The 133713-nt window shown below is 36.4% G+C and overlaps 9 protein-coding genes and 3 long non-coding RNA genes across 17 annotated transcripts; 6 read left to right on the forward strand and 6 right to left on the reverse strand.

The window, feature by feature from the left end:
* Positions 1 to 8702: 8702 nt before the first annotated feature.
* LOC116158696 (polyribonucleotide nucleotidyltransferase 1, mitochondrial) lies at positions 8703 to 14057 on the reverse strand. 2 transcript variants are annotated; one of them, XM_031471523.1, is made up of 7 exons: positions 13864 to 14057; positions 12716 to 13804; positions 11459 to 11652; positions 11250 to 11413; positions 9351 to 9538; positions 9177 to 9300; positions 8703 to 9124 (listed from the first exon to the last, which is right to left on the reverse strand). In XM_031471523.1, the coding sequence occupies exons 1-7, from the start codon at positions 13977 to 13979 to the stop codon at positions 8765 to 8767; spliced, it is 2235 nt and encodes a 744-aa protein (XP_031327383.1). In that variant the 5' UTR covers positions 13980 to 14057; the 3' UTR covers positions 8703 to 8764. The 2 variants fall into 2 exon arrangements, with proteins under 2 accessions (XP_031327383.1, XP_031327384.1); XM_031471524.1 differs by having other exon boundaries at positions 13860 to 14057.
* Positions 14058 to 16988: 2931 nt separating this feature from the next.
* On the forward strand, positions 16989 to 23881 carry LOC116172610 (3'(2'),5'-bisphosphate nucleotidase 1). Of its 4 annotated transcripts, none has more exons than XM_031489872.1 (6): positions 16989 to 17264; positions 18279 to 18433; positions 18483 to 18602; positions 21983 to 22120; positions 22173 to 22463; positions 22553 to 23881. In XM_031489872.1, the coding sequence occupies exons 2-6, from the start codon at positions 18308 to 18310 to the stop codon at positions 22808 to 22810; spliced, it is 933 nt and encodes a 310-aa protein (XP_031345732.1). In that variant the 5' UTR covers positions 16989 to 17264; positions 18279 to 18307; the 3' UTR covers positions 22811 to 23881. The 4 variants fall into 4 exon arrangements, with proteins under 4 accessions (XP_031345732.1, XP_031345724.1, XP_031345718.1 ...); XM_031489864.1 differs by lacking the exon at positions 16989 to 17264 and adding an exon at positions 17843 to 17933; XM_031489858.1 differs by lacking the exon at positions 16989 to 17264 and adding an exon at positions 17947 to 18104.
* Positions 23882 to 24032: 151 nt separating this feature from the next.
* LOC116172636 (translin-associated protein X) lies at positions 24033 to 26041 on the forward strand. The gene is made up of 5 exons (XM_031489883.1): positions 24033 to 24532; positions 24832 to 24942; positions 24992 to 25238; positions 25290 to 25732; positions 25784 to 26041. Exons 2-5 carry the CDS (start codon positions 24927 to 24929, stop codon positions 25975 to 25977), a joined length of 900 nt encoding a protein of 299 aa, XP_031345743.1. The 5' UTR covers positions 24033 to 24532; positions 24832 to 24926; the 3' UTR covers positions 25978 to 26041.
* Positions 26042 to 30701: 4660 nt separating this feature from the next.
* Positions 30702 to 38660, reverse strand: LOC116163715 (cystathionine beta-synthase-like). Its single transcript, XM_031477810.1, has 10 exons — positions 38517 to 38660; positions 38298 to 38464; positions 37727 to 38001; positions 32262 to 32429; positions 31944 to 32209; positions 31606 to 31891; positions 31325 to 31502; positions 31136 to 31273; positions 30896 to 31086; positions 30702 to 30847 (listed from the first exon to the last, which is right to left on the reverse strand). The coding sequence occupies exons 1-10, from the start codon at positions 38658 to 38660 to the stop codon at positions 30765 to 30767; spliced, it is 1896 nt and encodes a 631-aa protein (XP_031333670.1). The 3' UTR covers positions 30702 to 30764.
* Positions 38661 to 43776: 5116 nt separating this feature from the next.
* Positions 43777 to 44417, forward strand: LOC116160131. Its single transcript, XR_004143147.1, has 3 exons — positions 43777 to 43916; positions 43964 to 44019; positions 44075 to 44417. It is a non-coding gene; the product is annotated as an uncharacterized LOC116160131 (long non-coding RNA).
* Positions 44418 to 57671: 13254 nt separating this feature from the next.
* On the reverse strand, positions 57672 to 58238 carry LOC116159266. Its single transcript, XR_004142930.1, has 3 exons — positions 58021 to 58238; positions 57811 to 57958; positions 57672 to 57755 (listed from the first exon to the last, which is right to left on the reverse strand). It is a non-coding gene; the product is annotated as an uncharacterized LOC116159266 (long non-coding RNA).
* Positions 58239 to 62335: 4097 nt separating this feature from the next.
* LOC116159973 lies at positions 62336 to 64905 on the forward strand. Of its 2 annotated transcripts, XM_031473084.1 has the most exons (3): positions 62336 to 62659; positions 62711 to 63093; positions 64169 to 64905. In XM_031473084.1, the coding sequence occupies exons 2-3, from the start codon at positions 62740 to 62742 to the stop codon at positions 64847 to 64849; spliced, it is 1035 nt and encodes a 344-aa protein (XP_031328944.1). In that variant the 5' UTR covers positions 62336 to 62659; positions 62711 to 62739; the 3' UTR covers positions 64850 to 64905. The 2 variants fall into 2 exon arrangements, with proteins under 2 accessions (XP_031328944.1, XP_031328943.1); XM_031473083.1 differs by having other exon boundaries at positions 62336 to 63093.
* Positions 63133 to 65262, reverse strand: LOC116159974 (putative nuclease HARBI1). Its single transcript, XM_031473085.1, has 2 exons — positions 64977 to 65262; positions 63133 to 64044 (listed from the first exon to the last, which is right to left on the reverse strand). The coding sequence occupies exons 1-2, from the start codon at positions 65217 to 65219 to the stop codon at positions 63256 to 63258; spliced, it is 1032 nt and encodes a 343-aa protein (XP_031328945.1). The 5' UTR covers positions 65220 to 65262; the 3' UTR covers positions 63133 to 63255.
* Positions 65263 to 65313: 51 nt separating this feature from the next.
* Positions 65314 to 66097, reverse strand: LOC116159975. Its single transcript, XR_004143106.1, has 2 exons — positions 66011 to 66097; positions 65314 to 65958 (listed from the first exon to the last, which is right to left on the reverse strand). It is a non-coding gene; the product is annotated as an uncharacterized LOC116159975 (long non-coding RNA).
* A 10906-nt stretch (positions 66098 to 77003) lies between these two features.
* Positions 77004 to 82808, reverse strand: LOC116163736. Its single transcript, XM_031477832.1, has 3 exons — positions 82447 to 82808; positions 80045 to 81945; positions 77004 to 78038 (listed from the first exon to the last, which is right to left on the reverse strand). Exons 2-3 carry the CDS (start codon positions 81935 to 81937, stop codon positions 77004 to 77006), a joined length of 2928 nt encoding a protein of 975 aa, XP_031333692.1. The 5' UTR covers positions 81938 to 81945; positions 82447 to 82808.
* Positions 82809 to 91044: 8236 nt separating this feature from the next.
* LOC116163744 (protein ANTAGONIST OF LIKE HETEROCHROMATIN PROTEIN 1-like) lies at positions 91045 to 98307 on the forward strand. The gene is made up of 4 exons (XM_031477844.1): positions 91045 to 91098; positions 91185 to 91508; positions 92511 to 93316; positions 98186 to 98307. The coding sequence occupies exons 2-4, from the start codon at positions 91192 to 91194 to the stop codon at positions 98305 to 98307; spliced, it is 1245 nt and encodes a 414-aa protein (XP_031333704.1). The 5' UTR covers positions 91045 to 91098; positions 91185 to 91191.
* A 666-nt stretch (positions 98308 to 98973) lies between these two features.
* On the forward strand, positions 98974 to 100725 carry LOC116163753. The gene has a single exon (XM_031477857.1). The coding sequence runs from the start codon at positions 98974 to 98976 to the stop codon at positions 100723 to 100725; it is 1752 nt and encodes a 583-aa protein (XP_031333717.1).
* Positions 100726 to 133713: the final 32988 nt, after the last annotated feature.

The following is a 133713-nucleotide window of genomic DNA, read 5'->3' on the forward strand; positions in this document are numbered from 1 at the left end:
AGTTAGAAGCCGTGTAAAAACCTAAATTAACATAAAATAAAATTAAAGCAAGTAGCTATTGAAGTAAATTCTTAACCTAAACGAACTCAAGCTCAGCAACAAAAGAAAATAATTAATGCTCACGTTCATAAATTAGGACCTTGCTCTAATTGTAACGGAAATGCTCCAGACATGACGTCGCCTTTGGCGCTCTGGAATTTTCTACGCGCGCGATTATTCGAGAATGTACTAGACTTACATTGCTTGCGTGTATAAATGGTTGCGGACCGAACATCGCGGCAGTTTACTATCGAACGAGATCGAGCGAAGTGTGTGATAAATAATGGATATAAATTGTACGGTTTTTATAGTGTCTTAGTTTTGTTTAATAAATATTGATATAAATCGAACCCGAAATTTATAAATCACGTTACATTGGTGTCAGGAGTGGAATTAATTAAATTAATTAAAAGTAAGTTTAAATTAAGTGCTTGTGCTAGTGTATGCCTGTAACAAGATCTGCTGCCGCTAAAATGGAAGAAACGATGCTCAATTTGCTCCAGCAAATCCAAAATGGCCAACAGGTGTTGCAACAAGAAATAAAAAGCAACCAAGAGAAGTTGGAAGAAAATTCTAGAAATTTTGAAGAGAAGTTCGAGAAAATGGAAGAAAATTCTAGAAAGATTAATGAAGAAAATTCTAGAAATATTCAAGAGAAGTTCGAGAAGTTGGAAGAAAATTCTAGAAATTTTGAAGAAAAGTTCGAGAAAATGGAAGAAAATTCTAGAAAGTTTAATGAAGAAAATTCTAGAAATATTCAAGAGAAGTTCGAGAAGATGGAGGAAAATTCTAGAAGATTATTGAAGAAGTCTCTAAATCAATTGAAGAAAAAGTTGAAGATAGAATTACGGAAGTTTCCAAAACATTTAAAGCAACATTCGTTGAGATTGAGCACAAGTATGAAGAGCTGCGCGAGCAATTCTTGCGACTGACTACGAAAGAGCGTACTAGTAGTGCTCCAGAAACAAATACTAGAGTAGAAGGCGACGTTCAGCAAGCCCGAGTAAAGCCACCTACTTTTGATGGTAAGATTCCTTGGACCACGTACGTTCGACAGTTTGAAGCAGCGGCTGCGGCAAATAAATGGACTCTTCAAGACAAAACTACAGCCCTGATTCTTGCTCTGAGAGGAGATGCTCTGGATGTGTTGCGGACCATCCCCGAGGATCAACAGAACTTCCAACAAATAGTAGCGCGACTCGAAATGCGATATGGCGATAAACACCTTCAGCAAGTTTACTATGCCCAAGTCAAGAACCGAATGCAGAAACCTGGAGAAAGTTTGCAGGAACTTGAAGCGGACATCGCTAGACTGATTCGATTGGCATACCCTACGGCACCGGAGAGCTTTCTTGATCAACTGGCTGTACAAACATTTATCGATGCCGTTCGTGATGGAGATGCCCAGCAGGCTTTGAGACTAGCTAGGCACGACAAAATTGAGAACCATCGAAGAGGAAGGTGGCTCTGAAAGTTTTGAAGAAAAGGTCAGTAAAGTAGTGGAAGAAAAGGTCAGTAAAGTAGTGGAAGAAAAGATCAATAAAGCAATACAGTCACTGGCAAAGAAACGTGAACCACGGCGAGATTGGACACGTTCGCCGCAACTGCCAAAAACCATTGCAGCAGCCGGAAAACTAAGAAAGGTCGACAGGAAGGGGCTATCGTCGACCTGCAGAAACAAAGCCCCGGTCTTCACTGTAAACATTACGTCGTCTGGAAAAGTTCACAATAATGCAGACGCTTTGTCAAGAAGACCGTGCAAGGACAACTGCACACATTGTTCTAAAATAGAAGACAAGATTGGTCATCTGCGACGAACAACTGTAGAGAGTGAGGAATGGAAGCCAAGCGAAATCAAAACGGCCCAAGAAAACGACCCAAGTATAAAAACTGTTCTGAATTGGATGCGCCACGGACAAAGACCAGACTGGCAAGACATTAGTGCCACAAGTCCTGAAGTAAAGAGTTATTGGGGCCAATGGAATAGCCTGACTCTGAAAGACAACCTGTTGTATAGGACCCTTGAAAGTGAAGATGGCACCGAATCGACGCTGCAATTAGTAGTACCTAGAAGCAAAGTGTCGGAAGTATTGCGAAAATTGCATGACGGCGCTTCCGGAGGACACTTTGGTATTACGAAAACGTTGCTAAAGGGTACGTGAGCGATTCTATTGGGTCAACCGTAAAGAAGATGTCCGGCGATGGTGTCAAAAATGTGAGTTATGTGCTACTGGAAACGGACCAGTTTCCAAGAAGAAGGCACCCATGAGGCAGTATAACGTTGGTAGTCCGATGGAACGAGTTGCTATCGATATCGCAGGACCGTTTCCCGAGACAGATGGCGGAAATAAATATATCCTAGTCGCTATGGATTATTTCACAAAGTGGACTGAAGCTTACGCTATTCCAAACCAAGAGGCAGCAACAGTTGCAGAAGTGTTGGTAAAGGAGTTCTTTACACGTTTTGGTGTTCCTATAGAAATCCATTCAGACCAAGGAAGGAACTTTGAATCGGCTTTGTTCCAAGATGTTTGTCGATTGGTAGGAGCCAATAAAACAAGAACAACACCTTTGCATCCTCAGTCAGATGGAATGGTGGAGAGAATGAATCGAACGATGGGTAAATATCTTTCAAAAGTCGTAGCAGAACATCAGAAAAATTGGGACCAGTACCTCCACCTGTTCCTTATGGCATATCGATCAGCCGTCAACGAGACCACGGGTCAGACTCCTGCCTGCCTTATGTTGGGGCGTGAACTACGCCTTCCATGTGACCTCGAGTTTGGGCGCAAACCCCATGAAGAATATGTCGCAGCTGAAAATTATGTTGACCAACTAAAGGCGAAGATGAACGACATTCACGACTTGGCTAGAAGTCATATTCAGATTGCCAGCGATCGCATGAAAAATCAATACAACCTCCGCTCGGCCAATGAAACTTTTGAAGCTGGAGATCTGGTATGGCTGCACAATCCACAGAGACGAAGAGGTCTTTCTCCCAAGCTACAAAGACAATGGGAAGGTCCGTATGAGGTGATCAAGAAAATAAATGACGTGATATATCGTATCAGAATGAACCACCGGAAACCGAAAGTTGTCCACATTAATCGACTCGCACGATATGCCGGATCCAACAACAACGAAGAAGTTAGAGGTATTCGAGAAGAGGAACGCAGCTTTGGGATCGAGCCAAACTTTAACGATTTTATGTCAAATTACGCCCAGCGGAAGAAAGTTCGATTTGGCGTTACTCAGGAAATTTGTCAAAATATTTTTGAGCTTCCGGTTAACGTTTCCATCGCCCATTGTGTCGCCGAAGACCTTCGCATGAGTAGAGGTATAGCTTCCGTATTCCGGAAAAGATTTGGAAGAATAGACGAGTTGTTAAAGCAAAGACCACGAGTGGGTAAAGTACTGCGCTTGGAAGATAGTCAACGCTCTTTGTTCTACTTGGTTTCAAAGAAAACGTCAGAAGGCAAACCCACCTAGGAAAACCTCTGGTCTGCTTTAAAAAGCTTAAAGAAACTCATGGCATACTATGACATAAATAGCTTGGCGATCCCGTAGATTGGATGTGGTTTAGATGGGTTGGACTGGAAAACAGTGCGAACCATGATCGAAGTGATTTTTAGAAACACTAGGGTTCGAATTACAGTATGCTGCTTCAACCCACAGGGGACGACCCTCCGCAAAACTGTGGACTGTTACTTTTTCAAGAAAGGTGTTTGTCGAGCAGGCTCTGACTGCAGATTCCGACACGAGGCATTAAAAAGTAATACTAACGCAGTTTCTGAACGAGACGTCCAGAATTAAGAAGGGGGCAGTGTAACGGAAATGCTCCAGACATGACGTCGCCTTTGGCGCTCTGGAATTTTCTACGCGCGCGATTATTCGAGAATGTACTAGACTTACATTGCTTGCGTGTATAAATGGTTGCGGACCGAACATCGCGGCAGTTTACTATCGAACGAGATCGAGCGCGGAAATATAAATTGCGAAGTGTGTGATAAATAGGTAATGGATATAAATTGTACGGTTTTTATAGTGTCTTAGTTTTGTTTAATAAATATTGATATAAATCGAACCCGAAATTTATAAATCACATTACAATATGTTACACTATTAAATGATGCAAAAAAAAACAAAAACAAAATGCAATATGTAGGTAACTATATTTTTTTAATGAAAAAAACTCGACTGTGGCTAACCTTGCAGTTGCTCTCAACGTCTGTCGTTTCAATTAATTTTTGAGGCTGAAGTGAAGTTCTGACGAATTATCAAGATGCTGACTTCTAATGGCTTTAGGGTGAAGACGGAGCGGATACGTATTTAATTTCGTATTCCTTTCAGGGTTTCAAAATCCACTAAAAAACTAAAATGTTTTGACTTAGATAATTATGTATTTTTGCTTACGGTACTAAAGACCTTTTTTTCCAAATCAATCAAACTTTCAATCGGTATGAATTCAATTTTTGTAACGTAACCAAGGCGTACGATTACAAATGCATGTCCGATTTTGATAATAAATTTTGGTAGAAATAATATTTTAAACATTTGAATTCAGCCAGCCTGATATCTAACAGTGAGCATCATAACGTTACAACAACACTGTGTGATAATCCACCCTTATGGTTAGGCAACACACCTTTACCTCTGAAACAAAAAAATATGATATGCTGGCTCTGTATAACTATATAATATGTGTATAACCAATCGATTGTTTTGCGCAGATGCTTAATACTAGGGGATTTTCGCAACGAAGGTAGAGGAAAAATTAAGGTATCGGAAGAAAGAGGACGGCGACGAGGTCGACGGAAAGCATCACGCGTTCCCGGTTTTTTTTCTTGATTATTTTGGTTGTGATGTTTTGAAGATGTAATTACAGGCAGTAACCATTTTATTATTTCTTGTACTAACTATTAAATTATCATTGAATTTCTTGCGACAATTTGATATTATTTACATTTTGCTGATTTTGCATAAACTGCGATATCTAAATATAGCGTACTCCATGCTTTTGTTTTTAAGTACCGTTATCTGAATCGTGTTTGTTATACTGTACAGGTGATTATGCAATATTTATATATTAAGTATTTGTTTCTGCATTCACGAGGAGTTGATTATCAGTGCGATGTTACTCTATTCGATTGAATATTCTGTGAGGAAGGTACCTAATACAGTTTGATTGGTGGCTGTATCTGTTACTTTCTTATTCGTGGCGCGCCACAGTTCTTGTGCATTAGCTATACGAATGGGGGCTCTCTTATTTTATGTTTCGATGTTTGTGTGTGTGAGTGGTTCATTCTGTCTCCGTGGAGTGGGTACCTAATACAGTTCGATCTTTCGAATCTGTTGCCTTCTCGTCTCGTGCGGATTGCAGTTCTTGGCATCTTAGCACTGCAAGATATTTAGGGGCTCTCTCATTAACATTTCCTCTATTTAAACTATGTTCTGCTTGAACGATAATCCATTTTCACATGAATACTTGCTATGGGCATTCACACATGTACTTTTCGTGTTAAATTAATTTATGTTAACTGAAGTCTGGAGTAGAGCCACACCATTTACATGTTTCCTATGTACATTCAATTTATTATTTTTTTTTAAATTTGATTAAAGGCATCGACAGCTAAGGTCATTAGCCTATTATATATCTAACCTACGCAAAACTTATAGTTTTCCGAATACATCCGTTTCCTTTAAAAAAGCTATTAATTTTCTGATATTTCCAGCTGTTCGGGTCATTTCTAGTGGGTTCGCAGGTAACTCAAAACGTGTCCTACTGATCGCCAACTGGGGACACACATGTAAAATGTGTTCGACAGTGATCTGTTCCCCACAGTAAAGACATAGGAGGCTCACCACGTAGTAGGAATGTGTGAGTGAGATCACTGTGGCCTATCCGCACACGATGTATTTTTACCCGTTCCCATCGAGTTAACTCTAGAGACTGTTTCCATCTTTTCAGGTCACCCTACTGCCGCTCTTAGAACCATTTTTAAATCTACATGTCTTAACTCGCTGACATCTATGCGATCTCCTCCTGCAGCTTGTTTAGCTGCTGCATCGGCCGATTCGCAAATACGATTCTCTTATCCATCTCACTAAGGTCCTTATATAGGGCCTTTACGGGTTGAGTTATATCTCAATTGATCGTACATGTATTTTGATGGGGTTTTGTACTGAATTGATTTATCAGGTTTTACACTGCATTTATAATGTCTTGTGTATTTTGTGTGTATGTATTGCATTTAATTTGATTATCTGATTTTTATCATACAATTTGAGATGTTTTATTTACGTGTATTTTCTCTTGCGTTTTATTGCTGTAGGTGATTTATTTCATGTACTTGTGTGGCCTATGCTGCGGTTTTTGTCCCGTAGAAGGTTTCTCTGGTATACCCTTGTGGTGTGCGTAATATATTTATTTAGTCCTGTCATTTCTTACACACAAAAGTTCTGCCTTTTATTTAATTCCCTTCCCGATTATGTCTCACGTCCCAACACATACAAGAACCGATTACGCAAAGTAGGAGTTCATTCGTGCCACCCATAGTGCCCCTAAGTGCCGCGAAACGTCCATTTGTTTCAACTTGACTGGTCAACATTTTCAGTGTCGGCTTGATAGACCCCTAGGACCATTACAACTGTAATGGCAATCTTGGACATAGAAAAGGCTTTCGATCCTGTATGGATAGACGGGTTATCATACAAGCCCTCAAAAATATAACTTCGACAACATGATGCAAACAAGGATATCAAATGGCGCATGTGCAATGTATCGTCCGTTTTACGGCCATACGGAACTATGAATGCTCCTTCTCTTAATCTTTTACGGCACGGCACTACGTTGCCGCATATGAAACCTCATTACGCGAACTCTAAATCTGCCTTGGTAACACTATTTGCGGACGATACAGGAATTTATGCTCATCATGCGTACTACGCAGACGTAGCGTGCGCAAACAAATACAAATCTATGAATATGCATACCAAATCCTACGATGCGTGGATGACCAAAATAAATACGGAAAAAACCTAAAACAGACTTTTTACGAAGAAATTTACGCATAAAATTCATACGAAGCTGAAGATGAACAACCACGCTATAGAACCAAACAAACCCGTCATATACCTTGGTATAGCAATGGATCATCGGCCATCTCACCTGAAGCCATTGAACTCTGTAACTGGAACGGCATCGCCCGTAATCAGCCATTGCCAGGGGCCGTGGCGAATTTTTGTGAGAGAGAGAGATGGGTAGAGGTAGGTATCCCTTACCTTGTTTAACTCATGTGGGCTTATGGGATGGTTTATACTACGTCTTACATTTTGCTTATTTTTGTCTAAATTAAGTTATTAAGAGATTTGCAAGAATGGTCATGAATTGTGTTGCATATACGTGCAATCATTTTTATAATAAAAATTCAAATATTCAATTTCGTGGGTACATTTTGATAACATTTTTCAACCTCGACGCGCGCATTTAATATTTTTGCGCATGACGGCATTTGCACCGCTCAGATTTCTTTACTAAAGTACCTCATACTCATTTATACTGTCCTTATGAAAGGTAATTCTTATTTCGCACTCTTTAATACTAATTCAATAGGGCATTCCACTCTCTAGGGAGCATCATATGAAGAAAAGCGTTAGCGCCGCCAAAACCTATAAAGCCGTTTTGACTTACTAATTTGAATATGAAGTTCCTTATTATTTAATTTTTCACTCAACGTTAGTATTGATAATGCGCACTAATGGGGCGAAAAATACCTTTAACGATTGATTTTTTTATTTACTACCGATTCCTTGGGCCTTCGTTCCATAAGACATTCGTGTCAATTCGTTTCCATCTAATGGCAATGCGGTGACCACTGCGACTAAATTGAATTTTTGCTCTTAGAGTAACCATAATTCTTACTCATTTTATTCTTAAAAAAATGCTTTTTTAAATTTACGTTTACTTCGACGCCAATTGTAATATATTAGGTACCTACCTCCTTGCTAATATATTATGTAAAGGGTACGTTACAAACGAACACAACGAATGTTTCTAACTTTATTTTACGTTAATAAGCAAATGGAATGCGTTGAGCCACCATGAATGACATTATTGACATTATACTTTTGTAACTTCAAGATTCAAGAATCAAGTATGTGAGTGTGTGAGTGAGAAATGGCGCAGTTTACCACATTATTAAGTATATATTTTAAGATATTCCATTAACAAATAGATATTGGCACTTGTAAAAGCATCGACAAGCGTTTATCTTTATCTTTCTAAGGCCCCAACCTCCCAGTTTATTTACTTATCTGTATTTTTACCCAAATACGTGTTATCGATCCTGCATATGTAATACAAAACAACGTGCCAGACAAGGATGAGAATACCTACGTTATGCTGGTTGCCTAAAATCATTGCGGCACGCGATTTTGGCGCTCGATGCCGTTCCAGTTACAGAGTATACCTATAGTTCAATGCCTGAAGCATATCAAGGAAAGAGTTCGTAAAACTTATGGAGTCAACACCCTTACCCCATATTGATGAAAAATTCAGTAATGACTGTGCAGCTAATGTGCTACATTTTTAAATTAACTTTTGAGTAACGAATGCTTTAAAATGGTAAATAAAAAACTAGAATTAGGTAACTGTTATACAGCCATAAACAAAAACTTTATATTTAGGAATAATTACAAAAAACTTAGGCTACTAATTTAATTAATGTTATCTCGCAGACGCCTGCAGAACTTTTCTGGATAACCGCATTAATCCCGACACCGGATCTCTTCCAAAGTACTTCACCTGCATCTGTTGACCGACTTCAACACCTAAAGCTGACGGATGCATTATTTTCTTCTGGTCTAGTTGTGAATTATGAAGCAGTGCAGGTGGCATGTCAGGATATAATGTAACCATGACTCCAATATCCCTTACTTCCACTACAGTGGCAGTATAAATTCCGCCGAATTCTAGTTCGGGAATACGTTCAGTGTTGAGCAGCTGCGTGATGGTTTCTTGGGCTTCGTCCATCGCCTGTTGATTGGGTGCGAATATTGAAAATGACGAGTCGTCTATTGGAGATATCTAATGAACAAATTTAATGTACACTGTGCTGAGATCAAAGGTTAACCCTTACATGGGCGCCAGTCTTGTAAAGTATTTTTTTCAAATTAATTCCCCCAATGCCGAATAACCTTGATCTTTTATGGGGTTCTACTTCTAATTTGTCGACGACTGGCCAATTTTCCTTTTTCACAATGCTACGGTTTTTTTAAATGATAGGGTCTCGCGTGAATAGTAATGTTCTTACCGTGGTTTAGACATACAGTGCTGCATAATATCTAGTATTTTTGATTTGGCTTCCGTAGCTTTAACAACAGCTTCCATTATTATTTTAAGAGGTAAACCTGGCAATTTTATGTCGGCTTGTAAAGCAGTGATACCTTTTTTTGTTCCGGCTAGTTTAAAATCCATATCTCCCATATAATCTTCTATTCCCTGCAATATTTTTGTTTATTATTTACACAAAAATGTCCAAAAAGCCGCTGCGGCGGGGCTTTTATTTGGGCAGCCTTAGAGTCGGAAAACCAATTAGAAGTAACGAGGTATCGCCGCCATTGCTTTCACTCATGAAATAGGCGTTTTAAGCGGGCTTAGTATAGAGAGAGGGGATGCGAAGTGCACGAAATCAAGAGAGTCCCATTTGGGCATCCGAAGAGTCGAGAGCTTTGCGTTGGTCAGTACGGCGTTTTTCATATAGCGGCTTTTAGAACCTAAGATAAAAATTTGGCGTTCGGAATGACCGAACTTAGAAGACAAAGTTACTAGTTCAAAGAGACGTTTAGTGTCAATAATATCCAGTAATTATCATTTTTCCCAGTGGAAAAGTGGCGTGAAAGTTCCCATTTTGGAATATAAGAAAAAGTACATGTTATGTTACATGTGCTACCCTTAGGAGAATTACGCGGTTACCGCATTACGTCAAGCAATATTTTCAAATTACTGCGTTGAAGGTTAAAAGCTCGCAGTGGTAATTCAGTTAGATAAAGACACTATCAGTAAACGACGTGCTATTCAGCAAATTCCACAAACATTTTGCGGCGCTCTACGCAGTGCCACACATTAGAAAGAAAGATACTCCCGTGTAAAGTGAAATTGCGATATAGAAAACTGTTAGCAGTCAGAAAATATTTGCGTTCATTTTTGTGCCGCTAAAGTTAAAATTAATCAAGGTGAAAAGTTTACTAAAGGGATTTAACGAGGGATTTACCACATATTAAACCTAAAATTCAAGAACGAACCCTTAAAAACGAGTTTGTGCAAGTGCTCGTTTCTTTTGCCAACTCAAAATTTGTACTGATCAACAACCAAAATCTGCAATTCAATCGATCATCATCAGAAACATTGCAGTCCAAGAGCTGTTGTTGGAGGTTGGAGGCATTCATTTCATCAGATTTAATAATGCATCCTGTTAACCACCCCAATGTGTTGAGTGAACCCGGTTAGCTGTAAGAACTCCAGGTGTTCCACATACAGGAGAGAAATTCGTCCAGAAGATTCGTTATAAAATTGTAGGATTTTTGTAATTTGAAATCGATAGCTTTACTATCCATTGGATAAAGAAAATTCGGACCTGTTACTATTATCATTTAAAATGTAAGTGAGAGATCAGAAAGTTGTTGAAAATTCTGTAAATTATTGTTGTATCCATTTGTATTAGGTATTATTAAGAAAATCCCTGAATTTGTGACCAGGCTTTTCAGACTTTAACTTTATGGAACCCAAGTAAGACAGGTTAAGTAAAAATAGAACCGATTGAGCTAGTCGCCTGCATAATTAACGTTATTTCTATATTGTTTATGATACAATTTTCTGGTTGCCATTTTCACCTTGAGAAAAAGAAAGGTAATTTGTCATCAATAAATTGCAGCAGAGCCTTAATATAAAGCTCCAGATGTAAGACGGCCGGATAGACGAACACAATAGCGAACTCTTTTTATTTTTGTGAAAATGCGCTAAAAAAAGGAGAACTATCAGTTAACTAACTGAAGTATATAAACTGGCAATTGTACAACCAGTCCTATGTCCTTGAAATTTCAAGCTAAACCTTGAACCAAACCAAAAACTGTTTACATTTTAGTTTACGCTATAAAGCGATGTGTGGGACACTGCCATGAAGATTATCTCTGAAATAATTGCAAATATTTACCAAAATGTCAGTTAACAACTTATAATCATCAATATGTTTCGTGTCATTTTCATTACACCTAGTGACCAGACCAATCGCCACTCCAGCAGCAGGTGCAGTTACCGGAACACCCGCATCCATCAATGCCAAACTACCTCCGCACACTGAGGCCATGGAACTTGACCCTATAAATCGCAGTATAAAAATGGACAGGTTTGATGAGATTATACCGTTAGACTCTAGCACTTCCGAAGTCAGTCTAATAGTGAATGGAAAATCGTGTGGCACAGTAGGATAAAGGCCCTTTTCGGCGAGAGCGCCGTGACCCATCTCTCTTCGGCCCAAGGGTCCAATTTTTCCCGTTTCCTTCGTAGCAAATGGTGGAAATTCATAATGAAGGAAAAAATTCTTCTCTTTCAACCCGCTGAAATTACAAGTGTCACTATTGAACAAGCAAATGACTTTGAAGTTGGCACACCAATGTTGAAAATTGAGAAATCTATTTGTACTAAAAATAGTTCTACAGTTGAGGAGGTGACACCCAAAAGCCGATAAATCCATTTTAAAGTTAAAACGAGTTTGATACGGTTTCTTACTAATTTTATACTGCTCTATCGATGTATCAAGTTTATTTCGAGCAAAAAGTGACATTTACCATACCAAATCCTATACAAAGTTGGCTGTTTCAAGCAAAAGCCGATAAATCCCAACAGAGCCTTTTTTTGTACAAAACCCGATAAATCCTTAGTAAAGGTTTCATGTGCATACCACGTGCTAGACACAATAATGGTGCCAGCATTGATAATCATAATAATTAATAATAATAATTGATAAAATAATAATAATTAATAAACAAAATTGATAATAATAATAATTGATAATTGATAATAATAAAATTAATAATATAAATAAATTAATAAATTTGTAATCGGCTGTTTTTTAATTTTTTTTACGAATAAAGTCGTTTATTCTTACAAACACTGTAGTATTGCTTAAACAATACCACATTTCGTGCAAAAACCGATAAATCCGATAGTTTTCTTTAATTTAACACTGAAAGGCATTACATACATCCATGAAATTTTTGAATCACTATCTAGGTCCAGAAGAACAAAGATCTATGAAAAGAAACCAAGTATGTCTTTACGCGATTCTGTATGGGAAGTTTTTGCCGTTTTTCTTCGAATCGTATAAATTGGATTTATCGGCTTTTGCAAGTCACCTCCTCAGTTATAGACAATTTGTTGTAAAAACTTCGCATATTTGCTGCAACACCCACTGATTTTTTTAATACTCTAATTTTTGTTGCTACTTCCATTTGGTTTCGGTCATTAAACTAGAAAAAACTAAATTTCCATTCTGCATGGACAACAAATAGGCAAGTATGTAAGGCCAGATCAACAAGAACTATTACAAAATTTCACAATTTTAAATAATGATGAACCTCAAAACCTCACAAATCTTTACAACCAACGGGGATCACCAACCTTGTCAATATCGATAACGGGTCCAACTTCAATGCACTTTCATGCGAGTCCAACGTAACAGTACAAAACACTTGCGTTTGCCCTCTTTGGAACACGGCACTCCCATGGAGCGGTTTGTATAAATCAACCTCACAGGAAATATTACGTAAGTCATCAAAATCACGACCATCACAACGCCTTTCATCTTCAAAAATTGAATCACGAAAAACCCGTCGTGTGATCTTACCAAAACAGTCTACTACTAAATTATAATCGAGAGTGGGAAAATCGAGACGTATTTTATCAGCGACATCATTGCGCAGGTAATTAATCTCGTTGTCTCTACTTAATTTGTCTAGAGAATGATTTTTAAAAATATCCTTCAGCCTCATTTGACTCAAAGATTCGATCGCAACCTTAACTTCTTCCGAGAGCTCCTGCTGTTTTTCAAATGTTCGTTTAGTTTTTCCACTACTCTTCTGCAATTTTTCAATACCGTTTACGACAAATTGTGCCTCCTTAACTCCGGTTTTAATAGCCTTTAAAAACTCTGGTTGCAACATATTGTCGGCATTGGCTTCTATCATGACTACTAAATTCTGTTTGGTAGCGGAAACAACCAAATTTAACAACGAACATTCTAACTCACGCCTTGTAGGATTTATAATGTACTCATTGTCAATACAACCAACACGCACCGCCCCGACGGGCCCATTCCAAGGTATGTCGCTTAAACTCAAAGCAGCAGATGCGGCATTAATCGAGACAATATCCGGATTGTTAATGCTATCAACGGCGAGCATGTTACAGACTATTTGCGTTTCGTAACAGAAATTTTCAGGAAATAGCGGCCGCAAACTGCGATCTATTAAGCGAGATGTTAAAATTTCACGCTCAGAGGGACCTAACTCTCGTCTTAAAAAATTCGTAGGAATGCGACCTGCAGCCGCTGATTTCTGTCGGTAATCGACAATTAGAGGAGTAAAACCACCAGAAGTCGGTTTGGATTTAGAAACAGCGGTTACCATCACAGACGTGTCTCCTATTGTTCCCACAGCACATCCATCGGCCAATTTCGCTAACTTTCCCGTCGATAATGCTAATTTCCGGCTGTAATTTTAATGTGTTACAAATATACAATCATCTTTAGCATAAATACACCTACCTACCCATTTGAAAATGCTACTTCCATTTCATTTGCTAATGCACTATCACTATATGATTTACAAAATTTATGTCTAATTTTAAAATTTGTACACTTTCTTACAAAACGTGCAGAATGCATAATTTAACTTCTTTAAATACAATAACTAAATCCAAATATTACATTTAAATTTTAAGGTTATTTAGGTTATGTTTAGCATTTAATTCAGGCTGCATTCAAGTACCGATATCAAACTGTGCATCCGGTCCCGACGTTTGCAAATAATGTACAATATGCGTTTGTATCTTTTTGCTTTTTGGCGTTTAACCGAATAGTAAGTAAATCCTTGTGCATCTTGGCCAGCTACGCTTTTCGAGGACCGACATTTTGAGCTTTACCGTAACATTAGAGAGTTTGCGACAACTAAAGTTTGCTTAGGTACCGTATTTGATGACGTCAATGTAGCGTTAGCGGAAGAGTGCGACAACTCTCTATTTACTTTTGCAACAGTTACGTTTCCGGATGTTCTCCCGAAATGTTTTTCGTAGAATAAACCGCTACTTTAATTTGTGCTTAATTGTCTTTTTCCGCTAGGAAATTGCCGGTTGGACTCTAATTCTGTTTTAGCCTCCTACGAGACGAGACGAGGTCAGTCGCCACCATCTTATCGTGGCTGGACCGTGAACGCATGGAACTGCCGTGTCTCCAACTGATACTGAAGCTGAACAGCTGAGGCATCCGACGCAATGGCGCTTGATTGTGCTAAAACGCATTGTCCTCGAACGCACCACTGACCTCTGTTTAAAATGGACACTCATATATGGGATGCGCAGTGAATTTTTAGACGAATTGAAACGTCCTCAACGTTTTCGTGAGTCTGCGCTGTAGCGATTCCAATTATGTCATGGAAAACCAATTTACATTTTATGAAATTTCAATGCACGTATAGGGTATGACAGCTAACAAAACAACAATCACTTTAGTACTCGTTTATGTTTACTGCGCATGACGCCTAATACGTTGCGCGAGGTCGTAACATTTTCGGTATTGGTCATCCATTTTTTATTTAGATCAGTGGAGCGCACCCATGGTCAAAACGCCCCACTCTTTGATTTCAAATTTGAGCGGAATTCGATTAGTTTTTGTCAGATCTGGGTAAAATACTTTTCAAAGTAGGTATATTTAAAATAAAAAATTCAAATAAGAAATGCTAATTTATTTTAAATATAAGATATTTAATACTATTTATATTTAAAATACCTAATAGAAAATAGATATTTCAACTAAGTATTTCAAATATGTACTACCATGTACCTGTTACATTGAGGGCTATTATTATAATATTCATAAAGCAAGAACATATTAAAAAATCGTTTCTCATGATTTATCCATTTGCTTTAAGTAAAAGCAGTTTTTCAAGATGTACGTCTGTTAAACGTCTTCTCTTTGGTCGCGTAATCATTCATGCATAGGAAAACAGGCGTTCCATAGGAGCCGACGAAGAAATTGTAGTGTTGTACTTAAAAAACAGTTCTCTTATTATTGGATATTGATCCAACATAAGCAAGTCCATAGGCATCACTAAAACTATAGAACGATACAAAGCTGATAATACAAAATTTAGCTTTTTTACATAGGTTCAGAAATGCTTCAAATATAAAATAGAAAATACCTTGAAAAATCTATTTCAAATACAAAACATAAAATCATTTTTATAAGTTTATTTAAAATACAAATGCCTATTTTGGATTTTAAAAACCTATTTAAAATAGATTCATTTGAAATAATTACCCAGCTCTGACTTTTGTAGGGAATTTCGGTGGCCATGTTTAAACGTTGCCGTGTTGATTAAATTTCCCTACTGTTAGCGTACGTAGAACCCAATATGGTAGAACCTACCTTGGAGTTAAGTGAAAAAAATTATCAAAGTCCTCGTGTGAGATCGAAGGGACTTCAGCGCATTTTTGTGTGGCAGATCAGTATTCTATTAGCCACTTTCGACTCAACCATCAATAACAGATCTTGTCGAAGGCTACTACATTCATTAACCGTTTCCCACTTTCCGCGTGCACCCGCAATTCGCTTTTAAAGTTAAAATCGTGTCGGGGGCTACCACATTCCCTTTGACGGTAGCCACTTCCGACGTCCCGCCGTTCACCCGCAATTCGCTTCTAGTGGCGACACGAGAAAGAGAGACAGCGATTCGAGATTTACGAAACGTTAAACCGCGTGAGTTCGCAACGGAAGGTAAAAGGCGCCCGAAGTTGACTACTTCTCGAAGACGCGCGCGCGCGCCCCGCAAAAGGTGGTTAATTTCGCCCCTAGGACAAAAAACAAAATTCCGCCACGCAGGAGTTGTGCGTGTTTACAACATCTTTCAGACGACACCAATTTGAAAAGAATCGGACCAAAACTGTAGTAGAAGATAGGAAAAAACTGAAAAACCTTCACGTTAGTATACTACGCTCGAGGATGACGCCCAGATGTTGCCAACCCCACATCATGTAGCCATGTCCCTAAGGTTGACAAATTTCACGGCCAGCCAGCCAAAGTGAGATTAAAAGCTACTTTTTACAAATAAATTTGCAAAAATGCGCTAAAAACTAGTTACCTACGTTGGTTAGTCGAATTTATTGCGAGCATAAACGTATGAGATAGCCAGATTAAACAATGGTTAGCAGTGGCGGCTGGTCCTAAAGGGCACAGGGGCACGTGCCCACTCAATCGCCACGGTAAACAGCGGAAATAAATTAGCAGATCAATCAGTGAATTATTTCTATTTGACATACATTTACATTTTAATTAATAATTTTTATAACGGATGGTATCAAACTTTCCTTCCGTCCTTCCGCAGCAGATTGGATATAATATGTATCGCAAAACGCTTAAAACTTAAATCTGCCGGGCACAGTCTGTGATGTCCGGACTCGCGAACATCATTTGCGTGACCTTGGGTAACTTCGCGTACGCGAGATTTAAATGCAAAGTTGCGGGCACGGAGCTTCGAGTTCCCAGTACGCCTGTAATACTTTCTTATGTGGTGTGCTCTTTTTTATTGCGCGCGCGTATGTTCGTTCGTAATTAGAAGTGACGTTCTACTGTTCTGTTATTGTTATAGTAGTGTCATTAATTTATTATGATTATTAATCAATGATGGTGGATGTGGGGTAGATGGGTTAAAAAACATCGCGGAGAGGGCAAAGAAACACGAAAATTCCGTTTCGCATATGAATGCCTGTATGGATTTCAGTCTTTTAGGCAAAACAGTGCTTATTTGCGACATTTAGTTTAGTACAACAACGAAGAAGTGGAAAAAAACCGTCATATTTTGCGCCGGTTAATTATGTGTATTAAATTTTGCGGGGCCTTTGAATTGGCATTACGACTTACGAAGCCATGATGAAACATCGACGTCGGATAACCCAGGTATTTATGTAGGCTTAATTAACTTCCCATCGGAATTAGACGGCGCTCTTGCGATGCATATGAAAGGGTCGCAAGCGTTTAAAGGCGTTTCAAAAACTATACAAAACCTCTAATCACCAACAGATGGTTGTAATTCTTCGGTATGTGCTCAATGGACAAATTTTTGAACGCTTTTGGTCATTTATTAAACCGGGTGGACATAAAGCTGATCTGTTAGCAAACGCATTGCTAAAGGAATTCGATACTATTTTAAATTTAAATTCTGCTACGTCTACGTCTGATGTCACTTCGAGTCTTAAATATAAATTAATCGCTCAAACTTACGACGGTGCATCCGTTATGAGTGGGAAGGCAAAAGGTGTGCAAGCGATTATTAAAAAAAGGAAAGACTTTGATAACAAGGTCATTGAAGTATTTTCCCGTTTAAAAAATAGAAAAATGGATTTTATGTACAAGACATAGGAGGCAAGTTTTTACTTGTGCCCACCCTCTTTCAGCCCTTACGAGCCGCCACTGATGGTTAGATAATAGAGGTCGAGTATTAAATTAAAAATTTACTGTCGTTCACATTGTGCTTGTGATTTCAGTATTTTAGAGCAACGCATATCGTACACGTAGACACAACAAAAGTGTGCCGTGTCCGTGACATTGCAGATCCACAGCCTGCTGGTAAAATCATATATATAAGAGATATATATGGGTAAAATTGACTTTTTAATTTAGACAATCCATACTTATTTTCTGTGCATATTTTATTTATTGTTTTCTTAATATAAGTGTGGTTTTATTACTAAAAATTGTGTTGGACCGGTATTACTCAAGTTTTATAGATTCTAAAAGGTAGATATAAATCTTGTTAAAAAAACATTTTTATTGAATGTTAATGTGCAACATTATCTTTATTCATAATTTAATGATCTTTTTAATATTTACTGTATGGTGATGTAAGTAATGACCCAATATTTTTTCACAGTTAACCCCCAAACATTTTACTAACAATGTACCTTGTTGTAGCTGACAAGCGTTACCAAAAAAACATAGCAATGGCAATGGCACAAAGTGTGCCACTAGTTCTTAGGCTTATTGCTTCATCGGTGACTGCTGCTACTCGTGCTGGTAAAATCATTCGTGATATTATGAGTAGGGGCGAACTGGGAATTGTTGAAAAGGTAAAGTGTAATAGTCCATTTGGATTGAACGAACTAATAATTTTAATAGGGTAAAAACGATTTGCAAACTGAAGCAGATCGATCCGCAGAGCGCTGTCTTATGGCTTCATTGTCACAGCAGTACCCAAATCTGACAATTATTGGGGAGGAAGGCGGGAGTAGTTGTGAGGTAAGTGCCAAGTCATTTGGTTTTGATGAAATTTGTCATCACTGATTATCTAGGTACACTTAAAAAGATAAATTAAAAGCAAAAACTGCAGTGTTTTTAATTGTTTTTACTGTAGGATAAGTGAATTATTCATTATTTTAGGCTATCATCACAAAAACGTTGATTTTGTGGACGCTTTTGCAGCCATAAAGTTTAACTTTATTGTACGCTTCTGTCAAACTTTACTTTATTGTACACATCTGTCAAACTGTACCTACTTATTTGAAACTGATGTGTGAGAAACAGTAATCTGTTTAATACAAAGCGTCTATCTGGTCTAGCCCCATCAAGGATTGGGCCATCCACGTGCGTTTTTTTCATTTTCGGACTTGTAGGAATGTTTCACACTATTTTGCATAATCACAACGTTCACATTTAAAATTATAGTTTGACGTTTCAATCTTTGCTGCTTGCAGACCTTTTTGAAGTGTAGAACCAAAACATGAGGAAGATGTTATTGCTTACATTATTATGCGAAGAATCACCAGCAATTAAACGAGAACACAAGTAGCTACCTATACCTGCCATCAAAGTAGGTAATCAGGTTTCTAGTAATTGTACAGCATGTTAACTATAAGGTCTTGGAAGCCACAGTTACGAAGGACCTATTGCATTTGACATTATTAAAATCTTGTGCAATGGAGGAAGTTGCGATTGTACTTTTACTCTCAAACGCCAGCTCTTATATCATATATGGCTTAGGTTCGCAAGCTTGCAGCTTCCAAAATTTCATCCTGAACTGTCGCTATCACCCATTTTGATACGCACAAAACACACGCAAAGATGCTAATTATAATTTATTACATATGACAGGAATTGCTTTGTTTTTAATTGTCTAAGATAACTATGATTTTCAGAAAAAATATGTTTATGAGCAAATGTTTGAATTCTTTTTTGATGATCGCCTAAAAAATGTTGTGTGCACCTTGGCCAAAAGTGATTTGTTAGGCCTCATCTGAATTGCGGCCTCGGCTACCGCCTCGGCCACAAACAGCAGCTTCGGCCAAAAAAGATCACTTTTACGGCCTTGGTACACAAATAACTATTTCGGGAGTGTACTATTAATATGCTATGGATTTTTTTTGGAAATTAATTGATTTTTATAGTGGGGGTTAATAATGACAATTATTGCTTGGCATTGACAAATAGAATGGTAAACTTTTTTTACTTACCACACTGAAAGAAATTTAGATACTTCATGTCAAGGTTTATGATTGAACGTTGTAAACATAAAAAGTACTATGACATTCAAAGTATTAAAAATAATGGAAAATGCACCACCACCAAGGAAATATGTGCCCTCAGTTAATTAGTTTTGGATCTAACAAGTATTTAATTTCAATCTATGTAACAGGTATTTCATAAGGTTTACTAAAATAAAACAACAACCTTTTTCTCTGTTGTGGATATTAAAAAAGAAAAACATTAAAATTTCATGTTCTTCATTTTTGCCTATTTACCTAATTTATTTTTCATCTCATTGTCTTTTTTTCTGCATATACCCAAGGGTATACCTTTCTCCTTCCACGATTCCACATATGTTAAGAATATGGTTACACAATCTACTCTCGAGCGTCCTTTACGAGGAAAAAAAATTTAAATTCAGTTTTCGTTTTCTAATTTTTTCATTCTCCTAGAAAGGGTGTAGGATTCCCCCATTTGCATTATAATCCAGAAAATGTTTTTAAGGGTGAAAATCAGTTTTGATTAGCACATTTTTTAAGAATTACAAAAATTTGTGGACATCCTTCAAATTTTTTGTTTACAAGACCACACGCCTACCCACCTCCCTGTACTTACACTTCAAGCAGCGTGAATAAACTACTTCCTTATTACATTTTGCAATTGAAATTGAATTGTGCTAATCAATTTCCAAAATTTAAAATGACTGCCATGTTGTTGTAAATTTTTTGTAAAAACGTTTTGTAATTAAACTGTTGATTTCAAAAAACCTTGGTAAAACCCTGTATTTATGTCCTCACAGGAAACTGATCCATGGTTCTGGGCCAACTGTACATTCTGACTAGTGATGTGATATTACAGGTTTTTTTTAAGTGTGTAATATTTCGTGTAAAATTACCAATTGTATTGGTATTTTATGTAATTTACCATTTGTTTTAAAAAACTGTAATTTTACAGTAAAATTATCAGTAATTTATGCCTTTTACGTAATTTACAAATATTTTTGTATAATTACCTGTCATTTATGTTTTTTTTTTAATATACCATAAACCTTTTTGGATTTTGTGGATGTTTGAAAACAAAAACACTTGTTAAATTATATATTTTGGTGTATTAAATAAAATACCCTAGCATGTGGGTATTTCTCCATCATGCGTATATTTATATTTTTTATTTTACTCAATGAACATTTTTGTTGTTTTGTTGAAGAGTTTAGAAGAAAGTCGTTTGGAAGAGGGAGAAGTTTCAGATCGGGAATTAGCATCTTCATTAAACCCTCGATTAAACCAAACTAGATTCAACTTGTTCATTCCCACTTGCTTCAAATTAATATCGTCATTAATACTAACCTAAAAACCAAAACAACGCTACAGCGCAAACTGACGAATACCTTGAGGATCTTTGAATTTGTCTAAAAATTTACTGCGCATCCCATACGTGTTAAGGTATCCATTTTAAATAGAGGTCAGTGGCGTTCTTTTGTAAAACGTAATCCTAAGAATCACAATCTTAAATTCATGATCGCGAAGTAGCCGAACGAAAGTCTCTTTTGACATGACTGTTCGATATTATCAAATATTATTTTTCGTACTTCCGAGACTAAAATGACAACTTCACTCCATTATGACAAGGACTGAAGTGTCACTTTTTGTCCCGCCGGGATTAAATTTGGACGAAAATCCCGGAAGGATGAAATTACTAACAAGGCAATTTCAGTAGGTTGTTCCACATTTTGTATGCGGCACTACTTCTTAAACGCATCGTACTGCTGCTCATATAGTTTTTTGAATTTCGGTGGTATCAATTCTTTACCTACATTGGCTGCTTTTGATCAATATCAAATACACCTTTGTCACCCACCACCAAAATTATGACACTAGCAATGACAGTTTCCAAATTATTTTTGTTACCATAGCATAGGGATTGTCGTACCAACGCAACGTTCCTATGGTAACTGGTTAATCAGCGATTTTTTGAAAGAACGCGTTCTCTAACTCCATACATATTAAGTGTTTCAGTTTCTGAAGTACGAAAAATATCGTATACACCTTGCGACTGAAGTAGTGGTCTTAATCCCTCAGGTAAATTATGGCCCGACCTTCGGGATTAAAAGTACTACTTCAGTCCCGCGGTATATAATATACTATTTTTTCATTTAGGTCCCAAGTGATTGGATCGTTACAGACTGCGATCAACACGTACTGTTACAGCAGTGTCCATCAGAATATATTGACGTGCCTAGCAGTGATGTGACAGTATGGATTGATCCACTGGACGGTACCACCGAATATACGCAAGTAAGTTTGGTACAGCTGCAACTCCACAGTGTTCATGTTATTATTCTAACAGGGCTTATTGGACCATGTTACAGTATTAGTCGGTATTTCGGTTAGAGGCAAAGCTGTCGGAGGCGTTATACATCAGCCTTATTACAATTACAAATCGGAAAGTGCAGATTTGATGGGTCGTACCTTATGGGGCTTGGTCGGACTCGGTACTGGGGGTTTTCAACCAGTGGCACCGCCCACTGGGAAACTTATATTGACCACCACTAGATCGCATTCGAATGATTTGGTGAATATGGCACTTGAGGCGTTTAAGCCAGATGACATTTTAAGAGTGGGAGGAGCTGGGCATAAAGTAAGTTATGTAAAAGAACTAAGAAACCGCCACATGACAAATTGCCCCTTTTATGCTAGCAGACTTAATTCGAGAAAATTTCTCTCTAGGTCCTATTATTAATGGAAGGGAAAGCCCATGCGTACGTCTTTCCGAGCAAGGGATGTAAGAAGTGGGACACTTGCGCACCAGAGGCCGTATTAACTGCAATGGGTGGTAAGCTAACTGATATACACGGCGGGGCGTACGAATATCATAAGGAAGTGGAACATCCTAACCTACGTGGAGTTTTAGCGACTGCACAAGGAGTAGATCATAGTGCGTTTGTAAAGAAAATACCACAAGAAGTACGTGATGCTCTGTCATAAGTTGATGCATTTCAATTTACCTACCATTCCGCATTTAAATCAATTTTGCGCATACCTACCATTTTAACTGTAGTAATATGTCGAACTTTAGTGAATTTATATGAACCTTATTACTTCACCAGGGTAACTAATGCAATATACCATATTTAATTATATTTTGCCCAATAATTAATAATACAAATAAAAGCGGATTACAAATGTACTAAATTAACAGTTGATCCCCACATTTTGGATTATCACTTGTTCCTGGTTGGAGTAAAATTGATTGTAGGTAATATTTTATATTTAATTCCAGGTCCCCACGTTTGCTAATGTGTATGGTTAGACATATAAATATTATTTCGAGTTGCACTTTGGCAGCTATCCTAAATGTGGGGTCGATTATGTTTATTAACAATAAGCGATCAAAGTGGTTGAAGCAAACAATATTTGAAAACTTAAATATTTAACTCGTGTAAGTTCATTTTAATTAGCAAGAAAATACAACACAACAATGGTTCAAATATGGCATCTTACCTACTTTATCGTTTGTATGTAAGTGGCTAGTACAAGGTCATAATTCTTCCAATGTGCCAGTATGTTTCATAACTGTGCACAAGATTATCTATAAATAAAGTACAATTATTCCTTCATGTGGTCGTCACCGCATTTCAAAATTAATTAAATAAATATAAAAACACGCACAAGAAACGTTAGTGTAGCTTTAAATGGCGAAAGATTTTACTGTTTAGATATAAGTCTAATTGTTTATATGTGATACAAATTGTAACTTGTATAACTATTAACTTCGTTAGTAATGCAGAGTTTCCGAAATAATATTAGGGTTTAACAAATGTCGTTATTACTGCGGGTCAGTAAATTTATTTTTTCAATGGTTACATATATTTACTTAAGTATTTATATTTTTAAAGTCTAAATGTAAGTTGTATTTTCCTGTACAAGAATTCCATAAAGAATTTATTAGAATGAAACTACCTAAATTGTAAAAACACGCACAAAATCTGTGTTACATGTGTAAGATGTCTGTGTAACTCGATGGATAAATTATTAATAGAAGTAAGTAAATAATTACTTGTGTAGTATATTTGAATTTGTCTCTCTTGTGCAACTTCATGTTGGTAGGAAAGGTGACAACATGGCCTAAAATCGCCTGCACTGCACCAAAGAATGACTGTTGTTCCAAAAACACGGATTGTCTTTTTTAACTTTTGTAGAATTACTGCTTTCTCACTGTGATAGAATTGCCTTATACTAATCCACAAACTCACTAATAACATATAACACACCTTGCAACAAATTTGAAAAAGGAATGCTAACACTAGTAAGGGATGCCAACATTTTGTAATAATAAGCAGAATACTGATTCGGTTGGAGTGCGAAATGTTCCTATATCTATCTAGGGACTTTGTAATGTGGGTGCAGCAGCTGTAATAGGTGTTCGACTTGGGCATCAAAAATTTTTATTTTATAAATTTTCCAGTATAAGAAATTGTATGCATGTACCGCTTCATAAGGAAAGAAAACAGAACTTATATTCGAGAAAATAATGTTGCCAGTTCTAAAAACCGTCGCTGTGGAGCACGAGAGGGTTAGTCTCAGCAATATCTACCTATGTTGAAAAAACTGGTGCTCTGGGGGCCGTGTCGGTTTTTCCGTTCAGCGAATAGACTGAAAAATTTGGTGGGAGAGTGGCATTCGTAGCCAGAGGCAAAACTACGTTAGGTAAATGCGACAATTGAGTAACAATTGTTTTTCAATGGAAAGCTCCTGTTACTAATGGCCGTTTGCACCGACAAATTTAAGCAGAGCTTAGCTTAAGTGTAGCTTAAAATCCATGGAAACGATTATTGAGACAATGGTTGCCATGGATATTAGGCTGCGCTTAAGCTAAGTCCAGCTTAAATTTGTCGGCGCAAACGGCCATAAGTCGCAAGTCCATGTTACAACACAATCAATGAATACCACCATACACCCTGTACATTATGTTATAAACGCCCTGTACATTAATGTTACATTTGCAGATTGACGTTAATTGTTTTGTATAACCTCAATTCCGCTTTGTCCATGATAGTTTGCAGATCAATCGTTTTGAAAAAGGATTAAAAGAAAAGAAACCATGTCAGGAAGTAAAGGTACACGTTAACCTTATACTATAACCATGTTATAAAATAATATTCACAGGACCTCATCGCAGAGGAGGTTACAATAAGTACAGGAGTGATCATTCGAAGCTAAGTGCGAAAGACAAAACCAAAGATCTGGAAGAACACTTAAATGAGAATAATCCTGTATACCAGATGTTTAAAAATTATGCTGTGGAGCTAGATTCTAAACATGATCGCTACGAACGTATTGTTAAATTATCGAGAGACATTACAATAGAGAGCAAACGAATAATATTTTTACTACATAGTGCTGCTACTGATTTGTATGCGCTCTCATTTTTAATTGCTACCTTAAGTAATTTGTTTTGATTTAGGGATGACAAAAAGGAACAAATTTATAAAGAAACTGATTTACGGCTGAATCAATTGACTGAGAAGAATTTCAAGCAGGTTGCCCAAGAGCTCCATGGTCAAGATCACTACTTGTATATACGCGCGTACACTGCCGGTTTGCAGGAGTTTATAGAAGCATTGTTGTATTATCAGTTTTTACGCTACGGCAATATTGAGCATTGGAGAAATTTGGATACAAAATTATCCTATCTTGTACCTAACGATATGACAGAAAACACGACTGAGACTGAAGTACCGAAGACTGAATTAAACGTCACCATTCCCCCGATCGATTTCTTCCTTGGTTTAGGTGATTTTACTGGCGAGTTAATGAGACGATGCATTAACAGCTTGGGATCTGGAAATATTGAAGATTGTTTTCGTATATGTAACTACGTTAAAGACATTTATACAGGGTTTTTGGGTATGTAAAATCTTCACTTTGGCTGTAGATACTTAGAGTGCGAATTTGCAGGCATTAACACCTCGGGATATAAAGAAATTGGTCGAAAGGTGTATGTCTTAAAACAAAGCTTACAGAAAATGGAGTATGCCTGTTATACTATTCAAGTACGAGGCAGTGAAATACCGAGGCATATGCTGGCAACTGTAATTAACACAGTTGCTAATTCAGAGATTAACAATGAGGAGGATGAAGGATTTTATTAACTGTTTGTTTTTGTAATTTATGTGTTTTTTTTTGTTTTTTGCACATTAAACTTAGTAAAACTGAGGTAAAGTTATTTCTATTAGGAGTACAAAGTCCAAAGCGTAAATTGGATTTTACTCAATTTCAAGAATTTAGTGAATTGTTCAGACTGAAAAATCAGTAAAATGCAGGGAAGCTTTAAAATCCATTATTGAAAGAGCTACTGTCTTCTTTAAATTTGTCTGAGATCGAGACATTTAACTGCATCCCATTATCTATTCGCTTAAGAATTCAATAAGTTCTTAAAACAAATACATATAAGCTTTAAGTCCTTCTAAACATGTTTGCCAATTCCTTAAGTAAAAATCATTACAAACTTAAAGCGCCCAATTTAAACTGTCTGCAGTTCTTTTCGATCACCCGATATAATCAATGTACGTACTGAACGCGTCCAGTAGTTCAATTATCCTCTGTCACCTCTGAAAAAGTGACGTAATAAGAAAAATAACCTAAAATCTAAGGGGGCGTATAGATACAAGATACATCCGATTTGTTTAGAGAATTTTTTAATTCTACCACAAATTGAAATGGTAAATAGAACACCACTGAACAACATACTTGGGGTGTTTACCTTAATCTTGTTACATTTGTATTAATTCTAGATTCGTTTCATTTTAATTCAAAACCGAGCAGGCAAAACTCGCCTCGCAAAGTGGTACATGAATTTCGATGATGATGAAAAGCAAAAGCTCATTGAAGAGGTACACGCTGTAGTCACGGTTCGTGATGCTAAACACACTAATTTCGTTGAGGTACGTTGCTTATTACTTTGAATGTACTATTTAACGAATTCTTTATAGTTTCGTAATTTCAAAATAGTCTATCGGAGGTATGCCGGTTTGTACTTTTGCATCTGTGTCGATGTCAATGACAATAATTTATCATATCTAGAAGCTATTCACAATTTCGTCGAGGTGTTAAATGAATATTTTCACAATGTCTGCGAATTAGATCTGGTTTTTAACTTTTATAAGGTTTACACAGTTGTAGATGAAATGTTCTTAGCGGGTGAAATTAGGGAAACTTCACAAACAAAAGTTTTAAAGCAGTTGCTAATGCTTAACTCGCTAGAATAAACGTTAGTGTAAATAAATATCTTATAAAGGGATAAGCTAAATAAAGATTAAGACTTGTTTAAATATTGTAAGATTGTATAAATTGAATTACTAAACACATTACCATTATTTCTCTTACTGTGTAGCAGCATCAATGTAAGGTATTGTAATGTTGCTGATGTGCAATATGAGTGTGCAGCTTGATGTTGGATTTTTATCCATTAAATAAGTCATATCTTGTATAAATGTAAATGACTGATACAGTTTTAGTGGTTGGACTATTTCTCCCCTAATTTAGATCATGTTTAACACATTCATCATTACATTCCAATAAAGTGGGCGACATCTTTTTATTTTTTAATTGGCTAACCGTTTCCTACAATATGTACCTACTTACTATACAGTATTTCGATGCTCAATCTTGGTCTCTCAGTTAAATACCTAATCTAATCGAATTTGGATTTTGGTGAACACAGTGAAACTTGTACATTATTGAAATACTTTTTTGTGACAATAAACAATCGTTATTGTCATTAATTGATTTTAAGTTTTAGCATTAGCTTTTGTTTGTCATAGGCGGTTTTATTTTTCAGAATTGTGCAATATTCTCTAAGAACTTTCTAGTAGGCCAGTAAATGAACGTGGAATACGGCGATACTGTGTAATTTTCCGTGTCTCATCCGAATCGCATGAAAATTTGGATTTAGGTTCTACTGACCCTCCACTTCAAATTTGAACTTGAGCCCAGGGTTGCTTTTTATTTTTTAGGGGAAAAAACTACCCCTATTAAAAAAAAATCGTATAATTGTAAATTAAAGTGGGTAATTGATTCAAAACATCTTTTAAAGGAGTTTAACCCCCAGCCTCGGCTGAAACCCCGCCCACTTAAAAAATAAAGGCAAAATAAAAATAAAAATAAAAATCTTACCTCTAAAATAGTTATGATTAAAACAATGTCATAGAATACTTTGGCTCCACTGATTTGCATGTAAATTTGGATTTAGGTTATTCATACCCTCCACTTCAAAATTGGATTTGTGTCGTTGGTTGCTGTTTATTTTTTAGGGGTGGAAACTACTCCTATTAATCATATAATTGTAAATTCAAGCAATTTGGGATTGTTTAATTATAAGTACAGTAACAATAAATTTAGATTTCTTTGCTACTTTTATTTTTTACCACATAATTTCTACCCTTATAAAAACCAACTCTTGCGAAGAAATTCGAATAGTAATTTTTTTCTTCATTGATACTATATACCTATATATGTACAGTAATTTTTGTAATTAACATTTTACGAATTTATTTTATTTCAATTAAAAAACAACCCTTATTGTTTGAAATATAGGTCCTAGATCTCTAGATTTTCAATAACAAATAGAAAAAAATAAAATAAATAAAATGTCTGTGCCTTAATAGCACATTATGTGTATCTTACAATGCTCCAGTAACTACAACGCGTTTTGAGGTATTAAATATGTGATTGGTTTTTTACTCATAAATCGGTTAATTTTTAAGCTACGAAGTGCTTTAGAAAACCATTTTGTACGTTTTTTTAAAAACTATAAGATTATTCAAATTTTAAACCCTTATTTTTGAAAGGGTTGTAGTTGAAAGGGCTCGAATGAGTCGCTAATGACGAGTGTATGCAAACTTTGAACAGCCATATCTTAACCAATTTTTGTTTTACAGAAAAACAAAAAAAGCAAAATGTTCAGAAAAGCAAAAGCTACATTTTTTTATTCTTGTAAATTTTTCGTATCACTAATACTTTTGAAGTTATTTTGAAAAAAAGGCAATTTTTTTACTTCAAAACTACATTTTTTCAAAAATAAGCTCTGTGCACCGTCAAACTTACATATCATATAAACAATACATAAATAAAGTAAACTGTAAAGCGGTAACGCTTAATTACACTTGGGGTGCTAATTAGGGGGCGATTTCCTCGATTTTTTTTACCAAAAAAAAGGACCAACCTTATTTTGAGCGTAACTCACTTAGTTTTGATGCTAGGAACTTTTCTTAAAAACAAAAAGAAAGGTTTTTCAAACACTTTAAAAAAGTATTCATAAGTTTTCCCCGAAGCGCTTCATTTTTTGGTTACTTCACGTTGAAGTACTCGATTTGGAATTTGACGAATGAGAACCTACTTTTCATGGGCTACAACTTTGCTTCTACTGGGTCTACAGACTTCATATATAGACCATTTTGTTTGTTTTTGTTTTTTTATAAGCTATATTTTTGCTAAGAATACTTTTTTCGATACAATACTTATTTTTAGAGTTATTTGCGAAAAACCGTCTAAAAACGTCGGTTTTTTGTTGACAATTCAACTCATGTATAAAAAATCACATAAGCCGCAGTGTAATTGTCACTTTGACAGCGGCAAAAGTTACCTGCAACCTTTCCAGCGACAAATGCACTAGTGGTTTTTTCACTTATTCATTTTCGAACCAATAATCGCATTATCCTTACCCATATGACTAGTTTGACGTCTGTCAATAATTGATTAGTTTGGTGAATTTCTTGTTCGTTAAATTGTCCTGCCGAATTACACTCGAGGTTTGTATTTAAACCGAATAAATTTGGGTTGTGGCAATTCAAATCTGTTTCCTTTTAGCAATTGGACTCGAAAAACTGTCAACCTAAAAATGCTCCACCTGCGGTGTCGCATTTTTATTAGTTGACAGTTTTTCTCGTCTAATTGCTAGGCAACAGATTTTCATTACCTATACAACCCAAATTTACTCGGTAAAATACAAACCTCTTGTGCAATTATAAGTGAAAAATGAACAATTTTACTCGCAAATAACTCGAATACTATTGACTTAGTGAAAAATTTCTCTAGAACAAAAGTAAAAGTCAACAAACTGCGTGTGTAAGTAGGTAACATCAGGTAATAACTGGCGATCAAAAATGAGTTGCGACAGAATCGCCTTTGGAAGTTCAAGTTAAGTACGATTTAGCATGTAAATAAAAACTCCAAAGGTGACTGGACAGCACTAATTTTTGATCGCATAGTAGTTGGTAGAATTGAAGAAGAACGTCGTGCAAATCGGACCAACAAGTCGGAAGTCTGTAGGGCCCACAATTTTCAGAATCAGTTTGTACACTACGTCAAGCTGACGGCCACAGTCAACTAATTTTCTACTACAACTACTTACCCACATACAACATATAGTATATTATTATATTATAGTAGACATTTATGGTACCTACACCATAACTATAGACACTAACTAACTTTGTTAGAAGTGTTTTTTTTAAAAACGAATTTAAAATTTAAAAATAAGCGCGCGCGGCTTTAGACTTGCTGAAACCTCGGCTGAAACAGACTAAGTAAGAGAGAGAGAGAGGACACGCGCAACGCGACTGGGACAGGCGGTGTTTTGCTGTTTTCGCGATGTGACGGGATGAACTGCATAAAGGACAATAAGTAGTGTTTTGATTAGTTTAACGATATTGTATTTTGGTAGTTTAATAGTTTTAGGATGGCCATCCCTCAGTAGGTAAGCATTTATTATTATATTCATAGAAAACCGTTTGTTTATCATTTCCACCATTGTAATCCAACGCGCGTTTCGCACGCAATAAACAACACCAATTAAGATATAAGTAAGGTAAATAAGTATTTGTAAAAATATATATATTCAAAAGATAAACAAAGGAATAGTACTCCAATAACAGAAATCTTATAGATGATCACGCTTGCTATCAGTAATAAATTCCAACAGATCACCAGAATGTAAAAGTAACTTAAATTTCGGCGGAGTTACTGAAAACCAAGAAGTAAATTAAAATCCACAGATCTATTTCATCTTACCTTCAATTTCTTCAACAACGACAGCAACTAATTCCCTTTCAAGTATATGAGACAACTCTCCCAAGTTTGATTCCAATGTTACCTTTCTGTATTTCTGAGAAAGCACTTTTTCGACAGTATCATTTGGATGGATAATATTTCTCAGCATTTGATTGACTAGGTTCGTTGCATGTAGCAACCCGTGGAATACACTACAAGTAACGATATTTTTACCGACATAATTTGCGTAGTTTTACTTACTTTTTATCATCGACGCACGGAAGTACATCAAGTTTATCCTTCTTCAACAGCCTCGAAACTTCCATGCACTTCAATGTAGGAGAAATAGTCATTGGTTCCAGACTGAGCTTAAGATCTGACACTTTGTAGTTCCACCACCTAGGAAATATGTGAGCACATTCTAAATGGTTTTGGCACGAATATAGTCACCAGTGATTTAATGTATTAACCGGGTGCATGAAACCCATCGATTCCATCCAGTAATCCGATACAAATTTGGTAAGGTAATTTCCCACACCGTCCGGAAGAATAACTACGCACCTCTGTCCTTCTTTTAGTTGTTTAGCTGCTTGAAGTGCGCCGCTCATTAAACATCCAGCACTGCCCCCTGCAAAATCATTCGTAACTAAACAATTTAATTTTACATTTGGGCTACAAATGAGTGAAGTATTTTTAATGCGATGATTATTGAGACCACATTGAGCACTTACCACACAAAATCCCCTCCTCCCTATGTAATCGCCTGGCCATTTCAAATGCGGACTTGTCATCGACCTTTACCCAAAAATCAATCACCTTCCGATCTAATATTGTTGGGTTAAAATCGTGACCCATTCCCTCAACTTGAATGCCCGTCACACCAGTTTCGTTTAAAGAAGGCGGTTCCGCAATTGTAGATCCTGAAGGGTCTACACCGACCATTAAACAATTTGGAAGCAACTCCTTTAACCTACGTCCAATGCCAGCAGCCGATCCACCGCTGCCTACTCCAACCGTCTTCGAAATACTGATGTGAAAATTAAATAATTGGATATGTTTTGGTTATTACCACCATATCGACTTGTCCCCCACACTGGTCTAAAATTTCAATTGCAGTGCCATTGTAATGAGCCATGGGATTGTGGGGATTGTTAAACTGACGGAGTATGATTGAATTGGGAATAGTTTGTGATAACCTCTCGGCAACCAGAAATGGACCATCTGGGTGCTCTACCGGTAAACATGGGGTTACCACCACTTTGGCACCTAAAGATTTAAGTCTATCTTGCTTCTCTGGTGACGTATAGTCCGGCACAACACAAATACAATTGTACCCTAAAACACAGGTACAAATTGTCTTTTACCAAAATTGATAACTGCACCCTACCTTTAACTGCGCACCCCATAGCCAACGCAATACCGGTGTTCCCAGAGGTTGGTTCAATAACTGTACATCCCGGTTTCAACAATCCCCTTTTCTCGGCATCTTCGATCATAGAAAGTGCAATTCGATCTTTGACGGATCCACCGGGGTTTTGAAACTCGCACTTAGCCACTAAAATGATCAACACTCAGTATTATTGTATACCTACTATACAGGGTGTTACACGACCGTTCGAAAAAAAAATCGGGTTGTAGAGGGCATCAAAACAAGCACTTTTTCCAAATAAACCGAGGGTCCAACGTGTTTCGTTTGGGAGCCACCCCCCAAAGAGTGTTGAAATCTGCATTTCTTCTTTAATTTTTTTCTCAGCAACCATAAGAGTTACAAAGTCGGGTGGCATGTCTTTGAATAGGTTTTTGGGTATGCTCTTTCCGATTTTGCAATTTTTTTTTCAAAATTCCTACCCCTAAAGGGCGCACCCCTAAACTAGGGTGCAAAAAAAATTCTGATTTCGACGAAATTTGGTATCTGGGGTTTTTTTTAACATGAAAATCACGAATCTGAAATTAGTTTTTGAAAATTCGAAAAAAAAAGTTCCACTGCAATTCTTGGCGGGACAACGAAAATAGAGATAATTCCACGAAATTTGTTGTGTACATACTAAACGAGTTAAGGAACGAAACTGTCGAACAGTTTTTTAAAATAACTTTTCAAACAAAAGCTATACTCATTTGAATGAATGTTGGTCCTTCGGGTCGCGAAGTGTCCCAAGCCTACTAGTAAGCCATAATTTCGCATGTGTTGGTTGACAATGTCGCAAAAACAAAAGATTAACGGTTCGAGTCGATATTTTGTTATTTGGAATTAATTCGGTCATTAAATGATTAAAAAATTCGATGTAGGTATCGATTAAAACACCTACCAAGGTATCTTAAAGCGCTGATCGATTATTTATTATCTAAATAAGGTAGGGGAAAAAGTCAAATCACTTTCCGTATGATACTTTTTCACTATGATCAAAAATTTTCATAATCTTAGGTTGAAAAATAACTTCCAAAAGAACACGCTCCTTTTAAGGACAAATTTCCCCTACCTTATTTAGATAATAAACAATCGATCAGCCCTTTAAGATACCTTGGTAGGTGTTTTAATCGATACATCGAATTTTTTAATCATTTAATGACCGAATTAATTCCAAATAACAAAATATCGACTCAAACCGTTAATCTTTTGTTTTTGCGACATTGTCAACCAACACATGCGAAATTATGGCTTACTAGTAGGCTTGGGACACTTCGCGACCCGAAGGACCAACATTCAAATGAGTATAACTTTTGTTTGAAAAGTTATTTTAAAAAACTGTTCGACAGTTTTGTTCCTTAACTCGTTTAGTATGCACACAACAAATTTCGTGGAATTATCTCTATTTTCGTTGTCCCGCCAAGAATTGCAGTGGAACTTTTTTTTTCGAATTTTCAAAAACTAATTTCAGATTCGTGATTTTCATGTTAAAAACCCCCCAGATACCAAATTTCGTCGAAATCAGAATTTTTTTTTGCCCCCTAGTTTAGGGGTGCGCCCTTTAGGGGTAGGAATTTTGAAAAAAAAATTGCAAAATCGGAAAGAGCATACCCAAAAACCTATTCAAAGACATGGCACCCGACTTTGTAACTCTTATGGTTGCTGAGAAAAAAATTAAAGAAGAAATGCAGATTTCAACACTCTTTGGGGGGTGGCTCCCAAACGAAACACGTTGGACCCTCGGTTTATTTGGAAAAAGTGCTTGTTTTGATGCCCTCTACAACCCGATTTTTTTTTTCGAACGGTCGTGTAACACCCTATATATATATATATATATATATATATATATATATATATATCTACCTCTAATGCATCTGCAGTTCTCAAACATTTATACCAATTTATTGTGGGTCATTGAACATTTAGTCTGCTGCTGGAATCCCACAAAATAATTGTAAAGTGAAGAAAAGTTATCGACAAAATATGAAATTAATACTTTTCTTCACTTTACAATTGTTTCATTACTTCAGCTGACATGCTTTTGTAATCTCATTGATGAGCTTCAGAGCTTGTACCGTTTTGTTTTTGAATTGAATGATTCTCTTATATTTTGAGCTAACTATGGGATTCCAGCAGCAGATTAAATGTTCAATGATCCCGTAGGGTCAAACCGAGGAGCTCAGCCGCTTTTTTAGATCCGCTGTAGAGGTTTATGGTTATTTACTCTTTGGTACAGAACTAAAATGCTTGGATCAGAGTGACCGTAGAAATTTATAACTAACTGAAATGTGGGCTTCTAGCAGCAGACTAAATGTCGGTCTGTCAAGGATTTCCGGCTATTTGCCTGCCGACAGACCGAGTTATTTGTGCAGCTGACGTCAAGAGTTTTAATTTGGTACCACATATGGCCTGCTTTTCTTAAAAGTAATGATTTCTTATGAAATATACAAATAAACAATTGAATTTGTTTACCTTCCGACTAAATGCGGTTCGACAGACCGAGCGTATCGTGTATGGTCACCTCCAATGCTTGTTCATGTATACGTTTTATGCTGCTATTTGAATGGTAATGGTTTGCGTCGCGGGCTCTTAGACTATAAGTTATTTTAAATTTTTTAATTTGGTCGGTTATTTTTAGGAATTTGCATAAGGAATTTAGTTCGAAGTAACTCTAATGTTCCTAAAAGAATCGACCTATGAGAGCTGTTTGCATGAAAGATTTGAATATTTATGAATAAAAATCGAATGCATTGATTGGAAATTGCATTACCTTAGAGTGATACCATTCCTTTGGTTGGATTAAAATTTTGTTTAGCATTTAGAGTTGTGTAACTTGGACACGTGATCACGGGATTATTTTTGTATTTCTTTTTATAAACCACCCCAATAGGAACGTGTAAAGAAACTTGATCGCCTTTGTTTTACTTACTATATGCAATTAACTAAGTTCACTAAGTATTTATTAAAGTAACTAACCCGTTAGTATTCAATTATGAGTAGCATACTGGAACACAGTTGTTGTTGGCACAAGTAAACTAATGGGTACCAACGTTCTTAAGATATAAAAACATTCGTTTTGTTTGGGTTGATTGCCATAGAGGAAGGGTATACACACCTCGTTGTATACCGACTAAGTAGGCAACGTTATAGACTGAAATAAAACGTGGATCCTTTTCCACAGTAATGACTGGATTTTTAGTTTAGATGTAACAGTGTTTGTATGGGAATATTATTTACTTTCTCAATCAAAGGAAAACATAAGAAAATTATTTCCGGGTAGATTTGCTTCGGCCTGGATTTTCTAAATGTTAAATTTGAACTGAAATCAAGAGCAGTGAAGTAACAGTTGATCTGTTTAGCGAGAAAAGTTATTTTGCTAGGAAATTAGAAATAAGTAATATGTATAACCAATATTGGTATTGCAAAACGAAATTTCATTTTGCATACATAACGTTCATCTCATATTCCATTGAAGTCATGCATCTTTAAATATGCAACGGATTCGATACCTGTAATCTAATACCTTGATATTTAAGCATAGATTACAGGTAAACGATTTTTCCAGTACGTTATTATAATTCTATGCTTGACGGATATTAAAATTTTTCTCATGTTACGTTACGAAACGCGAAATTTTGTTCAATATGCATGCTTGCGTCAAGCGTTCATGAATTTATCTTTAAAATCTAAAAGAAATAATACCTTAGTTAAGTTCATTAAAAATTTCTCCCAATGTTAGCGTAAATGTGGCCGTTTATAATTCATGTTATGACGGCGATTGCGCCTAAAATAAATTAGTACGTATATTTCACTTCGTACTCTTGTTAGAGATCCATGCTTAAAATTCTCCTCTGTTTACTTTGTTTTAACAATGTTTTGGTAATGCGGTCCTTTTATGTTTAATTGAATGAATCATTCGAGTAACCGGATTAAACCGTATTTACGTAATTAAGCTATATTTTATTCAAACTATGTTTGTTCAAATGCCATTTTTACCGAGGGGATCATCATTGTGGAAATAATTGCGCTGTACGAAGTTACTTAACGATGTGTGTTTAAACCGCCACTTTTTAAACAGGTGTGTTCCAAATTCACATTTGAAATTTTTTATCTCATTTTTTTAAATTTCCAAATAAAAAACCCTATTTATCCAACAAATAAAGTTATACATCACCGGATGGCAGCACTTGTACAATTACTTACGTAGCCAGTATTACGCAGCACAATTTGTAATCTCTCGTCCGCTGTTTTAACTCTTTGCTGCACGGAAATTTGAGTAACGAAACACCTTAGTTGCACGAGAAAAATTTTGTTTAAATTTAAACTTAAAAAATATGTTTCTGGGATCAAAACGTTAGTAAAATTAGAAAAAAAATTAAAATTGTTAAAGTTTTAATTTATAAACAATTAAAAGGAGGTGGTACTGGGGTTGATACCACCATGTAGCATCGTGAAAGAAAAGTGGTTTCGCATATTATTATTATTATTAGGCTTAGCTGCCAAATAGGAATATCTCAAGTACGGGCGGTAGGTAAAAAAAGCTAATAAGAATTTTTTTATTTATTTCTTATGAAATGGAATAAAACAATTTTTGTCGTCTTTCAAACATAGTGGGACTTTGCACATTGTGCACATCCATTTGGTCCGAACTTGTTTACTTTTTGTGCTGCAGTGCCCGCATCGTCTTCTGCTCGACCTAATGGGCAAATGTGCTGCTTCCCTTTGGCGAATGTTGTCAGGAACATATAGCTTGTGTTCCCTTATAGCAGCGACAACAGGATTACTTCTTCTTTTCTTAGTATTGGTATGGGTCAATGTTTCACAAACAAGATGTTCCACCACTTTGCGCCTGAAATTCTTCAGAGTCATTTTCGGTAAACCCAGCTTTTCATAAATAATGTAACTGTTCACAATACAAGCGTCAACAAAGTAAAAGAAAATTCGATGCCACCATTTTCGGCTTTTCCTATCAATTTCGTAGGAGGATTTTTTCTGGTCAAATTTGTCAACAGCGTTCATGTGTGCGTTGTAGTCGGTCAACATAATTGGACAGGGCACGTCTTCAATAGACCCATTTCTGGCTTTACGCTTGACAGTGGTAGTATCTTGAGGATTGTGGAAATTTGAAATAAAAAAAACTGCCCTTTTGTCTTTCCATTTTGTGGTAGCAATTCCTTTGTTGTTAACAAAATAATCATAGTCACCTCTTTTCAGCTGTTTATCGGAACTAAAAGTTGGCAAATGTTTCCGGTTTTTGTTTATAGTACCGCAAGCATTAATTTTTTTATCTTTTAGATCATGCAACAAATTGACAGAACTAAAATAATTATCAAAGTAGATTCTATGTCCCTTATTCTCTAAACCAGAGCATAAATCTTTCACGACGCGTGGTCCTAAAGCCTTCTCTACATTGTTGTCTTGTTTTCCAGTGTAGATCTGAAACTTACTCAAATATCCTGAACCATCCGCCAAACACCAAACCTTGAAACCTCTCTTTATAGGTTTTTTGGGGAGGTACTGTTTAAGGGAACTTCGTCCTTTAAACTTAATCATGGATTCGTCGATTGCACCACATTCGGTTAGTGAAAAGCATGCTTCAAACTTTTGCTGCATAACATCTAAAAAAGGCCGCAATTTGAATAATTTATCAAAACCTGGTTGACCTTTCTTTGGCATAACTTCATTGTCATTGAGATGCACGTTGCCAAGTATCCAACTAAATCTGTTTACATTCATTAGTTGACTTATATATGGGTCATGAAGATCAGGGGATGAAGACCAATGATCTCGGTAACTCGGGAGAACTTTAATTCCCATTAATATGTTTATGCCCAGAAATGCCATAAATTCACACTTTGTAGTTGGGGTGATAGAAGTTGACTTTGACTTTTGGAGGATTGTTTGGTTGGCATAAAGGTTTGTCTGAAAGACGATATGTTCCAAAAGGCCATCGTCAAAGAAGACTTGGAAAAGTTTCCCAGGAGGATAAAATCGGCAACTCCACTATCTTGAACAAACGGAAAACATTGATTTGAGGCTTGTGTCTTGTTCCAGATAACTGTCTCTGGTGCAGGTTTGGTCGTCGAGGTAGATGGGGTGTCATTAGTCCGAGCATTAGCCCTTCTAGACTGTAATTGAGCAAGCGGTATATCAAACTCAGACTCGTCAGATTCACTTTCTACGACCTGTAAATTAATTTTAGTATGCAATAAAAATTTAATTTTTATTATTAGGTACTTGAATGTCAATTATTTCATCCACTTCATCTTCACGATCGCTGCTTTCAACGCAAAAATCAGGTGCAAAAGATTCTGCATCACTGGGAATATCTGCATAAATATCCTCTCCGTATATCTCTTCGCATAATTCTTCCTCCGCCATGTCAACAAGCTTAAAAGGCAGTGGGTCCGCTTTGCGTTTACTGATAATGGTCTATATGATTGAGAGAAGTAGTCATAATAGCAGTGATAATAGAAATAAATGGTGAGCCACTAAACTATGAAAAAAGTTTATAATTTTTTGCTAGTTGCATGGTGGTACAAAGCAAGGACACCAAAAAACTAACAATTTTTGTAAAGTGAATCTACTGAAAATCATAAACTAGTACATGCAACAATACTTCCGATTGACAAGCTGTAATATAATTCGGTAATCACCACGAAAATACTATTTTTACACAAAATTAAAACCAAAACAGTGCCACTAATCTGAAAGTTTTACGCGCGAAACAAAAGCGCGGCTAACTTGATTTTTTTCTGCGAGGGCGCGGCGACACCTATAATATGATATGCACACTCACAACAGGGATCTATAACCGCTGTGGTACGATAGTAGCACCATTATACAACGCAGTAAAAAATAATAACCAAGTGGTACGATGCGTGTATCACCATACCCAAAAGACCCACAATTAGGTGGTACATCGGGCAACCATCAAGCTGGAAAGAGTTAACGTATTAGGTAAACTAACCTTTCTCAATATTCTTTCGAGCCGAACTCAACTTATTACATTCGAGCCGAGCATCGAGCCCGCCTGTGTCTTTTTCGAGTCGAGTCGAGTTGCTTGTTTGAAGCTCGACTGAATGTATTTATAATGGATGTATTAATTTTGCTGTGTGTCAATTTGATATGTTTACCGTCTAAAATGTGATATCATCTACACTTATGTTTTTTAAATGGTGCGATGCAGACTCGGCGGCTGATAGTATTCTAGCAGCTTCATTCATTGCTCAATGCTTCATTGTATAGGTAATGTTACCTATATAAATATACATTCGTTAATGCTTACAGATGAAATTGTAGCGGGTTTTTATTAAGATTTTATTTCTTGGGACATCCTTGAGGCTGGTAAACAAATACAACCGTTGTATTGCATGTCGCTCCTTTATTGCAACTGTAGGTAACTTGTAGACGTGTTTCTTTAGTCTGTTTGTCACATTTTCGACGCATAGTGTTTCCTTTTCAGTTCGAATTTGTCTGCGTTAGATTAGAGGGTTATTCTGTTTATCGTCTTAATTTTTCGATTCTTGCAAAAATCATTAAAAATGAGCGACTTTGATAGTGATCTGATGATAGTGTGAGAGATGCGGACTATGTACCTACAGAATCTTTAAGTGAACCAATGAGCGATTGTGAAATTAGTATCAGCGTAACCGAAGAAGTTCCTGGTCCGTCTAATCTAACACTTCTAGTGCACAATCGAGTCATAGTCGAAGTATTAAGTTTTCAATTTACTTTGACTTTCAAGTTATTTGACATAACATGAAATTATCAATATGCAAGTTATGTAAAGAAATTTTAAAAAAAAGCGGTAGTTAAAGTAAAAACCTCTAGTACAACTAGCTTAAAGCGGCATTTACAAAAACAACATAGACATGAATTTCAAAGAATATTCCCTAATAGTGCACCCACTCCTAAACAAATACCTCTAGTTTCATCGGCAAGTCTTTGCAGTTTCTGCGCCCGCTCAAGGGCGTCATTCTTTTGCTCTAGTTCTCCCCTAGAAAGAGTACCACCACCATCCACTTTTTCCAATCTCAAAGTTTTTTAACAAAAGAAGGTGTAGATCAAGGCACCATTGTTGATTGGGTTGCGAAAAAATACCTTCCATTGAATCTTTGACGATGACGCCACAAGATTGTTTTTTTCTCAAATTTCGCTTGGCTGGACACCACCACGACGCAAAGTCCTTAAAAAAATGATTTTGGATCGTTTCTTTGATCTGAAGCGAAAGGTATTAACGATTTTAAAACAAAAAAGTCGAACATTTCTTTCACCATAGATGGATGGACGGCGATAAATGGTCAATCGTATTATGGCACCACAGGACATTATATCGACCAAAATTGGGAACTTCAGTCCATAGTCATCGATTTCGTTCCGTCTCGTGGAAAACATGCCGGGAAAGATATAGCAAAATTGTTTTTCGATACAGTAAAAGAATATGGAATTAATTCAAAAATTCGAGGAGTAACTGTTGATAACGCGGCAGCGAATACTACTTTTATGAGTGAGCTAAAAAATCTACTTCCCAGCTTTGACAGCATAAATCAGCACTTTCGATGCATGGCCCACGTTCTTAACCTTGCTGTCCAGGATATTCTTCGCTCACTTAGTTTTAATGTTGCTGAAGGAGAAGAACAAATTGAAAGTGACGCCGACGTAGTTTTTAACCTTCAAATGTAAATCCTAATGTTTGGAATTCGAGCTTAGCTCGGCTCTGCTCGAAACTCGGCTCGAAAACCAGCCGGGTTTCGAGTGGAGCTGAAGTAATTTTTTCGAGCCGAGTTTCGGGCCGAGCTGGACACCCATGATTTCGAGCCGAGTCGAGTTTTCAAAAAGCTCGGCTCGAATCCATCCCTAATCTAAATGTAGCATCGTCTGTAATTTCAATGCTAATTCTCATATTAAGCAGCCGAGATCTGTTAATTGCCCAATGGGGTTAAAAATTAAATAATGATAATCTTTGTTCATCAATGAGTTATTACAATGTTCTTAATATTTGTATAGGTGGTTTTCCGCTTGGCCCTTCGTTGGCCGTGTGTTTTTGTATCAACTATGTTATTGTCCGTTTAAATCGATCCTCTTCACCATGGTCCGTTAACACAATTTAATTTAAATAATTTAATTTTACTTATAATATTTCAATGTAACCTCAAAACTTCAATATGTAACGTCAAGACTTCAACAACTTTTCAATAATATAATTTTCTCACGCACCGTACTTAGAATTTGTTACCTGAAGATGATTAACAATCGAAACATGTAACATTTCGCAATTATATCTGTTCGTCAATAATTAAAATATCCATGGGGAAGGTTTTGAGGAATTGAGTCGTTTATTTCCTGTATCTTATTTATAACCGGAAATCCAAAATGAATTTATCCACCTGCTTGCATCGACTGTAAGGAATCAGCTCTTGAGTGAAATCAGCAAAAACAAATACTACGGTATTTTACTTGACTCAACACCTGATCTAGGGCACCGCGAAGAGCTTTCTCAAGTAATCAGATTTGTGGATGTGGACTTTCAAACTAAAACAGTAACCATCAAAGAATCATTTCTAGGTTTTGTTCAGATACATTCCAAAGACGCAGCAAACCTTGAAAGAGTTATCGTAGAGAAACTGGAATCTGATAACATACCTCTAGCCGACTGTCGGTCACAGTGTTATGACAATGCTGCTGTAATGACTGGACATATATCCGGCCTTCAACAACGAATATCTGCAAGAAATCACAGAGCATTGTTCGTCAACTGTAACAACCACAGCTTAAACTTAGCAAGAGTACACTCAGCTAAACAGGATCCAGTTGTTATCACGTTTTTTGGAACGGGTGAAAATATATATTTGTTTTTCTCTCGTTCAGTAACTCGTTGGGAAGAATTAAAAAGAGTTCTGCCAATCACAGTGAAGAGGGAGTGCACGATCAGAAGCTGTTAAAGCTATTTATGAAGGACTAGATGACCTAGTAGGGCTGTTGGAAAAATTATCAGAAGATGCAATGACGACTGACACCAGAAGTGATGCCGAAACTTTGCTGGCAGGTATATTAAACTTTAATTTCCTAGTTTTGTTATATTTCTGGAACATGAATTTCAAGGAAGCATCATCTGATCTTGAATCGCTGGAGCAAGAACTTGTCAACGTTCGTGATAATTTGAGCAAGGTTGCGGTGGACAATGGAAAAACAAGATGCACAACTTGGGGAATCGAGGTTGACAGAAGGATTAGAGGAGTTCGGAGGATGCCTGGAGAATTAGCAAGAGATGCAGGACTTTCTGCAGAAGAAGAAATTCAACGTGTTATTATTAGTCTGTATTCTATTTCATTACAATATCAGATGCTTCGGAAATGAACCATATAAACCGTAAAATTTCAAAATTTTCTTAGGGGCTCATCTGAGAAGGGGCGCAGATGACTCTAGCTACGCACTGTGCATATTGATCTCATTATGGTTCATTCCAGATCACGTGTTACTTAAAACAAAATATGGCTGCCGATTGGCACACATTAGAATATTTCCTATGCATTTTAAACGTTAATTGAGAAGTATACATTTATTTGTGAAGTTTAAATGTATTTTGATGGTGTAAATCAAAGAATACATTATTAGTTATTTGCTTTAATATGTAAAAAAGGAACCACAATTGTTTATTGTTTCTAAAGCGATCGATTTCGGGTTTAACCACCCATCATCAGGCTATGCTAAAAGTATATCATATGAATTTGATGAACACAGAATTAAAATTATTACCGTCAATTAAATTATATAATGCAGGGACATTGAGTTGAATAATAGTTATTTATGTATTAAGGGCATAATAGTGATGTTTATATTCTCGAGGGCGACGAGTTAAAAAGCTCGAGGGCCTATAGCCCGAGAGCTTTTTAGTCGCCCGAGAGTATAAACATCAGTTTATGCCCGTGGTACATACACAATTTTATGTTTTACAAATAGTTTTCTTCGTCAAAATTCGTTTACAAAATAATTCATTATGTTTGATCGAGTATGCGTGGTTCAAATTTGTTAATGTGATTGAAACCATCCAAACGTCAAACGTAATTTTAAATAATTCAATTCATTGTGAATGAGGAGGAAGTTCCAGAAACTGTTATAAGGCCAATCTTGTGACTTAGTAGGTATTGACAATTAATAATTGACGTTTCTAATTTTCAATGACCTGTAAATATTTGTTTGTTTTGTCATTAAGTATAAATGAGTTACTATGGTGATACTGAATGCCCTAGGGCATAAAGTGGTACTTTATGCCCGCGTATCACAGATATAAAATGTGCTATGATAGGTTAGTAAGACATAAAAAGTATTAAAATTACATAAACGAAGACAATACTTTAATACTTTTTATTCAACTCAATGTCGCTGCATTATATAATTTAATTGACGGTAATAATTTTAATTCTGTGTTCATCAAATTCATGTGATATACTTTTAGCATAGCCTGATGATGGGTGGTTAAACCCGAAATCGATCGCTTTAGAAACAAAAAACAATTGTGGTTCCTTTTTTACATATTAAAGCAAATCTCAACGAACCCCAAAAATGGAGAATTACATTACAAACATTATTAGTTACTCTTTGATGTAAACATTAATTACATCTGAATTAAACAAGGTAAGTTTCGGAAAGTTGTAATGTGAAGGAATAACATTTTGCCTTAGGTACCTACACCACAGTATTCAGTTGATGCTTTCTAATCATAATCAAAGAAGATTAGGTAGTTTGGTTGTTATAATGTAATGGCACAATAATTATCATATATCGCTTTTTAGGTTAACCTCCTTCCTCGAGTACGCGCCTACTATAATAATGTCGAACCGAAGTGAATATTTCAAAAAACTGGAAATTGAAAGTTCGGATGTAGCTGTGCGGTATGAGGAAAAAATAAAATTAATTGACGGAGTAAATCTATTTGCAATAAATAATTGTGACCTGGATTACGGTATCGAAAAACTGCCACCAATCAGCAGTATAGATATTGTGGCATATTTGGTGCTAACTCACAGCTTTTATACGAAGGACCAAATGAAAGCTTATAAAAGCTTGCTAGCGTTTAGGTACTTTGGATCTGGGTTTGTGGAGAAAGTTGGCTGCATGTACGTGAAGTGTTTTGTAGTCATGGTTGGGAAAGTAAGTGGTGTTGATGTTTTCATAAAAAATAACACTTTTGTTTGTCAGGTTAGGCATTCTCAAAAAATGAATGAAAAGTCGTTGAGCACATGGGTGATTGCCCAAGAAGATGGTAGCATCTGTACAGCTCACTGCACATGTATGGCCGGAAACAGCGAAGTGTGCAGTCATGTAGGGGCATTGCTTTTTGCAGCAGGATATGCATCCAAAATTAAAGCAAGTACTTTGTGCACAGATGTTAAAGCAGCTTGGCCGGTACCCTTAGCAACAAAGTACCAATAGTACCAGTTGTGAAAATGTCCTGGAGAAAGATAAATCAACTTCCGGAACCTCCAGTAATACCATCTGTAACACCACATGAAATTTTACAGGATCTACATGATAGTAATTGTGAAGCATCATTAATGAGAATTGTGGAACCATTTGCTAGTTTTATAGCTGAAAGCACAAACTGTGATGTTATTACCTCGATATTTGAGATTTACGATGCAAAGTATGAAAAGTTGCCATATTCAGCACTAGTGTATATAGGGGACAACTTAAATTTTACGATAACTGCAGATGTATGTGAGAAAATACAGAATGCTACAAAAACCCAAAGTGATTGTATGCAATGGTATATTCAAAGGGCTGGCAGAATCACAGCATCCAATTTTAAACGCTGCTGTCGAACAAAGCCGTCCTTGTCCTTAATTAAAAGTGTTTGTTACCCCACCAAAGTTTTGTTTTTTGCAAAAGGGATTAAATGGGGTATTGAGCATGAGGGTGTTTCGAGAGAAGCATATATTAAAGCTCAGAGCCCACAACATTTAAATGTAAAAGTGGAAGCTGTGGGATTTGTAGTTAATCATCAACACCCGCAGATAGGGGCTTCTCCTGACGGTCTTGTTTATTGCGACTGTTGTACTGGAGGATGTGTAGAAATCAAATGTCCATATACATTATTCACACAAAATCTGACAATTAAAGAATTTTCTGCACAAAAAAACACATGCTTAGTATGGAACAATGGATGCATTAACCTTGACCAAAATCATGCATATTTTTATCAAGTACAAATGCAGTTGTTTGTTACAGAATGTGTGTATTGTGACTTCGTAGTTTGGTCACCGAAAGAAATGTTTGTAGAACGGATTTATCCTGATATGGATTTTATTTTTTTTTTTAATTTGACATCGGGCTTTAACAGCTAGGTCATATCGTCCATTACATATATATGTTAGATTTTAAATACGATTAATTAATTTTGTTATGTACAGAAAATTGATAAGATTGTTGACTGTTGCATGGTCATTGTTGAGGATTTCATGGATGGAGTTGTTTAATCTACATGTTATTCTTTCCTGTTGAAATGTTTGGCACTCAAGTAAAAGATGTTCTACAGTTAATAAGTCGTTGCACTGTTCACACTGTGGCGGGGGTTCTTTTTTTATTAGGTAGGAGTGTGTTAACTGGGTATGACCACTACACCACTACGAAGCCTCATTACTGCAATTTCGTGCCTTCGATTTCTTGGAGCGGACTTTGAACATTGCATTGGAATTTCATAGAAGAATAGTTGTACCTGAGCTACTGGCTAAATATTTTACCGCGAAAGAAATTTCTAAAAACATGTTATATTGTCACATATGTACTTCAACCGCAGGCCAAGATGTTGTACACTGTAGCAGTGAAAATTGCGAAGTCATTTTTCATTTAAAGTGTTTATTACTTGAAGAAGTTCCAGATATGGTATATTGTAACGATTGTACAAAATTATTAGGCTAAACTGTAATATTTGTATTATTTTATTGTACAGAATTATTAAGCTAAACTGTAAATATTTGTTTATTTATATGTACGTGGAATTTTGAACTTTTAACACTACAAAAAAACAAAAAAAAATACAACTTTATTTTTAATGGCAATTTTATTTTACATACGTACAATTGGTGGACACAAATTTATAAGGACACAGCAAATTGTTACGATTTTATCAATAATAAGTATATCTGCCACATTGCTGATCATGGATATTGGTATTGGACCTTGCAGAATTGAGTATTTATATTTTATCACTCCTATAATCCTCTCTACATGTATGCGTACATGTGCAATTTGTCGACTATCCTCAATATCAAGAGGATGTAGTACCTTTAGTAAAAGCAGGTATAATTAATTTTGCTTGCAACATTTTTAAGTCATCGTGAATTAAAAAACCCCTGTCAGCTAAAACAATATCGTGTGGTAGAATATAGTCTAAAAAACCACTTAATTGTGTAATCTGTTTATCAGAAATGCGCCCACCACAAGCATTACTAATGTAACTTATTGTGCCTTGCGGCGTGACACCTATTAAAAATTTTATTGTCGAATGGTGTTTATAATTTGACCAGCATTGAGCGGCAGTTAGTATATTAAGTATGGAGAACGGTAGGGATTTTACCGTTCGAAGACAATTGTTTGGAGGAGGAGCGAAGCGAACGACTCCAATTATTGTCTGAGAACGGTAACCCTTAACGTTCGACGTGCTTATAACATTTTTTGCGCGATCGAAATTAAATTATGCAACCAATATAAATATGCACTAAGAAATTAACGAGCAGATAAATCGAAATGATCGAAGTGGTATGGTATATATCACTAGGTAACCAGTTTATTTGTCAAAATTGAAGTTAATAATTTCATAAAAAATGTGCATGTGTCTGATGTAGTTTACTACTTTGAACTTCCTTTATGACTTTATGAGCGTCTTGCTATAGAAACAACAGCAACAAATGTCGTTTAATGTACCTGAAAAATAATTAAAAGATTAAAATGTATGTAAGACTGTGATTTTTAAAAGGCGGTCGGTTAAGTATTTTTTGCTGTTCTGTTTTTAGATCAGGTAAAGTAATTTGACGTCGTCGTAATCAATAGGCAACTGGTAAATTCTACCTACTGTCATTGGAACACCCATGGTAAATAGTCAGAAATGACCGATCGCGCAAAATATTAAAGGGGCGTTGAATGAAAATTTCAAAAGCAGTCAATTATAAAGGTAGTTTTCTCTTTAAATACCTCTTTAAAACAAAAGGTATATTTTTTGTGCAACTTCACGATCTGGCCAATAATAATAATAATATCCGTTTATTGAAAAAAAACAGTGAACAAAAAAGCAGGTGCAGTAAAAAAAAAGAAAAAAGACATAGAGGAAATGCTCACCGTTAAGTTCAAAAGGGCGAAGTTCAGATTGGTAGTTAAAAACTCTACCATCTGTTCTTCCACTTAACCCTTGCTTATTTAAACGAAGTTCCTAGTCAGCCAATGATCGATATCACTTATGTGTATGAGATTAAAACTAAAAAAAGAAAAGGGCTTAGAGAGACCTATGTTGTTTTTCTAGCAGTGACATCCGCATATATTTTTTAAAATTTTTCATTGTAGAGGATTTTATATGAGATGAGAGTGAGTTATATATCTTCGGGACGTAATAGCTAAAAGATCTTTTAAATAAAGTTGTTTTATAAATTGGGATTTAGATGAACATTCTACTTCTTGTATTTAAATTATGAATATTAGTTCTAAATTTGATTCTATCATGGAGATACCCAGGAGTTTTGTTACAAATGATTCTATGGATAAAACAAGCTGTATGATAATTTCTCAAATTAGACATATTTAACCATTTAATGTCATTTAGTTTGTGTGATATTCGGTGAAATTTTCTTATTCCAAATATAAGTTGTAGGCAAGAATTCTGCATACGCTGGATTCTTCCACTGTCTACCGCATCCAAACATGGGCCGTATATATTATCACAATAACTAAATTGTGATAGTACTAATGACTCACAAAGCATGATTTTCAAACTGCGATTTAATATTAGTCTATTGTTATACAGAGTTTTTAAATTTAAGTAGGCTTTGCGAAGAAGTTCCGAGACATGCTTCTTAAATCTTAAATCAGTGTCCAATATTAATCCCAGGTTTTTAGCGTTATCGACAAGCGGTAGGGGCGTATCTTTAATCTTTATTTTTATTTCAGGAATTATAAGTTTGCGAATTTTTGCTCTACCAAATAACATCACGTAACATTTTTGTGCATTAATTTTCAGCCCATGTCTTTCTGATATTTCCACCAAGTCCTGCACATCTTCATTAATATTAGATACAGCATTTTGAGTTTCATGTGGTAAGAATTCATGTAATAATTGGGTGTCATCTGCATATAAATGATATGTACAATATTTGATGGAGTTTATAATAGCGTGAGAAATTTCACGTTCAAGGGTAACGCATTGGAAGCGTGACGATATATAATTCCTAATTAAATTTGTAGCCATCGTACCAAAACCTATATGCTCAAGAATCGCCAGGAGTACATTGTGAGAAATTGTATCAAAGGCCTTTGAGTAGTCCGTAAGCACTAGAACGGCAAGTTTATTTTTATCTATGGCCGACATGATGGTATCCGTCACATGTGCAAGCGCCGTATTGCAACTGTAACCCGCTCTAAATCCCGATTGCATTTGTGGAAGTACACATTCGTGATCTACATAGTGTCTAATTTGAACAACCATGGTTTTCTCTAAAACTTTCGAGAGACAGGGCAAAATACTTATAGGCCTTAGGTCTTTCAATTCTTTCGGACTACTTACCTTAGCTAGTGGGGTAATTTTAGCAATTTTCCACACGCTTGGAAAGGTGCCTTCGCTAAGGCAATAATTTATTATGTGAGTAATAGGTAGTGCCAAGTACGGTAAACATAACTTCCACATATCTAGACTGATACCATCGTGCCCAAGTGAATTTGATTTTAAAGTCAGAAATGTTTTCAAAACGTCCGTTTCAGTGATTAAAGTAAACTTAAATTGAGTTGTAGGCGTTCTAGAACCACTACAGTGCGCAAAAAGTTTGCGTTCATCAAGCTTTACATTGTCATTGTCGTCGGTGTTTGTGAAAAACTCATTAATTTTATTTACTTGACGAAGGTCTACAGGCACTTCGTTAGTTTTTAAAATACTGGTAATGCCTAATTTTTTCAATTTATTCCACGTACTCTTAGGATTTCCATTGCAGTATTTCAGTTTCGATTCTAAGTACGCTTTTTTTTTCTAATCTAATGGAGTTAGTTGTGAAATTTCTCAATTGCTTGTAATAATCCCAGTGAGAAGACTTTTTTGTTTTCTTGAATTTGATTAACGCTTTATTCCGCAATGATATCAAAAGCTTTATGTTATCTGTGATCCACGGAGAAGGGGGTTTGGTGATTTTTATAGTTCGCAGAGCTGCGTGTTTGTCAAAAAGGGTTAGCACATTCGTATTCAAAAACTCTACTTTGTTGTCAATATCAGGCAATGCATACAGAATTTCCCAATTTATAGCTCTAAGATCTCTATCGAAATCGTCAAGATTGAAATTACGGTAGTCTCTATACGTGTAATAGGTGGGGTTGTGCTTTTTGGGACAATCGACAAGTACACTACAATATACTAAATGGTGGTCCGAGAAATCGTGCAAAGAAATCGTTCCTGTATTTTGTACTTTAATGTTTTCCGAGACCACAATGTAGTCGATTAGCGTATTACTCGTCTTGGTTATTCGTGTAGGTTGATTTATTACTTGTTGGTGACCAAAGATATGAAATAATGAAACCATTTGGTTTGTTAAATAGTCGTCAACTTTTAGGTAATCAATGTTAAAATCGCCCGTATATATCACGTGCTCACTGTAAGTCATTAGTGTAGAGAGAGATTCCTCCAATGCATCAAAAAATCCGGCGCATGGGAATTCTTGCCTTCTATACAGGGTGTCCCTAAAAGGTCTGTACAACGCGCTACCAGGGGTTCTTGGTATCAAAATAGGACGATTTAACCCAACTTACCTCTATCCAAAAGTGCTTCGGTAAGGCGCTATCTACCGCCAAAGATTTAAAAAAAAATCGTTATTTTTATTTTATCGGAAAATGGTTTTGCCGATTAAAATGAAATTCGGGATGTGAATGTCTAATGTAAAAAGGGTCTTTGTGATATCATCGTTTTGATTGTAGTTGCTATGTAGGTGGTAAAATACTGACCATCCACATCTGAAGAGGTCTAAAACTTTTTAACTACTATTTTGACGGTTCTGAATTTTTAGACACTGATAGACAGTTTACTTGCAAGCATTTTTTGTCTCTTGATGAATATCGCTATCTGTGATGGTTTACGAAAAAAAAATAAATTTAGGCATGATGAATGGCATGCACCATACATGCGATTGTTCCTCAAAAACCATAAGTGCAAGCAAGAAGTAGGCTATGAAACCGTAGTGCATGTAACGTAGAATAAACGAACACAACAGAGTAAGTCAATGTAATGTATTAATTTAAACGTACTAAATGTTCAAAGTGACCTCCATTTTCACGCATACAAAGCATTATACGGCGTAATAAATTAAACTGTACCCTTTGCAACATTGGTACGTTATTTTTTAAAGTTTCTACAGAATTTTGAATCCGCCGCCACAATTCCTCTTCCGTATTAACGGGTGTGGAATACACCTGGGCTTTAACTGCTCCCCATAAAAAAAATCCATCGGCGCTAGGTCGGGAGAGCGCGGTGGCCATTGCATGGGAGCATCATGTCCTCTACCTATCCACTTATTGGGGTATTCCTGATGTAAAAAGTTTCGGACGGCTACAGTAAAATGAGGAGGGGCACCATCATGCATGAACCACATGTTTCCGCGTAGCTCCAAAGGTACGTCGTCCAATAAATCTGGCACAGTATTTTGAATATGTTGCAAGTAACTATCGCCATTTAATCGTTGAGGTAAAATTACAGGACCAACAATAAAAGTATCAACGATTCCTGCCCAAACATTAATCTTGAATTCGTGTTGATAATGGCTAACTTTACATGCATGCGGATTCTCATCTGCATACACATGTTCATTATGTAGGTTTGTTATGCCCCTTCTTGTAAAGCAAGCTTCATCGGTAAATAAAATGTTTCGGCAAAAATTCTGATTTCGAACTCTTCGTTCATTAATATTAGTACAGAAAATTAGACGTTGATCCGGGTCAGGCAACAAAAGATCTTGCACTTTTTGAATGTGGTACGGGTGTAGCAATTGTTCGCGAGTGACTCCATTGACAACGTTTTTCGAGACCATTAATTCCGACCCTAAGCGTCTGCTACTTATCTCCGGTTCGTCTGCTACACGATCCAAAATCGCTTCTTCGACATCGGGATTCATTACATAACGTCCACGTCCGTAATCAGCCATCACAGGAGCAAAGCGACCGGTCTCACGAAGACGTCTTTCAACAGCCGCAAACGTTTGATGGTTTGGTACACGACGATTTGGAAACCTGTGAGTATACTCTCTAACGCATTGGCGACCATTTCCACGACAGTATCCAAACACTAATAGCATATCAGTTAACTCTGCGTTACTGTATTGAAAGGCCATATTACAATTTTAACAATGAAATTTTAAGTCTTCAAGCAAAACGTAAATTGTTAAAGTTTAAGAAACAACAAACAAACGTTACGCCACTCAAAGGTTTCACAGCCATCTTCTGATTTTTTGAGGAACAATCGCATGTATGGTGCATGCCATTCATCATGCCTAAATTTATTTTTTTTTCGTAAACCATCACAGATAGAGATATTCATCAAGAGACAAAAAATGCTTGGAAGTAAACTGTCTATCAGTGTCTAAAAATTCAGAACCGTCAAAATAGTAGTTAAAAAGTTTTAGACCTCTTCAGATGTGGATGGTCAGTATTTTACCACCTACATAGCAACTACAATCAAAACGATGATATCACAAAGACCCTTTTTACATTAGACATTCACATCCGGAATTTCATTTTAATCGGCAAAACCATTTTCCGATAAAATAAAAATAACGATTTTTTTTTAAATCTTTGGCGGTAGATAGCGCCTTACCGAGGCACTTTTGGATAGAGGTAAGTTGGGTTAAATCGTCCTATTTTGATACCAAGAACCCCTGGTAGCGCGTTGTACAGACCTTTTTAGGGACACCCTGTATATAACTCCTATTATTAATTTGGTGTTATATAACATTAAGTTAATCCACAGTTGTTCTATGCCAGTATGGGTATTAGTTTTTAATGATTGTATAACTGAAAACGTGAAAATATTTTTTATGTATATACCTACACTGCAATTAATGATTTAAATCGAGCATATAGTTTAAAACCGCAGGAATAGAAAAGAACGACACATTGTCCCTGTTTGCCCGACTACCACATGTACAATGCATGTAAGAGGCATGATTTTTAATGTCAATTCTATTCTAACCTACACTAAACTGGTATAAATAAACTGTACACTTTTATTAACACTAACCGCTGTTCTTGTGGCCCTTATATAGTCTCAGATTGTTCTTCTCCACTTCACACACTACTACTTGCACTATTGTCATCAAGTAACATAAACAATAATACTAGTTTCTTCTACTTCATATGCAAGTGTGTACTTAACATGCCAATCACCGGCTCTTGAATATATTTGACATTTCGCTAGTATGCTCTATAGCGTTGGCATGATAAGATGGTCGATGAATTCAAGGCTGCCGGTGCAGAGGAAGCAGAAATTGTAAGACGTAGTGGAAATGTGGACTCTGATGGTGTACCCTTTATTACAGTGTATGTTGACGGTGGGTGGAGTAAGAGATCGTATGGACATAATTACAATGCTGCATCCGGAGCAGTAAGTGATATTATGTGTTATACAAAATTTTTACTTATTGTTATTTTTAAGGCAATTATAATTGGAAAAGCGACGAAGAAAGCTTTATTTTTAGGTGTAAGAAATAAATTTTGTTTTGTATGTGCCAGAACATCCAACCAGAAAACACATCCAGCTCAACATGTTTGCTTTCGTAATGGTAATGGCTTTTCATCCTCTATGGATGCTGATATTCTGGTGGAAGGCTTTAATCGTACTTTAGAGATGCACGAAGTAAGGTACAAGTCATTTATCGGGGATGGAGATTCTAGCACTTATGCACATATAAATAGCAAAGGAACGTATGCGCTAAAGAATTACATCTAGCAAAAAAAATCTAACTGTTGCTAATATCACGAAATTAACAAACCAAGCTAAACATATGCCCACAACAGTCATTGTGGTTCCATTGAAAGGTTAAAAATCGATTTAGTAAATGGCCTATTTCATGTTTTTGGACATCATACAGAGTGCATGGAATATTACTGTTCGCAACCTGACGAGACTCCCAACATAGCATATTGAAGGTATATCTGAAATAGTCAACATAGAAAGTAAGTTTGAAAGTTTTAATGCATTGTAGGTGCGACAGACACATTAATTAAGAAAGCTCATCTCCTGATTGCAAATGAAACCAACAACAGAGCTGAGCTTTTTATGAGCCTTTTGGCCAAAAATAACGCTGGTCAGAGATTAAATCTGACCATGAAAGGATCGTTCCAAAACAGAAGCCAACTAGCAATTTGCAGTAAAATAAAGGTGCAAGTTGGCATGAAACAACTTGGACCAACATTGTGGCCAAAAGTCCAGGAATGTATTTTAAGATATATAAAAAAGAAAATGACACTGAAACAGAAACGCAGCTCTATGGGTTACCGTTCAAGTAAATGCCGTAGGACATTATTTTCAAAGGCCCAGAGACCTAACAATCACTATGGTGTTAAATCTCTGGAGCCAGATGTAGACCCTAAACAACTGGAAGCAGAAGGTGGAAGAATACTAAATAAATTACAGGTTAACCACAGGGTGTAATATATAATATTTATACAAGAGATATTAGGTTAGAAAACATGAAAGAGATTGTCAGCGAGATCGATGCAGGGCCCGTAAACAACATCACAGTAGTCAAAGTCAAATAGGCCTAAAGAAGAACGAGAGTTTTCAGGTCCACCGCATCAGTAGCCAGAAGTATTTGGAGTTGGTTGAGGTGTAGCTTGCATTGTGGAACCACCTGGAAAAGTCTTCTGCCACTGGTTCTTTAAATGAAAGAGATTCACTAATAAAAACTGTGGGTAGTATAGAGGTTCCATTTTCCTCAGAGAAGTGAACTGCAGCAAGGTAGTCCAAATCTGTAAATATCTTTTTCTTCAATGGATGAATCCCACTGCAAGCAAACCCAGACTTTGCCAGTTCTATCCTGCAAATTGCCATGAAAGCAGTCCTTACTAAACCTGGAATGTCCCGTTGAGATATTTTAAGAGAACGATATAGATTCATCCATTTAGCACAGGCTTCATTATCCAAATACAGTGCCATCTATGTATAAATTATTTGGTCGAGTCTTAGGTGACGTGACTTGGATGGCAGTCTCAGATGCATAACTTAGGCAGGTCGATGGTCGCCCCTTCTGATCGGCAATCTCTTCTAATGTGTTCGTTTCTACCACGTTGCTGCACCAATCTATTCACTATTTCTCCCATATTTGCGTTCTTTTCTTCTGTAGCAATGGCGAGCATTAGTCGCTATCTATGAGTTTCTCGAACACAACACAAACCTTTTGAAAACGATTTTGTGGACTATTCATGATGGCGATGATCCTGTATTGGGACATTACCTCGAAGGTCACATTTACTAGAGTTTTTAAGTACAAGAATTATGTTTTGTGTATAAATAATTATCATAAAGTTTTATAGTGCTTGCACTATGCAACAATCTTATATTGCATTTTAAGTAATTAATTGGAGAGCACTCTTACGGAAAATTCTAACCTCGTTCTGTATAGAAGGTTATTTGCCATTTTATAATTACAACTCGAACGGAAAATTTGCATTTGTACTCAAGATTCTTTCGCTATACAAACAGAGGATGTGCACACCAATACAGGGCAGGTTAATATGTAGATGCATGTACTTATTCTAATAACTGCAAGCGTTTAGAAAATTTTAATTAAACGGTATTGTACAAATAATTAAAACTTGTGATGTTTTAATTAAATTTCAAAATGTAATTACGTTTTCAGGTGACGGTATTTTGCGTGTAATTGGCAGAGAAAGCATCGTTTTTTGGAAGGACAGTTTTCGACATTTTTTCATTTCCACCATATTCAGCAAGTGTGAGCTTTGGCTAAATTGACCATTCCAAACAAACTTCGATTGTTTCAACAAAGAAGCGTGTAAAGATATCATGGGTTCAGATAAATTACTTAACCTATTTTCCAGTTTTCTGAACCTCTTTTCTCTTATCAGATGACAGAACTAAAATGTTTTTAGTTAAAGTCACCTTTAATTAGAAAATCTAAAAATAAGTAAATATTGTCATATGAATTACCTTTGATATCTGTTATTTGCGTTTTTAATGATTTTCGATAGTGAACTAATGATAATATGATATGATGTAAAAACTCACCATAAGTCTGGGGAGTATGGTGAATGGGCGGGGCAAGTTGACGTAATAATGCTAATAATACTCTTTATTTCCATCGACATGTAATAGGATACGTCAAAAAGTATGAAACTCGATATCAAAAAATTCATATATATATATATGTATATATTATATATATATATGAATTTTTGATATCGAGTTTCATACTTTTTGACGTATCCTATTAACATGTCGATGGAAATAAAGAGTATTATTAGCATTATTACGTCAACTTGCCCCGCCCATTCACCATACTCCCCAGACTTATGGTATATATATATATATATATATATATATATATATATATATATATATATATATATATATACATATTGAGAGTACCAAGTTACCTCCAAAATAGATACGTACCGTACTTTCTTCCCTCATATATAACGTTGTTACCTCCGATTTCGGAGGTAACAACGTTTCTCTATGTTTTCAACGGAAACCATGATAAGAAGACAGTACTAACTCAAATACGAAATTTATGTTGGAGGTAATATCGAAGCCTATAAGCATGCAATTTTTTGAAATAGTTCACATATATAACACCGGCGCTGGTGTATCACTGCGTATATACGGAAACGATGCGCGAAGGGTGAGGTTACCTCCGCCTATATTTAACAATATCTCTTTTACATGGTTCGTACGTTATCGCCTCCCACGTTTGGCAGCATCGCATCGCAATACGTGCTTATTTAATTTTGAATTTTATGAATGTTAACGCTGTCCGAGCACCATGCATCGAAGGAGCAAGTTAATACTTAAATTGGCGCGAAAAAACGGAAAGTATTTCTAATTAACTATGTTCTTATAGATAATTAGGCAAACTTTATTCATCTTATAAAACATAATTTGCTGAACAATTAAGTTATTGAAGCAGCTTATTATTGCACGTGCAATAAGTTATCGCAATGAAATGCTTAACTGGGAATTTTTAAATACAACGCATATTCGACGGCAATAAGGGTGGTTATGAAATGTTGATTATACGAAATATGTGGATATTTTGTTTAAGTTCTCGTTTTGAATTTAAAATGTGCGAAAACAGTTTTTCGAAAATTTAAACTTTCGATATACTTTCCGTATTATATCTAATTAAAAATTAAATCTAATATACAATGTCAATATTTTTAATACGTGTTTTGCGCTTTTCGACTGTATTAGTGTACTTTAATTTATCTCGAACAATCTTAGTAGTTAGAGTAGGGCTCTTCATGGTAGACATAATCAGATGTGTCCCAAAACATACACGCTTTACACCTACCAAACGTTCCGATTCCGATTTCCGAAACCATAGATGATACGACTATGGCCAAATTAGAAAAAAGTTGCACAATTAAAGAGTTATCGTGCTGTAAAGAAACCAGAATATTCAGATTACTTCCGACGATATGCCAGAAAAACCAAAATTTGCCGATTTCGTTTTGTATTTTTTGCTGACATTATTTGAACAGATATAAAAAAAACAAAAACACGTTCTCATTGCTTCTGTTTAACTCTCTCAACGGTTTCTTGTACTCTAATAGTGGCAATGAAAAAGCGTTTTTTAATCTGTTCAAATAACATCAATAAAAAATCGGCTGATTGCGGTTTTCTGGCATATCTTCGGAAGTAAGGAGAATTTTCTGGCGGTCTTTACAGCATGTAAATTTTTTAATTGAGTAACTTTTCCTTAATTTGACCATTTTTGTGTCTTCTATGGTGTCCGAGAACCCCATGGTAGACATCCTTATCTTGGACACAGTTACAACACTGCAATAAACATAAAATCCAGTCAGTAAAGCTATTTATTTTTTCTAGCATAAGCAAGGAGATGTGTGTCTTATTATGTAAAATCTAAAATAAGTACACAATGCAAGCAAATGTAATCACTAAATTAACTACATAATCATTGACACTTTTACATAAACCATACCATATGCACAATACAACACAATACACACAATATTACCAATGGATTCCTTCTTGACTGTTATCTGAAAAAAAAGAAAATTAATTTAATAATTTACAAAGAAAGCGATAGAACTTTACCTTATCTAAATGCATCTTCCTTGAAGTAGAAAATAATTTTCACGATATTGGTCAAAATTAGCAATGACTGCTGCAGCAAACTGGAGAGTATTTTTAGAATAACCATTGCAAGTAAGGTCTAAACCAACATATTCGTCAATTGTGTTATCTGAAAAAGAGAAATAAGTTAAAATTATTTATATCTTTAACTAAAAAGCGATAGTTACTTACCGTATGGAAATGCTTCCTGCTGCTGAAGTCGTGTATATTTATGACATTGGCTTTGATTTCATTTACGATGACTACTGTAGCAAAAGTTTTATAAGTACATAATAAAGCATCACTTACAAAACCTAATGATAGACTTCCAAACTGTTCAAATCTGTTTGATAAATCACATGTATAAATAAAAATCGGGTAAACCGCAACCCAAATTTTGTACACTGATTTCCTATAAATATTAGATTTCCTCTGAGTTCCTTCGAGTTCTTCAGAGTTCATTTGATTTCTTCGGAGTTTCCCTGATTTCCTCCGAGTTCCTCCAACTTCCACGAAATACCTCTGATTTCCTTGGAGTTCCCTCGATTTTCTTTTGGAGTTCCTGTGAGTTCCTCTGATTTTTTAAAGTTTTTTAATTATTTCATTGTTATTCCGTTGATTTAACAATTTCCTGGTAAGTAAAACCCGAGGTAAAACCATAAAAAAAATATAAAAGTGTCAAGTGTCAAGTTAAAAAGTAATCGTAAACGATTTACATAAAGCGCATTTCCACTTGCATTCATTTCCCATTTGTAAGATGCAACTTCTGTTAAAATCGTAAAAATCCGGCCACAAATATGAAAGATAGCGTTGCACATGGGCAATCCATTGTTGACGTGCTACTTCAATTTCAGTTTATGAGAAGAATTTCATTTCAATGTTTTCTAAATAAGAAAGTTGGAACTGCGCATGCGCAAACCTAAATTTTAAAACTAATGTTAGATTTTCCTTTGTTCCAAGCGCCTAAGTATCAAATTTCACTTAAATAGTTCCATAGATAAAAAAGTTGGCACTGCGCATGCGCAAAATAAAATTTTGAAACTGGCGCTAGATTTTCCTTTATTCCAAGTGCCTATGTATCACATTTCATTTAAATTCTTCCATAAATAAAAAAAGTTGGCACTGCGCATGCGCAAAACCAAATTTTGAAATTGGCGTTTGATTTTCCTTTATCCCAAGTGCCTATGTATCAAATTTCGTTTAAATTCTTCCATAAATAAAAAAGTTGGCACTGCGCATGCGCAAAACCAAATTTTGAAATTGGCGTTTGATTTTCCTTTATAAGTGCCTATGTATCAAATTTCATTCAAATACTTTTATAAGTAAAAAAGTTTGCAATTCGGTTTATGGTCGAGATGCGAAAAGGGCACTGTGAATTTTGAATCGATTCGATTTAACTTTTGGCATTGCGTATTATATGGCTAAATCTATGCCCATATTGAATTTCATGCAATTCAGTTCATAACTCACGGAGATGTAAAAGCGATCGAACATTTCTAAACAAAGTTATCGTTCACACGGACAGATAGATGGACAGACAGACAAAGGAACAGACGGAGAGACCAATCGGCAGGCGACAGATAGCAATGCAAAATTATAAACGATCTCTAGGATCGTTAATAAACGGCAAAAGGGTAAAATTATGGAACATGTAAAAAACGGTTTTTTTGTTTTTTTTACAATAACTTTTTTTGTAAGCGGTACAGAAAAAATTCCTTCCTTGGTACAAGACTCGACACCATAACGAACCAAATAGCGAAAAAAGTAGAACAATAGCTCCTAAGATAAAGAACTAGTAGCGTCGCAAAGTTAGCGGACGGACGGACGGACGGATAAAGACACGACCTTAGACGAAACACTATTTTATATTTTAATAGACCTATTTGCAATGAGAAAAACTCATTATTAAATGAGAAAAATACCATAAACAAATAAAAAAATTAGTTAAGACCAAATTAAATAATAAAATGCAGCACGAGTTCCTTTGATTTCTTTAGAGTTCCCTTGATTTCCTCGGAGTTCCTGTGATTTCCTTGGAATTCCTCCTGAATACACATGGAATTCCTTGGAATTCTTAGCTTCCTAGGAGTTCCTCCGGAATTCCTATGATTTCCCATAGATTTCCTCAAACGTGTACACTGATTTCCCATCGCGGTTTACCCCTCGATAAAAATATATCCTTTGATATATAGTGCCGGTTGCTCCCTCCATAAACGTGGCAACATTGCCGGAGGTGGAAACGTACATAGACTGCATGAATATACGGAAGGAAGTTGGTATAACTTGATACAGAAAAATATATAATGTTCTAATCAAAGAAATTGATACCCCTCTTTAGGATTGTTATTAAGGGGGGTCTATAAAGAGTAATTTGATAAAAGATGGGTCATAACACAATCTGGAGTTGTGGAGGTTAGGTCGCCTGCTGAACGTACCGGAGGTAACAACTTAACAGCTATCAATATATATATATATGTATAATGTGATTTTTGATATCGAGTAGTTCAGGAGGTATAGTTACTAAGCGACGCGACACGACGACTGCCAAGAAATCATGTTTAACAACAATTTCGTTTCTACCGAATTTTTATTTCGAGGTGTAACTTCTCTGGAAGGTAAGGTAAATTTTTCTTGTAGAGGATAGCTTCATACGATTATATTAGAGGTATGTCAACCTTATCAGAGTGGTGTCGTGCAAAAGGTGTGTTAAATGTAATGGAAAATGTCCTTCTTGCTTGTTTTCAAGAAATGAGTAAAACGAAGTCTTCAACGCCTTGGACATCATATAGTATAATGAAAGCATGCTTGAATGTATATCAGAATTGTGACAGTGCGACATTTCCACTGTTGTGTGCCTTTCTATAGCTGCAGTCTCAAGGGTATCTGCCTAAAAAATCGAAGATTTTGGATGTTACTGAAATAAATCAGTTTCTAGTACGTGCTTGATGATCTGCAATATTTGGCAATGAAAGTAAGGCCGGAATTGCCTGGGAAAATATAAAAAAAGGCTAAACATAACGAAACAAAACCAAAACCGGCTTGCCACAGGTAAGCCCATTTATTTCCAACACCTTACGGTTTTTGTAATGTTATTAAAACAACTACATTTATTTGCAGTACTGGCAGCAATATACACAGCCGGAATGCAAGCAATATAAGAGACGCGTTTTCTAATTACTTTATAGGTAATGGTGCTGTTCCATGGCAGTGGACTCTTCAAAAGAATCATTCTTCGATAATCCTGCGCGTTCTGAAATCTCTCGGGAATCACTGGATTGCAGTATAACGGTGGTAGTTCATTAGATTACACTTGGGTGAATATTTCCTTAAAGTACCCATTCACGATTGACGACTGCGGATAATCCCAAAATCGACCACACATGCACAGTCGTGAACTCTAATTTAGTTAAAAATGTCAGCCGTGCCAGAAAACCAAAGTTATTAGCAGCACTTCTTGTAATTCGTTTATTACAAGAATCAATAATGAAAACCAGAAAACGTTTTTGGGTTAAAGAGTGGTTGTTGCAACGTGACACATTATTTCATAGGACATTGGTGCGAAAATTAAGAACAAAAACCATCCAAACGTCAAACGTAATTTTAAATAATTCAATTCATCGTGAATGAGCAAGAAGTTCCAGAAACTATACGAAATAAGGCCAATCTTGTGATTTAGTAGGTATTGACAATTAATAATTGACGTTTCTAATTTTCAATTACTTGCAAATATTTGTTTGTTTTGTCATTAAGTATAAATGAGTTACTATGGTGATACTTAATGCCCTAGGGCATAAAGTGGTACTTTATGCCCGCGTATCACAGATATAAAATGTGCTATTATAGGTTAGTAAGACATAAATACATTTATAAGGCTATTTGGGAGCCCTTACAGCCCGTATAAGGCAAAGGAAGGAGGCGGTGAAAAGAAGACACCAGAAATAGTAAGCCAGATATATCAAAGCAGCCAGGGTTCCACTCCATCCCCAATGGTAGATTGGCCAACACTGCCCACTCCGGACAAAGAATTACAAGAAATTTGGGAAGCACCAATGGAATGGGGGAAAATTCCAAGCGGCGATGAGGGGACCAAAATGGAAACTTTGGGGATACAACCACTTCCGGAACAACCCGCAAATCAAATACTAGAAAGCAGGGGTAAACCAAGGTCGATGGGGAAGGTGAGTGGAAGTGGAGAAACATTGGGAGACACGAAGATACTAAGTAGAAGAATGAAGCGGAAAAACAGAAGAAACAACCGAAGGGCAGCCATCCTCGTTGCACCGGGTCAAAGATTATACCTGAAACGACAGGATGCGGTGGCACTAGGTCTAGCCAAACCGGTCTAGTCCCAGGAAGGGGTGGTATGTAATGATGTGAAATGTTATAAGATTAATTTGTAATTTGACTCCTGTAGGAATTGGAAATTAATCTAGATTTCTATCAGGAGAGGGCGGTAGTTTCAAAGACGTCATGTTGTGGACATTCCCACCAGTACGATTACATCACCATTACATTCCACTTCTTCCACAGACTATATAAACAGAAACCAGACCAGAAAGGGGACTCGTCTTAAGGCCCAATTACATTTGTCACTTTTGATGATCATCTTGGAGGAATCATCCAAAGTGACAAGTATAAATTGCCTTTCATTGTGATTTCATCCAAAGTGTACACTAAAGATGAAGGATGAAAGATATCGACCCCCGACCAACTTTTGATGAAAGAGTCGTTCATCGAAGCGATGATTCATCGAGAGTGAATGCCCAGTGACAAATGTAAACTGCCGACGCACGTTCACTTCACAAACACTAGTTGATTGTTTTGGGTTTTGGTATTCGCGTAGTTTTAAGTAGGTAGTTTTATTTGATTTAAATTATTGTAGGAGTTTTGTGCATACCTATTGTCGTGGCAATGTCATTCAGGTGGCAAGATAAACACATGGAACTATTTCTAGAAAGTTATCAGCGGTATGAGTGCTTGTGGAATAATAAATGCAGTGATTACAGCAAATCAAACGTACGGGAAAAAGCGTACTTATCAATGCTGGCCGATTTAAATTTGCCTGGATTAACTGTACCCGACATCAAGGCAAAAATAAAAACTATTAGAACACGTTACGGGGCAGAACTTTGCAAGATAAAAAATTCAGAAAGAAGTGGAGCTAGTGCTGATGACGTTTATGAGCCCAGACTATTCTGTTTTAAACTTGCAGACGTGTTTCTCCGCAGCATATGCACTCCAAAAGCAAGTTCATCAAACTTGAAGGTGAGTACTCTCAAATACATACATATACTTACGTAATTATTTCTTTTTCACAAAATGATGTATGATTAATTTTTGCTAATAATAATTCACAAACCAAATGAAATATCAATTTCAAAGCCAAAAACAAGATATTTATTTATTTTTTTTTTAATTTGTTGATTACTAAATCATTTTCAATTGCCATGGTACAATGTCTGTTGTAACAAAACGTTCAGCATAATAATTTCGTACGTCTCTTGCTGCCCTGCTGTAGTTATTTAATGCACCGTGGGATATTTCCTCAAGACCACTATGTGGATGTTGGGTAGCGGTACCTGGTTGAACCCTTCCTTCTTCCCAGTTTTCAACATCCAGCATATCTCTCGGGATGTATGGGTGTATGGGAGTTGAAGTCTTTCGCAACCAGTTGTGAAGAGCGCATGTAGTCTTCACCACTTGTTCCGTTGTTTGTATGGATAGTGGAATAGGTTTCTCAAAGATTCTAAATTTCGACACAAGTATGCCGAATGTGTTTTCCACAACGCGACGAGCTCTTGAAAGTCTGTAATTGAATATTTTTTGTTTTTCCGTTAGCGGACCACATCTGGAATATGGTTTTAAAATATTGGTTCTCAATGGGAAGGCATCGTCAGCGACGAAAATTCCTTGTTCCGGTATATTCAGTGAATTATTTTGCAAGGCCTCATTAAAAGTTGATTTCGCAAATACTGCAGCGTCATTTACTCTTCCATTGGTTCCCACATCGATGTATATGAAATTATAATTGGCATCAACAATTGCGAATAGTATCGTACTGAAGTCTTTCTTGTAATTAAAATACTGTGAACCAGTGTTTGGAGGACACCTGATGGTAACGTGCTTACCGTCCATAGCCCCACACACATTTGGGAAATTCCACAAAGTTTCGTAGTCTCGCATCACATTTTCCCAGCTTTCAACTGTGTTAGGGACCTGTATCAAGCAATAATTATTAGACAGTGTACATTATTCTATTTTTAGAGCTTTGTATCTGTATCAACTTTCAATTGCTTTCTGGAATGACTGATTTCATGTAATTTCATGTACTTTGTTTCAGGAGTTAGAATCGACGAGAAAGGGCATTTCTGGAAAAGCAACCGATGATAGCCAACATTTGGAAGAACGTGAACAGCAAACTGAGCAAATGGCACACATTCAGGACACTGAACAGCAAACTGAGCAAACAGCACACATTCAGGACACTGAGGCAACATCTCCAAATACGATTGCAACGTCTTCGGCGGTAATTACGAATACTCCAAAAAACACAAAGGGGCGTAAACGTTCCCTCAATACTACTATTTCGGGGGTTCAGGACGCAATAAAACAATTGAAGACACTATCGGAAGAAAATAAGGAGGATCTGAACGAATTCGACGTGTTTTGTGAGAGCCTTGCTATACAGTTGAAAAAAATGCCTTTAAATAGGGCTCTTATCTGTCAAGAACATCTACAGAAAGTGATGACGCAAGAACGACTCTTCCAACTCACATCAAACCCTCAGTCTCACTCATCCATGTCACCTGCTGATTATCAACAGTCCATACCAACTTCAGGCCGGTACTCTGCGATGTCATCAGGGCAAAGCAGCACACATTCACGGCAGTCACAAAACCATTACTACCAATCTACCGAAAAAGATGACGATTATGAAAGCACTCAATATACCAGTGATGTTTTGTCCGATGCCCTTTCTTCAGCGGGATTAATAGTTGGTGATGAATTAATGCCTTTATAATAAATTACGTTATTTTATAGAAATAAAAAATATTTTCAAAATAACTTAACTATTTGAAACTTTTTATACTATAAACTTTTTATTCTGTTAACCTATGAATTAATTAAACTACAAGATGTTAAATTTCCATTATAAAATCTGCCAAAGCGTTGTATATAGCCTTGCATACCTCAGGCAAAAACCGTGAAAATGTGCTTCTTGGAATTCTGTACAGTGCACTTAAGGTACCTATATTATCTCCAGTCGCTAGATATCGTAGTGTCATTTGTAGTTTTATTTTAGGGCTTAAAGCTTCTCGGAACCAAGTATCTTTTTTGCTTATAAACGGAGTTACTTTGTCTAGAAGATATGCGAATTGCTCCTCGGTCATTCTTAAGTGATTTCTATACACCTCAGGATTTTCCTCTGCCCATTCTCTTAACAGGGTTGACGAAGCTTTGTTCTCCTTGAAACCCATGGCTTCACCCACCAACGTCTTTGAGCACGTTTACGTGTCGATAACATTGCGTTAACTTCATGTAGCAGTCCATGTGAAATTAACGCAATGCCTCTGCGTAATTTTTTTTGATTCCTTCTTGAACGAGCACGAGACATCGCCCCTACACTAGCCTTTCACTTTTCACTGACACTGTGAAACCAGCAAACTGGATGAAAATATGTAAACGAGGATGATCATCCTGGATGATTTCACTCTGAGTGATTCACTTTGGATGTACATCAAAAGTGATATAATGTAAATCGCACTTAAGAATTGTTTTTCTGATCCTAAGAAATTCTTTCCTGTTTCCTGGTCAGACGTTAGCGATTGTAAATCGCGCTCTGACACCCGCCCCGTTGAATAATTTACCTCAGACGTGCCGGTTGTAGTACCGCGCTCTGAAACCCTTCCTGAATTAAAAGTGTACGGCCGTATAGCCGTGCCGTTAATTTGGGTTACCTGTCTATCCAGTACAAAGAGGTGCAGGTCGTATGACCGCGCTCTTCCTGTTACCATCCGTGGTAAAAGTATACGGCTGTATAATAGCCGTGCTCAGAATTAGGTTATCCCTGTGGTGAAATTTCGGTAGACGCTGCGAATGTAAATTCGCGCTCGACTGGAACCAGCCTTCCTGTAATATACCCCGAATATTGTTGTACTTGGGCTTATAACGTAAAACTTACTTGATTTGTATTGATCCCGTGTAAAGTGAAATCATAGAAGTTGTCTTTGAAACTACCTACCGGTTGTTAATACTGGAAGCTAACGTGAGAGAGAGAGAGTGAGAGAGTGAGAACCAGAGAGAGAGAGAGAGAGAGAGAGACTGACTGACTGACTGAATTTATTTATCTAGCTCGTTTAGAATAGGTCTTAAAAGACCTCTCTTACTTCTTCACGAGCTTAACATACAATAATAATTACATTATATAGATTGTACAGTTCAAAAATGATAAAGAACAATTATTAACTAGGTAAATTAACTGAGAAAAAGAAATGGATTGCCCTACCAAAATAATACACTTGATTTGCGGGAAGTGTGAATAACAATAACAACTCATACACTTAGGGTCACTAGTAATCGTTCTTGTTTAATAAGTAGTCTTTGAGTCTTTTTTTAAACACTGCAGCTGTAGTTGTGGTTTTAACGATTTCCGGTAGGTTGTTATACAGCTTGATAGCTTTCACCGTGAAGGACTGAGCATACACTTCTGTTTTATGAGTTGGGAGCACTAGGACTTTATTTTGTTGACGGGTACTACTTTGAAAAAAGGTGAACTGATCTGATCGTTTAGATACTCTGGGGTCTTGTTTTTTAGTATTGAAAAAAGTACATTTAGTATCCTAAATTCTTGTAAGTCTCTGATCTTCAGCATGTGCAGGATTTTGTATTTATCGTAGATTCTGTCATCTATACGCAGGTTAAAAATATATTTAACACACAAATTCTCAGCTCTTTGAAGTTTGTTGTTTTGCACGTAATTTATGTTTGCCATTGCGGCAATTCCGTAATTAAAATTAGGGAACACTGCAGTTTGAATTATAGTTTTTTTAACACTACACGGAAGATACGCGAATACACTTTTTAAGCAATAAATTTTATTGTGTACTTGATTACAGATCAGATTTACTTGCTTTGTCCATGACAAGTTATTTTGCAAAGTTAAGCCTAGCAGTTTGATTNGAGAGAGAGAGAGAGAGAGAGAGAGAGAGAGAGAGAGAGAGAGAATTTCAGTATTGTTTTGTAAATGCAAACTATGAATTTGTATATGTGGATGTTGGTGCCAATGGAAGAAATTCGGACAGGGGTGTTCTTGAAAACACAAGTTTTTATGACAAATTGCTTGAAAAAAAACTCCATCTATTTCCTAACAACGCTACAGTCAACAATATGAACTTTATCTTTGTAGCCGGTCTTGGATGAGTTTGCAATTTTCGTCGGATTGTTGGTGCTTTTCGATAGAAATAAATGATTCTGGAATTACTACCAATGAATTCAAGAACGAATAAGGTTGGTATTTTTCGTCGTGCGTGCTGCAGTTTAAATCCTGGTTGCTATCAAATAAGCGAGATAAACCGTCAGCGACGTTATTTAAGCTTCTAGCTTCTTTAACGGCCATCTTCCCAAATTTTGAGAGCTGAGATTGGTGGTTTGAAAGCCATCTGATTGCGTCACAATCTACTTGTAAGATGAAATGTGAGTCGGCAACATAGTCTTTGAATTTAACACGGCTAAAAATTACCGCCAAAGATTCTTTCTCGTACGTCGAGTACTTCTACTCCGTAATGGATAATTTCCGTATTTTCGTTCTTAGCTGTATATACTCGTGACCTCTTGTACTGTACTTGTTTATTGCTAAAATTATTTTGTCTATTGTAATTATTTCTGCCCCTATGACCAAAATTTCTTCCTCGAATACTATTGCCTCTAACTTGATACTTCTGATTCCTGTGGTTATTACCAACACCTCTATACTGATTATCCCTAAAATAATTATTATTGTGTTGATACGCATTATGCCCAGTAGATCTAAAATTATTAGTAAACCTTACACGATATACTTCCTCTGATCTAAAATTATTTGATCCTTCATCCATAGCTCCCTTTATGGCGTCTGCTAAATTAGAATAATCCCTAGCTTTTATAATAGTTTTTAACTCAGGGTCTTTTTAGGCCATTGGCAAACGTGTGTTTTTTCATTTGCTTTCTGTAAAATTGGAAATGATTGTTACCGTCAGCTTGAGCGATTGTTAATTTAGTTAATAAATTCTCTATTTGTTTCCCAAAATCGTCAATTGTCGTAGATATTTTTGGTAAAAAATGATCTTGTAAATCCTTTACTAGCTGGTCACAATATTCATACTTAGTTTGTAACCTAAGTTTCGCGTTTTCAGTTAATCTAGGTTTTCAAACATACGTTATTAATAATTTTTTTCCCCTCTCGTCGTCTAACAACCCATTGTATAATTCAATAGCATCCATTATTGGCAACAAACTTCCCGCGGTTTTTAAATGAACAAGACTTTTTATGTGCTTAAAATCGAGTTTAGATCAAAACGCTCTACTCACAATATACTATGCTCTGGCATACCCCCATCTAGCATACGGTGTAATAGCATGGGGTGCAGCTGGGGAGTGTAGTAGAGTATTTACATTACAAAAAAGACTTGTTCGACTAATATTTAATATTAAGCCCCTAACCTCACATAAAAATACTTTTATTGCCATGAAAATGACATTTTGAAGCATGTTTGTCCATAAAAATCGTAAATACTTTACCCAATTGAATGCTCATCATGACTATAAGACAAGAAACTCTGATATCCTCACTATTCCCGTTCATCGTACGACCAAATTCGAAAAAGGACCATTGTACAATTGCATAAAAATATATAATTCCCTTCCATTTACTATTAAAGATTTGAAAAGCGACATGGCATTTAAAAAAGCACTAAAAAGTTTTTTAGTGCACAATTGTTTTTATAAAACGAGCGATTTGCATATGCTGTGATTTATATTGACCAACTGTGATACGAAAAATTTTTAATGTGTTTTTGTTAATGTTAGTGACTATGTCTATGTCAATGTATATTGATCACAGGCAATAAACATATTATTTTTTTTTCCCAATTACGAAGAACCCATTATTATTATTATTTTTTATAGCTCTGAGCTGCAAGAAATTTCGACTGCTGAGGTCATTGAATGTTCTTGCGGGTGAGCAGTACATACTACATCTCTTTCAGAATATCTATAGCTTCCAGGTATTTTAATAGGTTTCCAAAAGTATCTTCTGCTAGGTTATGTTTTATGTCATTCGTGATGCGGTACTCCTCTCTATATTCACGTAGGGTCTCACATTCTTCAATTATGTGCTGTATCGAGAGTTCTCCTCGACATTGAGGGCATTTTGGCTTACTTTTGTTCAACAACAAGTATGAGTGGGTTACTCTGGTGTGTCCAATGGCTACTCGCACCCATTTTACTTGTTTGTTCCTACTATATTGATTTAATTTAGGAAGTAATCTCACGTCTGGTATTACCTTTCTCAATTGTGTCTGAGTACTTTCCCATTCCTCTTGCCATTTGGTTTTTATTTTCCATCGTACGTGTTTCCTTACATCAAGTTGATATTTTTCTATGGTTGCGATGTCATTTTGGGTCTGACCTGTTAAGAGCGCCATTTCTTCGGATATTAGTGCTTTTGGGGTGTAGATTATTTGTATATCTATATTATTACCGATTTTTTGTGTAATTTTTTTGTAGAATTTGTTTAGTTAACGCATTGGTACTGAATGTTTCCTTCAGACTCACTAGGGCCATTTCAGATGTAGTGCATATTACAACACTGTGTGTGTTATTGGTTATTGCATCTAGGCTTTTGAGTATGGCAACTAGGCTTGTTGTTAGAGATGAACTTTCGTTTGGGAGTTTCCATGTAGTTTTTTCGTCTCCTATGAGTACCGAGGCGCTTTTGTACGTTGGTAGATTTTGGCCCGTGGTATATATAACTAGTTTTCCTTCGTTGTTTTGTTTAATTTCAATGAAACGTTTACGGACTTCGTCTGCATTTACTTCACTGAATGAGAATAATGGCGGTTGAAGTATCTTCCAGTCGTACGTATCAGTTCCTGCTGCCCATGTATTTAGCATTAGATTTTCCATCCTTAATTGATTATGTATATTTAAAATCGCAGGTATGGTTCTTGTTTGAGCCCATTCATACTTATCCAGCATTTCCGGTTCCGATATGATCGAGTGCAGGTAGTGGTCATTTTTATTAAGTATTTTTATTCCGTATTTAAGATTGTTCTCCATACATCTGAGCTCAAAAGGAACACAATTCGCAGCCACATTCAGTGAACTTATTGGTGACGTCCGATACGCACCTGTAATAAGACGTAAGGCTTGATTCCATATACTCTGGATTTTCCTAAGTTGACTTTTGGCTGCGTTGTTAATAACAACATATTATTATTATTGAAATCCATACATTTTTAGATTGGGTTCCACTCGTTTTGAAACACCACATTGAAAGTATTGACAAACATTTCCTGCTTTGGCCATTTTTATAATTAACACAAAGTATCTAGGTATTTAAAACAATAATTGTAATTACGATATAGACTATTTAAAACACAAAAATACGTCTTTATGAAAAGAAAAGGTGTCTGAACCATTCAAGTGTTAAGCTTAAAGTGTTTTTTTTTATATTCCTTAACGGTTAAGTAATGCGATTCCCTTTAAACCATAATTCAAAGTTCATATTCGGCATCCATATTGAATGGTTACACAATGCAAAACAGGAGGAGCTCCGTCTCGGCGAAAATGGCCCACCTCATGAAAATGTATTTTTGAATAAATGTTGTCATTCCGTTGTAATCCGTATCCGTAAAAAAATAACGAGAAAATTTATTTGCAAATATCCTAACTTTCGTAATTATAATATGCACCTTAGATGGGATATCCTGACCTACAGATAAAGTGTTTTGACTTAAGGAAATATGATATTCTTTTCTTTAAATCATTTTATATTACACATGCCTTCTCATATTTATTTAACAGTAGTACAGTACAGTTTCCAACCATTCGTTTACGATGAAAAAAGTGCATTTACGAGCTAAGCATTTGAACATTTTACGGTAGTAGCGCTAGCAGACGGATTTCTTTTCAGCGCAAACATTTCGTATATCTCATGAGCCGTCTGTGGTGGTAGTATATTTAACTTTGAAACCTGTATATCCGATTCTGAACGGATACCTAACTCTATCTAATTTACATTTTTTTATTATATCATCTAATATTTGGTTAATTAATTCAAAATATTTTAAAATAACTTCTACATACCGTTTATATATATATATATATAATTTTCTTAAAATTGTCCCTAATTTCCTCAAATTCTCGCTCTAATTTAGTAACTTTGTTAAACTTATGTTGAGTAGTACCCGGATCGTTGCGTCTACTTACAGAGTCCTTTAATAAATTGCGGTGAATTACTCTCAGCTCTTCGTATAGATGTTTGAAAAGGGTTCCGCACATTACACTATCCTCACTACACTAGCCATATTTCTTCTTTATACTCGCTCCACGCTCCTTGACAGCTCGACTCTAATCTTCTTTTCCAACCTCTTCTTACAAAATCTGTATATTCCAATATTAGTATAACGATTATGACTATTCCACCTACTACCATTTCCAAACTTTCTTTTATGGTAAATTGTGTCGTAGTTGGTCCTCCGCTGTTGCTCGCCTGTGCGATGATAACTTCTTTAGATTGTGTTCCTCTCATTTTTCTTTCTTCTAATTTTTTTCCCCACTTACAGCATTTTCTACAGAAATTCCAACTCGGCTGGCAGGATCGCCATGTGATATTTGCAGGGGTTTGGTTTAATTAAGATCACGAAACTTCGTTTTTATTTTATTAGCAATTGAATAAATTCGGTAGACAGTAATTAATAGTACATGCTTACTCGTTCTCGATTAATAATAATAATAATAATAATAATAATAATAATAATAACTTTATTCCCTATAAAGATATCCCTATAACAGATACGACACCATACTACAAATACACGCCACAGATCATACTCGAAAACAACACACACAAATTATATTGGGACAGGACACTACTCACAGACAAAACTATCCACAATAATAGACCAGACATTACACTTATAGATAAAACACAAAAATCCATTTGTATTATAGACATTGCCATCCCCAACACTAACAACTTAACTAAAATACATGCAGAAAAACACCGCAAATACACCGATATAGCTATCGAGCTTAAGACGCAATGGAGAATGAAATCTACTGTTATAGTTCCCATTATTCTTAGTGCTACTGGAGTTATACCAAAGACAAAACACCACAATTTACAACTATTAGGTTTAGACAAAAACACATACAAACATTTACAAAAAGCAGTCATTATCAACACATGCCATATTGTTCGTAAATTTCTAAACATAACACAAGATACTACATACAGAAATGATCCACAGCGTATACATGTAAACAACAGTACTCGCTCACAACACGGTACACAACATACTGTAATATCTCCACCTCTAACCCAAACAAACACACAAATACAACTTACCGAACAAACAAGTACAACAAATGATACAACATATACTACAATCAGAGATTCACCTCTGAAGCAAACCACATTATCACCACCCATTAGTATTCAACCCAAACGCAAAAGCCTAAACAGCACTTTAGACTCACAACATGACACACAACATACTGTAATATTTCCAAACTTAACTCAACCAATCACACAAACACAACTTCCTGAACAAACAAACGCAATAAATACAAGTAACGCAACACGCACTACAAAGACGCCCTCACCCACACGGCCTAGCACAGCTAAAAAACACAATACTCTTTCTTCTCAGAAACACGCCACGTTATCACAAACACAACCGACTCGTACTCAACCCAAACGCAACAACCTTAACAGCACTACAGGCTCACAAAATACTGTAATGTCTCCACCAATAACCCATGCAACAACAGAAATACAACTTCAAGAACAAAGAAACACCATAAATACAAGTAACGCAACATGCACTACAAAGACGGGTCCATCCAATAAAGTTACACGCCCTAGCACATTTAAAAAACACAAAACTCCTTCTTCACAGAAACACACCACATTTTCACAACCCACTCGTATTCAACCGCAACGCAAAAACCTTAACAGAACTACAGGCTCACAACATACTAAAATATCTCCACCAAAAACCCAAGCAATTTCACAAATACAACCTCAAGAACAAAGAAACATCATAAATACAAGTAACGCAACATGCACTACAAAGACAGGTCCACCCAATAAAGTTACACGCCCTAGCACAATTAAAAAACACATAACTCCTTCTTCACCGAAGCACACCACGTTATCACAACCCACTTGTATTCAACCCAAACGCAAAAACCTATACAGCACTACTAGCTCACAAAATACTGTAATATCTCCATCAATAACCCAAGCAACCTCACAAATACGACCTCAAGAACAAAGAAACACCATAAACACAAGTAACGCAACATGTACTACAAAGACAGGTCCATCCAATAAAGTTACACGCCCTAGCACAGTTAAAGAACACAATACTCCTTCTTCTCAGAAACAACCCACTCGTATACAACCGAAACGCAAAAACCTTAACAGCACCACAGGCTCACAAAATACTGCAATATCTCCACCAAAAACCCAAGCAACCTCACAAATACGACCTCGGGAACAAAGAAACACCATAAATACAATTAAAAAACACAAAACTCCTTCTTCACAGAAGCACACCACGTTATCACAACCCCCTCGTATTCAACCCAAACGCAAAGCCAAAGAAACACTTACACAATAAACTCCATTTAATAAAATTACAGGAATTATTATAATGATTTTGTTTTGTTTTGTTTTGTTTTCCTCTTTCCTGATAGCGTTGGCTATTGTGCCCACCAATAGGTATGTTGGTAAGTACGAATTACATACTATCCCTAGATGTCCAATGTACGTGTGTGATATTTTTTTTTTATTTTATTTTTTTTTTATTTTTTTTTCTTATTTATTTTTTTTTTTAAGGACCCTACATAACTTCATCAGACACAGACACTAATCGTTACTTGATTTTAATCCGTGCGATTAGTTAACCAGGCTAGACCTGAGTTCTCACAAGAAACACCGACCATAATAATAATAATAACTTTATTCCCTATAAAGACAAATATAATGCGTCACAGGATCGTCACAATAATATCAAAGCAAAAAAAAAACAATGTTTGGAAATTAAAAAGAGTCTTCGAAAAATTCAATCAAACTGTAGTATGGTTTAGACATTAATATATTCTTGACCTTCTTCTTAAAAAGATTGACGTGATGGATCTTAAATGTAGCGGGTAGGTGATTATATACTTTAATCGGCATGCAGCGCGTGCTGTTAGCGGTGAGAGCAAGTCTATGTAGAGGGGGTCTTACATTGTTACATCTTGTATTATATTTATGTACTGCGTTGTTTTCAAGAATCAAATTTCTTTTGCGTTTATGTACATATGTGGCGGCTTCAAGGATATACAGAGAGATGACAGTCAGAACGCCTAGATCGACAAACAGATGTCTGCATGAGGTACGACTTGCCACCTTGAAGATCGCTCTGATCGCACGTTTTTGGTAAAGTAGAGCCCGATGAACATGAGGACTGGGTCCCCAAATGATAATACCATAACGCAATCGGGATTCAACATCTGCAGTGTAAACAGCTTTTAGTGCCGGGATGCCAACTGCGTCTCTGAGGAATCGGAGCTTATAAATAGATTTGGAGATAGTTCGACTGATAGCTTCGATGTGCAACTTCCATTTGAGATCATAGGAGAAGGTGATGCCTAGATTTTAATGTTCTCCTGGTATTCGATTCGTGACCCTGCAATATTCAGGGATAATTGTTGAACACTCTGATGTGATGTTGAGGAATGAAAGCGTGTATATTTCGTTTTTTCTCTATTTAAAATTAGTTGATTTCCTGTACACCATTGGAACATGGCGTTTGAGATGGAATTAGAGTCCTTTTCAATGTTGCTTTGGCTGCTACTGACGAGAACGGTCGTGTCATCTGCGTAAAGAGTGACTGCGTTGGTGGGAAGGTATGTAATTAGATCATTAATATACAACGAGAATAGGAAAGGAGATAGGATCGCTCCTTGTGGTACTCCAATTCTGATAGGTAGCTCTTTGGAGTGATAATTTACTCGTGAGTCCTTAGAGAAATGTGATATTCGTACGAATTGAGATCTCCCAGATAAGTAGGAGGCGAACCAATGAAGCGGGATTGCTCTAATACCATACTTTTTCAGTTTTAAAGTTAAGAGATCGTGATTAACGCAGTCGAACGCTCTGCTAAGGTCGTAAAAGATTCCTACAGGAGCTGTTTTATTTTCTAGGTCGATAACTATATTGTTGTAAAGTTCCAAGTTCGCCGTAATGGTTGACATTCCTAATCTAAACCCATGCTGTTTATCGGAGATTAATTCGTGTTTATCGAAATATGTTGATATTCGTTGTAGCATAGCATGCTCCAGTAGTTTGCCAATGCAAGAACTAAGAGCAATCGGTCTATAATTAGAAATGCTAGAGGCGTCTCCTTTTTTAAAAATAGGGATTATGACAGACTTTTTAAGACACAATGGAAATATTCCAGACGCAAACGATGCGTTGATAAGATGAGTTACTATCTTCGTAAGAGGTTGTTTTGCTTGTTTAAGTATATGAGGAGCAATACCGTCAGCGCCAGGAGAGCTGTTGTTATTTAGTTTATTAAAGAGGTCTGATACTTCGCACTCGGCATATGGGAATAGGTAAAAGGAATTTGCATGATTTTTAATGTGAGCTTGAGGGAAATCTGACTTAGGAATAGATTCAACTAGGTTGGTGGGTGTTGTCTGGAAAAATTCATTAAACAAGTTTGCCAATTTCGTGGGAGACTCGATCACTGATTGTTCAATATTGAGGGACATATTTTGGTGAATACTGGTACGCTGATTTGTGAGTGAATTGATTATTTTCCAAGTCGTCTTGCTAATATTTTTCCTGGCTCCCATTATCTTGGAGTTGAAGTAATTGAATTTTGTGTTTCTCAATAAAATCCTATGGGCTGCTTTCAGTGCCACAAATCGGTGTTTCAGACCAGGATACATTTTTTGTAGTATGTACAGGTCGTTTAGCTTTTGGTTTGAAGATATTATTTCACGAGTAATCCATGGCTTTGTTCGGAGTGTCATCGGACGTTTTTTGAGTGGAAATCAAACCATATAGTAGTGTAAAAAAGTGGCAAAGAAATTATTGAATTTATCGTTGACATTTTCTGTTTCGAAAACGTTCTCCCAAGATTCGCTTGTAAGAAGTTCTAAAAACCGATGCATGTTATTGTCAGAGTATATTCTCTTATACAAGAAGGTGGTAGGGCACTGCACAGAAGTTCCAGACGCATCACAGATTTTTATCAGTTTATGATCGGAAAAATGGACATCAAGTAGTTCATAACAGAGCGTAAAAGGTAGATTAGTGCAGATGTTGTCAATGGCTGTGTGAGATTTTTGTGTAACCCTAGTGGCCGACTCCACAATGATTCTCAAATTGAAGGATTGTAATACATTCCTAAGTTCTGTGTACTTCTCATCATGGCACTCGAAGTTAATATTGAAGTCGCCGGTCAGCAATAAAAACGACGATGAGGAGTGTAATAGATTTAACATCAAATTCAGCTGGTGAATAAATGTGTGATAATTACTGCCCGGAGGGCGATAAATATTTACAACATTAATTTGTATGTTCTTGTAATGCCACTTAATGCAACACACTTCAAAAACTCTTTCAACGGAGAACGGTGTTACGTCAATTGGGTATACAATCGTGTCGAAACGATGCCATATCGCACAGCCACCGCCCCTTGCAGTAGATCTACTGAATGAGTTCGATAACGAATAGTTGTCAATGTGTATATTATCGATTTGATCACTATGGGTCCAAGTTTCAGTAAGACAGAGTAGTAATGGTTGACTGTCTTTCAGTAGCACTTCAAGATTATTTACTTTGTTGTTAATACTTTGGACATTCAACAAAAATAGCAATGAGGTTTTACTGCAGGAGGAGATCTTAGGAGTTAGGTTTTTGGAAGATTGGTGGCTAGTCGGAATAAAAAATGGTTCATTCGTGCACCTTTAGGCCATATGTGGGGCGATTTCAGGGTTTCAAATAACTCACTTGGCACTGACACATGAAAAGAACTGTACTCATCTGGCCGCTTCGAATTAAGTTTGACACATTTGACTTCATCAAAATCGTGACTTTTTAAATGTTCAATAACTTGTTCAACCGTTACTGTAGGATCTAAATTGTAGACATGGAGGTGAGAGAAGGATTTTACTCCTTTTAAATTTATTCCAACTGCTGATCCTTCAATAAGCGGCTTCTTTGGCTTCCTTCGTTTGGTAACCTCTATGAAGTCTCCATCGCCATCGATGGTTCTAGTATTTACCACAGATTTGGCATTTTGTGGTGGCGGTGGTAGAGTTAAAGCATTTGGAGGCAGATATTTAGTAGCGGCGGGTACTTGGACAGCACTGCAGGTTTTGGCCACGGATGGAGGTCTAATTAATTGAGTAGTCATCTCGGTTGCAGTATTAATCTTTGGGATAGCTCCTTTATTTATGTTAGAGCTGGCATTTCCAGCAGATACCGTTGAAGCATACGATGTAGATGTTTGTTTATTAAATTTCGCCTTGAGATTAGCAAGTTCAAGTTTAAGGTTCGTGTTTTCATTGATAATGGACTGCATGTTATGTTTTAATGCAGTAATTTCGGATAGAATAATTTTGTTGAAAGCATTTTCGATACTTAGTTGTATTAAATGAGCAATATTAGAGTTTATACCAGTGGCATTACTTACGGGATCGGTCGTTTCAGTGGAGGCACATGCCGATGGGGGTTCATTCCGAACCTTGCAACTATCACAACACCATCCCACGATTTCGCCACTGGTTTTTAGAAAATTTAGATCACTCTCACTTAATCCAACACATTTTGCGTGGAAACAGCTTAAGCATTTGCCTAGACATTGTATAAAATCTTCGGAACGCGTAACAGGCTCCGCACACTTGCGACACTTACGCGCCATAATATAATCAATATTACAAATCTACTCTTAGTAATATTAACCTATTAGTGACACACCAAAAGTGGAATAATGCTTACTGCTATAGTAAGCGTTTTCGCAAGAAAGTTAATGCAATTAAATTTAAATCGGTTCAATGCAATGATCAGCGTTGCCAACTCTGTTAGGTCTCTCCCCTCTATAGAGCATTTTCGATTCCACTAGAATCTACTAAAAAGCTTGCCGAAGGCGTTGCGCGCCGCAGGCGAAAATTTTTTTGAATCTGGTAGAATTACTGGTAGATTCAGCAGTGGGAATCTACTAGAATATCTACTAGATTATGGTCATTATTTTCTCATACATTTTTTTTATTACAAACTACAAAAATTTTCTAATTTTTGGATACCTAATTTTATTTTGTAGGATCTGTGCAACAATAGGGTTAAAAATAAATTACTTATAAATTATAATTATATAGCTTGTTATTTATTTGAAGAACTTACATAAATGTATAACAAAAATAAATTGTTACAACATACTGTTAAAGTATAAATAACCAAACAAAACATTGCACTTCAAGAAACAGGGTTATAAACATAAAATTCAAATTCAAAAAATAAAACTTGAACATCCTAAAACTAAACAATGCAAAAATAATCTCACATCAATAACACATTGAGAAATTGTTCTAATGTGAAAACATACATAAATATAAAAAAGTGAGATTTTCTCATTCTTCCAATATCATATAATTATTAATATTCATTATATAACATCATCTGTCTCGGTAATAAATAAATCTAACACAGAATCATCGAGATCATCGGATTTGTACACTTCCATAGTTTTTATTAAGGATCCTCAGATCCTTTATAGTTTTGTATTGTCGTCCGTCCGTCCGTGTGCGCTCTAACTCTTTTTAAAAGTGGCCGATTGTGTTGAAATTTGGTATACGGGTACGTTGGACATTAAGAACGGACGCTATTTTCAGGAAGCTGGTTCAACAGGAACAAAAGTTATACGACTTCGAGTGAATCGGGAACAGGAAAAACTGCGAACTCAATATAATAAAAATTAACATATTTCATTCCCTAGGTCATGTATCGAGTTCGGACTTTCGCTAGATTATTCCCTATGACTCTTAGATGTGTAACAATTCAATATAACTCTTCTCTGTGGTCTCGGTCAAAAGTTTTAGAGCAAAATGTACCCAAAATTATTCTTTACACATGAATTTAGAGTTGTAAAAGCTTTCAAACGCATTATCTTGATGCTGAAAGAGTTGATAACGTGCACGTTTGATAACCGCATGTGTGTGATTCAAAAATGTTAAATTATTTTTCTGAGGCCACATGGATTTTGATCAAAATATGTCAAAATCGTTAATTATGCACCAAGATCGTTGGGAAAAAGACTACGCGCATTATCTCAATGCCCAAGACATGAATTTGATGCATTTTTGGCGACCACGTGGATTTTGATCAAAACATGTCAAAATCATTATTTATGCACCAAGATCGTTGGGAAAAGACTAGGCGCATTATCTCAATGCCCAAGACATGAATTTGATGCATTTTTGGCGACCACGTGGATTTTGATCAAAACATGTCAAAATCGTTATTTATGCACCAAGAGCGTTGGGAAAAAGACTAAGCGCATTATCTCAATGCCCAAGACATGAATTTGATGCATTTTTGGCGAAAACGTGGATTTTGATCAAAACATGTCAAAATCGTTATTTATGCACCAAGATCGTTGGGAAAAAGATCAAGAGCATTATCTCAATGATCTAAGACATGAATTTGATCTATTTTTATGGACCACATGGATTTTGATCAAAACATGTCAAAATCGTTATTTATGCACCAAGAGCACCAAGATCGTTGGGAAAAAAACCAAGAGCATTATCTCAAAGCCCAAGACATGAATTTGATGCATTTTTGTTAACTATAAAATGTATTTTGTAAGATTAAAATAAATTGTCGTTAAAAGTGATTGTAATACTGAGGATCCTTCGATATTTCGTTGTATCGGTTTATTTTATTTATAACGTCCTTTGGCATTTCATATGTATCACAGCATTTTCCATGTCGTTTCAAGCCAGCTCTGACAGACAAGAGAGCATTTAGCATAGGCAGTTGCATTCTATTGCGTAATTTGCTTTTGATAATGTTCATTGCACTAAACAGTCTCTCGACTTCAGCATTCGAATGAGGTAGTGTTAATATTGTCAAAGCAAATTTAGCCAACTCTTTAAACGGATTCTCGTTACCACTGTCCCTGTAAAGATTCACTTCACTCCAAAAGTCGTTTGTGTTAGATTTATTGTTCCACTTAATAAGGTTGATATTCATATATTGTGATTCAATTTTAGGGATTAATTGAGCAGGTTGTTTGAAAAAACAGAGCAATTCAGCAATGTTTTCTTTATCACACTTCAATGTATTTTCAACACTCAAGAGAGAAATTTTCTTCAACAGTTCAACATTAGTAGGTAGTCTCATTTGTATTTCCTGTATCAAATTGACAATAAAATGAATACACCTATCGCGTAAACATCGCTCTTCCTCTGCTGACAAAGTACCATTTTCTTTCATTTCTCTCACTGTTTTCTCGAATAAATATCCAAGGTAACAATGCTTATCAACAAAGTTGTTTATGTCCACAGTGAGTAAATCCAGTTGATGTCTTGGTGCAGTAACTCTTTTAATAAGGCTTTCTAGTAGAAGTAGAATGTCTTTTAATAATTTAGTAGGATCTACTTGATTCCCTTCAAACAATTTATTTACACGTTGCACATCACCTAGCACCGAACTGAGAAAAGCAATGTACGCGAAATTCTTGTTGTCATTGTACATTTGGTACAAAAGTTCAGCAGTATAAGAATTGTCTTTCACTCTAGACAGCTGAAAATGTAGTTTTAATGCATCCCACTGGTTTATAATTCGAGATACAGCCGATTCAATGGATAACCATCGTGTTTGACAAGCTCGCACTATTTTCAAAGGATTATGCCCTTCATTCATAGTGCTGTATATGTCATTATAGGCGCATTGCCTGGAGGACGATTTTGAAAACCACTTATAAGTTTCCTGAATGATAAATTCAATGTTTCTTGGCAACGTTTCCTTTGAGGCATGCGTTACTGCTAATTGCAACGAGTGACATACACATCGAATTAGAAGTAATTCAGGCACCTCTTCTTTTAACTTCACATACAAACCGTTGTTGGCACCTGTCATAACACTCGTATTATCTGTACCAATGCCAATTAAGTTCTGCAGGTTGAGGGAATATTTATTTAATGTTGTTTTGATGGTGTGTAAAAGGCCATCAGCATCACAGTTATCGAGAACGGCAAGATCAAGATAAGTCGTTACAAGCTTATTTTCTCGCTCACTAAAGTAAAGTATTATCATTCCTAAATATTTCCTCACCGTTATGTCGGTGGATTCGTCCAGCAAAAGACTAAATTTGGAATCACCAATATCATTTTTTAAATCATTGAAGAAATGTGGCGCTATTATATTTTGTATAATACCTGAGCACTTGGTACGATGCATTTTAATATGTGTGGAAGATTGTCCTTCGAACGTCTTTTTGCATGTGTTGACGAGATGATCAACCACACGCACTGATGTGTGCTGAGCTACAAACAAGCTTAGTTTTAGTTCCGCCTGTTTTGCTGCAAACATTTCCGATTCCCCTGGAAACTTCAATTGAGGTTGAGGGTGTGGTCCCAATATAAGTTTTGCATTCTTTTTGTGTCTCATAGAAGCACCATGATTCTTGAGATCGGCATATCGGCTGGTTACAACGATGTTGCAAACTCTGCATTTTCCTGTAGTTCCTGCTGTACTCTCAACTGCCACTAACCAATCTTTTAGAATGGGATCCTTGAGCCAAGCATGTCTAAACTTTTGTTCGTATTGTGGTTTCGGCATTTTTAATTCTGAAATCAGAAAGTCTGTGATTATGGGAGAAACGAAACAAAATACCCAAGATTAATATTTTTCAGAAAAAATAATTAAGTTAAATTAAAAATTATTATGAATTATAAATAATAAAGAGAATATTGGTAAGCATGGGATACGCAAATGCGCGTACTATCTGAATGTACCCGGTTGGAAGTACATATTTTTAATACGCCTATTCGAGACATGCGGAACGAAAAATTTAGTAAATACTCTTTTAAATGAATTTAAAAGAATTTGCTGTATAACACGTGTATTCATGAAGCATATCTGAGGGTGACAATTTATAAAAAAGCACAGAAGAGACAGAAACGGGCACATTCTCAATTTTTGAGTTGATAATTTAAAATAAAATAATTTAAAGGTTTGGGCATATTTCTACGGGTTGGCACCACCGTGGGATAAAACTAACTATTGCTTGAAATGTTTGGATTTGTTTTTATTAAGACTATTTGTAAAATTATCAATTATATACGTACCAATATTTGTGTACCATAAATTAGAACTGGACCGGAAGCGACGAGGAAACCACTATCGTCGCAGGTGGCAGGTCTGCGATGCAATGTAACGTAATTACGTAACTAATGTAAATGAAGCGCAACTGCGCAAGCGATTTCCACTCCAAGGACACGGACGCACTTGCTTATCACGTGTTCGGTCGTTCGGAAATCGGAGGAGACCAGAGACCACGCCACGTGCCTCCCTTTGTAGTTTGCAAATTGTAAACATGCAATGCAAATAATCAACTAGGATTTCTATTTTTACTCGTTGGAACTGCAAACTACTAGATTTTTTACCAGACGTTTTGTTGAAATTACTAGAAAATCTACCAGCTACTAGATCAAAAATTTCACCACTAAATGGACATTCAAATCTACTAGATCTAGTAGAAATTCTACTGATTTGGCAACGCTGGCAATGATTATGATTTATGAATCAACAATTATTTGAACTCAAAGTTTTGAAACCTCATGCACGTGTATCCTAATTTCGGCAATCACAAATTATTACATTACAATCATATAACTGAAATGTTGTCAATTTTACATTACTTCATAACAATTGCAGATGTGTGTCCGTATTGTATCCATGTCGGTCTTTGAATTGGTTGGACTATCACATTCGGATCTGCACGCCAAAAGAGATGCATGGTTTTTTCCCAAATAAAGAGTTGTTATGAAGTTACATTTAATATAAGGATTGGAGTACGTATTATGTGACACGGGAAATAGCTATTTATGTAACAAGTTGTAAATTGACTGTCTTTGGCGCACTAGACGTGTATTTGTCCAATGAGCGCAGCGAGGAATAAAAAACGAAAAAAACAGTTTCCGATTTTTCTAGGAAAATTGGAAGTTATGTGAAAATAGTGCAGATAGTTGCTCATTTTTTTAATCTCTATAACTTTTACATTTAACATTTTCGTCTAAATTAATTTGCCACAATTTGCAAAACACCACTTTCAACCCCCGGGATTTCATCCGCAGAAAAATTCAGCTGTTTTAATTATTTTTTCCCAATTTCTAATCATTTCACCTGCCTGAAAAACACGATTTCGTCCGTTAACTAATTTTTTTTGAAAATAAATTATTTTAGAGCTATTTAGCCTGGACTAAGATATTATTAAGCGTCTCGTGGAAATTGGGAATATATTTAATTTTAAAATCAGGATTGTCCTATTTCAATAAATATGCATGTTCAAATAAGCGTTAAGTACATATTTAGTTAATTATTATAAGCTCCGCTTTTAGTATTAGCGTTTGTGATAGATGAAACCTTTAATGTTAATGACTTTGTAGTGACCAGGGAGAATGATGAAGGTTTAATTATTAAGTGAGAAATAGAGTAAATTATTTGCACCGGGAAAATTATAGTGTCTAAATTTAGTTATCCCACTACAAGGAGATTAAATTTCAATGCGTTGAAGCTGTAATGTTAGCCAGAGTAGATCGTAAAAGCTACCATTAAAAGGTTTTCAGTAAAGATTAGGTTCGGCAAGACGTACAATTTCAGTGTAAGATGCTATCAAGTTTACCTATAACTAGGTTGGCAAAAATTGTAATTAGTATACTATAAGTAGGACGAGCCATTTGAAATAGTATTCACTCTACAGTAAAAACTATGAGAATCCTTCCACCATATTAAACGATTTGTCATGTTCAGCGTTATTTATTTTGGGTAATAGTTATTTACATATGAGTATGGTAAATCAAGGTTTACGTTAACGAGTGAGATGTTTACTGCCGAAGCGTAGCTGAGGCAGGAATTTCGAAACGAGTAACGTTAACTGATTTAACATACAAATAATGTAAAACATTTTATTTCATACTGCTCTACTTCTCTTAAAATACCATTTTGATTAGAATGTTGTAGGTACACATTAAAATAAAAGCAAAAGTCGATCACTTGATTTGTTTGATCTGACAGTAGTTTGACAAATATCAATCAATCAATCAAATATCACGTTTAGATGGATGTCAGTTGCGGTTGCTAGGCAAAATTTCCAGTCTGGTAAAAATTTTCAGTCCGGTAAAATACGATTTACCAGACTCAAATCAGTCTGGGAAAGCGGCGATTACTAGATAGTATGAAATAAATTAGTATTTTCCAATTATAAATTTAAACATGTCATATTATATATTTGGTTCAGTTTGTGCAGTTTACGGTTTTAATAATTACAAACAACAGAAAGCTGTCAAACCATTTTATAGAATGCCAATGTGAGCATAAACCTGTAACTATTAGTGGGAATTTTTTAGTTCCCTTGATATCCGAGGATCGCTTTCAATCCTGTTTTAGTGGTGTAGATTATCGTCAATTTAATTTTGGATTAACCACCGACCATCTAACCCTTCAGTAGGTAAACCGTTGGTTAAGTTCTACACGGTTTTCCCCTCTTGTCATATGCTCTCCTTCATTAGCTCACGGAAGATAAACCTGTCTAAGGTGAGTGCGCTTGTAAGCATTAATGAGGAATAAGGTGACACTCCCAAGTATATTAACGAACTGCGTTTCTCGACGAGTCGATCGTTTACAAGATTCCATTTCCCAAAGTTACTAATCCCTTCATTGCATTGATATCATCAAAAATACATTTGTACTTACGAGTTTTTTTTTATTAAGAAACATTTCTATGCGCTTTTACATATTCGTTATCTACATATCCTGTATCGAATGCCGGAGAAGATCAATGGAGAATAGCGGAGATATATGCACATGTTTTAATAAAACCCTGCTTTATATCTCGGCGCCATATGGAAGCCAGTACAAGGTTATATAGGATAAAGATATATTTTAAAACTTTCGAAGGAATTTTTGGCTCGTATCTTAACTTTCGCTGCTACTTTAGGGTTTGTGTGTTTTGTTAAAGTACCCGGCTAAATTTATTAACCATAAAAGGGGCACTGATACACATTTCTTTAGCATCCTCGAACTTTATGGTGTGGTTAAGGTAGTGTAAGGACATTTACTTAAAAAATAAACATTTGCATTCAAATAGATTGTTCTTTGCCGAGGTTATAAAAAATATTTTGTTGAAATGTATTTATAAGTACAAGTTTTACTTATGTATACAACTAGCTAGATTGTTATTATTTATAAGACGACCGGAGCAGTGATAAATACTTTGAAATTCCCCAACACAAAACAAACATCTATCATGACTGAAATTTAATAAAACCCTCAAAAGTTGTACATTGAAATGTTTCTGCGAGTAAAATTTTAAGAGAAGCGCAGAATTTACAGCAGTTGCATTAATAAGCGGCCAGACACAAGATTCACCTTTATTGTCCTTTCAATACTCTGGGTTATATGCTGCGAAAAATGTTTGTGAATCGACTTAAATAAAACATGTGAGAGAGATCATTAACTGAATATGTGACATGACGATAATCCTATCCATCACACTGACCACAATCTGAATGAAAACTATAAATATCATGTTTGTGTTGTCCACGCCTGCTGGTGGAGTCCCATTCGTTCTCGATATCGTATTTTAATCAACGTTTAGGAATGCCCGAATGCGGTAGCAACTTAAAACAATTTTGACAAAATCGGAAATGTACATACACAAAAACTTAAAACGCTGTTATTATATCTTTCTATGTGTGATCGTTTTTGACAAACTAATTACCGAAAAAACGCAAATTAGGATTTTCTAATGTTCTGCCCATTTTGTGCTGTAAATTTAAAATTTTGTGCTACATCAAATTTGATTCACACAAAACCCACTGTTTTAATAAAAGATGTGCTTCAGTCATAAAATAATACAAAAAAACATTTGTCATTTGGAAAAAAAAAATTGACCCTTGATCAATCTTACAGAAGTGTCCTTTTTGCGTTCCTCTGTATATTAACATGAATAAATAATAAGAAACCGTGAAATTTAACTTGATATGAATCTTAAAGTTTGTGTTTTATTAACAGCTGCGAAACATAATCCTCCTAGCCAAAAGCAGGTAGTGCAGAAGAAAACCTCTGTTCTAACAAAAGGTATGCTTCATTTACAAAATAATATAAAAAAATATTTGTGTCATCCTACCTAAATAAGTGATCGCACATGGTATCACAATATGAAATGCAAAAGGCCTTATCTCCTTAATCAACCTTTACATGATGAGCAAATCTTTGCTGACTTTGCCGCCAACAAACGAAAGGTGAAGCGTTTAATCAATGAAGCAATACGTATCATCTCCTACATTTTCGAGCGAGTATTCGAATTACTCCACAAATTTCCGCTCTCCAGGTGTACACCAGCGAAGGGCAAATGACCCAACATTATCATATATATATATATAATCCCTCTCTTGTTCTGGGCCCTCAACAGGCTTGCGCCCAATTACAGAGTGACCCTCATAATGCTTTTTTTTTAAATTGTTCTATACTACTCCGGTATTTACCTTACGAATTAGGCAAACCTAATTCGGAGTAGCCGGCAGAATGCTTGAAACTGATCTAAGGTAATTTCCATCTCTGCCACAGATGAAAAATTCACCTCAACCCAGGTTCGAACACTCGACCTCCAGATTTATAGCCCGACGCTCTACCACTGAGTATATATTCAAGTATCGGGGGAGTAATATCTGGCAAGTATTGGGAATAATTTAGTGTGTCCGTGATTTGACGCATCTGTTGATATGCTATAAAACACGCCTGATCTTAGTTTTTCCACGGTATCTTTAATAGTACGTGTAATAAGCGACAAAAAGCACAGAAATATTTCACTTCCGGCAACAAGCATGAAACTTTGCACATAGCTTTTATACATATAGATATTGAAAAAAACGCCGGGAGACACTTCGAGCGATGACCTTGATCACCGTGGTGACGTCATCCAAGTAAAATTCACTGAAGTAGGATATTTTGGCAACAAATAACCCGAATTCAATGGGGTTGATTTCATTTGAAAGCTCTTAAAGAGTACTCAAAAAAGTATTCTAATACATTTTATCGTAACTCTTATGGTTTCAATCCTATTTGCTCCAAAGTACCGCGTGGACTCGGACTACCGCAAGTACTGAGTAGTGAGTTGCGATTTTGCGGACACTCGACAGCGCTACAGTGTGCAGTGGTGGTGGTTGTTGTGTAGTTAATTTTGCTGGTTGTGTGTGTTTGTGTGGTTTTTTTACACACCGAATCAATTTTTGGATAGGTAATTGTATTAAGTTTTTCTAATGTGATTTAAGATGCCTAATAACGTTAAAATTGGCCAATTAATGAATGAAACAACAAATAATGCTTAACCTAAAATGTTCAGCGCAAAAATGTTACCACGTTTACAAATTTATAGAGGGTAATAGAAATTGTCTAAATTCAAATTAGAATCATTTTTTTTTTCGAAATTAAAGTTATTCCTGAACGCTGAAAATAAGTTAACCGCTAAGGATTTTAATATGTACTATTTATGGAATTTAGTGATATTCATGCTTCTACCCTTTTCAATGCCCCGATCATTATTACCACTAAAGGGTTAAATAGATTGTTTCAGAAATTTGATATCAACTTCCGCTTTTTTTTTCATTATTGCAGACTGGTTCAAATACCTGAAATGGCATCGAAGACGCAACTTGATTTCGTTGATCAGGGGTTCAAACCGGTGACAAAATGGGATAGGTGTGTCCTTTGCCAACAGTCCACGAAGGATCCTTTCATTTCTCCTACTGATAGTGGCTACGACTCCCTTTCTCAAAACCTTCGAAGGTATGCAGAGTTAGGTGACCTCCCGTCTTACCTTAAAACGGAAAGTTTGCTCAAAGATTTGAAATCGAACAATGCAAAGTATCATAAAGTGTGCAGAACTCGTTTTAACAGTCAAAAAATAGTCAGACTTTTGCAAAAGAAAAAACCAAGCTGAGAAGAACACGCATAGGGTGATTCTCCCAATGCCGAAGTAGATACCATTGATGCCTTTCCAGACACCTCCAGTGGCGCGCGTTGCACAAGATCGCATTTGTCTAAACAAGACATTGTCTACGTGCATTTTCTGCGACGAGGGGGATCAGAATAGGCCTCTTACATCAGCGTCTACTCTTGGTATAGGTCCAAGTATTCTGGAGCACGCAACACTTCTTGAAGATGAAAAAATTCTGACGAAATTAACTTCACCAGATCTGGTCGCTGTGGAAGCAAGGTACCATCGCCCCTGCTACATCAAGTATCTGACAAGAGTGGGGAGTCATAAGAGGGCGCAAAATCAACAAGCGGACCCTACATTCTCGCAAAGCTTAAGGCCGTAGATCGGGTTGATATTGTATTCGATTGTTATTTTCCAAGAAGCCTTAAGTCTGGCACGAGAGAGGCAAGAGGTTGTGGACCCAGAGTAGACGTCGGACCAAATGTAACCATACCAAAGTCGTTTAGCAAATTTTTAGCAAATGACTCTAACAAAGAACAACTTTTTGTTTTTTTGGCAAAAACGCTTGTGAATATTGACATTGCCGGGGATAAAGACATCGTTTGCTCGTGTAAGGAAATAGTGCTGAGTTCCAGCAAAAACCCGTATTACAGTTCACTTTTTACAACATTTCATGAAGAAGCTGACGCCCGCCTTTTACTCCATGCGTCTCATGCTTGTACAACTGCAGGTCATTCGCGAATCATGATAAAAACCGTGGACAGCGATGTTGTTGTAATCGCAGTTTATGCTTTTCAACGATTAAGCGTTTCCGAATTATGGATTGAATATGGGACTGGAAACAATCTGCAGTACCTACCAATACACGAAATTCATAATAAGCTTCCAACTGGCGTGGCAGACTTGCTTCCATTCTTCCACTCTTTTACCGGAGCAGACACTGTATCAAGTTTCGCTGGCGTTGGTAAAATTAGTGCCTGGAAAACATGGATGTCGTTTCGAGAAGTTGATGCAGCTTTCGAAGAATATTCGAAGATGCCACAAGACATCACTCAAGATAATAATTCCTTTTCCACTCTTCAGCGGTACGTCGTGTTGCTGTATCAAGCCTCCTCTTCCGTCGGCACTGTGAACGAGGCCAGACGAATTCTCTTCACTCAATTTAATAGAAATATAGAGAATATACCACCAACGTGTGACGTCCTATTCTATCACCTCAAGAGGGCCATGCTGCAATGTTTCATCTGGAGAAATTGCCTTAAAAATGAAGTCGCCAATCCAGAGCCTTGTCAGTGGGGGTGGAGCAAAAACCACGAAGTATACGAACCCCAATGGTCTTCAAAACCGGGTTTAACGATGGACAAGATGCAAGAACTGATAGCATGTAAGTGCAAAACAAACTGCACAAGATGCCGTTGCAGAAAGGCTGGATTCAGTTGTACCTTACTTTGCACCTGTGAAGGTCAATGTAGCGCTTGAGCAAGTCGTTACCATAGTAACTATTTGTCTAATTTTTGTTTTTCTTCTTTAAAGCTGTATAAATCAGAAACCATAAGACTTATGATAAAATGTATTAGAATACTCTTTAAAGTACGTTTTAAGAGCTTTCAAATGAAACTAACCCCATTCCGTTCGGGTTATTGGTTGCCGAGATATCCTACTTTAGTTAACTTTACCTGGATGACGTCACCACAGAGGTCAAGGTCATCGCTCGAAGTGTCTCCCGGCGTTTTTCTCAACCTCTATATGTCTAAAAGCTATTTTCAAAATTTCATGCTTGTTGCCGGAAGTGAAATATACTTACGCTAATTACACGTGGAGCCGGAACGTTGTAAATTAAAGCGGACGCCTTAGTTTTACCAAGTGTTATTTTTAATGTTTGTTGGAATCACTGAATATTACGGGGCATAACTTTGAATCACAATCAATAGAATTGTACGACATATTGGTGGTCAACGCAATGATAAACTTTTGTCAACTCTGCAGCTATCACTTTTTCCTCGTCTGTTGACAATACATCGCGCTTTAAAAACTGTTGTAAAGACTGAGTACTCTTTCGAGCTCTTTCTCCCCGTTGGTGTTCCGGAACGCCAGTATGGCGTTTAACATCATTTAAGCCGCCATGTGATATTAAAAATGATTTCATGCACAAGTTGCAAAAGGCTTTATGCACATTAGTTTCCACTTTTTCCAAAAAAGGAAACTCCCATTCTTCCCGGTACGAGCACATCCGTTTGCATTTCTTGTGTTTTTACTTTTTCACTATCGCTGTCAATCGTTTCAGAATCAGACATGATTTAAAAACAAAGAAATTGTTTGGTATACGTATAATACTTATACCGTGAACAGCGCACAAACTGATTTCGTAAATAGAATTAAAATAGCGTAACTATTTTCCGTAACAGACAAGTGAGTACTGAGTTACTGATCAAGACCAACGTGACAAGGACAAGGACAAGGGACAACTGACATCACACATTCATACCACACCGTTCCACTTGCGCACCGGTTCGTAATTTTATTTGAATGAAAATTTTGTCGAACCGGGCTGGCTTTACCATAAAGCGGGATAATTAGCGTCTCGCACATATACATCGCGGGACGCTTTATTTCAACCGTGGAAACGGGACGGTTGGCAACTCTAGCCATAGCGCACCCAACTTCGTGAGAAAATGCGCTAAAAATAATGAAAATGTGCTGTATCGGGGGCACAATATATCCCTTTAGGCTAGCCGCAAAATGACTCGCAGTTTGGTGAGGTGACGCAGCGTGAGTCACGGTGAGATTTTGAGGGGGTTTAACTGCTAACGCGGGAACGCGCAAATACGATCGCAGTTTGCTTCTTGCAATAACGGTTGATTGCAGGCCCACAATGGAAATAGCTACGGCACTTACGTTTGACAGTTCTGAATCTGATTCGGAAGATGAGCTCGTATCCGAATTGGTATTGTTTATCTCCCAAATGACCAAAAGAAAGGCAGCAAGAGGTCTGTACTTAAAAAGAAGAAAAAGTCACGGAGAATTTGCTATGACCAAAGAATTTAACGACGAACAATTTAAAAATTATCTTCGGCTAAACCGGGACCAGTTTATCGAAGTGCATGAGATCATCAAAAAAGAAATTGACGCAGAAGGATGTAACGCTACAAGGCCCATCGGGACGGAAGAGAAACTAAGTGTATTTCTAAGGTAACTTTATTTTATTAAATTTTTTTATCAGATTATTTATCTGGAAAAGAAGTGATCAAATTAATCAGCTCGTCTCGACTGCTACTTGTGGAGTAATCGTTTTTCTCCGGATAGATTTCAGGGGTGCTTAAGAGTGACTGTTCCGAATGGAAACTAGTTGATGATGCTCTGCTGCTGGATGGAGTGGCTGCAGGAGGAGAATGTAAATTCTGGTAGTAGAGCTGCTGCTGATCAGGGCTGGGCTGCTGGTAGACAGCAGAACCAATACCCATTAACATGGCCTGCGCTTGTGAAACTTCGTTGAACAAACCATTTTTAACCATGTGTTGATATGAGGGTGGCATTTTTTTAGTAGATTGGTACATCGCCAAAAAAAAGTGAAATAGTGGATCATTTTGTGTAAGATTTAATTGCTGTACCAAATTTTTTCTCTCTTCCGTTCTTGCTTTAGCTCTTTCCTCACGTTTCTCAATACTTATTTCTTTAAAAAGTGTAGTAACATTATCTTTCTTCATTTTTTTAATTGAATTGGGGGTTGCAATTAACGTCCGCTTTGTAGATAACATTGTAGGAGCAGTTTGTGAAAGTGTCTGAGGTTGGGATTCATCCTCCATATTTTCGGGTTGGTCCTGTATGTTCATTTGTTGTGAATTTTCATTATATACCTCTGCAAGATCTACATTGGATTCAAAATCTTGTGATAGGTTTTCAGTTTCATCGTCTTGTCGGAGGTTTCCTTCTCTTGATTTATTGACCATATAAGGCTGCAGAAATCCCATCTGTTTTTGAAATTTCCATTCTTTGATAGTTTCTGCAGCTGCTCCACTTTTGAAACATTTTTGTTGCCTTCGAATCGCATCTCTCAATGAATGTCGTAGTTTTTCCCACAACGCCTTTGCTTCAGATCCTACAACAATGAATTAATTACATCTTCATAAACTCTGGGAAAAGTTTAAAAATGAACAAACTTTTTAATTTTTTTAACACATTATTACTTTTCAGATACTTGGCAACAGGAAACAGCTACAGAAGTATGGCGTACAGCTACAGAATGGGTGATCGAACAGTTTCTAACATTGTGCGAGAGGTATCTGAAGCAATTTGGAAGCTGATGCAACCAATATATTTGCCACAACCAACTGAAGAACAGTGGAAGTCAGTTGCAGATTCCTTTCAGAGAAAATGGCAATTCCCACATTGCATTGGAGCCATTGACGGTAAACATGTGGTCATTAAAAAGCCCGGTAAAAGTGGATCCTCTTATATTAATTATAAACATACTTTTTCTATTGTGCTAATGGCTGTCGTCGACTCCGATTATAAATTCATCACCATTGATGTAGGGTCACAAGGAAGATTTAGTGACGGAAATGTTTTCAGTACAGGCGTTTTGGCAAAGAAATTGCTGGATCATACTCTACATCTTCCGGCACCTACTGTACTGCCTCCACTTCTGAACTCAATGCCATATGTGTTTGTAGAAGATGAGGCCTTCCCATTATCTGAGAATTTAATGCGACCTTATCCCAAACGAAGTGTCACTGATAATTTTGAAAACAAGGTCTTTAATTACCGACTATCGCGAGCACGCCAAACGGTTGAATGCGCTTTTGGTATACTTGCCTCGCGTTTTCAAGTTTTCCGAACACCTTTTGAAATTAAAGTAGAAAGCGTGATTAATGTTGTTAAGACAGCATGTGTATTGCACAATTATTTAAGGAAATATTCAGTACGTCAAAGTGAAGAGGAAGACAACGAAGATATGCCGCAAGATCAGCTGCTCTCCTTGAAATCGAGCAATGCTCGAAGTACACAGAAAGCTTTTCAGATTCGAGAAAATTATACAAATTATTTCAACTCCGCAGGAGTGGTACCTTGGCAGAGGGAAAGTGTTGCTAGAGGGAAATATTGAGATATGTACACTTTATAATAAATAAACTTACCACTTTTCATTCCGATTTCTTTAGCGATTTCCTCCCAGTTTTTAGTTTTGTCCTCATATAGTCTGCATGACTGGTATCGTACAAAGCTTACTGCGCATTTAAAATTAGAGATGTGACCAGGTTATATTGAATGTAGAGTTAGGTATGGGTTACAATTGTTTATCTATGTTGATGTGATTTTGATTTCGTTTCGTTATCAATTCACCTGATATCCCAAAGAAAAATAATGCATTACATAACGTCTGCATTACACATGCAACATATAGCTGTTTTTAAGCTTTTTCATCAACGACACTAGAAAACATGGTGTCTTGTCAACCAGTCATAAACACTACACAATTTTTCCAAAAAAAAAAACTTTATTTACAATAGCGAATACATACAGTATTAATAATATAATATGGTATTACAACGTCGAATTCACAAATAATGTCTTACGTTGAACAATTTTGCATTGTGTTTCTTAAAATCTGAATTATTAAATTTTAATGTATAAAATATTCTTACTCTAACAAATAATCCTAATAAGTAATCTATTGGAAAATATGAGCATGGCAGTTGGAACTGAACTTTGGTCAAAAGTTCTTTTAATAATGCACCAACATGTGGTTTATTAGCCAAACCTGGAAGTTTCTTAACAAATACTTCATCCAACATCTTGATGTAATTTACAAAACTATCCTTACATATAATTAATTTACTATTATTACTATCGTACGATCTAAAGTTGGTGTATATGTTACGTTGACAAAAAAGTAAGCAATTGGCTGTCCACCTTTCATGAACACCTCGAGCCATTAATACCAAAGCACTATTTGCAGGTATGTGTTTTATGTTCACCTACCTCATGATATCCTATTATTCTATCTTGTGACACATTATAAAAAAATTATGACATTTCATCTGCACATAAAATACAATCTTTATATGTAGCAGGTTTTGTCTTCAAACTAGTTTTTAAAATACTAAAAGTAATATTATTTAACCCTGATGTAATATTCCATTTACTGGTGAAACGGCATAATGTAGATTTTGAAGGCAGATTAAATTTTCTTGATATTAAAAACATATACTTTGGGACCCAAAAAATACATTGTGAGAGCAAATTGTTTGAAACTCTTACTATAACGGTAACCCTGTGCTTTCTTTCGGCATAACTCCAATTGGATTTTTACGAAACTTCCAACATCTTTATTAAAATTATCGTCGCAAAATTGTTTAAAATCACCATCTGTGAATTTTTTATTCTGAAGTTGTTCTTCAAGTTGCGTCACATATTTTCTAAGGCGAGTATTTTCTCTTTGAAGCTTCCGTTTTCTTGGAGTGGATGCAGTAAGAAGCTTCACAGTTTGGCAGGCAACACCTGAATATTAGTTATATAATACAAATTACAAGTGAATTTAGAGTAATTTTATTAATAGGTAGGTATGTATTGACCTGGTACTGGAGAAATAGAAAGACTACAGCTAGGATATATTGTGTCTGCCTCTGCGGTGCCTACATTTATTTGTTGCAACTCTACAATGATAAAAAAATGTTATCTCTTGTAATAATAATTCATTCTCTTGATGCATTACTAACCCATAATTAATCCTTTAGGGCCCCACAGACTTCCGATGTTTTCATCCGATTTGCATCGCATGTAAATCAGATGGCACGATTAGACAAAGAAATCGGGAGTGTTTGGATAAAATCGGACGTCGTTGGACGTCGTGTATAATATCAACGGATATGGATTGTTGTCCGACTTCTTGCCTTTTGATCATCAAGCAAACACGAGGTGGGTGGACACAATCCGTAGTGCATTTTCAATGTCGTCAAAGCCAACAATGGTTTCATTTAAATTGAATCCATTCATTTATCCGGAGATATTATACACATCGTCCAAATCGGGTGAAAATATCTAAAGTCTGTGGTGTCCGTTACTACACTCTTACATTAAATTACATACCTAACATCAAGGATTGCATCTTCTTTTAATCTGTTTTTTTTTCTTATTTTTAAAGCTGTCATCACTAAAATGAAGAGCGCAGATCCTGGCATTCTTGTGACTGGGATTTAGTAACTCTGGCATTCCAATTTTGTTGGCCCATAATTCAAGCCTAAAGACAAGAGAAATTACTTGATTGTTTACTTTGTTCACATAAAAAAAATATAACCACATTTCACAAGTGACATCAATGTTTTAACTTACCTGTCTCCTTGCACCACCTTGAAAAAAGTGCTTGCTGTTGCTTTGCGCTGTACACACTATCACACCCCGGTACGCAACACTTCAATTTCATTTCAAGATAAAAGATTTAACAAGAAATATAGAAACACCAAACATTCACCTTCGAGGGTAAGTAACGCGTCAACTGGGGTTATAGTCCAGTCAAATTATCATAATACCTTGCATCAGATGTGTCATTTCTATTTTTTTTAAATTGTTAGGCTGAGTATGAATGTCAAAAATTCAAGTTTTCGACATCCAAAGACCTGTGCGTCGTGCGAACAACGCAGCACTCGAAAATACGCCATTTTTTATAGTATTTTTAGGTTTTGGTTAGTTTTAGTTCTGAACGAGAGATTTTAAAGCAATTACTGTCGTATACTTTTTTAAATTAGACAAAATTTGTGACAATTCAAACCCTTAATCGGCTCTGTAGGTCTAATAATTTTGGAGATACAGCGTTTCAAAAATTCGTAAATTCTTCAGTTTTAATCAAATTTCCCTTTTTTCGCATAAAAACCTCATGAACATTTTTATAATATTGTTCGTATGGGGGGACTTTGTGGTGAGGAGTCTCCATAAATCCGCACAGAAAGAGCTAGAATGTTGATATCCTCTGGATCCTCAGCTTCTCCCATGATAAGAAAGTTGTCTTCTTCTTCAGCAAGATCCACTACCTGTTGCATGGATTGCGAAATCTGTGAATTTTTTCCTTTCAAATTCACGATGAAGAAACATACTGGAAAAAGGTTCTCCAGCGTATACTGGCAACAGTCAAATTTCTCTCTATTCACGGTCTAGCATTTCGAGGATCTGACGAAAATTTAAACAGTCCTCATCGAGGTAACTATCTCAGTTGTTTGGTCTACCTAGCCGAATTCGACGACTTCTTGGCAGAACATCTACGCCGGTATGGAAATCGAGGAAAGGGCACTGTGAGTTACATATCTCACCATATCTGTGATGAATTCATTAATGTGCTAAAAAGTAGTCTCCTTAAAAAATTCGTATCTGAAATTAAAGCTGCGAAATATTTTTCTCTTATACTAGATTCTACTCCTGACGTAAGCCACTGTGACCAACTGACTTTTATTATAAGGTAAGTTTTTTGTGGAAAAAATAATAGATATGTGTTAAGTTGAAGATTCTCTTCTTAGGTATGTGCACGAGGGGCAAATAGTGGAAAGGTTTATGGGATTTTTAGAAATAGAACATCATCATGCGGAATACCTGCAAGAAGTAACCCTAACTCAACTTAAAAATCTTGATCTCGATATTGCTAACTGCCGCGGCCAGAGTTACGAATTACCGAATTCCGAGCAGGTATAGAAGCTGCCGTTTGAAACATTACGCAACAGCACTTACATGCCGGCTTCGAAAACATGAAGAAAAGAGTGAATCCCTGTTTTAATAATTGTGGCGAGCACTTCGAACAGTTGTTATAGTGTGCATGTAATTTACCCAATTACTTCGATATTAACGAGTTGTAAAAGAAATAAAATCGTTTCAATTTTTGTAGTAATTCGTTATTCGTGTAGTTCCACATAATTTGGAAACTTACATGGTGGTTAAATCGTGGATTTAGGTTAAATATGGTTAAACGTCAAAAGTTTGCTTTAAGGTTATGTTTTAGTATTGGTGCACCAGGCCTGTTGCGGCAAATGATTACTAACGTCATAATTTATTGAAGCGGCGCAGCAACTCAATATTGATCGCACTGTATGTGACGCATTAGCACAGGAATTGAGAAAAAGACTGGACGCATATTCTCAAACTGAATCTAATTTTAAATGTTTTTTTTCAAGCGACGATAATTGCATCAATCAATCTTTAGACAATTTAATGAAGACATATCCCAGTGATATCAATGGAGAAAATCTGATAGAAGAGTTCCGCCATTTTAAAATATTATGCGATAATACCAATGCAAAAACAATTATTGAAAAATATGACCGAGTCAGGCAAGTCCGTTCGACGTTTCCAAATATAGCCACGTTATTAGAAATATTTTTAACAATTCCTTTATCGAATGCGTCGGCAGAAAGATCATTTTCTGTGCTAAAGCGCATAAAAAATTATTTCAGGAATTCTATTGGTCAGAATAGATTAGTTGCGCTGTCTGTTCTGTATATTGAGAGCGAAGCTTTGGAAACATTAGATAGCGAAGAAATAATCAATACATTCGCTTCACAAAAAGCAAGAAAAAAATATATATAGCATAAATATTTCCCGTGTTATTTCGTGTTTAGTTTTTTTATACTGTTTGTTGAGAATATTATTACCTTATTTTATATTTATTGTGAATATGTTTGGTTTTATTTTAATCTTTAGTTTCAAATAATATTTTTTTATGTTGCATTAGGTGCTCCTAGATTAAAAAAACAGTCGCGCGTGAGGTTTTCAACGTTGTGGACGTGTTTTTAAGCGCTCCTAAGCTCAGAAATTGAGAAACGCGGAAGTTGCAGTGCGATAATTTTGTGTGTAGTGTCGGTGGAAGCGCGCTAAAAAGACGAATTTTTTAGTGCAAGAATGGAGTAAATCGGCTGGTAAACAGCGGAGATACGATTTTTTGAAGTTTTGCGTGTTTTTGGTCGGAGATAAGGAGACCGCGTGGTTGCCAAATTCCAAGGGAGCTATCCGATAAGGTTGCGAGTGGTACCAAAAGGTAGGCCTTAGGTTTAGGAACGTAACCCGCACCGGGTCGCCCTTATCGGCCCACGCCCTCGGGCGCTGCCGACCTATCACTTTCCAGGCGATAGCGACTGATAGGTCGACAGGGGCGAAATGGGGTGAGATAGCCGGTCGGGACCGGTGGCGTTTGAATCGGGTGGAAAAGGCGAGTGTATAGACACCAGACTCGAGGGGGTGGGTTCAACCCCTGCGCGCGGGGTGCAAGTGCCTGCACGTGGTAGCAGGGTGCGGAAGTAGAAGGGTAGCACGCTCGGGAAAGGGGTCGGTGGAAAGCCCATAGTGTGCCAGAGTGGTGGAGGCTAGAACGAACCTTATCGGGTCGTGCGTGCGGAAGTGACAGTCCTATCAGCTCCCGTTAAGAGGAGGACTGATAGGCCAATATAGGCGGAACGGTTGATAGGATCGAGGCGGGAATAACGGCGTCGGGTTAGTGGTGCTTAGCGGCGTCTTTTGACACCCCACTCGGGGGGGGGTGAACTACCCCTGCGCGTAATAGGGGGCAAGTGATAGGACATAGTGTTGTGTAATATAGTAGCTTAGTTTAAGTTTAGCTTAGGATTACAGACAAGGGTTTAGTGGACATAGTAGGGTAGTTTGCGAGTGCGCGGAGTGAGTGATAATGTCGGACGCAGACGAGAGGTATGGGACGCCCATGGCCGGCAGACCCAGGCTTATGAGGTCACCAGTACTGTCTGTAAGCAGGAAGGAAGGATCCGGTGCAGAGGAGTTATCTGTACGCCCGGGAGCGAACTCTCGGATGGATGAGGTGGTTCCGGAGACCCCGTATGGTGCGACGATACAAAGGGGGAGGAGAACGGAGAGTAGGAAGAGGAACGACAGCTCCTCGACGGAGGAAGAAGTGTGGGAGGAGAAGTCTAGGCCTAAGAAGCTCAGACGGAGGACTGATGAGGGGGAGGATACGGTGCTGGTATCTCCCAAGTCGGCGGTTAGTGACCTGGGGGACATCAGGAAGCTACAGACGGAGGAGACCCTGATGGGAGGTGAAACTAGGCTGGCTATAGACGAAGCCATTCAGTTTATACGAGCCTCGACGAACACCCACACCAAGTTGAAGGAGACAATAAGGAAGATCGACGCCAGGTTTAGGGCGTTGGAGAACCATAGGGCTCTCATTGAGAGGAAGTGGAGTGCGTATGTGCGGGCGTTAAAGGTGGCAGCGGTGCAGGGGAAGACTGCGGTGGTAATGATGCCTCAGATGAAAGTCGCGGCCCAGGGAACCACGAGACCGATCAAAGCAACCCAGGACATCGAGGTACAGACAAGCCCTCGTGCAACATACGCGGAGGCGACGGCGGCTCCAACGGCGGGATCCAGTGGAATGGCTAAGAGTAAGCGGGTAGAAATACGCGAGACGATGACCGAGTCAGAGGAGGAGAAGACAACTAAGGCCGTGAGGGAGATCAACAAGGCGAGGCAGAGGAGATCGAAACTGGTAAACAGGGCTTCCACGGGCGGAGATTCGGAGGAAACGGGAACGGAAAGGGATTGGACCCTGGTTGAGAAAAAGAGAAAGGGAAAGAGTAAACCTAGAGGCAGCGATAGCGAGGGGACTTCGTCGGCGGCGGCGGCGAGCATAAGACGGCGACCGAGATCGGAGGCAGTCCTGATAAAGCTTAAAGGGGGGAACGGGATGGAGGACATCCTAAGGAGAGTTAGGCAGGTCGATATGACGGGGGTCGACACGAAGATCGTGGGCATTACGAAGACTCGAACGGGCGACATCCTCCTGCGCGTGGAGTGGGGGGTCGGTAAGGTGACGCCGGTACACAACACCATCAAGGCAGCGATTACAGACAGGGATGTGATGCTGTTGGAGGAGAACTGTAAGATAGCAATTAGAGACCTGGACGCGGTGACGACGAAGGAAGAAGTATTGGAGGCTATCATGCGCGCTGCCCCGGAAGCAAGGTGCCGCGTGAAAGACATGGTGCAGACGGATAGAGGGCAGATGGCTGCATATGTGTTTGTGGACCGCGTGACGGCGGAGGAGGTAGTTAAGCGAGGGTACCTACGTGTCGGTTTAACATCGTGTAGGGTGCGTATTGTGACGGAGTTAGTTCGGTGTTTGCGGTGCTGGGAGGTGGGGCACCTAGCCGCGAAATGCCAGGGTGCGGATAGAAGCCGTATGTGCTTTAAGTGCGGGGGGGAAGGACACCAAGCCAGAGAGTGTACGGGGGCCGACGCGTGCTTCGTGTGTGAAAAGGCCGAGCCGGGCTCGGGTAAGGGGCATAGGGCCTACACAAAAGCCTGCAGGCGCGATGGACAAAAAGTAACGGGCACCAATGGGGAGGGGGAATCGGAGCAGGGTAAAGACTCGCAACAGAAAGACGATGAAAGTGCTGCAAATTAATCTTAATAACAGTAGGGTGGCCTTGGACATGGCTGTGAGAGTGGCAGGTGAAGTGGGGGCGGAAGTGCTTGTGCTGTCCGAAGTAGGCCCGAATACTAGGGGGGTACAGGTGTTTGCTGCGAGACGAGGCGAGATGGGGCGCGATAGCGCGGTACTGGCGGGTAGTGTGTAGTGCGAGAGAGAGGGACTCGTGGAGTAGGACATAGTGCGGGGAGAGTGACACCGATAGAACAAGAGGGACGCGAGAGGGAGAGGGACTGATTAAATCGGGGAAATGCGAACCACGTGCTGCAGATCCCTTTAGGTTGAAACAATGCCGACGATAAGGGATCTGCGGGTGTATTAGGTTTAGGCATAGGTTAGGTGACAGTGATAGGGTAAGCGGACAAGACGAAGAGAGGGCACATAAGTGTGACAGGCAATAGACACAAGGCTTAAATCTAGGTGGCGAACAACTGCCACCGGACCATCCTCGGTCGCGAAGAATGCCAACAGGCGATACCCGGCCGAGCCACCAGGTCATAGAGAGAGGAAAGGGTTTTAGTGGGTAAACCTTCCTAGATGGAAGGGAGTCCTACACACCCCCCGCTATAGAGCCAAGCGGGGAAGCCTATAAAAGGTTTCCCGAACCTCAATAAAAAAAAAAATAAAAAAAAAAAGATTAAAAAAACAATAAATGATTTTTTGTGTATCGTTCTTTAATGATATGAGGGGGCCCCAAACTGGTGTAGCGCCTCAGGCCCGTAAGTGTCTTAATCCGGCACTGTTTATGACATATTTAGACTGAAGCGATTCAAATTCGGGCTAAAACACAGCTTTTCAATCAATTATTTTGGATTTATTTTACTCCCAAATAAAAATCGAAGATACACGGGTTTTTTTCATTTTTAACGTACTTTGTAGATCAGAAATGAAAAATGAAGCCGGGATGGCCCTATTGTTCTGAAACTTTCGTCAAAAGTGATCGAAGTACACTAGGTGTTCATGTATTTATGGCGGCCAGTAGACACTTGAAATCGGAGTCTCCGGCCTTGCGTCTTTGATTTGTGAATCAATTTCAGACAAGTTTGATAGTTGTTACAGTGTCTGCATATGTCTGAGATTGATTCACAAATCAATGACGCAGGGCCACAGTCTCCTGGTTTCAAGTATAGGTACATTATTTTTTTCAAACTTTGAAGGCGCCCGTCAAAGTGTTTGCCCCGTTTTCAGCGTGTCTCAAATACCTACCCAAAAATGTCCACCAGCTCTTGGACTATAAATTCAGTGATGAACATTATGAAATGGATAGACCTGTAGCAAGAAAGCGTAGTGCTACCATCAAACATTCATTGGGTGAAATTGTAGCACGTAAATGGGTTTCCTGCTTTTTAATTTTGCTACCCACTCAATGGAGGTTGAGGTACCGATTGTGGAGATAGCCGATGAACCTACAATAGAAGCATCACAAACACCTCTCGCCGAGGAACAGTTTTTATTCGCAAAAAGAACCTCAACAGAGCTTCAAATACTGGTAAAAAATTTACATGATTTGCTTTAAACCTTACACATTAGTAATATTCGTTTTACCAATTGTACTAAGACCAAGTAAGCTAAGATAAAGTGAGAATTAAGTAAGATAAGCACAAGTAAAAAGAATAGGCGTTTGTCTTTTGCCCCATGTTATGACAGACAGGACAGTTTTTCAATAACCTCAACAGACAAAAATGAATAATTATTTTTTAAACGAAGGAAAAGGCAGTAACATAGCGTTTCAGCAATATGCACTTGACGAATCAGATTCCGATGACCGGTTTAGTGATACATCAAGTGATTTAGCATTAGAGAATATAGAAGTTCGCAGTAAACGTGTACGTATATCTGAATTTATGGATGTAATTACCAAATACAGCGATGAAGAATTTCGTAAACATTTTAGATTGCATCGAACAACTGCAAATACATGCATAGGTAGATTTATTTTATAGATGATTGTTTTATTATAATTATGTGATTTTAAATGAATTAGAAGCTGCCAATGTTCTACCAAGTCATTTATTTGGTTTGGAGAAGGTGTCTCCAAGAAAAGCCTTCTTAATGACTTTATGGTACTTGGCCAACGAAGAGACTTACAGACATGTTAGTGATCGGTTTGGTGTTTCAGAAAGTACTGCATGGTCAGTAACCAAAAAGGTTATTGATTATTTAGTCGACAAAAGCAAATTTGTTATCAAATGGCCTGCGGAGGCAAACATAATTGCAAGTGAATTTGCACAAAAGCATGGAATTGAAGGTGTGATAGGTGCCATAGATGGTACACATATTTTAATAAATAGGAAAGGTGCCGATCAACAGGCATATTGCAACAGAAAGGGAACACATCGTAGTATAATATTACAAGTAGTGGTGGACAGTTATAAACGGTTTATAAATGTGTTTGGTGGTGAAGCAGGAAGTTTACATGATGCACGAGTTTTTAAAAGATCTGGACTGTACCACAATGCTGTAAATGGAACATTGCCATTTTATAATAAATTTTTATTGAGAGATTCAGTATATCCAACTTATTTACCATGGTTGATTACACCTTACAAAGACAATGGCAATTTAAATCGCCAACAAAGTTCCTTTAACTATAAGCATTCCGCAACAAGAGTTGTTGTAGAAAATGCGATAGGATTATTAAAAGGACGTTTCCGAATATATGTCCATGAACTTGGCAGGCCTACTACAGCAGACCATGGTTCTGCTTACCCATATCGTTAGTGTTCCGTTAGTGCACGTTAGTGCCGCTGAAGAAATCGTTAGTGCACAAAAGGAAACTTACTATTTTTAAAAAATATTTGTGGGCCTGCTAACTTCATGCCAGCAGACCCATTTGAGAAAATCGATTCAATCTTTACACTAGTTGAACTAGCAGCGTTAGTGCTCGTTAGTGCCGCCAATATAAAGGTTAGTGCTCAAAGTGTAACAGCTCAAAACGTTGTAAAAAGGGGTCTGCTAACTTCATGCAGCAGACCCACATTTGTCAAATTGGCTCTGTCCTAATGCGAATTTGAAGCGGCTCGTTAGTGCTTCGCATGCGAACGTTAGTGCTGCAAGGGATCCACACCAAAAAGGTACCAAACCACCTCAAAATTAAACTTGACTTATTGGGACCTGCCAATAATAGCGAGTTTCTTGTATTAATACAACTAAGGTATTTATTTGACAATATACGGTATGTCGGAATTAATTTTTGGGGGGAAAGTTTGTTGATTTTCAAACGCCACTATCTCCTTATTGTACTCGTTTGACTTTTTATTAAAAGAAAATACTTACGACTTTTCACTCCGATGCTTTAAGAAATTCATTTCATTATTAACCTGTAAAAAATTAAAAATAGTTCCAAAATACATTTCGTTCATTCTCTTCGACTTTTTTTTGGATTGGAAACAAATTTTGCTAGTTGTTTTGTTGTCAGCAGAATCTATAAGTTATAGTTAATTTTTAAGATACTTTGGTAGTTTTTCGACACGGATCCATTAAAAGCACTGACGTTTACAAGTGAAGTCCTAACGAGCACTAACGAGGAGCTTCAGATTCGCACTAAGGCAGGACCACTTTAATAAATGTGGGCTTGCTGCATGAATGTAGCAAATCCATAATTTCACGCTTGAGCTCTTACGCTTTGAGCACTAACGTTTTTTTGCGACACTAATATCACTAATACTGATAGATCGATTAAAGTAGAAAATCAAACGGACTCGTTTGTTGGTCTACCGGCGTGAAGTTGGCAGGTCCCAAGCCACGTTTGATTTTGAGGTGGTTTGGTACCTTTTTGATGCGGATCCCTTGCAGCACTAACGTTCGAATGTGAACCACTAACGAGCCTTCAAATTCGCATTAGGACAGGGCCAATTTGACAAATGTGCGTCTGCTGCATGAAATTAGCAGACCCCTTTTTACAACGTTTTGAGCTGGTACACTTTGAGCACTAACGTTTATATTGGCGGCACTAACGAGCACTAATACTTACCGGTCGATTAAAGTAGAAAATCAAACGGATTTCGTTCGTTGGTCTACTGGCGTAAAGTTGGCAGGTCCCAATAAGTCAAGTTTAATTTTGAGGTTGTTTGGTACCTTTTTGCCGCGGATCCCTTGCAGCACTAACGTTCGCATGTGAAGCACTAACGAGCCGCTTCAAATTCGCATTAAGACAGAGCCAATTTGACAAATGTGGGTCTGCTGTATGAAGTTAGCAGACCCCTTTTTACAACGTTTTCAGCTGTTACACTTTGAGCACTAACGATTATAGTGGCGGCACTAACGAGCACTAACGCTGCTAGTTTAACTAGTGTAAAGATTGAATCGATTTTCTCAAATGGGTCTGCTGGCATGAAGTTAGCAGGCCCACAAATATTTTTTTAAAATAGCAAGTTTCCTTTTGTGCAGTAACGATTTCTTCAGCGGCACTAACGTGCACTAACGGAACACTAACGATATGAGTAAGCAGAACCATGGTCTGCTGTAGTAGGCCTGCCAAGTTCATGGACATTCCGAAGATTGCGTCATTTTGACAACAAATCCCTTACCTTTGTTACTAAGGCAACTATTGCTGCTTGCGTATTACACAACATTTGCATAGATTCTGGCGACATTGAATATGACGTAGAAATATTACATGATGATGCAGATATACAAGACTGTCATGACATGGTTGACAATTTATTACAAGGTACAGCACGTAGGGATGAAATATGTAGGAAAGTAACTACTTAATTTGTTTATAAAAAACACTAATAGAACATTTTATTGTATAGCATTGTGTGAACTTTTTTAACAAATAAATCTAAATAATGAAATGTATTTATTTAAATAAATTCAGGATATGTTGGTCTCTGGTTTCATATTGATTTTTACTAATTGTTCAAGAGCTTTGATCTTTCTCTCATCTAACTGTAGTTTTCTTTCCAACATGGACAGTTTCCGTTCTTCTCTTGTAGCTAATTTTTCTTTTATTGCAGCAACCTCCTCTCTCAGTTTCATTATGTTGATCTTTTTTCTTTTCTTGGGAACTGCCTCCTCACATGACAGTTCTCCTACAGAATTAGTATTATTGGTAGATTCACCTTCTTCATCTAGCTCCACAGTATCACTGCTTGCACTTGGTGACGGCATATGTGAACATTCTATTCCCTGACTTAATAATTCATTGCTAATGGATTCCCAAACATTGCGTCTTTATAATTTTCCACAGCAGCAATCAAAGCACATGTAGCTTCGTACGTCCATACAGTCCTCCCTTCAGTGTGTAGTGATGCTGAGGGTGTCTCGTCATTTTGTAATATATTTTCATTTGCTTCTGGAGCAGGTGTAACAACAAATCCGTCTTTTCCAAAAACTCGAAATACGATGTCTTCGTTAATATAAACAAGTTTTTCATCTACAAGAATCACAAAAATAAGAATGAATTATGCCATTAATCAACCAACCTGATATACGCTGTAATAAAACTTGATTTGCTTCATTTCTAACATAACAGCGACTCTCTTGATCTAGTATTGCGTTATGGGTATGTGTGGTCACTTTTTCCATTGGTTATTACAACACAAATAATCCTCTAGTGTAAATAATTTAATAAAATATCGATTTGTTTACAAATTCGGCCGTGTCCCTTAACCTCAAACCTTTCAAGGGGGCTCAAATTAAGACGTACGAAGCTTGATTTCGGTAGGGTCAGATAGGGGAAAGGGGAACGAAATTAACTTAGACAGATCTTACTTCAAACTCAATTGTGAATAGTAAAAAGAACGTCCATTTTTAAAATGACAAGTGAGTTCAGCTGAGATTCTCAGTTAATTTTGGTAAAACGAAAACGACTATTGTTAGGTCTCAATTACGTCATGTGTGGTTAACAAACTTTCACTTATCGCAGATACACTTAAGAGCGCGCTGCCAGAGTGGTGGGGATCAGCGTAGAAAACACGCTAAAAACATGCCTTTAGATTTTTGTACAATTTTTAAAAACCGTTTGTGGTATCAGCCCAATTTTTTTTTTATATTAATCAGCAAGGACCAGCGCAGGAGGTAACGAATTTTCATCGATCTACATTCGCTATAAATAGGTGAATTAAATTTTTGAAAATGGGCAATTTTAATTTTTGATGAAATCAAATCTCTATGAAATTTCGTTATTGCCTTCTTGGGGTCATTACAAAGATAACACTTAAGTTTCAAGTGATTTTATGGTCAATTAAACGAAATTTGTACGAAAATTCTTCATTATAAAGTGACCCTAGTGGTGTTTCCCACCATATTTATATCGAAAGCGAAACCTAAGTGCAGTGGTTCGCCTGTAGATGGCGGAGAAACATGGCGGGTTCTCATTTGAATTTAAACACACGACCACTGTAGTGAATAGACCGCTCTCGTTTGTTGTTCGTTTCGTTCATAAGGCAAAAAGAACCCGCGAGCGCGACGTTGTAGGAGGTCAGGGTAAATGTAAAGATTTCGGCATCGTTTTCGTTTTTTCAGAACCGTTAATTCAGTAGGAAGGGACGAACGGAGCAGTTTCTTAAAGGAGGAATGTTAACAATTTTCCAATTTCGAAATTCAAATGCTAAAGAAAAGCTACAACACGCAAAATCCAAGACTGAGACTAGGTCACAATGGCTTTACTACTATGATCACAGATAATGATTGTGATATGATGTAGGAAGTCGGCATTCCTTCATTTATTTCACAACGAGATGTGCATTCAAAGCGAAATGTTATATAGTTCGCAATGAGAGCAATTATAAAATATGATATTACATCCTACTGCACGCGATACCTATATGAAAATAAACTTCTAATGTTCGACAATTTACTTAGTAATTAGTATGGTATTTCCCAGTCCCAAGTCGGTTCCATATTATGCCAAATACGATATAAGTGAGGGGGTGCCTTTCGGTTCGTCCCTGTCAGTAGGTATGGTGGGCGTCCCGAAAAAGCAAATGCCACATTTCTTTCTAAAGTATTTTAAATCAGCGATTCCCAACCTTTTTTGACAGTAGGCAGGAAATCTATCGAGAACACAGAATTTTTTTACAGTATTTTAAAAAACCTTTCTTTAAAAAAAATGTATTTAGCATAAAAATTGAGCCATGAAAATAATATCGATCCCCACATTCTTCAGCGAAAACAACTCCCTAATCTATAATCCTATCTATGTACATATTATTAATACATTCTAGAAATTTGACGAGCTTACAATAAGTACCTACTTAATTTTGAAATAATTGGAGCTAAAAGTGAAAAATGGATTTCTGCAAACTGCAGTGTTGTGAAAAATATCCTTCCCTACTTTGTTTAATCCCTTTAAGCTCAAGTTTTAAAGAGATTATGTAAATACTCTTATACCTCTTATTAAAACTAAAAATTGGTTTTGTATACTTTATATCATAAAAAAAGTTATGATTTAAAAACCATTTGTTCTGTTGTTTTTTTAATTTGATGTCTTTGATATTTACGTTGTAATATGTTGAATTATGTTATATTTCTTATCGCAGGCAATCTATAAATAATTACCACAAAATACCACACATAAGAAAGAAAATGCAAATGAGTCATTTTTGCTGAGCTAGTGTGTTACCTACGAGAGCGTGAACGCTCCCACTTCCTGGCTCTGATTATTATATCCATTCTCTACCCATCTATAAAGATTAATAAAAAGGGGCTATATCGTTTGCATTATAGCAAATAAGAGAATTTACTTTGTCAAACTTTAGAAAAAAACTCAAATAATTCGAAAACTCTTCAATTTAGGCTTAGGTATGGTTTTTTGTACCAAATTTATTCATTTACGTACAGCAATAAAGCACATTAAGCAATAAAATGAGAGATCATTTACCCATATACACAAGGTGTCCCAACAAAAATGTGTATTCCCCAACACCCAACACTTTTGAATATCTTCGTCATTCGGGAACTCCGCCTACATGCGCAATATCATATCTTGCATTTATTTTATCCTGATTTGTAATTTTTAAATTAAACCGTTGAGTGAAGGATTTAAACTTTCACTTGTGCTTATTTCTCGGTTCCTTGCCGTGTGCGCTGTTTTCGCCGCTTTTTTAGAAATAAAGTCAAAACCCTGTATCGATATTAGCCTTTTTTTTCTTTTGGAGGATTTTTGTTTACTGTTTATGTGCTGTGAGTTATCATTGTTGAAACATGCCTAGAAGTTCCGTGATACGAAAAAAACGTAGTAAGAGGGCTGAAGCAAGTAAGTTACGTTGGAGAAAAATTCAAGAGTAAGTTCTGCCAAGTAATAACAACTTCTTATGGATTAATTATTATAATTTTATTGTAGGTCTCGCTTATCAATGAACCCATAGCTTATTCAGTGATCTCGACGCAACAAATTCTTCACAAGATGACGAACAGAAAGAGTATGTCGTTATTGATGAAATAATTTACATGCTAACAAAACAAATTTGCTAGGTTCATTACAAGCCCACCAGAAAATGAAACCTTTGATGATATTGATATGTTTCCACAAGAAATGGAATATGGAAATGAAATGTAAGAAATTTCATTGTCAATGCCTCAGTTCTGACGGACACATATAGGTAATGTTAATCATTTGTTGTAGTTTTAGGAATCAGGATTTGAAACTAAGGACATATGGATCGAGTTCAAAAATTACTGCTTCACGGCCAGAATATGGTACAATTTCATCTGATGAATGTGATAGGTACGAAATATATTTAGTTTGCCCTTTCTGTGTATAAAAATTATGCTAGACCATGTTACCCCTCAGGACTGGAATAAGTACATATTCAGATATGTCGACCATTTCTGCAGCCTGAAAATGTAAAAACAGATCTAGAACTTATTCACAAATTTGAATTCCCTCTACAAAATTCTCTACTTATTGGTTACTTTTCAGGGTTGAAAAACACGTGCTATGCTACGAACGTGGAACAGAACAGCGTGATGTCATAACTGGGAATCGGATTGTAGAGTTGGAACATGTTTTGAAATCTGCATTGGAAATGCAGTATGAACATACTAAAATTTGCACGTTAGGTAAACTAGTAATAAAATCCGAAAATCGAACATCGAGAAGTTTAGTGAGTACTGTTGTGCTCTGTTGTACAACATGTGATAAACTGTTTACATTGTTGACCGAAAAACCTAGTGCTTCAGCTTCAGTTTCCGCGATAGATACGGGAAGTGTATGGGGAACATTGGCAACAGGAAGTACTCATGCACATCTTGATGAATTCCTCAGTTGCCTAAATATCCCTACTCTTTCTGAAAAAGAATTCATTAAAATTGAAACATCCCTTGGAGTGGTAAGCAACTAATCATGATGATTTTCAATAATTTTTTTTAAATAGGAGTGGAAAGAATCATTGGAGCGATCTATGAAAGCAGCTGGGATTGAAGAAAAAGAACGTGCACTGAGTCTTGGTCACGTATGTTCGGATGGTACTCCATGGATAACCGTGTATGTTGACGGATCATGGAGTAAAAGGAGTTATGGCTCAAACTACAATGCTCTTTCCGGGATGATAGGAATTATTGGTCGGTACACTGGAAAGTTGTTGTATATAGACGTGCGAAACAAATATTGCTGTGTGTGCACTCGAGCTGCAAACAAAAATTCTATACCAGTGCAACACACTTGCTACAAGAATTGGAACGAATCTGCACCAGCAATGGAAGCGGACATGGCGGTTGCCGGTTTTACTCTTAGCGAGTCAATGCACGGAGTCCGCTATAGACAATTTGTCGCAGATGGGGATTCCAGTGTGTTCGCAAAATTGAAACAGAAAGTGCCTTATGGCCTCGAAATAAATAAAATTGAGTGTACAAATCATGCATTGAAAAACTATGGGAAACATCTGTATAAGATTAAAAAAGACACGCATATAAGTGTTAAAGGTCGAAAGTTGCTAACTATGCAAAAAATTAAACATTTGCAGAAAAGAGCAAAATGTTCTATTTATGAACACTCTAAGGGCGAACAAAACCTCAATTTGCTCCGAAAGGATTTAAAAGATGGCTTACACCATGTATTTGGCGACCACTCTCAATGTCGGGACGGCATTTGTAACAGTTTAGACGATAATTCTAATAATCAGATTTCTGAATTGAAATGTACTACTATTTATAGTCACTTACATGGTATGTTTTGGTCTAATATCTTTTTCCTTTGTAACCTGTTTAATATTTTTAGGGGCGCTGGAATTGATGATACGCAAAAGCCATCTTTTAATACAAAACGAAAACAATAACCGCGCCGAGAGGCTTATGAACATTGTGTCTCGCTTCTGTATGGGAAAACGTTTGAATCTCATTCAAAGAGGTTCTTATGAACGTCGTGTCTACCTTGCTGGGCTAAGGTATAACAAGAGCTTTGACTGGCATTCTAGCCCTTACAAAAATGTAACCCAAAGAAGTCCTGGGAAACATTTCAAACAATTTATTGAAAAAAACACCATCAAAGCGCGCAAGAGACTATTTTCAAGCGGTAGCACATCGAAAACTGTTGAACATTTACCTCTACCAAAACGTAAGAGATGCGCAAATAATGATTATGGGGTGGACGTGGAAACCCCAGAAGAAGATCCCTCCGTTTTAGAAATGCAATGTGGACTGGTATTTGACAGGCTTCAAGTAATTTATTTCGTTATCTATTAATGGTTCACCAATCGTTCATGTTGTTTCTGTTGTAGGTAAATGCTGATGAACGTGATACCATCCAAAGAAACTCGATAGGGCAATTTGGAAATGCATTTTACGAACACCATAGTCGTGAAAGGCTGACCGCTTCCATGTTTGGGACTGTCACAAAAAGGCGATCTACTACCCCTTGTCACAATTTGGTTAAAACTTGTTTGTCTAACGCGACTTTTTATTCTGAGGCTACTGAGTATGGTATTCTAAAAGAGCAAGTGGCCATCAAATTGTTTGAAGATAAAACTTCGAAGCAGGTTGAAAAGTCGGGTTTGTGGATCGATTTAGATCATTGCTTCTTAGCGGCTTCCCCCGATGGTAAAACATTTTATCTAGAATGACTTCTTATATAATATTTCAGGACTAATTGAAGATGATGCCATTTTAGAAGTAAAATGCCTCTACGCTGTACGTGATTTAAATGTTTCTACCATCCAAGAACTAGTAACATTAAAAAAAAAACATATGCTTGGAAATGAAAGAGGATTGCATTCGTTTAAAAAGGAATCATTCATATTATTATCAGGTAAAAATCAAAGAGTACCCATAGTCTTTGCTTTAATAATCAGTAATCACTAGTAAGTATTATGCTATAAAACTATGTAAAAGGTATATGGAGAAATACACATAATTTTTTTTTCAGATACAGGGCCAATTAAATATAACACGAAAATCAAAGTGTTATTTAGTACTGTATGTGAATGACAACATTGATATTTTCATTGAAGAAATCAATAGGGATGAGGACTTTTGGAAGACAAAAATGCTTCCAAAATTAACGGAATTCTTTAAATTTTGTATCGCACCCGAAATAGTTCGAAACAACATAGGAAAAGGAAAACGCTGTGTAGATCCGTCATATATTTTGGATGCGATAAAAGAACAGTCAAAACAAACACAAGCTAATTGAATTTTCAACTTTTGTGGTACATATGCGATTTTTTTAAATTTCCGATTCCATTGTATTAACATTGTCTTAGTTTTTTAAGTTCTAGTCTCCCAAAGGATATTGAATTTACGATTTAATCTATTTGCATTCGCCATAGCAATCACACTTTACGTTTAAAAACGGTTTTAAAGCGGTTTGAAAGGATAAATTCGGGATTTTACATTTCATATTTGTAGAAATAAGTTCAATTGAATAATTTTTTATGCATCTTACGTGGGTGGTAGACTTTGTTAGTGTACTATCAAAACTATAAAATGGCAGAATATCAACTTTATAGAAATGAGTGCATAAAAAATATCGCTGCCTCCTGGACTATAAGGTACCTAGACATTAGACAGTCAAAGAAAAATTCCATCACAATCAACACCCACACAAGGTCGCAAGCTTGTGAATGACACAAATTCAATGATGACACCAACAACACAATACATAGTAGCCCTTTGTTCTAAAAATAACTGTGTTTTAGGATTTCGCAGGTTTATGGTACACATAGCTTAGCAAATTGTTTCTTGTCGTGCAATTTTTATGTCGTGCTTTTTTCCTTTAAAAATGGTTAATTTTAGAAGTAGGGATGTAATTACAAACCAGTGTAAAGTCTACTATTGAAAAGAATATATCGAATCCATTTTTCATCCAATTAATTATAACTTATGTACCTACATGAATCAATATTTTATGCTAGATTTTATGTAGTAATCTACTCCAAAATTTTTAGATACTTTAGCATAAGTAGGTATCTACCATATTTTGAAAAACGCTTGCCCTTCCACTTGTTATAGTGCGCTCAATTATCGTTTATAGCACTTTTCAAGGTGGTCTAACGATTTCTTCAATTTTTTTGGCATATTTTGCGTTATGTTCTATAAATTTTTTTCACCTAAATCATAAAACACAAATTCAGAATGAGAATCCCGATTTTAAAGTCCTGCGTGACGTCATGCACCAACTAGCATAATCTTGTTTTCTTTACATATTTATATCCTGACTACAAATGTACGTGCTTGTTGTAAATATAGCGAAAGTCTCCGAAACTTTCCGAAGGACGCGGCGAATTTTCGAGATAAAAACAAGATACTTAACAGTGCTTTCAGACAACATTAGCGCCATCTGCCGTTATCCGTCTGATTTTGAAATGGTAACAATATAAACTAAAGGCAATAAGCTCCCCCACCACTCTGGCAGCGCGCTCTTAAGAAAGATTCCGTCAAAAGAATGCAAAATCCAGTTTCCGCAGCTGAAACATTGGCACAAGAAGGGACTCTCAAACTTAAAATGAAGGAAGAATATTATAAAGAAAAATTATCAATAATAAGTAGGGTGACCAGATGTCAAAATGAGAAACGTGGACAAATACTTCAAAAAAGGATGATTTTTATTTAAAAAAAAAGTGTGACAAATAAGGTTAAACTATAGAACGTACAACAGTTATTTCTACTTCGACTTTACATTTTCTGATTTTCACAATTTTACATACTTCTCTGATGAACCTATTTCTTTTAAAATGGATGCATTTTCCAATATCTAGTTGTAAAACTCCTTGCACGTCATTTTGTAATTGTATTTAACTATCATCAATTCTTTTATGGTGTCTATGGAGAAACGGTTCCTTTCCTTCGTCCATTGTGCTGTGATCAGTGAAAAAATTAATCTGAACATTTGTATTTATAGATTATTATTAGCAAAATAATAGTGTAGTAATCTTTGCTGAATTCTTCAAGCCTGGTTAGATTTGGACCAAACCTCCTTTCATTTACTGCTGCCTCTGCAATACTTGGTACATTTATGAATATTCCGTAATCTACTTGTTCATCGCCCTCTTCAGGATCTGGTTCCGCTGCATTGTTTTCAACACATATTGTGTAGTACAACACATACATTAATTGTTTGAAATGCATATTCTGGACTATAATGTAACACCCTGTGCGTTAAAAGGCAACGGAACCGCATTTTTAGTAACCCATTGCATCTTTCAATAATACATCGAGTTCGTTTATGGCAATTATTAAGTTGGCTTCCGGTGTATCTGGGAAAGAGTCTTGTTCTAAAGGCGTTAAAAGCCATGGCCGAAGGGGGTAACCATTGTCTCCTACGACAGTATATGAAGTAATAAATTATACCTAGATATACAAAAAAGCCAGTTCTTATCAAGTAAATAAAAATTATTCTCTCCAGCTTCATGTATCCTTTCCTTCCGTTAATTTTTCCCGTAAGTATTTAAAAAATTACAATTACAGTCTTAACCTATAAAATTTCAGCATGCACCTAGTTCTAAGGTTGTATTTGTTCAATATGTAACTACTCGTTCTACCATTTAGGGAACCATAGAATGTTAGTCCTTAATTTTAAAGGTTTGTACCTCGGTTTGTACTATTATTTTATCTCATTGTTTGTTAAACAAAACTTATAGCCAGAAGATGACGGTAACGTCGAAACTAGCGCAACTATTTATTCCACAATTTAATCAAATAAATTTAGACGCATGGGGAAGGTTTTGAGTTATTAATTCTCCCTAATTTCTTCGATGTCCACTCCATTTTGAGTTCAAGAAAACATGGATACCCTCAATTCCCAGAAAGGAAGATGAAACCACCTTGTTCACTGAAATGCGCCTATAAGTGCAGCACAAAAATCGATGAAAAAAGGCGTAGTGTACTCTTTAAAGAATACTGGGATCTGGGAGATGTAGATCGTCAAAGAAGTTTTATTGCTAACTTGATCAATATTAAAAGGACAGCTAGAAATCGTGTAAGAACCCGAAGTTGATTCAGAAGAAACAAGCCTTCATAGTCGACGACAGTTCACCAATGTTTATTAATTTCTTTGGCGATACTTAACGTGACCATTTATTTGTTGACTCAAAACGGGACATCGGATTATTTAAGTCTATTATAAGCTCACAATGACAAAAAGACAAGTTTTTTACGTTTTATTTGTATTGTCACAATATTTACCTATTACTTACAAATTTAAAAAAGTTGTGAAACATAATTGCTTAATTATTTTTATATTTATTAGATGAACAAATTTGCTTTAATATGGCTGGAGAAGATTTTAAATAAGAATAAAATTCTTGGCACGTTTTTTTAATGTTCACTTTAATTGTCAACATCGCCGTAAGGACAGAAACCTGTAACTGAGTTTTTTCAGCCGTCCACAATTTGTTCATTAAAGAAAATACTCTTTCTACTGGTGCATTTGTGCCAGGCTGACATAAAATATATTCAATTAAAACAGAAAAGTTTTCATGTTTAAGATTGTTGGTGTGAAAGTGTTTGAATACTTCCACCCAACGAGTTTCCGTTGAAACATTTAGATTATTCCATTCCGTGACTTTTTGCGACGTGATGTAATTCAAAATTAGCGAAAATTCATCAAATACTTCTGTGTCTTTATTGCAATCAATATATTTCTTCTCTATCAATACATCCAATGCTTTTTGAACATCTTCCCATGCAGGTACTTTTTTTAAATCTGCCCAATAAAATGTCTCCAATTCTTTCGTAAAAAACCAAGTCCACTGTTCTAAATATTCGCGACTTGTTTTATAAAATTGTGTTGCCGTACTTTTCACAAACTCTTCGTCAATATTAGTGCCGCTATCTTTTAATTTTACCATAAAACTACGGACTGTAAACGAAAGAAACTGGCTAGCCTGTTTCTGAGCTAAATTTTCTTTCAGTAGATTAATTTCTTTTGCAACTTCAATTGCCGATAAAGTCTGACCTTCAACCTTCAATACCGCTTGATGGAAGGTTGCTGACTGAGCATGTAAAAAATAAAGCCATAATTCTGATGTGGGGTTTTCAAAAAAAATTTTCAATATTTGGGGACACTTTTCAATGCTCAAAAAGTAGTTGTTGAAACTTAAGAGTTTTTAAGTTTGTTAAAACCAACTTTATGGTTAACCTTTATTGATGTAACTTACATAGCTAGAGTTGAAACAAGACTGATCGTTAATAGAACAAAACTTGGTTAAAAAGACTCTGTTCACAATTGAAGTGGCTGATGTGCCCTAAATAAATAATACCACGAACTGTGCTACAAAGAAAATGACTTAAAAGTGAATGGGTTCTATTGAATAACTCCATCAGGATTATTGAATTCTGAGGAACTGAGTAAATTGTAATCCCTACTGAAAACCTTCTCCGAAGGGCCTTTCCTGAAACTATTGAGATTGTCTGACAGAATTCGCGGAAGATGCTAAGATGACATGACGTTACATCTACTCTTTACGTGACTAACAAGTGATTCATCCCTAAATACTTAATTCCTAGTACGAAATATGAATATAAAATTACAACTCAACAGTAGTGCTTTAATGGCTGGTACATTTTTAAAACCCTTTCTACGGCAGGCACTAGAGCAAGCCACCTGGTTTTGCTATAGCCCAGCATTTTGTGATATTCTGTTTCCGTTTCAGCACAAAACTCCTTTAGAGCTTCAACTCGAACCGTGTATATATAAAAAAATGAATATATCCTTACAATAATGCATTCGTAATCTATCGGTAGGCCATCGGCAGCAGATTTTATTGCATTGTGGATAATATCCGCATCCAACACCTATTAGTGGTTTTTCCAGAGATGATTGTAATTTCACAAACACATTATTAGTTCCTTTTCTAGCTGCACCCCAAAATTGACGTTGGCGTTGTCCCCACAAAATGCCACGACTTTTGCAGTCAAACTATTATCTTTTAACACTTGTACTAAATAATTAACAATGATATCAGATGTTTCCCCTGGTTGGTCTTGGAGGTCTAAAATTTTTACTTGTATACCTTCGGAAGGTTGGAAAAAACGCACTAAAATAGGATATATCGTCGGCCTCATACGAAAACCTTGTAACTCCAAAAATTTCAATTTTACAGGGCAATAAAAAAACTATTTCTTTTTTTTCAGAGTTAAAAATTGAAAGATGTTAGGTATCAAATATGAAGGTAAAATTACTGTCTATCTTAATATGAATATACACAGGTATTTAAAAAAAAACGATGTAAATGGAGGAGATACGTGGTTTTATTATAAAAAGGCGCCATGGACGGGACTTACAAGGTATTCGATTTTAGGAGTTACGAGGTTTGCAAATATTATGTGCAGGTGATAATGGAGTTACGCAACTTTCATATTTATTTTTATTGAAATCAAAAGGATAAGCAAGAAAACAAAATGGTTAATGAAACAATGTTATCTTTAATTATTATGTTTGTAGAAAACTAATTAGTATTGTAAGGTATATTATCATAAAAATCGCGATAATCCGCCATTACGTACTCTTTTAAGGCCTGCAGATGTTCAAATTTGTCGGATTTAATCTTTAGTCTTTCGCTGTAAAGCGGTAGGATGTCAATTTTGGGATTTTTATTTATGCGTACAGGAAGAAGTTTCCATTCATGGGAGTGCCTAAGTTTGTATTCAATCTCACAAGTTGGTTTATACTTGATGGCGCGTAGGTCCTGCACTGTGGGATCCCCAGCTTTTTTCCCGGGTCTTATGGAAGCGAGGAATCCTAATTTTGCATAGTTTAGGAAATAATCATGGGTTAAGTAGTGTACTTTGTACGGTTCTGGATTTTGTCTTGCCTGTAAGCAAACGTCAATATAGTCGGCGGGAACATTTATTTTTCTTTTTCTTAAGACCCGTTCTATTGAAGAATGAATACTATCGGCCTCCATTTGGGTGTGGCCACGTTCCAAGTATTTTTGTACAATAGTTATTTTTTTTTCTGTTGCAATGTAAAGCAAAGCATTTGAAAGAACGGAATTTCTATTCTGTCCAGCGCAACCATCACTGTAAAGAATAATTTCCTCCCCCTCAATTAAATTTGTCGACTCTTTTCGTATAAAGTTGCAAATTATTGTAGTGAATTCATTTGCCCCCACAGAACCCTCTGTTTCATTCCATATGAAGCAGAATGCTTCTTTGGTTTTTATGTTATAAATTGTGAAATTATGCACAATTAGTTTTTTCTTGTAATAAAGGCTCGACACATTTGAGTGTGGGGCCAGTAAAACTGATTGTAGATCCATAGTGTACACTTTATTCCTTTCGTCAGTTTTATCTTTGGCTTTCTCTTCTCGGGCTTCTTTCTTCTTTTCCTGGTGTACCCTATAGATAGCCTCTTCTAGATTTCCCATTTGGTTTGAAACACAGATGTTGCACTCGTCTTTCTTAGGGGTAAATAAAGCTAGGTTCATATCATCAAAAGTGTACGAAAACAATGTTTTTGACACCGGCTCTGTCCCATTTTCTTTGCACCAATTAGTGCTGTATTCACCGTACAGGTGCATTTTGGAACGCCAAATTGGTTCAAGATATAATTTTTGGGTAGTTGCGCGACAGTAGTGGGACTCCAACTTCGGTAAAGCCGCAAAGAAATTCTTGAGGCACAATTTCCTTTCCTCAAATACATTCTTTCTTAATTTTTCTTCTTTTCCTTGTTCCACTAACATTTCAGCTTGAGTTTCCTCGCTATTATTCATCAGATGTTCATGGTGCACTTCCTTCGTCTTCCAATCCCTCACTGTCCATTCACCGACACTTAAAGTATTTAAGAACATTTTTTTACACACTTTATATTTTACGTCGTCTTTTTTCAAGTAATAATTGAAACTATTTTTCCTTCTTGATTCGTGGTCATTTTTTCTATGCCTCTGCCGTTTAGTGTCGTCAACACTCATAAGCATCGCAACAAAAACTTTCTTTGCACTTTTTTCAAGTTTCCAGAAGCGGTTAAATATTTTCAGTCTGTCGTCTTCCGAAAAAATTGTACAAAAAAACGATGACTTAGATTTCATACCTTTGGTAGAAATTTGGCAATTACAACGCTCTTGTAGATTTTTTTTGGTTTGGATATCTTGTAATTCCATTTATTTTCAATTTTTTTCTTTCCATAGTATTCTAAGCCCTTTTGTCGTTTTATTTTATTATCATTATCAAACCATTCATTTTGATTCACGTGCCTAGTTTTCTTTCTTTTCCGTTTTTCCTCATTTGGCTGTTTTTCCCTACTGACAGATGGGGTGTCTTCCTTTTCATCAATAGCATCTGTAGGCGTGGATTTAGATGAACTTTCTGATAACTCGTCTGATGACTCTCCTGTCAAGTAATCAGGATCTGTGGTTTCCGCGACGGAAGGTCCAGGGTGTGAATGTTGTTCAATTTCTACTCCTTCATTTAAGGAGGAGATTTCCAACGGCTCATTGATAGCTTCTAAGAAGTTACTATCAATTGAAATATTCTGCACATTTTCTGGCAAAAGATTTGTGATTTCAGACAATTCAGGTTCAATTGAAATATTATTCTGCACATTTTCTGGCAAAAGATTTGTGATTTCAGACAATTCAGGTTCAGTTACTTCAGTATCATGCGTAAGGTCCAAATCAAAAACGTTATTAAGAGTAGTATAGACTGGTTGGTTGGTGGCGATTTCAGTTACGTTACTTGGAGCTAGGAAAATAATGTCCTCTTGTAAGGCCAATTGCAGAATCTTTTTGCTGCGCGACATCTGCAAAAATTTCCATTTGTACACTCACATAATTCTTTAGTATAAACTGTATAAACGCCTTTAAAACAGGAAGTATGTATGATGAAAACATTGTTTACATTTAGGTACATAATATTCTCACAATACTCGAAAAATGTTACTGGTCCTATTGGTTCTTATTTTGACTGCTGATCATCCTAAAGATACTATTCACTCGTTCCATACATTTTTAAATTGAAATTAAACGACACCAACGTCTCGTGAGTCATCAAAAGTATTCCATATAACTGGCATTCTGAACACATTAACATTTTCCACATAACCATTGCACAAATCCTACATTTATAGTAAAATAATTCAGTATAGATTGCTTACCTCTTAATATTTACTTTAAGCAACGCACATCACTTATTTACTGAAAATGCAGCTGATTACCGTTGACATTCAAAATATGGAGTTACGCGGTTTTCGTGTTGGTGTATGACAAGTATGGAGTTACGAGGTATTCTATTTATTGAATTACAGGAAACATTTTTAAAATAGAAATTTGACGGTTGTACCACATGTTGAATTAATTATTTAGCAACAGATGACGCTTAAATCTCAATTTTGCCCTAAAATGGACTTACGAGGTTTTCGTATGAGGGCGACGATATCTTCTTGTCACCGTGGTTTGAAGCGTCCGTTAAAATCGTAATGCAATTTGACTTGCCAAGATCGTCTTTTAATTCTTTGATCGCTGTACGCGCCAAAACATTTACTACAATAGCTTCTGTTTTGGTACGAGCGCATCTAAATTTCTGATCAAAACATGATTGGATTAGTTTTGAAGCACAATCATTGGAACGAAAACTGTGGTTTTCTTGTACAGTGTGATAGGCCCTAACGCCTTCTGCCGCGGCGATATCCAAATCCTTTGAAGTTGGGGTGTCCGATTTCTTGAAAAAGTTTAACATTGAAGAACTTGAAGCGGCGGCACGATCAGCATTTTTATGTTTCTCAGACTTTAAATGCTGTTCAATATCACCGGCACCGCTATGGGAAACACTAAACTCTGTGCGACACTTTTCGCATCTCACATCCCAAGGAGAATTTGTTTGCTTAATAAACGGATATTTTTCTTATAAACTAACATTAAAAGTACACTTGCGTTTCGGCATGACTTCAAAACAAAACAGTACCTATGAAATGCAAATGCAAAATATTACAGGAGTATTATTAGTATTAATAAATAAGTACCTGAAGAGAATAAATTGCAGGAAGTGCGAATGGCTCGTGGTGCGCCGGTAACAGAACGCGTGGCGCGCGCGGAGAGCGGTCGGCTATTTTCGATACGTTTCCGTCTCGTCGGTGTCCGACCTTTCGAGAGATTTTTGAAAACGGGACAATTTTGCGTCCCGAAGCTTTTTTCAGGGACACCGGGACGGAGAATCGAAAAAAGAGACGGTCCCGTTCAAAACGGGACATATGGTCACGTTAGCGATACTACAGATTTTTCAAAAATTCAAGTATGTCAAACTTTCTTTTTAGGAATTAGTGCCCAGGTCGTGAAAACCGTTGTTAAAAAACTTAAAGGTAATGCTGCTGTACCAGAACTCGATTTAAGGGGAAAAAGGCAATGTAACTTGAGGCTGCCTGATACAATCAAACAGTCAGTTAGAGATCATATAAATATGTTTCACCCAATTCAGTCACTACTGCCGACAACAGACTGAACGAATTTATTTGCCTTCAGACTTAAACATCACAAAAATGCATGAGTTTTTTATACCAAGTTTACTGTCGTGAAAACAATATTACTCCCGCGAAGCAATGCATTTATCGATCAGTGTTTTGTGAGGAATTCAACATTGGCAGCCAATTACACAGTAAAGTGGCCCTATTTTCAGTCGCTTTTGTTCTTAAAAGACATTGTGAAGGTCAGACCTTCTGGTGGAAATTGTATGACAATTCAAGAGTGCACAGAGGAGGAACACAGCCAGAGTAATGAAATAGATGTTGAGGTTGAAGATGCAAATTTACACATGCAAAATGACGATTCTATTAGCATTATTACAATCGACTACACAGCGTATTTTACTTTCTATAAAAATGACAAACCCTTGATTACGAGGTAAAATTACAAGTTTAAATACTTTCTTTTCTAAAATCTGCTAATCTCTGCTTTTTTGGGCCATTCTCTTTGAAATGCAGAACCCCAATATCCTGGCGATTTTGCAATAAATAACATATTAGCGCCATCTCTTAGCGGGATGTTATACAAAACAGATCGGAACAGAATTCAGACGAATGTGTAGGTAACCTGTAGCGTACTACTGATAGAACTGTAAATCAATATTTTCTGTAAAAGTATAAATGGACTGCGGACAGAGAGAAGTTTTCTGGTTATCTCAAGTCGGTTTCTGGTTTCCATCCTTATCCTAGGAGAATTGCCATATCGCCAATCAATCGGGCTTATTCATAAATAAATCACCTTTAGTGAAACTCCTGTATTATCGACTAGAATTGTAAGAAGCGGCATACCGTGTTTGTGGGGGAAACTAAAATATGAAGTGTGAAATTGTAATTTGAAACAACCAAACGTAAAAAGTAGAAACATAAGTTTGAATGATATTTCAAATGCTAGGTACATTTTAAAATTTTCGAATAAAAAGTAAAACGGCTTCCATAAAGAAATGACAAAGTCGGTATCTTTTGCCTAAAATTATTGACTGCATTAAATTTTGTGGAATGTTTGAATTGGCACTGAGAGGACATGATGAGACGAGCGTCTCAGAAAATCCCGGAATTATTCGTGGTTTAATAAATTTTAGTGTCGAGTTATTAACGAGACGGTTATGCTCTCTCCCAATCGCTAGCTCACTTACTCGATGGATTCATGTCCATCGATTCAAAAGAGAACAGATGGACCGATTACGATTAAATTTTACAGAGGGATTCTTTATCATACTACCAACCAACCAAGAACATCTTCGTATTTCAGATATTGTAACTGACACAATGTGAAAATATTTTTTTTTATTATACCTGAATCACAATCTCCGTTTTAAACACTCAAATGCGTGCGAAAAAGGGCCTTTAAAACACACGTGCTTTAAAGTTGCTAAGTAACGATACTTCAAGTATGACTTTTGAAACTGTCATCTGGATGAAATAAAAACTCCTCTTAGGTCGCTTTCTGTAAATGCAGAACATTTCTTTGGCTTTTGTACCTATCCTTTGGTTGAAGCTTTCACAAACGCGCGTAATTTAGGGTATGCTTCCAAATCTGTTCCACTTTTTAATCGCAGCATTGCTTTAAAGTTTTGAATGAATGCACCAAAATATAGAAGATTTAAATACCTTTGACAGTTCCTTCATATATGCCAGCATTATGGATGCATTTAAGACTGTATTCGTAAGTAACTTCCTATTCATCCATGGAAACAACTTTTCATATTCTTTATAATAGGCTTTACTGGAGTTGGATTTTACACCTACCAACGTTTGTTTAGATTTTACAACAATCGATTTAATGGACGGTGTATTATCTTTTTCAACGGAAATCGTTTAATTCACAAAGACGATGATTTTTATAAGCAAACGTCAAGTGACATTTCCATGGCAATCGTGAAATTACGAACACCCAGCCCACTTAATTAGACATGTATTCGAGTATAACGTCAATATGACTTCATTGTATTTCCTATTTTTAAATTATACGGCAGGTATAATAAAAAATACTATAAGATACACGTGTATAATTGATCTTTAAAGCACTTGCAACGTTAAAGGCACTCCGCTTTGCGTCGTGCCCTTAAACTCGTTGCGCGTGCTTTAAAGACTTGATTATACACTTGTATCTTAATATACTATTTTATTTTTGCTCAAGTACAGCAGCAGAGTAGTTGAATTAACACCAAATAAAATTAACATTAATGAACAATCTGATTGACAAACTAACTAATATTTTTTTTTTGCTATACTAGAGAAAAAACTTAGGGCCTCTAAGGCAAGCCTGTGTAGAGGACACCCTCACGCACTTAAACTAAAAATGAAAACAATAAGCCTGCGGTCAGAATAAAACCAGACCATTGAACAAAACATAATTTTTTGTGTATCACAATATATATACCAAAGTACTAGAATTAAGAATTATTTATACGTAGGTTACATTTCTAAATATACCGTATTGTAGAAGTGGATAATTTGGCTTATACACGTAGGTTTACTAGCTACCTACCCCCGTACTTCAATTAAAAATTCAACATCTGGGAACGATAGCAGCCATCGCATTATTTCTAAATATACCGTATTGTAGAAGTGGATAATTTGGCTTATACACGTAGGTTTACTAGCTACCTACCCCCGTACTTCAATTAAAAATTCAACATCTGGGAACGATAGCAGCCATCGCATTATCCGTGTCCTTGTACTGTGAAGTTAGCGTAGAACCTGGGAGTTAAGTACATTTCTCTTATACGAAAAGCATTGCAAGCATTCCACGCACAGTTGACATAACACATATCGAAACTTTATTTTTACACGCCACAAGAATAGCAGAAACCTAGCATACAGAATGTCATAGCTATTTGTACAACTAGAGAAGAGAGTGGAGTTTTTCAACTCGAGTTCAAACTTTTACACATAATTTTTTCTGAAACTAAAACCAAAATTGAAAAATGATCGTATGCAATAATGAAGTTTGACACATAGCAATACGGGTATGTTTCAAATTTAAGTGTAATTATTAACATTAACGCAGTAATTGTTCACTAGAGAGGAAAACCCTCTTTAGAGACGCAAGTAGATTGTAAAGTAGTTTCAGAAAGAATTATAAACACATTGACACGGTACGTCGCAAATGACTTGGCAAATGTATCGATCGGTGCACAAATTAGCAGAGTGCGACATCAGCGAAAAAAGCACTTCGAGGACACACAGAACGCATCAAAATCCGTTTAGCCGTTCAGACACAAACACGCGCATAGAAGAACTTTATATATAACGAATAACGATATTACTTTAAGCCCAGTTTCACAAACGATGGTTAAGATTAACCGTTGATTAAAAATATTAGAATGTTGGCCACCTTTCATTATAAGGTAAGGTGTTCTCCATTCTAATATTTTTTAACGACTTTTTTTGATTCATAAACGGTCAGTTATAAAATTACCTATCATTTTAAGAAACAACAAAGACAACGAATTGAATCGGACAGTTTTACGTGCGCAAGAAAGCGTTATAGGAAAGTGGAAAAAGTATCAGAAAATTCAAAAAATGCACGAAGAGAAAAGAGAGAGTAATAAAAATTAAAAATTTCCTGCTGAAGGCAGTCGTTAGGGGTTGCGGGATTTCCTTGTATCTATTACTAGCTCTAACACTTTCTCTTAATAAGACGAGTTAGATGCCTTTTATCAAACCTCTATTCTATGAAAATAATTAGATTGTTTATTAGTAATAATTTATTAGTATACACGAGGTAAAAAATTTGATGTATGAGAAGAAACGGGATTTCCCAAAGGCTATACGAAAATCGCCGAGACTGCTAGCTATCAAATGCATCAAATAGAATTTGAGATAAAAGGGTTAATATTCAATTCAAAATAGGATACGACACTAAATATAAAAAGTTATACTGTACTTTCATACAAGCATTCAAATATGTGATCATGTTTCTAATATATTTTTATTGTCGGAACGAAAGATATAGAGCGAGATCAACTAATCACCCTTTGGAGACACCTATCCGACGGAATGAAGGAAAAGTTCAATTAGTTTTTACACGATGTTGAACAGGTGAGAAATTGACTTCATTGCAGTATATACCCCTAACTTTATCTAATCAAGTACTGTAGAGACGCAGCCATTTCAAATATTAAAAGATATTGGTGTTTGGCTTGCTACCCAAACACCAATATCTTTTAATATAGGCGTTTATTACGACGCAAAACTCGAAAGCATAAAAAAAATCCTGAAAATAGTGATCCTTTCTTGATCAGACTTTTTTATGAACAAGGGCAAGTACTCTGTCACAAATATGTGAATGTAATTAAATACGAATCAGAAGAACTACTAATTACTAACATACCTGAAACAACGAGAAGTTCACGTGAAAACTTGGATTATCTATCACAATATAATGAAAACTCGGCTGCGATGCTGCCATTTGCCGGGAACGTACACATCCATAAGATGAACGTAAATATACTAAACGAGCAAGGCTTTAGAAGCGACATCTAAATCTGTATGAAACTTTATCAAGCTACAAAAAGACACGCATATACGTCAATCGCTTCAATGGCTAGGGGTTTTTAAGGAACTATGTAAACTGTCCTAAGCTCTTTGTTATGCATAGTGGCATACTTCCTAAATGTCTCCATATTTTTTTGGAAAACGTATATTTGAAAGCTTTTCGTGTGCGAAGTTTAAGATACGTTCTGGATTCTGATGTCAATTTTTTGAGGATAATACACCTACATCTTATCAACTTTCAAGTTTCCGCTATGCTGAAATTTGTATACTTTTTTTTTCTTTAAGATTATTTAGTGAAATGTTGGATACTGATACGGAGTAGAAATTATTTACTTAACGCCACTTCTGTGAAACGGATTATCTTTATAGCTTAATTAAAAAATTAACTTAGAACAAAGAGATGGAGGGTGAATAAATTAATTGCAGTAAGAAGACGGTTGAATGGTGATTTAGTAATTCAATTTGCATTGACCAGTTTGTGTTCCCATTAGGCTGTAATCTGAATAATTAGATAACATCAGCGATTGATTCATATTCTAACGTAAAAGCTTCCCGACTCTAGTCGCTAGAGTATTAGTCCATGTTCAGCTAGATCGTCCATTCAACAAACAAATCATCTTATTTTGTCGTTTGGTTTCGGATTCTCTGTAAATATGGATTGTAAAGGATTGTTACGAAATAAAAAAAATTGCGGGTATAAAATTGGTCTTTATGAGTTGAACTGTAGTGTAAACAATATACACAATCAGGATTGAAAGTCTTGCTGTTTACCGAAAGATGTGTAGGTAGGAGTTGATTCGTTTTTTTACGGGTTAAAAGAGGAAGAATGAGGCCTACATCGATTTTGTCAAATATAATGCTCAGACATTGTTAGTCAATTTGATTTGTTTCAAAAATCTGTTGTTCACACGAAACGTTCAATACGACATGTCATTTCGGTTACATAATATTCTAAAAGTTGAAACAGATTTTTCTAAATACCATTTTGCAAGGTTAAGTTATCAAATCACCGAACCTTTTTTGTTAAAAAATCGTATGGAAATTTTTACTTTTGTTCACGATTTTTACTCTACGTGTTCATGACGTTTATTCCTATCTATGAACAATAGGATCCAATTTTGGAATAACAGTAAATCGTGAATTTTAATGATATTATTAAATTATAGGTTATAAAGGATCCCTTTGTATACAATTTAGTACACAACTTTCAAAATGTGTTGTAACCGAAATTTTTTCATAGTGATCCTTAATAGCCCATAATAATATTATTGAAATTTGTGATTTACTGTCACTCCAAAATCGGAATTGACAAAATTGTTATTCCAATGGCAACTAGATCGGACTATGTTTACTATATATTAATTTGACTGTCACTTTTTCCGAAAACTTTTGAGACATACGTTAAAAGAGAACGTAATTTTAAGTTTTCTTACTTTTATTAATTATCGATCGTCTGTGTGCGGGGTACTTTGTCTGACAAACTTCGCAAGCTTCTCCTTCTTTCAGAAATGTCGTTTTAATTTTCATTTTGTTGACCAAAACTCAGGTGCAAATATCTCTAGAACGGAGTGCCAAAGTGACAAAATAAGTTGAATGATTCGACAAAACGTATCTCAAAAATGAGAGTCAGAGAAAAATCTCAAAAATCACATTATACTAAATTGCGCACAGAAGCGCAGCAAGATTGAACTGCTGTGGTACCCCTGATGTCAAAATGGTTTTAGTTTTGGGTTATATTGTTCTAAAATATATCCACACCAATATTTTTCTCGGATGTGTGAACATTTAAAAGGACTTACCTATTTAAACGGTAGATAATCCACGTAAAAACTTTAATTTTCTGGGTGAAACGATCCTCGTGTTATGCCAATCAAAAATGGCCATTCGACGTATTCTAGGAAAGGTACAGCTTGTTATAACGCGATAGATCGCACTATATTGTCAAGAACTTTCGCGTCATCTGTTCTTTCAACATTCACAGATGAATAATTGTCATTTTTAGAGACTTTTTACACATTCTAAAGCAATTTGAAAATGAAATCGGAAATGTACCATCCCTACTACGAAAACTTGAGCATTCATAGAGCACAATATGTGTAGATTCGTCTCAAGAAGACGGAAATAAATTTGAATTTTTAGTTTTGTTTAATAATTCCTTTGGCATACCAGGTCAAATCCTAACTCGACGTCGGTCGTTTGCAAAATGTATATTTAAAACGAACGGTTGGTTATGAATTTTTACATAGCTAATTTTATTTACTATGGAAATTCGCTTCTACCTTCTGTCAACAACAGAGCATCTCAAATCATTCCCCATCGAATGAATTTTTTAACGTTCTTCAACAAAATATGAAAACCCCATCTCAGATAGGACCAGAAAACGTTGCCGGAATGCAGAGCGACGTTTATTATAAAATTCACATTTCCGAATGTGTACATGCATCATTGAAGTATACACGTTCGTGTAGAAAAAATTATCTACTAAAAGAATTGATTTGTAACGTACCTAAAACTCTCCTTTTGTCCACGACGAGTGCGAGAATCATATCTGAAACAAAAAAATTCGCGTTAGTATTTATATTTCCGCTTTTAATGGATTTCTTCCCTTAATTCCGAGGTTTGCGGCTACCACATCATTAATAATGCAAGAGATTTATGCTCATGGGAATGCCGGATATAAGCGTTGAAAAAATTTTATTGCCACAAATTAATATACGTATTTAATTATGCTCGTGAAATGTAGCTCTTATTGCAGCATCCACTGTGGAAAATGACATTTCGTCTTTTTTACAGAAAGTTTAATATCACGAGCGCTTTTCTATTAGGAGTAAATGTTCTGAACTTACTCTCATTAGAGTTGATTTCTAATATCCATTTTTACCACTCATTAGTAAGGGAGGATTGCATTGGGGTAAGAAACGCTTTCCACTTTTTTTACGGAAATACACGTTTTGAAGCACCAGGAATACGAATCAACTTTCGACTTTCGTCGATTTTCGACTTTCGTCGACTTTCCACTTTCGTCGACTTTCGACTTTCGAAATCTACCGAAATATATCCGAAACAAACGAAGGGTTAAAACTATCAAAAATTCAAAATTTAACCATTATTTTGAAAATAATCCAAATTTGGGGCCTAAGGTCAGATACGCAACTTTTTTAATGCCGCCATTGGCACCAGCGACCCTATATCATTCGACCCCTAGAACGCCGAAATTCGTCAATTTTTACAGGTTAAAACCTTGAACGCCCTTTTGAATAAAAGTGTTCAAATTCTGAACCCATACGAAAATTTTGATGGGTGCTGCGGGTGAAAAGTTTTATTTGGACCTAATAAACACGTGTACCGATTTTCATGCTTTTGTCACAAAATGCAGCGAAAAAATTTGCACCACCTACGCTAAAAAAGAAAACAACAGCATATCGCTTTCTATTTCTTGATATAATCACAAAAGTAAAAGAATTGTACAAAGTATATCGAATTCTAGGCAATCATTTGCAGGTATTGTTAAAAAAGAGAACGCAATTAAACATACAAGCTAAGCGATTCTCGCTGTAACTATCTCAAGACGTGATTATTTCGTTCTACCCTTTCTACATACCGTATACCAATGTTTCTTTCTGCATACATTTATTTCTGAATGTTTGCTTGAGAAAATAAGAATCGTGGTAGAGATCCCTAGACGCGTCTCTTTAAATTTAGTTCTAGCAGCGTTTTTTTTTTGCGAAATTCAATTCTCATTGTGTAAAAAGCAAATCGATTGTCTCGCCCCTTCGCTGAATAAAATTACGAAGTTAATAGGTAAAAACCGTGGGGATCAAGATACCTCAATAATCTAATATTACAAGGCAGTATATGCTATACAGTAACCGTCGTAAAGTAAATATACTATAAAACTTAAGCCATTAGACCTACGTTGCTGAAGTAAGCACCGCATAAATCCCACAATACGGATGGGAGTGCACACTGATCTGATGTATTTACGATTTCACTGGATGATAAAATAATTCCACCATAATAACGCAGATCTAAATTTTGTGGAAACGTTCTTAATAAACTAAAACTCAACGATAAATTGATAAAACAGGACCGACATGGAGCATTATGGCTAGGGCTACACTGTCTTTATAGTCACTGTAAAAAAGTATTTGTTTAAAGCAACATCTCTGATCTCTTTAATAGTAGCGATACTAAACACTTCAAATTGTCAATATAAAAGCATACAAATCTCATTTAATATTAATCCTTTCGATCCCAAAGAAAATTAGCATTTTAGTTCACCCTCTCAGTGTAGTGTGAAGGTACCTATTAAAGTAAATATTGTCGCTCGTTGGACAAATAAAAATCAATAGTAGTTTAACTTTGAATTTCAATTTATCGGTTACTTTGTTATCGATTTGGAGTCTGTAGGAGGAGCCAACTGGCCAACTAGACTAGTAGGTGCAATTAATAGACTATCTATCCACTTTCATGCACCTACTTATATTAAGCATGCTATTTATACTCCCCACCACAGTTCTAGATAAATTTGGGAAAAGTTACACAAGCTTACTTTCAAAAATCACAGAAAATGGACCAACCTTTTCCAAAAATTCAGGGCACCCAAAAAGTTAGTAATACTACTGACATGAGTCAGCTGAAGCATTAAGATATTCGTTTTAAATTGAATAATAAACACCACGAATATATTTGCATATCATATTGGAAATTATTTATAAACGACATAGAAATTCCCACTAAATTCCATCCGTTAAAAACATAACGACCGTTTCAAGGACCGTTTGTAACGATTTATTTTCTCCATTACGGCTGTTCAATCTTGGACAGAAACACATTTCACAACTAAAATAATTAATCGTAATTAACGTAATTATAGTTTAGCGTAATATATTGTAATCAGTAGGAATTCGCAACATTGGTGTAAACAATATGTCGGAATGTACTCTTTACGCGAAAAACGCACGATCTAATAGTAATTGGAACTAGGCTAACATAAACTGCAAATATTGGAGAATGAATTAGTAGTTTGAATGATAGATACCACGTCGATCAATTAGATGGAATTTAACCACGCAATTTTTCGGTGCAGAAATGACAGGCATTTTTCAAAAACTTCCATTTCGTGTCTGTTCCTTTAAACTCTCCGTTCGGCACGTTGGTGGAAAGCTAATGTAGTGTTAATTTCCTTAGGTTGATTGAACTTTTACATAGAAGTGTTCCATCTTTAACGATTCACCGTTTAATTGTGATTTCGAAATTGAGTTTGTTCCGTTTTGCAGTTATCTCGATATTGAGGATCTGAATGGAAATTTTTTACGCGTGACATCCGATATCCGACGATTGCGGGTTGAGCCGACGTAATGAAATAATTGTTATTATCGTTATTCGTATTAGTTGGTTTCTACGCATTGTTTTCATAATGGGTTCTGGATGCCTGGAGACGAGATGTCGCAGTAACTAAAGCCATGGTGGGTATTTTAATTGGCCTTATCTACTCGAAACCGCTGAATAAACGGGAGGTTATTAGGTAGCATGAGAAACTCAGCATTGGCATATTTGAGAAGTTTGTGCGATTTCATTTATTACCCTATTTCTTATTTGATTCGTAGGAAAGAACTAAGCAAAAGAATCAACGATAGAAGATGTCCGACGCCCTTTTGTGGGCGTTTCATTAGTCAGTAAGAAATTAAGGGGCCGGGGGTGTAATTCCGAGAGGTTTTTGTATTTATCCGGTGCTGAGCTGCGTCGGTATCATTGTAATCAATTATCTTATAGAAAAAACCACAAAACCACTACTGTCAAATGGAATAGAAGCACTAATGACAACTATTTACAGGGGTAGATAAGTATATTGTGAGCTAGTACTATAGTAATGACTATAGTGAGGTATGTGGAAGTAGATGGAGAAGATGTGTTATCCGGAACAAAGCTCCTTCTCGGGATTTAGAAACTTACTCGACAGAGATAAATGTCATTATCGTAATTGTCACGGGGAGACATTGAGATTCTACTCAAAGAAATACTAAATATATCTATGCATACCTAATGCACGAGTTGGTACGGTACGTATTTAATCAATAATGACCTGCGTTGCGTAAGCATTCAATTTTCATGAATTTGGTAACGCTGATTATCCGTAGCGATGTCCAACTGCAGGTCATCACGAACTGTCAAAAGAATGGGGAACAAAGTAGTTATTGCAGTAGTTCACCTTATTTTTGTAGCACATCTTCACAGCTTAATGAATACAAATTACATAGCATGGTCAAAATAAATAGTTACAAAGGTTAAGACCACAAAATTTGAAATTAAGCATGAAATATCATCGAAATATTTTCTCGTTTTTATGTAATGTGACAGGCGCGGCGGAGCGTTTAGCATAGGCTTACTTACAGAAAGGTAGTTTCCAAGGTGTATTGAGAGCACTTGAACTAAATGAAGAGTTTCAATAAAAGACAAAATTCAGACAATTTTTGCTTTACTTTTTCACAATTTGTGATATGATCCCAAACGATTGCCGTTATAACTCATGACTTTTGCGCTTAATTAATAAAATTGCAGTGCGAAAGTTCATAGCTTGCAATCGGGACGAATTAGTAACAAAGTTTGAGACAATGTCGGTGGTTTACTTTGATGTTTAAACTCAAAGGGGCTGTATAACATGACATATTTGCCGCAAGCGCAGGCGGATGTGTTGATTTTTCATTAAAAAAGCTCCATGGCGCTATAAAATCTATATACTTTATTATCGGGCTCTACCTATTATGTGATACGCGAAATTCGTTCATTATTTTATAATATCGTTCGTTTATTTATAGTTTTAAATTTACACATGGTGGGCATCTACGAACCTCATGTAAAAGAGGGTTTAGCGTATTTTACACTTTAGTTGGAATTGGAGGTACCCTTAATAAAAAAAAGTGCTTGATTCTCAGTTGTGTGCAGTATAATAGAATTCGTTTTTGGCAAATCCTTTAGCGCATCGTTGCATTTTTCAGATTGGTTAATATAATTCGTATTCATTTCAGAATTCGCAGTTCTATTGAATTTATTACTTTTTACTTGTCTTCAACAGATATGGCACCAACAAAACCATTGAGCTTGCTCGCCTTGTTGCTCGCCTTGGCATCTCCAATTAATAATACGGAAGAAAAGTACAAAGATCAACCCCTTAAAATCGTATCGTAGTTGCTTTAAGCGACCTCAACATGAACAAAATAATCGTAGCAACTTAGTAAAAATTGAACTAATTCGCGTACAGGTGATTGATCTTTGAATCGCAAAATTTGTTTAAATTGCTTTATTTTCCATTTGGCTATTATATGTCAATTATTTCTGTCATATGAGATATATAAAGCAGTATATGACGTCCGAGGGTGTAATGAGAGGGCATAAAGGATTGTCATCTCATTTTACCCTCAAACGTCCTGTCAAATAATATATTGATAGAGTTATATATTATGAAGATATTAAAAGAAGATACGTTCTGAATTCCATAATCTCGAATTGTGTTGAAATATTAATAAAAAGAATGATGCTACTTGATGCGTATGAAGCACTTTAATGTTGGGCAAACAATAATCATTAAGTTTCTATATAGGAAATACGTTATTTGGAATTATGAAAAATAA

The sequence above is a fragment of the Photinus pyralis genome, unplaced genomic scaffold, assembly GCF_008802855.1.
Source record: "Photinus pyralis isolate 1611_PpyrPB1 unplaced genomic scaffold, Ppyr1.3 Ppyr1.4_LG1, whole genome shotgun sequence".
Lineage (NCBI taxonomy): Eukaryota > Metazoa > Arthropoda > Insecta > Coleoptera > Lampyridae > Photinus > Photinus pyralis.

What these genes read in the sequence shown, in the direction of transcription:
- LOC116163753 (XM_031477857.1), top strand. Translation starts at nt 98,974, where the DNA reads ATGTCGGACGCAGACGAGAGGTATGGGACGCCCATGGCCGGCAGACCC.
- LOC116159973 (XM_031473083.1), top strand. Translation starts at nt 62,740, where the DNA reads ATGTCATTCAGGTGGCAAGATAAACACATGGAACTATTTCTAGAAAGT. An exon ending in CAAGTTCATCAAACTTGAAG is followed by an intron (nt 63,094 to 64,168) that starts GTGAGTACTCTC and finishes ACTTTGTTTCAG; the next exon opens with GAGTTAGAATCGACGAGAAA.
- LOC116163715 (XM_031477810.1), bottom strand. Translation starts at nt 38,660, where the DNA reads ATGGCGGAGGAAGAATTATGCGAAGAGATATACGGAGAGGATATTTAT. An exon ending in GCCTCAAATCAATGTTTTCC is followed by an intron (nt 38,002 to 38,297) that starts GTTTGTTCAAGA and finishes GAATGTAAACAG; the next exon opens with ATTTAGTTGGATACTTGGCA. An exon ending in TATGGGGTGCGCAGTTAAAG is followed by an intron (nt 32,210 to 32,261) that starts GTAGGGTGCAGT and finishes CCTGTGTTTTAG; the next exon opens with GGTACAATTGTATTTGTGTT.
- LOC116163736 (XM_031477832.1), bottom strand. Translation starts at nt 81,937, where the DNA reads ATGCCGAAACCACAATACGAACAAAAGTTTAGACATGCTTGGCTCAAG. An exon ending in CATATGAAATGCCAAAGGAC is followed by an intron (nt 78,039 to 80,044) that starts GTTATAAATAAA and finishes TACTAAGAGTAG; the next exon opens with ATTTGTAATATTGATTATAT.
- LOC116163744 (XM_031477844.1), top strand. Translation starts at nt 91,192, where the DNA reads ATGGAAATAGCTACGGCACTTACGTTTGACAGTTCTGAATCTGATTCG. An exon ending in AAACTAAGTGTATTTCTAAG is followed by an intron (nt 91,509 to 92,510) that starts GTAACTTTATTT and finishes ATTACTTTTCAG; the next exon opens with ATACTTGGCAACAGGAAACA. An exon ending in GAAATCGAGCAATGCTCGAA is followed by an intron (nt 93,317 to 98,185) that starts GTACACAGAAAG and finishes CGAATTTTTTAG; the next exon opens with TGCAAGAATGGAGTAAATCG.
- LOC116172610 (XM_031489853.1), top strand. Translation starts at nt 18,263, where the DNA reads ATGTACCTTGTTGTAGCTGACAAGCGTTACCAAAAAAACATAGCAATG. An exon ending in AAGGCGGGAGTAGTTGTGAG is followed by an intron (nt 18,603 to 21,982) that starts GTAAGTGCCAAG and finishes TTTTTCATTTAG; the next exon opens with GTCCCAAGTGATTGGATCGT. An exon ending in GTACCACCGAATATACGCAA is followed by an intron (nt 22,121 to 22,172) that starts GTAAGTTTGGTA and finishes TTATTCTAACAG; the next exon opens with GGCTTATTGGACCATGTTAC.
- LOC116172636 (XM_031489883.1), top strand. An exon ending in CATAGTGCTGCTACTGATTT is followed by an intron (nt 25,239 to 25,289) that starts GTATGCGCTCTC and finishes GTTTTGATTTAG; the next exon opens with GGATGACAAAAAGGAACAAA. An exon ending in CATTTATACAGGGTTTTTGG is followed by an intron (nt 25,733 to 25,783) that starts GTATGTAAAATC and finishes GCGAATTTGCAG; the next exon opens with GCATTAACACCTCGGGATAT.
- LOC116159974 (XM_031473085.1), bottom strand. Translation starts at nt 65,219, where the DNA reads ATGACCGAGGAGCAATTCGCATATCTTCTAGACAAAGTAACTCCGTTT. An exon ending in CTTTGGCAGATTTTATAATG is followed by an intron (nt 64,045 to 64,976) that starts GAAATTTAACAT and finishes TGCTTGATACAG; the next exon opens with GTCCCTAACACAGTTGAAAG.
- LOC116158696 (XM_031471523.1), bottom strand. Translation starts at nt 13,979, where the DNA reads ATGCATTCTGCACGTTTTGTAAGAAAGTGTACAAATTTTAAAATTAGA. An exon ending in GGAAGTGCTAGAGTCTAACG is followed by an intron (nt 11,414 to 11,458) that starts GTATAATCTCAT and finishes TGCGATTTATAG; the next exon opens with GGTCAAGTTCCATGGCCTCA. An exon ending in CACTGTATGTCTAAACCACG is followed by an intron (nt 9,301 to 9,350) that starts GTAAGAACATTA and finishes AAAAAACCGTAG; the next exon opens with CATTGTGAAAAAGGAAAATT.